General features: G+C 43.2%; 1 protein-coding gene and 1 long non-coding RNA gene across 2 annotated transcripts; both read right to left on the bottom strand.

Moving 5' to 3' along the window:
• Positions 1 to 12207: 12207 nt before the first annotated feature.
• Positions 12208 to 85787, bottom strand: LOC147881607 (uncharacterized). The gene is made up of 8 exons (XM_087401217.1): positions 83847 to 85787; positions 83417 to 83468; positions 75322 to 75534; positions 72731 to 72856; positions 27737 to 28747; positions 26492 to 27625; positions 15190 to 15354; positions 12208 to 15090 (listed from the first exon to the last, which is right to left on the bottom strand). The coding sequence occupies exons 1-8, from the start codon at positions 85754 to 85756 to the stop codon at positions 12538 to 12540; spliced, it is 7164 nt and encodes a 2387-aa protein (XP_087257343.1). The 5' UTR covers positions 85757 to 85787; the 3' UTR covers positions 12208 to 12537.
• A 42-nt stretch (positions 85788 to 85829) lies between these two features.
• On the bottom strand, positions 85830 to 86499 carry LOC147881606 (uncharacterized). The gene is made up of 3 exons (XR_015543913.1): positions 86246 to 86499; positions 86047 to 86122; positions 85830 to 85963 (listed from the first exon to the last, which is right to left on the bottom strand). It is a non-coding gene; the product is annotated as an uncharacterized LOC147881606 (long non-coding RNA).
• Positions 86500 to 101657: the final 15158 nt, after the last annotated feature.

Genomic DNA, 101657 nt, shown 5'->3' with positions numbered 1-101657 from the left:
AGGGGTTTGGTCGAAAATTGGGTCTACGGTTCAGGCATTAGGTCTGATGTCCATATCTTATTAGCTCAAACTAGAGATTGGTACTAATGGGTAATGCCTCGAGATGCTCGTCAACTTTGAAGGTAGTTCAAACTGGTTAATTAGGACCAAACTATGTTCAGGGATAGTATGAAGGTGGGGATTACAAAGAGACTTTGATTCTCATAATAGTTAAGTCTTGCTTCACGGACTTATCCAAGGTGGTTGGTTGTGTTTGGCTGATATAGGCTCCACTCTAATGTTTTAAACCTTACCGCTATGTTGGTGTTGTGAAGATAGTGGGAGAGAAGGAAGGAGTCTCACTTGCGGCTTTCTCACATACACAATGGGGGAATACACACAAAGGTGAGAAAGAAGATTCTTTACATCCATCTGATGTAACGACCATCCCTTTGATGCAGCCATAGCAATGACTGCTCTTACGGTTGCCATCCTTGCAACCGGATTGAATGTTTCTTCATAATCAATCCCATATGTTTGTCCATACCCCTTGACAACTAATCTTGCCTTGTATCTGTTCACAGAACCATCTGCATTGTGCTTCACCTTATAAACCCACTTATAGCCAATTGCATTCTTGTCTTTAAGCAAAGGCACCAATTCCCATGTAGCATTTGCTTCCAAGGCATCCATTTCTTCATCCATGGCTTTCTCCCATTTTTCTTTTCCCATGTCTTCTTCAAAAGAAGTGGGTTTTGGTTCCTATATCACTTTGACCATATAGGCATAGTGAATGGCTGTAAATCCATCATATTTCAGCCTATCCACAAGATACCTAGCTCTGGTAGACCTGCGCAAAATAGGCTCACTTCCAGGTGCTCCCAAAACATCCCTGGTCTTCCTTACTCTAGGTGTAACAATAGAAGGAATACCTAACTCATCATCAATGCTCTGTTTCTGAGCCACTGGATTCACCATCCACATAAGAGTGACCTGCATTCACATCAAACATGGGTTGATCTACCTTTCTTTTCCTTTTCGTGATACCTGCATACCACTATTTGCATTGCTTTGAGGAGATTCTCCTGATCTCAATCTGCCTGTCCATGGCGAAGTATGTGAACCACTGCTAGAGGACACTGCAGGTCCACTAATATTTCATGATTGCTGCTGTGAATTCTGTGCATCATTACCATTTTGTGCATCTACATCATCAATCACATTTACTGGTTTATACCAGCTACTCATCTCATCAAAAACAACATCTCTGCTCACTGTAAACTTACGAGTAGAAGGGCTATAGCATCTATACCCTTTCTGCTGCAGAGAATAACCAATAAAGATGCACTTCTCAGCTTTTGGATCCAACTTGGACCTCAACTTATCTGGCACATGAACATAGGCAATCCAACCAAAAAATTTCAAATGAACCAGCATACATCTCCTCTGGCGTCATGCCATGTATTGCTGCAGTGGGAGTCTTGTTCAAGATGTAAACTGCTGTAGGAATTGCTTCAGCCCAATAATAATCTGGTAGGTCTTTTTCATTTAGCATGGCCCGAGATACCTCTCCAATATGCCTGTTTTTCCTTTCTGCAAGTCCATTTTATTATGGGGTATGACTACATGAATATTGCTGCTTTATGCCATGCTCCTGCAGGAACCTTGCAAACTCATTTGAGAGGTACTCTCCCCCTCCATCTGACCTTAGGCATTTTATTTGCAGGCCTGTTTCTTTTTTAACCATAGCTTTAAAAGCTTTGAAATGCCCAAACACTTCACTTTTCTTTTTCATAAAATACACCCAAACTCTTCTATTGTAGTCATCAATAAAAGTGACAAAATAATGACAGCCTCCAATAGATGCAGCTTTAGTAGTCCACACATCAGAGTGGATTAATTCAATGGCTTCTTACTCTCTTGAACATGTCTAGAAAATGGTTTCCTTGCCTGTTTTCCAAATTGATAGGCTTCACATACCTTATGCATTTCGGCAACCTTGAATTTAGGCAATCCTGCAACAATATTTTGGGCCTGCATTGATTTAAGTCGCTATACATTAACATGACCAATGCGTTTATGTCAGATATCAATATCTGCAACTACACCGGTCCCATGTGCAAACATTGATGCACTCAATTCAGGCATGTCCGCATCCAATGTAAACATCCTGCCCTTCTTCTTTCCTTTTGCTATCAAGCGACTGTTATTTTTCATATCCTCAACAAAGCATCCATGAGGATTAAATCTGACCTGCAAGCCCTGCTCAACCATTTGGCCAACAGAAACCAGGTTCTTGGTGATATTCGGGACATGAAATACATCAGACAGGTATTTCTTTTTCCCATCTTGCATAGACAAAGGAATTTTACCAATCTGCACAATAGGATGTGCAGTATCATCACCAGTCTCCACAAATCCTGGTCTTTCCATTTTCCTTGCATCTTACATCCATTCTGCATGACCTGTCATGTGGTTTGACACACCTGAGTCAACATACCACACATCATTGCTTTCTTCTGCACTTGTCACAGAATTGGTCATGTGCTACACCATAAACAGACGCTCATTTTTGCCCCATTTTTGTCATCACCCTGTCTATGAGAAGCTGCATAATTCCCTTGCTGCAATTTTCCATTCATGATGTCATTCTGCTTTTTATAGCAGTCTTTAGCCATATGACCCATTTTACCACAGTAGTAGCATTCAACATTGCTATTTGCATTTTGGCCTCTCTACCATCCACCACGACCTCTTTGGCTCCCCCTGCCTCTAGAGTTACCATGTCCTCCTCCATAGGACTGGCTTTCTTGAGTTTGCTACATATTCTGATTTCTACCACGGCCTCCAGATCGGCCTGCTCTACCTCTGCCTCTACCTCTTCTAGCATTTGAGTAGAAGACAGTTTCTTTTGAAGTTCCTCCTCCCCTCAAAATCAGGAAATTTTTCACGGACGGCAATGGATGTCCAAAAATGTGCATAATCCTTTCCTAGACCATTCAAGGTCACAGAAACTAAATCATCATCTTCCACTGGCGACCCAATGGAAGCAAGTGCATCTGCAATTTTCTTCACCTTCATGTGGTAGTCATTGATGCTCATATTTTCTCTCTGCACATTATGCAACTCTTGCTTGAGCTGCATTTTCCTGGCTTGCGTATTTGTGCTATACATTTTTGCCAAAGTATCCCATGCCTCCTTTGGCATACTTGCATCCTGTGAATATGCACAATCATAGAATCTGAAATACTGACAGACAGCCAGTACATAACTCTCTGGCTCTCTCATGCCATCCTTTAAATGCCTGCATTTCCTGTAGATTGGGAACATTAGGAAGAAATGGTTCTTCTTCATTTCCTGTAATGAACTCCCAATAGCCTTTTCCCATAAGGAAATTCATCATACTAAACTTCCATGCTTGGAAGTTGTTCTTGTTAAGCTTTTCAGTGACAATCTGTGAAAGAGAATCAGACGCCATTACAGAACACTGCAAAATATTCTACCACTACAAAAAACATAGCTTCTACCTCACAAGGGCAAAGCTGCAAAACTGACGAAAGTGGTATTTGACCACACAGTCACTTCCTAGTGACGATTTTGCATGAACAGGCAATAAAGATGATTCTGTAACTCCCAATATCTCTGCACACAGGCATACAATGCAATTTCTGTGGTAACTTTTCACCGACTTGCAGAGCAGTGGTCGCACAGCAAAAACAGGGCCTTTTTCTCAGTGCTTGCGGAGAACTTCCGCCTCCAAAACGGGCCCCAAAATGGCCTCGAATCAGAAAAATAAGGTCACCTAGGCTTCGCCCTATCCCGCAGCATATACTGCCCGCTCGCCACACCGCGAAGGGCGTCTCAATCTAAGACAATGCACTCTTGCACTTTCCGGCTGGCTACCTGCAGAGATTTGCTCCCAAACTCGAAAAAGGAAAGCAACACTGGTCCTCTTACCAGGACACCGCGAACTTGGTTTGCTTTCTTGAGCTCCTTACCACGAACCAGGTTGTGATACCATGTGAAGATAGTGGGAGAGAAGGAAGGAGTCTCACTTGCTGCTTTCTCACATACACATTGGGGGAATACACACAAAGGTGGAGGCTGAAAACAGTTTTCCTCTTCTTAGTTGTAAAAGCCAAAAGAACTCTTGTATAAAGAAATAGAAGAACCCTATATGTGGGTCTCAAAACCAAACTCAGCTAACTCAGGTGGCATACTAACTGAGCCACGAACTAGAGTACATAAGGACAGCTATCATCCAGCTATTATTCATGGGTGGTGTACCAACCGCATCTGCAGCTAACAAGTCGGTGACATAAATGCACAACGGTCACCCTAGCATATCACGAGTGGAGCTCGATGTCTCAACACATGTTTCTGCCTGCTTTCTAGAATAGTATATGCATGAGGTAGCTTGTCTAGTTGTATGCATATAATTATCTTTTGTACGTTGTGGTGTACTGTATCAATTTATTCTATGAGTATCTAGAGGTATTTGCATGTTTTAGACATGCATGTTCATTGTTTTTTTTTTGGGAGAACATGCCGGCTTTTATTAGTGGGGAGGTTACAAAAAACACCTAATATAAAAGGTGGCCAAAGGTGGGGCTTTATCACTAAATATGCTCACATCTGCTAACATCTAGATCGAGATAGTAATGGGTTTCAACCCTAAATATGCTCACATCTGCTAACATCTAGATTGAGATAGTAATGGCAAATAACCCATTGCCATCAAAAAAATATGATGAAAATCTACCAAGTGGTCCTTTGAGTAAAGTATTCATCCATGTCCTCACAAGTCGAATTGGAAAACCTCTCATCAATGTTAGCAAGTTTGTATTTTCCATTTGAACCTCTTAACTCGTGGCTTATGAGCACTTCCCGTTTCTTCCAAGGCTCAAAGCCCACCAATCCCATGCTCAAGCTAGCCATTGCAAAAATACATTCCCACAAAGACTAGCTTGATATCATGTCAGAAATGATCAGGCCTGGTAAGAATATGGCCTGCTATCTTTGCCAAAGGCATGCAAGATCAACATCGTTGGGCCAATCCAAAATGCTTGGATAGTGTAATGTTGTACTAGCATTGCCCTAGAATAGCGCTGCTAGGCTAGGGATACAAAGTTGGGAGAAAGAAGCCTATAACATTGCAACCAGCATGGAGCATTTCAACCTGGTTGCTTCTTGCACTAAGAGAGTATTGTTAGCATACATCAAGAAGTGCTCTACTTATGCCCATCTTCTGTGACCCTTTTGACACTCCTTCATGGTGTTCAACTCATTTTTTAAGTCTCCTTCCAAGTCAATGGGTTAGTTCTCTTAGTGTTTGGTTAGATGTTTAGAAATCTCATTATTTTATGTCGTAGCTTCCTTGTGTACATGAGCTACCTGTTTTTTCTCCTTTGTAAATTGCTTATTTTCTACCATTTTTTAGCATTCTTCATGGTCGGTCATTTCACCTTCGCAGGTGATATGGTGGCTTGCCACTTTGTTTATTTTGCTATAGTGGTTTTCTAGCTTGTTTATTTTCAAACACGATGGTTGATTCACTTCTAGCTCTCATTTACCATCATTAAATAAAGGTAAAGTAGGAGGAAAGTAGTCATGACAGGCAGGAAAAGGTCAAAAGTGTACTTAGGTTATAAGTAATAGGTCTATTGATTCTGCTAGGACACTTAATGAAAGACAACAAGTTTTTTAAAGGCCTAAAAAACAAGGGAGCTAGGAAAAAGGGGCCTTGGCACAAGAGTGTCAAAAAATCACAAAAAGATAGAGACATTTTAGCCATGTCTCCAATCCATGCATACTTGAACATAATTTGCTTAATTAAAATATTACAGAATGAGAAATAAAAGTGAATAGCAAAAACTCATATTTTTTACCTAACTTATGGTCAACAAAAGTCATGTGAACCTGAAAGTGAATACCAAAAGCTCATAATGGTTACCTAACTATGGTAAAAGAAGAATAGTGGCATGAACACAAAACCAAGTACTATATTCTCAACATTGAAACTCTAGAGCGAGTTGTATAATCTACCTATTGTTATGGCTGTGTTCCTTTTGCTTATTATGTCATCTCTTCCATTAGCTATGCACCCTACACTTTCTTTATTATGTCCTCCTTTTTTCTTTTTCATTGCATCTTAAAATTTTGATAAAGGGTCAGATAAAATTGTCTGATTTAATTGCTTCTCAATCCTATTTGTTACAAACTTGAATAAAATCTAAGCTGAAAATGCAAGAGATGCCTCCACTACAAACCGTGAGTTTAGAGGTTCAGATGGAAAATACAAACTTGCTAACATTGATGAGAAGTTTTCCAATTCCACATGTAAGGACATGGATGAATACTTTACTCAAGCCCATAAGGAAATCCTTAGCATGACCACTTGGTAGTTTTTCATCATATTTTTTTGGTGGCAATGTGTTAATTGTCGTTACCTCCTCAATCTAGATGTTGAGACATGTGAGGGCATATTTAGGGCTCAAACCCCACTTTTGGCCACCTTTCGTATTGGGGTTTTTTTGCGATGAGTGAACCCCCCACTAATAAAAGCCAACATGTTCTCCCAAAAAAAAAACAATGAACACGCATGTCTAAAACATACAAATAACTCTAAATACTCATAGATAAATTGATACATTACATCACAACATACAAAAGACAATCACATTCATGCACCTAGACAAGATACCTCATGTATGTCTTATTCTAGAAAGTAGGCAGAAACTCCAACATAGTGGTAAGGCTCGAAACACTAGAGTGGAGGCTATATGAGCCAAGCACTGGTGTCAGAGTAACCAACCACCTTGGATTAGTCCATCAGCCAAGACTTAAATGTTATGAGAATCAGAGTCTCTCTGTAACCCACCTTCATACTATCCCTAAACATAGTTTGGTTCCTAATTAACCACTTTGAACTACCTTCAAAGCTGATGGCATCCCAAGGCATCACCTGATAGTACCAATCTCCAGTTTGAGCCAATAAAGAATCTAGACAGGCTTAATGCCTAAACTATTGACCCAATTTTGGACCAAACCCCTCTAGATGTTGGGTGTGTTCGTTGTTATTGTGTAAACAAATTTTGGTCCTTGAAGTAGCTTTGGTATACCATCATGGATGTAGTTTCCTTCAATGTGTTGCATTACACCACCTTTCTTTGCCTACTCATTCTACTTGTTTCTAGTTTGTAACTTTGTTTTCTTTGAACCCTTACAATCATTTTTCTTTTGTTTTATGTTTTCGTATTTGTTTTTTTTCATCATGCTCCTATCGAAACTGCGATTGAGTTTAGATCCCTTTCTAGGCTTCTTTAAATGGTTCACATTGAATTCAATGTTCTATACAAGGCACAATCAATTTCTATGATTTGTCTTATAGAGTTGTTTGATTGTCTCTTTTGTGTATAAATTTTGAGCTTGCTTATTGCCTACTTTAGTTATTGCAACCTAGATGATATTAAATAGATGAGGAACAACAATACTTCTCATCTATAAATAGAGGAATTAGATTAAGTATAGGTATTTCGTGTTCTAATATATATATATATATATATGTATATATATATATATTAATACGATATCTTATAACAGCAAGTTATGAAAAATGACAACGAGTCATGAGTTTTCCTTTGAAACAGGTTATCTAGATTTTTTGCTACTCCTAAATTTTATTCAGTTTTACAATATTTTTATGACATTAAAAAGAACTGATTTCATAAATTTTGCAAACGAAGTTTAATTTTGAACTTAGTAGGGTTGATGTAAGATCCTAGTGGTGTTGCAGTTAGCAAAGTAAGTATCAATGTATTATCATGCTTCTCTATAAGTCCAATATTTGAATTGAGTGGGACATATATGGAAATCTCATCAGACTATGTTTCTGACATGCCATGTTTTTCTTGCTATTTCATAGGAGCTTTTCTTTTGAGTCCAGTTGATGGATTACACAGCATTGTGCCTTTCATTTAAAGTTGTTTTTTATCCCAATAAGCTTTTGATGCAATCTGGAGTACTCTTTGCCTGAGTCATCAAATCCATCCAGAGCAATTTGATAATACATTATAAAAGTCCTAAAATGAGACCATGGTTTAAGAGGTTTGTTTTATGTGGGATCTAGGAAAGGTTTCTAAGGTAGAAATAATAAGAAAAAGACGAAGGCAAAATAAAGAGAAGAGGATGATTTGGAGTTAGAAAGTTAAGATGGCAGTAGTAAGGGAATGTGGAAAAAAGCTTTCAGGGTCACAAGAAACTCATCCAAACCCATATTGGTGTCATCACCTTCATCCTCCAGTTGAATGCATCCTCTACAACTACTTGTGGAGAACCACTTATCGTTCCATGTGTGAACTCAAATGCAAGACCCTGTTGACTTAGGCCTAAGTTAGTGCCCTGTTCTATATTGGCTCTATCGATGAGACCCATTTTGCTGATGCTGAGTGGTGTACTGATTTTTCATAGTGTTTGTAGCTTATCTTCTCGACCAAGGAGCCCTTGGAATGATGTAGATGTGATTTGTTGAGTGGACTGTGCTGAGGAGACTAACTACCTATTTTCACCTAGGACTTGCCCTGAAGCAAGTAGAGAGGCAAGACTCCAACATGTTATATTTTTATTGATTCTTCAGGGAACTAAGTTCTTATTCATCTAAATGGCCTTAGTACCTATGAGTGCATTAGTATGACAGTGTGTGACACATTGACCAATTGTGACATGGACCTAGGAAGTACATCACCTTATAGATCACCATGAGGAATATGAATTGTATCACCATTTGGGCACACATATTAGTCCGATAATCAATGGGAAGAAGTGTCACTGAGACATCGAGGAGATCTTGTTGGTGGGTAGTTGTCTTCCCACTGGCAGCAGCAACATTGCTTGAAGTCCTTTGGTATCTTTCATTGTTGTAGCAAGTTCTTGTGGAGCTACTCCTTTTTTAGAAGTAGGTTCTTGTGGATCTATGGCCGAGGTGTACTTGTTGTCGGTGTTGCACCATTGAACATTGCGATCTCCCACACGTACCACTTCTATGATACTCATCGTAATAAGGTGATATATGTTCTATGTACCAAATGGGAGTAGGACCATAGTGTTTTAGAGATCTTTTGTTTTTGTTGAGCCCAACTTGTCTCTGAGAAAGTTGCTAGCAAAAATAATTCATCATTCTCATTGGAAGGTTCTTATGTGACTTCCACTACGTCTAGCATGGTTGCTGTGACCTGTGTAGCTATCACAAAGCTTGATGTGGAATTTCTTACTAAGGAAGGTTCTTGTGTAGATTCCATTCTTTTCATGGCAAGTTCTTGTGTTACCATCTCTTTTTGGATACAGGTTCTCCTGTAACTACCATTTGCCTTGAAGGCGATGCAATGAAGTCAATGGCATCTCAAAATACTAGTAGTTGAGTAGGTTCTTGTGTGACTACCCGATAAAAGGTAGAGGATGCTCTTTGTGTGTGATCATCCTATAATGGTGCTTTTCCCTTGTCCTTGCGAACAGGTTCTTGTGGTTCTACCTTTTCAAGGTAGGTTATTGTGGTTCTACTCTCCAAATCTTCGCCTTGATTTATCATAATCGATAGGCTTGAAGTTGATGTTTGCCCCTCATTTTTTGGTGGATGACAATTTTTGAGACTTTGGCCTCCATTTGTTCTTATGATCTTTATTTAGCACATTGTCGTTATTGCTTGAAGATGATGGAGGTACTCTTGTTACACTAAGTACATTGGGTACCCAAATATAATGATGGAGGTGCTCTTGTTGCACTAAGTACCTTGGGTACCCAAATATAATTGTTTCCAAGGTAATATCCCTGAGCTTCTAGTAGTCTTGTGGTAACCCAATGGTATTTTACCTTCCTTTTTGGATGGCATCATTTGGTGCTTTGATGTTGGGGTTTGTTGTTTATATATTAGGGTTGCTTTTGATGTCGAGGCTTTGTTGAAACCCAAATTTATGATTCACCTTCACAGTACCCTTGGGCCTCTAGTAGATCCTTTTAGACCCACAATTGCTTGGTTGCTCTTCTTCTTCATTTTCTTTATTGGTGAGGCCCTTGCCAAGGTTGAGAAGTGGAAGTGGAAGTGGATGTTGATGTTGCTGCTTGAATGTTGGGCCAGTTGGTAGTTCTTAGCACATCTTGTTGGGTTGACTCATCACCTTTGTGAGTGTCTTGGATCTAGCTTTTACCAAGAATAGTGGCTTTCATAAGATATCTGCAGGAGTTACAAAAAACTTGCAAGGCACAATGTGATTGTCCCATGGAAACATTCCAGACTAAAGAACCAATAACCCTAATTGAGGTACCTCATATAAATTGAATTTCAAAATCACAAACTTGAAGGAGTACTTGGCCGAGGTGCTTTAATGTTTCCCACGAGATGAGGTTATTGCTTGCTCGCTAATCTGCCACGGCTTGTATTCGGCATGTTGCACCTACTGATGTCAGCTCTACCCAAAGTTGAGATGGCGTGATATCTATCTCATTAGGATCAATAGCATTATCAATTGCACGTTCAACTTGATTAAGTAGTATCGCTCTCATTGTGTAAAATGGTGTAGTGGTAGTAGGTTTATCATTGTCAAGGTGCATAAAATGAGTTCCCTTCATAGTCAACAAATCTATTGTGACCAGTGTATGCATCCAATTTAGTAAGTCTTCTAGCTTAGGTATAGGAGCACACCAAGAGTCTTTAAGACCAAAGTATTGGCCCAATTTGCTGGCTGGCACCCTTGGAATTTCTTGAGCTTGATTGGGAGATTCAACATTCTCAGGATTACTAGATTAGGGTGTCACTATTTGCCCATTCATCCAATCACAAATGCCTCTCCAAAGAGTTGGGTTGCCTCAAACAATGTTGCAATAGGCATCTTCACCTAAATGGATAAAAATGAGGCTTAAACAATAATGTCGCATGACCCCATGGTTGGCTCCAACCTGATTGATTTTGGCTCATCAAAACCATAAAAGGACATATCATCATCCTCTTTTAAGTGTTGTAGTGCAGGATCTTCTTCAAACATCCAGTGCATTAGGGTGGATCCCTCTGTTGAAGGTCGTAACACACCTTCTTCATTTACCCTTTTAGGTATTTGCAAGGCTTTTGAGGCTTGAGTGGTTATCTCATGTCTTGAATGAATCGCATCAGCATTCTTGCTTGCCTTGAGCCTCTGCTCACATTCCTCTTGGCACTTGCATACCAATTTCTACGCCTTGGTGAGACATTGTTTCTCCACCCATGGGTTGGGATATTCACTGTGACCCTTAGGTTCAAGTAGCTCATGGATTGTTGCAATGTGTTTCCACAAGAGAAGGAAGGAAAGGGGAGAGGGGAGAAGAGGGGGGATGGAGTGGCAAACACAAAAGCACTACAAAAGGAACAAGAGAACACCCAAAAACACTCTTGGAAGAGACGAGGGAGCTTGTATTCCAAACTTTTGTATCCAACAATGAAGACCAAAGTCAACCATTTGGCCTTTTTATACATGCCACCTTTTGAAGGGAGGGCTAACCCTACTCCATTTATACCACTCTCTTTCCTCATTCTTTTACAACCATATTGGGCCTATTTGGATCCAAGGAACAATGCCAATATCCACCATCAAATGACATTGCCAACTAATGGAGCTAATAGAGCAAAAAGACAAAAAGATGGAAACGCAGAAAGACAAATAGACAAAAATGCGAAAAAAAGAAAAGACAAAAATGCGAAAAATACGGAAAAGCAGAAAGACAGAAACATGAAAAGACAAAAACACGAAAAGATGAAAAGATGGAAATGCAAAAAGAGAGTGGTCAGCCCTAAAAAAGACCCGAGTAATATATATCCAAGATTTATGCAAAAAAATAGAATAGTCAAAGTTCCAAGAGATAAGTCTGAGATCTTTGAAGAACTTTATATTTACGCAAGACTTCCAGGACAATGGCTCCGAGACAGAGCACAGTGGGAGCCTTTAGTAACATACTTTGCAAACTGTGGGTTCTTATAATATTGAAGGCCTTCCCATAGTTCCTCCTACAATAGATCCATCTTGTGAATGACACTCTAGGTTGACGTTGTGGAACACTATGTTCCTTCTCCAAGCAATCAATCTCATGTATGACAAGCCACCATGAGACCGATTGTAAAAAAGCTTCATCTTCCACAAGACAATAGCCAAAAGAAATGACAATAGATATTTGGAATCTCTCTCCTGCCATTCCGGTCAAAAATTACTCAGTACTTGCTGCCAAGTGGTCAATGAAGATTATTTTGAAAAATATCCACAAGCGCAATGGCCTTGTGACAGTCATCACGAACCCACAGATTTTGAGCATGCCTAGATGTGTGTAGATTAGGGTGTAAGCTATGAGTCAGGTTTCCACTTTGCCCACACAATGCATCCTCCTTTTTTTTCCAGAGAACACACAATGCATCCTCCTTGCCATCACCACGTATATCCTACAAAACATATACTTCCTCCATTTACGAAAGAAGTTTCATATTTCTGTACTTTGGGGATGTCTCCTATCTCTTACATAAATGTATGCTTCCAGCTAAGCCCTGGCCTATTCCATGCACAAGCATTCTTTTCTCATTTCCTGGATCTTCTCACGGTCCTCCCGTATGTGAGCATCTGCATAAATGTTTGCCATTAAGATATACACTGCAGGGAGGTTATCATCTAATCTTACTGCCTTGTCAAAAGCATATCTTCCAACCTCTTCGTTGTTCCACTTCTGACAAGCACCCAAAACGCTTAACCATACAACAACGTTAGGTTGGGAAGGCATACTCTCCACCATTGCCACTGCCTCCTCCAGTTGGCCTGCACGGCCAAGCAGATCAACCATGCAAGTATAGTGCTCAATAGCTGGAATAATGCCACACTCTTTGCTCATAGCATGAAAGTACTTCTGGCCCTTCTCCACTAGACCCACATGACTACACAGCGTGAGAACACTGAGAAACGTGACTCTGTCTGGCTGTATACTTTCCCACCTCATCCTCTCGAACAAATTGAAAACAAATTCACTCTCTCCTTGGTTGGCATATCCTGCAATCAATGAATTCCATGTTATAACATTACCTGTTCTTGATGCGTCGAACAATTGTTGAGCATCAACCATGCTCCCACATTTGGCATACATGTCAATGAGACTGTTTGTCACAATTGGAATGGTCTCAAATCCAAGCCTGCTAATTTGTGAATGGAATCCTTTTCCTGTCTCCAACGCTGCTGCGTTGCAACATGCCTTGAATGCACCAACAAAAGTGTGTGGGCTCAGTTGAACACCCTCGTGTTGCATTTGTGCATACAAATCCATAGCCAGCACACTTTGTTCCTGCTTGCTGTACCCTAGGATCATGGCATTCCAAGAAACTACATTGCGATGAGGCAATTCATCAAAAACACACCGTGCATCTTCCAAAGTTCCACATTTAGCATACATATCAACCAAGGTGTTTCCTACAAATACATCTGATTCAAAGCCACTCTTTACTATGTGGCAGTGAATGTCTCTACCTTTCTCCAGGCACCCTATTTTTGCATATATCCCAATAAATTGCTTCCCCTCTTCCACCGCTGCCAGGCTACTGCAAGCCTTCAATGTGCCAACAAAGGTTCGATCATCCGGTTGGAAACCTTCCTGTTGCATTCGTGCATAGAAATCCAACGCCAGCATACCGTCTTCCTGCTTACTATACCCCAGGATCATGGCATTCCACGAAATCACATCACGAGAAGGCAACTCATCAAAGATATGCTGTGCATCCTCCATACTTCCACATTTCGTGTACATATCCAACAAGGCATTTCCTACAAAGACATCTGACTCAAACCCACTCTTTAGTACATGTGAATGGAGGATTCTCCCTTTCTCCAAGCATTCATCAGCTTGCTTCCCCTCATCCAGTGCTGCGAGGCTACTGCAAGCATTCAATATGCCAACAAAGCTTCGATCATCTGGTGTGACATCACCCTGCCGCATCCATGCATACAAATCCAAAGCCAGTGCACCCTCTTCCCGCTTGCTATAACCTAGGATCATGGCATTCCAGGAAACCACATTGCGATAAGATAATTCATCAAAAACACACCGGGCATCCTCCACACTCCCACATTTAGCATACATATCCACCAAGGTAGTTCCCACAAACACATCTGACTCAAAGCCACTTTTAATTATGTGATAGTTGATGGCTCTACCTTTCTCAAGACATCCTATTTTCACAACTTTTCCATCGACTTGCTCCCCTTCTTCCAGTGTTGCCAAGCTACTGCAAGCCTTCAATGTGGCCACAAAAGTTCGAGCACTTGGTTGGACAGTTTTCTGGTGTATTTGAGCATACAACTCCAAAGCCAGAGCAGCCTTTTCTTGCTTGGCATACCCCAGGATCATGGCATTCCAGGGAACCACATTACAATGAGGCAGTACATTGAAAATACGATGTGCATCCTCCATCTTTCCACAATTTGAATACATGTCTAGCAAGGTGGTTCCCACAAAGATATCTGACTCAAAGCCGCTCTTGACAACTTGAGAGTGGATGGCTCTACCTTTTTCCAGGCACTCTGTCTTCGATATCATCCCATTGAATTGTTTCCCCTCTTCCTGTGCTGCCAGGCTACTGCAAGCCTTCAAGGCCCCGACAAAGGTTCGAGCATTGGGTTGGACACCTTCCTGGTGCAGCAGCACGTATAACTCTAAAGCCAAGGTGCCTTTTTCCTGCTTGGCGTAACCTAGGATCATGATGTTCCATGATACTACATTGCGCTCTAACATGTTGTCAAATAGATTGCGAGCATCCATCACGCGTCCACGCTTCACCTGCAACTGCATCGATTCGTTCGACTTAGACACACAAACATTCATCCGTCCCGCCATTTGGACAGGCGTGTCGTTAACCTCATGCATCGGATCTGACCTCTTGTGAACTGCATTTTTAGTCCTGGCTTTATCAAAGGATTCACTGCCACTTGGAAAGTTGTCCCCATTCATTGTCCTGGGTGATCTCTTTTGTAGTGTCACGTTGACCCACTCTTGAGTCTCCCGATAGTCTGATCGAAGAGCCTCCTTGGTAGTCTTATGCCCAAAATTGGCAGAATCGAGGGTATGCTGTTTACATTTCAAACAGCCCAAAATCAATAAACCCTTAACAAACGAGACCAAGAGGTGATACAATAATTTTGACTATGCGCACACCGTAGCACATACTCTGTTGGTCGTGTCAACCCACCATTGGGCGGGATGATTCAAGTACTCCAACCTAAAGCTCCCCGTACGGCTTTGATCCACGGATGACAGCCCCATGCTCAATTGCTCCTTGAATGACGGCGAACCCACAAGCATAGCTCGAAGGCTTATCACCAGTAGCAGTGGCTAACTTACTCCTTTAAGAAGGGTCATGGGCTCTGATATATCCCGTATCAGGTCTCCACTTCCGCTGAGAGCACGTTCCCTTACTCATGCTGTGAAAAATCACCTCATTTGTAAGTGTTCCCACGCGCTTGGTCGTGGCTTAGCGGGAGAGCTTGAGCTGGGGTTCTCTCTCTTAGCACGAGCGCAGCGGGTCTCTAACTTGCCGTAGACAAGTCATGCTACAAATACTCGTGAACATTGCCTTCAAATTGGTTATGTGAAAGGAAAACAATTGCAAAGAAGAATGAATGATTAACTTCCAACACTTGTGATGGAAGCCCATGTATAGGAAAGTTCTAATGATTTGCAAACTCCATCGTGAGAGAGAGAGAGAGTACCTGCCTACTAGGGTGGCGGTCCGCGATCAAATCCTAGTGGGGGAGGGGCGGCAGCGGGTGTCCCTTGATAGGGCCAAAAAGGGTGGGTGAGTGGAGGTGCGAGTTTAACGTCTCAGCTACAGTGTAGACTAGCTAATGAAGCCTAGACAATGGGTGGTGGGTAGCGCTGGGTTTGCTAAATGAGCTCGACATGGTAGAGTGAATAAAATACTTGGAAGAATTGCATAACAATAGGCATTGTTGGGTTGCTGAATGCATTGGACATGGCTTCCTCGCTCCCTCGCCTCCCTCCCCTTTCCCTCTATTGCATCTTTTCCCTACACATTTGTTATGAGTGCTTAAAAATTCATCTACCCTCCATGATATTACACATGCACATCACAAAGTCAAGTCAATTTCAGTTGTTTGTCAATATCAATAGAGCATCATAAGAAAGTGATGCTAAAGGCACAATAGTGTAGTGAGTGGAAGAAGAGTGGCATGTGTGAGAAAAAATATGATTGGAGTGTGGATTGCATGAACTAGTGGGGACAACCCGCACATTGTTGTGGCAAGCCACCGCCTCCCCTCCGCCAACTCCGCCCAAAAAGAAGCTCTCTGCCTCCGCTTCCAATTCTCGCTTCCTCCACGCCCTCTCCTCCGCCACCTCCCTCCGCTCTCCCTCCGCCGCCCCCTCCTCCCCCTCCCCCTCTGTCCTCGCCTCCTCCCCCCCCTCCCTTACCTCCCTCCTCAACCTTCCCTCCTCCGCCACCTCCACTCCTTACTTCACCCACCACTGCCCCTCATCCCATCCCCGCCACCCCCATTCCGCCACCCTTTCCTTAGCTACGCATGCCAGCTCTCTGTATCATCTCAGTCCCTTGCCTAGCTCCTGTCGCGGGAGCTCCTCCGTTTTACCCACATCACACGCCCCTACACTCGCCTATATCACACCGTAATGATGCCCCCGATTCTAATGTTTTCAGGTTTCCTTTCCTCGGTCGAAAGCTGAAGATATACTCCACTGAGAGAGTGAATCCTGACCACATGAAGGAGGATGAACACCGCCCAAGCAGCACTGTCAGTTCTGGTTCCTCGATCCAATCGACCGAATATGCCACCCTTCAAAATCAAGATACTTATCACCATCAGGGTAAATCTCTTGCGGAGATGAGACACCAAGCAATCCCCTGGTGGTGTTCCATTTGCAACTTTTGGAACGCTGTATTTGAACGCACATAACCTCAATCCAAACACTGCTACCATCATCCCCAAAGTTTCGAACGTATTCAATCCCGCTACAAACCACTCCTTGCACTGGCAGCTCATTACAATCACTACCACCGTTAGTATCAACAGTAGCAACCCCAGCAACAACGTTGCACTGTCGTCGTCCGCTCAATATCTTTTCCCTTCTCGCTTGTCTGGGGTTGAGGCTTCAATAGTGCCTCGTGCTTGTTCACGATACTCACTCCTAAATTCGACAGTGTACCAACACCTTCTTTCTTCAAGACTGACTATCAGCCCCTTTATGGCCCATCAAAATCATTCCTATCTCTTTTCACTTCGGCCAATGTTCCTCCATCTGCCATCTAGCATTGTTTGAGTGAGTCGATGAGGCTTCTTTCGCATACGGTGGCAAAATTTACATCAAGGAGTCTTGGTTCTGTGCGCACGGGAAGAGCTTAGACAGGCACAGAGAAAGCGATGCGAATTGGAAGAACAAAGAAGGCAAATGGAGCGACAACGGGGGGCAAGGTATAGAGGGGATGGAAGAGGCTGGAGGTTTGAAGTGTGGAGGGAAGCCAAGGAAGGGGGAGGGGAGATCCCTTCCCGCATCTGCAAGGAAGGAAGAAAATGAGGGTGCCATGGAAGAGGAAGCAACCGGACCTTCCATCTCCTCTCCTCGCAAAGCCTAGCGTCTCTTTGCCTCCCCTTCAACGGAATCCACGAAGAGAGTCCTCGTTTCTGACACGTGAAAGGCTCTTCTCATCCAAGCTGCCACATGTCCTCCTCCTTTTTTTAGTTGTCCGTGGTTAATAGGTTAAAGATGAGGTTATGACAGTGGACATGGGAGTGGATGATGGATAAGCCCATGGGGCTGTAAAACAATGTACTTGCACATTGGAATACAATTAAGTTGAGTGTTGCCTACTTTGGTGTCTTCTCTTTATGGAGTTTCTTGTTTGGTATGAGCCCCCGTAGTATGAACAGTAATGGTCGATATAGAAGAGGTCTAAGAGATGGCTAAATCTACAAGCTTCAAGGTTTCAAGGTGACAACAACAAGTGCATGCGAAGGAGCCGAAGAGTCATGGGCTATAATAGTTGTTGCTATTGTTGAGACTAATGCCCACCATAAGCATGTTTTTGGGCCTGTGCCTATTGAGATTGAGCCCGTAAAGGAAAAGACGAGCTGTAGATGATGGTCAATGAGAGAAATGACGCTGATAGAATTAAAACCCTATTGTGTGTGGGTTGAAAATCCAACCTTTCGTTGTTTGGTACATACGGCACTCCTTGTATTATCATGTAAGCAGCATGAGAGCGTACAACTACCACTATCACTATCCATTGTAAAAGGAGCTGCCAAATGACTAGGCTAAATCAAATCTAATTGTAAAGCACTTGAACACCTAAGAGTAGCGAAAATGCACCCAAGGAAAGTGAATAAGAGTGAAAACTCACCTCAAAAACTAACCTCTAAGCTAGAGAGTGTCCAAACCAAATCTGCCTAGAGATGTGTACTAGCCTACACCCTACGACACTGCCTATGCTAGAGGCTAGATAAGCATTAAGACGGGGGATCCCTTCATCTTGATGACATAATTTTGGTAATAGGCCAAGTTAGCATCAGGGGGGGGTATTGAGAAAGTGATGCTTAAGGCACAATAGTGTAGTGAGTGGAAGAAGAGTGGTATGTGGTGAGAGAAAATTTTTTTTTGGATAATGTGGATTGCATGAATGAGGTTATGACATGTGGACATGGGAGTGGATGATGGATAAGCCTTGGACATTGGAATACAATTGAGTTGAGTGTTGCCTACCTTGGTGTCTTATCTCTATGTTGGTATGAGCCCTCGTAGTATGAACACTAATTTTATGTTGCCTTAGGCTTTGTGGCAATCTAGTCCAGTTTTTCACATCATAGAGTAAGAACAAGGATTATCTTGAGATGAATAGTTATGTAGTTGAAATGTGACTTAACACTTGCATTTTACTCGTGCCGAAAGATATAGCAATATAAGTCAACACCTAGTCATAAAAATGGTGCGACTAGTATAAAATACTAGTGATTTGGGCATCTGAGAGTCTTCAAACTAGTGTCATGTAGCATGTAGCAAAAACTACCATGCCATGCTCAAAGACTAATGTGGCATGTGACACTTTCTATCACGTTGTGCAAAAGTGTATACCCTTCCTTTCTCTACTACGCATCTTCTACTAGCACAGACGTAGGAGGTGTACACAAGCAAAATAAACAAAAGGCGAGACCTGGCCATGCAAGAAGAGAAGCAAGTGGTGGAAATGGGAGACAATAGCAGTAAACAAACTGCTTTATGCATATATTATACGTTGTTGCAAATGAGTAGCTACAACTCAAACAAGTGTTAAAAGATTTGGATGTGGGTTCCCATTGAGTGGCATACCTAGGACTAAGGAGTCTAGCGTTGAAGCCAAAAAGATTTCTTGTTTTTGGGAGATGCAACATGCGTTATGAGGGATTGAGTGATTGCAATAAGAGGAGAGACAATCGAGCAATACAGAGTCAATGATCCATGGTTGGGTTGGGTAGTTTGGATTAATTAAGTACAAGTAACTTTGGGCTAGCAACTATTTTATCTTCATTAATGAATGGATGATTAATGTAAAATTTCAAGTTTTAGATTTAATTGGTTTTTTGGCATGTAAATTTTCCTTATAGGACATTAAAATATTAGTGTTTGGATCATGGTGAAAAAATTAGAATTGTAAAGGTTAGAGAAAGGTTATCAATCTTAGAACTATATAGAGGTGGTTTAGCAGTCCCACATCACATGGGGGAGATTTCCATTTGATTTTGTAGCAAGATAGCAACATCATGATGCCTTGGAGTTTTGTATTCATGTACAGATAGTCAGTTAGGCATTTTTGCCAACATTTGTAAACTGTAAATAAGCATGTGTATATTGCATTAAAGACATTCAACATCCCTTGTGTTCTCTTTGCATGTATTCATGTATAGGCACGTAGTATACACTTCCACACAGCATAATAGAAATTTTTGCATGCCACATTAGTCCTTGCATGGCATGCCACATTAGTCTTTGAGCATGGTATGGTAGTAGTCCTTGCATGTTACATGACACCAGTTTGAAGACTCTCAAATGCCAAAACCACGAGTATTTTATAATTGGTCACACAATTTTTGTGGCTAGGAGTTGACTTATATTGCTATACCTTTTTGCACAAGTAAAATGCAAGTGTCAAGTCACATTCTTAACTGTTTACCCTATGATTTTCTATTGATCCACGATAATCCTTGCTCTTACCCTATGATGCTCTATTGACAAATGACCGAAATTGACCTGATTTTGTGATGTGCATGTGAGATTATGGAGGCAACCGAGTTTTTTAGCACTCATAACAAAGAGGCCTTTGCTTAAGGACCACATATAGATTAAAATGATGGTTCTAGGCAGCCCATGATGCAACAATCACTCATTGATATTTTGTGGGCATGCAGATAACCTTGTATGGTCAATGATCGAGTAGGTTGGCAATACATGTTCAACAACAAGATAAAACTTAGAAAGGACAAGCATAGTAACTATGAAAGCTAGTTAATAAACCAAACAAGGATACATGTATGCTTTAGAATATAAGGAACCACAATCTCTATTCAAGGTATCAAAATATTTTGGTAATTCAAACTAAACATTTTGCAAAGAAAGTAAGTGACAAATCATTCATATGTGTAACAAATTGGCATTCAAACATACAGTTTTGCAAGTAGGAGACGATAGGTATGGGGCCTCATGGATTCCCCTTGGATCTATCTTAATCTATAGAAGTGTTTCATGTATAGTTCGTTTCACCCTGCTTCATCACCTAGAACTATTTCATGTGTAGATTGTTTCATCTAGAGACAAGATCCAAGGGGCATCCAAGAGACCGTACCTATCATCTCCCACACATATGAATGATTTTCCACCTACCTTCTTTGCAAAATGTTTACTTTGCATTACCAAAATATTTTGGTAATTTGAACTGTGATAGTGGCCCTACTTCATGATATCAATTATGCCCCTACTACTATTGAAAATTTAAAAATTCCATTCATTAGTTTGCTCATTTTGGCTCAATTAAACATGTAAGGTAAGTCTACCCACCCCCATCACGGCAATGAAATATCAACTATGGTGCCCTTGTGTTATGAAAAATTAACCCCCATGATGAAATATTAAAAGTGTGCAGCTTTCTCTTCATCGGCTCTTCCTCTTAGAGCTCCTACTCTTCCTCTACCTCATTCCTTTCTCTCCGTCTTTTCTGCTCTCTCTCTCTCTCCCTCTTTGGAGCTCTTGCTCTCCTGCTCTTCCTCTTGCTCTCCCACTCGTCCCTCATTTTTTCTCTTCCTCTCTAGAGCTCTTGCTCTTGCCCTATTCTTCTCCCTCGTTTCTACTCTCCTTCTCTCCCTCTTGCTCTTCCTCTCCCTCTTTGGAGCTCCTACTCTCCTACTCTTCCTCGTACTTTCCTTTGCTTCCTCTTCCTCCTTCTTGCTCTCTTGCTCTTCTCCTCTTTTCTACTTAGTCTATGTTATTGCAGGGGAGGCTTGAGAGAATCTCATAACAATAGTGGGTGGGGTAGTATTGTGGATGATGAATGATCTCAACATGGTAGAGAGAAAAATTGTTGGGAGAATGGCATAACGATAGGATAGCACTTGGGTTGTTGAATGTGTTGACATGGCATCCTCCCCTTTCTCTCTCCCTCACCTCCATCTCCTTTCCCTCCTATGCATCTTCTCCCTCACTTCCCTACCGTCCCTTTTTCTATTATGCATCTCCTAAGAGGGAATGCTTCCTTGCCCTCCCTTTCTCTATTGTGCATCTTCTACTAGCACAGATGGAGAGGCGACGCATAGGCAAAATAGATAGAAGGATAGACCTAGCCAGGTAGGAAGAGAAGAAAGAGGTGAGGGAATGGGAGATAGTAGCAGATAGAAAGGGGTGAGGGAATGGGAGATAGTAAGAGATAGCAGGGGAGAAACGGCTTTCCACATATATTATATGTCATTGCAGATGGGTACCTGCACCTCAAACAAATGTTGGAAAATTTGGTTGTGGGTCCAATTTGAGTGGCATGCCTAGGACTAAGGAGTCCCGTATTGAAGCCAAAAAGCTTTCCTATTTGTGGGAGCTACAACATGTGTTATCAGGGGGTGAGTCATTGCAACGAGAGGAGAGATGATCATGCAATACAAACTTTGGATTAATTGGGTACTAGTAACTTTGGGTTAGCAAATGTTTTATCTTCATTAGCATTACCTTAATGAATGTTTGGTTTATGTTAAATTTCAAGTCAGTTGATTTTTTGGCATGTGGATTTTGTTTGTAGAAAATTGAAAATATTAGTGTTTGGATCAGGCTAAAAACATTAGTATTATGAAGGTTAGAAATCAACCATGTAACTATGCGGGTACCAAATAGCTCTACTTTGTAAACCCCTCTTTATGAGGAGAATGCATTTAGTAGCACAGATGCCCCATAGGTCACAATTTAGACAGTGGATGGAGGCAGAATGTTGCCTAATAGTCAGAGCTAATGAATGTTAGCTGCTGGGGCTTGAGGCATTGCATTAGTTGGGGGGTTGCATGTGGGCCTATAGTTCCCCTTACAGGGTTTCGAGGAGTCGAGATGGGAGCCCCAACTCAATGGTATGGGTTGCATAATAGTTGGATGGTGATTTAATTGGCCATCAACTGACTTTTGAAGTAGTGTGGTAGATCAATAGCCTTTATTCCCCATAGCCCCATCCATTCCTCCTTGTCTCTGTACCAACCCGTCGTCTTATATGGCCTCTAATGCTTTGTGTGGTATTTGATGTGCATCCATCTTCTAATCTTGTTGAATATCCTTGATATTCGCATAGTACTTCTCCCTCTCGTGGTATCTATGCCTTTACCCCAACTCTCCTATGATAAAGTGTTTGTTCACTTTTTATATTCTTTTCCAATATGCATTGAAGAGCTTGGGTTCCCAAGGTGGGCATTCATAGAGAATCACTATTTGTACAAGCAATAGTACATAAAAATTTCTCATCTCCTAATTCAACAAATGTGACTTTTCGCATTTATTTTGGAAGATGTACGATGCCTTTAAATCTCCTGAAATTCTCCGTTTGACACATGCATTCCATTTGAAATTGTATGTAGAATTTGCCCTAGATTTTTTTATGATGTGACTATTTCCAAAGCTCTTCTTTGAGTGTGAAATTCATTTGTTTGTTTCAAGTGAGAGATTATTGAGAATAAAACTATATTATTGGCAATCAGTACAGTAGATGGCAACCACTTTCCAGCTATGTGCTTCTATGAAGAAGCTTCAATGGCGTGCTAGACATAATAGAGGATGGATACTATGGTAGTGGTGGTAGCAGCCTCTAATCATTTGACTAATAGTTCGCATGTGTGTGTCACTCTAAGGAGATGTTTTGAGTTGCATGTTTCCGATTTCAGGATTCATTTCAAGAGCACCCTTGTCCTTGAATTTGGTAACCTTGTGTAAGGAGTCATTTTTATCAACCTTCAGCTCACTATGTCTTCTCCGCACAACAAGATCGTTGGCTCATCATGAAGTAGCAGATACAACAAGCGCATCCTCTAGAGTTAAAACACAATCCAACTCACAAACTCTCTGCTGAAGTGCAACCTCTAGAGTTCAAACACAATCCAACTCACAAACACTCTCTGATACTATGGGCAAGCGGTTGATGTGGCATCACTAGGCTGATCATTATGAGTAGTTAAACTAGCAACTGTATCCCTGAACTTTCCATGTAATTCCATCGCTTAGCAAACACTTTCGACTATATAATTTAAAATAGTTGCAACAAAATATTATACATCTACTTCCTCCTCAACTTCTTCTTGGGCAACCATCTCATTTGCCACTAAGATCAAGGCATTTACAATAGCGTAGCAAGTTTTAGACAAATTGCCACATTACGACAACATCATGAGTTTCTACAGAGGAGGCCCACGTACCTAGCGAGGTGCAGCTAGGGCCAAGGGACTACCAGCTCAGGGTGGGGGCCGGTGGTCCCCTACCCCTAGCCGCACTTGGTTAGGTACATGGTGCCTTCTCTATAGAAACTCATGATGTTAAATACTACATGGAAAAGGGCCTCTTTCCCAAATGGCAAAACTTCCAAAATGTCTTGTGTAGCAGTCTGCTGCTCTTTTTGAATGTCACATTCTGGGGTACTAATGAGACCTCCTGTTCCTTGGAAATTTGTGCTCTTCTTAGTGAAAGAAGATTCACCTAACTTAGAAATAGAAGTAGCAGAAATTACTTGTTTGGTCATCTTCTCTTCATATAACTCCTTCTGCAGAGCTTGCAACATTGTTACTCTAATTGATTCCTCTATTTTTAAGAGATCAGCAAAGGGATGTACTAGTGTTTCCATTAATTTACTCTTCAATTGGTTCCACATTTCCTTCATGTATATGTGCAATTGTATTTGCAATTCCTGGAAATCTTTCCCACCACCGATAAGTGTACCATCCACCTCCAGTGTATCTTCATCTATACTAGCTTGAATGTGTGCCTCTACTGCTAATAAAGTAGTAACCCAAGTATTTTCAGTCTTCAACTGTGCATTACCTTCCATGAGGTGATCTACTTTTTGTGACAAGGTACCATTCAGATCTGTTGACCATTGTTGAATGTCTTGCACTATGGTGGTTTTTGCAGTGTGAGAAGATCCTATAACTTTTGTGTTCTCTAAAAAAGGATTGTTTTTTGCCAATGCATATTACCTTGTTGATATTGTTAGCGTGATGCATTTCTGCAATATATTGACGATGTAGTTATCTATCTTTTCTTTTTCTAAGAGATGGGAGCATTATGTATTCCTATTTGGACTATTTTTAAGGACTCCGGACGAACCCCAAAACATCCCGTGATGAAAGGCATTGGGAGGATTTTGCTCTCATCAATTGATGGGCTAAGTTATGCTTTGTAGATGTCTTCTATGTGCCAAGGATAAAGAAAAAGTTACTTTCTGTGGCCTCTTTTGGAAAAAGCAACTTGGCTATCATTTTTGAAGATGATACGTGCATTGTCAAGGATAGAGACAAAGACAATTGAATAGTCGCTACAAGCACTCTCAATCAACGTTTGTACCAACTAGACAAACGTGATAACAATCTATCTGATGCATGTGTGGCAACAGTGACTTCAGAAATGAAAAATGCAAAATTATGGCATGCTAGACTTGGCCATGTGAACTATGGTAGTTTTCAAGTGTTAAAGGGACATGGGATGGTACAAGATATGCCGTTTTTGAAGACGACTCCTCAGCATCTCTGTGATCCGAAAAATGCACAAGGAATGCCTCTTCTAGAGATGAATTTGTTAGATTAGAGAATTGCACCTCATACATTGTGATGTGTGTGGTCCTATGAGGACACCATCTTTGGGACAACATATATATTTTGTTTCTTTAATAGATTTTTCCATATTTTCATGCTATGCATGGGGAGAAGGTGTTGGATACATTGTAATATTTAACGAAGTGGCCAATGTATTAGTTAGTTAGGAGGGCTAGGGGCAATTTCTATTTCTAAGGGGTGTCCCACTAACCACAACTAGCTCCATATTTTTTAGCTTTCTCCATCTCCAATGTACAGTTCAAATTTGAGAAGTAGAGAGGACTCCAAGTATCATAGACATAGGCCTTTAAACAAAGAGGAAGGGTTAGAATAGTTAATATATGGTTTCATGGTGCAATATTGAAATATAGATTAGTGTGTGTGTGCAGAGGTAGAATGAAGGGTATGGGGACTCATCCTATCCCTAAACGTATATAAGTTTTCTTGATATACTTGTAGGTTATTGTGTTGTTCACTCTCTTGATGTGACTAACCTCTGTTGCATGGAAGCTCCTCTCTTATCCTCTCCTTTACGACAAAACATATATAGAGAAAGCAATCCCCCACTGGCCTGAAGCTTATCAAAGGGTTTGGGCTTCACAGAAGTGGTAGTATGGCCGCCTGATCGCATAATGCAAGAGGCATCTGATACTCGGCCCGACTATACTTAAGGCCGGTAAAAGGTACACTGGTTTGTCAACATCTCGTAACCACTTTCCATCCTCGTTATTGGGAATGGAACTTGCATTGCTCTAAATAATTCCTTGCCCTCCTAGCTTTGGTATGAGACGCCAGATACACAGATCTAGACGCAGCTTTATCGAGAATCCTCCCCACTTTCCATCCTTGTTATTGGGAATGGAACTTGCATTGCTCTAAATGATGCCTTGCCCTCCTAGCTTTGGTACGAGAGCAACGACTTTGAGACAATCATCACACTCACTGTCCACCCACTGCATTTTCCTCATCAGTGTCACAAAAGTATGTCCTTCCTTTTCGCAAGTCTTCTATTCCCACAAATAATGAACCGTTCCACTAAGGTCCATCCACCAACACCGTCCTGCATTGTTCCATGCTCGAGTATTCTTTGCCCTTACCTAGATCTTACCACAGTCCTCTTGCATCTAAGAATTCGCATATATGTTTGCCATCAACACATATGCTGCAGGAACTTGTTCATCTAATCTCATGGTGCTTTCAAAGGCATGCCTTCCAGCCTCTACAATGTTCCACTTTTGACAAGCTCCCAAGACACTCAGCCATATAACAACACTAGGTAAGACAGGGATTCTTTCCACCATTCCCACTGCCTCATCCACTTGGCCAGCACGGCCAAGGAGATCAACTAAGCAAGCATAGTGCTCAATAGCTGGAGTAATGCCATGCTGTTTGCTCATCATCTGAAAGTACTCCTGGCCCTTACCCACCAGACCCACGTGATTGCATACGGAGAGGACACTAAGAAATGTGACCCCATTAGGCTGTATGCTTACCTGCCTCATTCTCTCAACCAAATGAAATACACGTTCACTCTCTCCATGGTGGGTGTATCCTGCAATCAAAGAATTCCATGTTACAGCATCCCTTGTGGGGAATGCATCAAACAACTGTTGGGCATCAACCATGCTCCCACATTTAGCATACATGTCAATAAGACTGTTTGACACAACTGGAATAGTTTCAAGTCCAACCTGGTTAATTTGAGAATGGAGTTCCTTTCCGGTTTTCAGGGCTGCTATGCTGCCACATGCCTTCAATGCACCAACGAACGTTTGATGATCTGGCATAACACCACCCTGTTGCATTTGTGTGTACAAACCCAAAGCCAACTCGCCCTCTTCCTGCCTGCTATACCCCAGGATCATTGCATTCCAGGATACCACATTACGATGAGGCAATTTGTCAAAGACCCAGCGTGCATCTTCAACACTCCCACATTTTGCGTACATATCCACAAAGGTGTTTCCCACGAAAACATCTGACTCAAAGCCACATTTTAGTACTTGGGAGTGAATGGCTCTACCTTCCTTTAAGCACCCTATTTTCACAGACTTTCTACCAACGTGTTTTCCTTCTTCCATTGCTGCAAGGCTACTGCAAGCCTTCAATGCAGCAACAAAGGTTCGATGATCCGTATTGACACCTTCTTGTTGCATCCGTGCATACAAATCCAAAGCTAGTGCACCCTTCCCCCCCTTGCTATACCCTAGGATCATAGCATTCCATGAAGTGACATCACGATGAGGCAATTCATCAAAGACATGCCATGCATCCTCCATGCTCTCACATTTTGCATACATATCCACCAAGGTGGTTCCGATGAATAAATCTATCTCAAAGCCATGGCCTACAACTTGGGAGTGGATGCTTCTTCCTTTCTCCAAGCATCCAACTTTTGTAAATTTCCCATTGACTTGGTTGCCGTCTTCTAGTGCTGGCAAGTTTGTGCAAGCCTTCAATGTGCCAACAAAGGTTCGAGCACTCGGTTGGACACCTGTTTGCAACATCCATGCATGCAACTCAAAAGCCAGCTCAGCCTCTTCCTGTTTGGCATACCCCAAGATCATGGCATTCCATGAGACTACATTACGATTAGGCAATTGGTTAAAGATATGCCAAGCATCCTCCATGCTGCCACATTTTGCATACATATCTACCAAGGTGGTTCCCACAAATACATCTAGCTCCAAGCCTGTCTTTACCACTTGGGAGTGCGTGGCTCTACCTTTCTCTAGGCACCCTAGTTCGGCATCAATCTGTTTACCCTCTCCCAGTCTACTGCAAGCCTTCAATGTGCCAACAAAGGTTCGAGCACTAGGTTGGACACCTTCCTGGAGCATTCGTCCATACAACTCCAAAGCCAGCATACCCCGAACCTGGTTGGCATACCCCAAGATCATGATGTTCCATGACACCACGTCACGCTTCGGCATTTTGTCAAACACACGGCGAGCATCTGCCATGTTCCTACGCTTTACATACATATGCATCAAATTGCCGGCCTTGAACTGTGAAACCTCATCTGGACGTTCCATCGTATGTTTAAAAATCTCCTTAAGCTCATTCAGCTGAGGCAACCTCTTGCTGGGTGCATTTCCAGCTCTGGCTGCACCAGAGAATGGGCTGCCAAAACTGTCCCCGCCAATCATCAGGTGTGCACTCTGTTCTAGTGCATCTTTCACCCATCCTGGAGTCTCCCGATCGTCTGCCGAAAGGGACGCCTTGATAGTCTTATGCTCAAAACCTGGAGAATCGGGATGGTCCTGAAGGTTTAACCGTCGAAATCGTGACGCTTGATAAAGATCAAATGTTGTCGAGAAGAATCCCCCGCTTCCTTCCTTGCTTGGGGTATCCCACAATTGGGGGTTGGATGATTGAAATACTCCTGCCATACAGGCTTCGCACTAAGCTCACCAATGGATGATCCAATTGATCAGTGAACGACAGCAAGCATACAAACATGGCTTGCAGAATTTTAAGCAGGACCAGAGGCACAATTTTCTGCGGAGTAGAAATGGCATCCTGAAAAGTGTTCACAAAGGCCCTCGCGAGAACTTGGAAGAATCCCGGCGAAGTTTTGGAAACATAAGATGAACACGAGTACTGAACCTGTGCTTTGCACGTGAAAATCTAAAGGTGGATGTTCCCTCACTACCCACTAGAAAGCATTTGCTTCAAGGAGTCACTCTCCCATCTTTCACTCATTTTCTTATGTGAATGCATCTTTCACTCATTTTCTTATGTGCATGGTCTCAAAAGTGGTAGAGTAATGCAAGAGGTTGCAAGAGATCCACTTTCTCCATTGGAAGAGCACCATCATCTCAACATCACACTCCAGGCATCAAGCACATTGTGCAAAAGCACGCATATGATAACTCCATTCAGCTCCTTCTTTAAATGCGACTCTATTCTTCTAGAGATTTATACTACTAGTTTAATGGAAAAGTTTCCAATAATCCTAGAAGGTTCGTTTAATAAATAAAGGTAGGTCTCATTCTCCCCTAGATCTTGAATGATTTAGTGCTAGCTTCTTTCGTCAACACTAGATTCACGAATCCATTTGATTCCTTTGTCTACATCCAATGGAGCTCTTGTTTGTCTGCTTTGCTAGAATCAAAGAAATGGATCGCCAACAATTAATTCAGAAATGGCCAAGGCCAAAACAAATGCATATTTTAAACACTCGAAACTCCTTTTGACACATGCATTGATCGATGTCCTCTTCAAGATTTCATTTCATTGCGATACATGCTGTCGATAGTCAGAAACTTGGATTGGCTTTTGAAATTCTGGCTAAGTCTTAACCCAAGGCTTTGAGACCTTCCATCTCCTCCCTTCATTCCTTTGACCTTCCATTTCCTCCTTCCTCCCAAAGATGCCTCTTGTCTTCCCCACTCAAAGTCTGCTTCTTGTCTTTCCATCTCCTCCCAACTCTCAAAGCCTCCATCTAGGAGCTCCTCCTTTGTGACACGTGGCAAGCGCTTTCTCTATGCTTCCACGTGTCCTCTTTTTTTTTCCTCCCATCTGTGGTTAATAGGTTAAAGATAAGATAGCAAATCACATGTTGGTGATAAGGGAGCTACTTTTAGAATTAGCTAGTGTTTCATTTCGGACACAAAAATGGACTATGGTCGTAAGGGATTGGGTTACATAAACATAGTAGTAAATTAAAGGTATGTGGCCATTAGTAGGGATTTTGTGGAGATAGCTTGGTTCTTTGAGGAGCATACAGTTGGGTTAAGACAGGTGCAATATGACCTTATTGCCAAGCTACTGCACACATGGTTAGGACCATACAAAGTCCTACAGAACATTTGGAAGAACACCTATATATATGAACTTCAACACAATAGTTGTAGGAGCAACTCAACAATAGGAAAGAAATTTATGATGAATTAGTGAAAATTTATTCCCTACTGAGCCAGCATCACACCGAGTTACAAATAGACCACGGTAATCTCAAGTAAAAGGTGGAAATATTACGTACTATCAAGGCGAGATCTCAAGATGTGATAGTCAACCTCACAATAGCAAACCTATTGTTAGAAAGTGCAAAAGACAAGGTTTGACCCCAAAGAACTCCTGGCAGCACAGGAAGATGTCAAGACATTGCGAGCAGAGAATGCCAAGCTTTGGCAAGCAATCAAAGGGGGGAGAATGCTTGGTTGAAAGGGAATTTAGAGAACTAAGCCCAACTTCAATCGCTAATCCGACTAGTCCAAGCACTTGACAAGCACCCACCCAAGATGCTCCAAAGACAGCCACCAGATAATGACGATTCAACAACGGTGGGTAACACTGATGTGCATCACCTGTCCCAAGCCACTTCCTAGATAGGTCCCTCAGAGTAGAAGATTGGAAGAAACAGTGGCACCTCACGTGTTAAGGCAGCTAAAGAAGCCATAGCAAAAGCGCTCCTATTGTTGGATCCAATAGGCCGAGCAGAATCTAAATTGCACATAGATGTGGGCACCCAGACCCACAATAGCTTTGCAAATGCAAGAATTCAAGTCTCATTTTTGACAGAGAATGGTTTTGAAGTGGGGACCCAAACAATGTCCGAGTAGGTTTTTGATGCTGAGCTAATTTTTCCAAGACAGGATCTTCGTGATGCTGTGTCGGTACCCGAAGTTTTGCACCAAGTACTAGGCCATAAAATTTTACCTGTCTGTTACCATGCATGGCAGTAGATTGAGGAAATAGAAATCGATCCCCTTGCTCCCCCACAATCTTTGCATCAAGGCATGCTAGGGCCAGTCCAACCTAAGATTTTTGTTTATGGCCATGCCATACATGCCTTACACAAAGCTATTATGGAAGCTAGAAAAGCTGATAAGTAGCCACACTACTAAGGTAATGGTGATGCAAAATAACATACACAATTTGTGTAAGGACCCCCTTACAAAGTGGTAGGAGTGAGTCACACCCATTTGACAGTATGCGACTCATTTTAACAGTGCACTTGGCATCACAAATCCGGATGAGGACCATATCAGTGAATTTTGGTTGGTGGATTGGCTAATTCACTCGAATAGGCCACCCTCAACATCAGATCACTGTACCGGTGGCCTCCCCTTGAGCAATGGTGAAGGTTCACTCCCTTTGACTCTTCTTCTCCAGACTCATCCTCCTGAGCTCTTACACCGGATGAAGCTTGATCTTCATCTGCACTAGTTCCCTCTACTATGCCCTCTTTGATGACATCATAATTCCATGTGGTGACCCATGGCTTCAACCCCCGAGCCTCTATATTTAAGAAATGACTAGTGCCAGCTAGTCCCAAACCATGAGGACCCTAATGAAGAGTAGCCAAGGCAAAATGTTGGTCCCTAATTCAAGGCCAACAAGAAAAGGAACTCACCAGTACATGAGCGAGTATAGTTCCTATAGGTGGTGATAGTGTATCTGATTAGCTAGAGCAAGCAATCATAGGATGTGACTTAGTTAACTTCTAAATTGAGAGCACACCAGTAGTAGCATGTGATGAAGTAGAAGATTAAGGGCAGTCAATTACCAATGGCATAGTGAGCCAAGCGTGCCACCTTTTAGAAGGCGGTTTTGTGGTAGTCTAGAAATCTTTGTAATAGGGAGAAGGAAAGAGAGAGTGAAATTGTGAGTTCACACACTCTCTCTCTCACCCTAGCTTGCTAAGATAGGAAGCTTGACACCAAGTAATCACTCGCAAGCTAAGGCAGGCTTGGTTGTACATACTATTGTGACATGAAGTTGGGGGTAATAAACTTCATGCACCTCTTCACTTCCTGCTACTTTCGAACTGACTGACAAACACAAAGACATGCGCCTTGAGATGGGCTTCGCGCTGATATAAGTTTCGTTGAAAACAGATAGACGGTTGAAGAGATATGGACAGTTTACTGGAAGGGAGTAAAAATTGTCATAAAAACAGACTGTCAAACACAGAGACTCATAACATTTTGCAACAATATTTGATTCAAGATCTAAGCACATAAAGATATGCGCCTTAAACACAGTTCACGTTGATATATGTTTTGTAAGAAACAGAGAAGCGGCCAAAAAGTTATGGATAGTTTACTAGACGGGGGTAAAAACTATCATGAAAACAAACTATCAGACACATAGACTCACAACTTTTTGCAGCAGTATCTGATTCAAGATCTGATAAAAAACCAACATGCGCCTTAAAGAGAGCTTTGCGCTGATATAAATTTCATTAAAATCGAACTATCGAGCAAAAAGTTATGAGCAAAACACTAACAAGGAGTCAAACTATTATGAAAACTGCCCTCCACCCATGCTAATTTCGCCTGAGCAGGATGCTCCCTCAAGACTCCACCTTCATCAATAATCCACCCCTCATAGATTTTGCCTAGAAGAGGGGAAGAATTTTGCATGGTAGCTCGGGAAACAAATGGACCATGCGTGCACAGTGAGCAGCCGAATAGAAAGAACTTTTAAGGCTTTGAAAGAAAGAAAAGGGAAGAGACACTCAAGAGAGAGAGAACCTGAAGTGACCTTCATACTCAATAGAGTGAGAATCCACTCCAACACTACAAAAACAAGGGAGAAGAAGAGGTTTCATACATATAGGAGGGAGCGGAAGCTCTAAGACTACTCATAGAGAGAGAATAAACTAGAGAGAGATGGACTTAAGAGTCTACATAAGAGAATATCTACAAGGGGGAGAGAAGACTCATGGAAGAGGCTTGAGGAGACTAGAGCTACAACAACATGAGGCCTAATGGTGGAAGAGATTGATGAACAAGGGAGAGGAGGGCTCCTTTCATAGAGATTTTGTTACCCTCCTTCACCCATTTACAATTGCTGCGTGTAGATTCCTTTCCCCATCAATCACATAAGCACATATGTCACCATCCATGTCCTTTTTGGCTACTCTTGCCATGTGTCCCATCACAAGATGCTCAAGACTCTTAAAATATTGAGAAAGTCAAGAGTCTCCTCACATGGAGCCCATAGGGATCCTCTCTTTTCCACATGTCCACATCCTCATAGGAATTCTAGAAGGATTTCTCTTGACTTCACACTCCTCCACATGCTTGGCATGTGGCCTCTCTTATATTATTGGAACACATGGACATGAGCCCACCTCTTTATATGACTCACTCTTCCTATTTTCTAAAAACTCCATAATATCCAATACACAAATAACTCTCACCCCATACCAAGGTATTTATAATTCATACCTATGGTATTTACAATGAGCCAAATTCCACTCATCCTCTCAATCCCATACAATATCATAGAAAATAAAAATAAGTGAGAGCCGCTAGGCTATCACTTGATACTCAAACTCTTATCAAACATAGAGAAAAACAATACCAATGCCAAATTAAAAATATCAATTTTTGGCGTCACATCTTTCCCCCCCCAGCAGATCCTCTCTAATGACAGAGAGGGTCTGTTGGCCCTCAAGGTGGTCGAGCATAGAAGAACTTAAGGCGATACTCATTGGTGCATCTGGGTATCACCATCCCGTCAATATCCTCAAACTAATAGGTTCCATTGGTGATATTCATATACATCCTTATGGAGGCGTGGCCAAAAGTAACCAATCTCTTCTTCTATTGTGGAGTTCACCCTCGAGGAAACGTGCCTTCTTCCACATATTTCTGAACATCTTATAGTTTTGGCCATCCAGTGTCTACCCAAGAAACCACCCCTCGGTCTTGTACTACAATGGCTTGAGTAGCGAACTCATCTGCCCTTTGATTTTATTTTCTGTTTATATGAACAAACTTGCAAAAATCAAATTGACTACGTAGTGCCATAGCCTTTTGATTAAGCTCCTTCAAATGAGGACTTCTTGTCTTGTAATGCCCTTGCATTTGCTTTATAATAAGTTGAGAATCTCCTCTTACTTCCAATTCTTTAACTTGACTTTGAAGACAACCCTTCAGACCAAGAATCAAAGCATTATACTCAGCTGCATTGTTAGTTGTGATACCTGGAAGCTCTTGTCCTCTTGCCCATACTTCTTGACCTTTAGAATTCATCAAGACCATCCTCTCGGCTCCTTGTTGGCGTGAAGGACTAAAAGCCCCATCAAAATACAAAACAAAAGCTGATGGTGGTATATCTCTTTCATCTTTAATGTTCTCCTTACATTTCTTTTCTTCTCCTAGATCCTCCCGTCCTGTGAGCAAATCTGCCATAGTGGACCTAGTGGTATTTTCAGTGACAAAAGAGAAAGAAAACTCTTGAAGCTTTGACAACCATTTTGCAAATCTCCCCCCAGGATTAGGCTTGCAAACTAGATATGCTAATACAGACTGAGAGGTAAGGAAGAAAAATGGTCGAGGTAATAAATAGGAGTGAAACTTTCTGATTGAAAACACCAAAGAGAGAGCTTGCTGCTCCATTTCTTCATACCTTGTTTCCACATCTGTAAGCCATCGACTGGCATAATAGATGGGTTGCATTCTACCTGCCTCTCCTTTTTGTAGCAATACAGCACCAACTGAATGCAAAGATACACTTAGATTTACATAAAAATCTTCAGACCAATCAGGGGGCTTCAATATTGGGCCCTTACTCATGGCCTCCTTAAGTTGCTGGAAAGACTCTTGTTGCTCCACACCCCATTGAAAAGAAACTCCTTTTCTTGTCAACAAGTTCATGGGATGCACTATCTTTGTGAAATCATCACAAAAGCATTGATAATACTTGCTCTTTCCTAGAATTCTGCGAACACCAGTGACACTCTCAGGACTTGGCAATGCCGTGATTGCTTGAACCTTGTCAGGATCCATTTGCAGGCCTTCTTCAGACACAATATGCCCCAACAAGACTACTTTTATTTAAGCCAAATGAACTTGCTAGGATTTAGATACCCTTTTGCTTCATGAATCCTAGCTAAGGCCATCTTTAACTTCTCCATGTGATCTATGCATCGAGAATAAATGCAAAAATCATCCAAAAACACCCTTATGAACTTTCCCAAGTAAGGCTCTAGGACTTGACTCATGAACCTTTGAAATGTAGCTGGTGCATTGGTCAACCCAAAAGGCATCACTCTGTAAGCAAAAACTCCCCAAGATGTGATAAATGACATTTTCTTTTGATCTTCCTCCCGAATACGAATTTGAAAGTGCCCAGAATACCCATCACATACAGAATACATCTCATGCCCTACTACTTGGTCTAGTAATTCATCTTGGAATGGCAAAGGAAAATGATCCCTCTTAGTGCATGCATTCAAAGGATGAAAGTCCACACAAACCTGCCACTTATTTCCTTTCTTTGGTGTGGCAACTACAGGAGATATCCATTCTGAATCATCAATAGGAAAGATAAATCCCACCTCAAGTAGTTGTGTTACCTCTTTCTTTAGTGCCTCAGCTTGGATCACCCCCAATCGCCTTAAGCGTTGCACAACTGGCTTACTTTCTAGCTTTAACTCAATCTTGTGCTCCACAAGAGAGACTGGTCAAACCTGTGAATAGCTTGTTGCAAAGAGACATGGAAAATCATCTAACATATCCAAGTATTGGAGCTTCTCACTACCTGATAGAGAATCACCAAGAAGCTCTTCATTGCATTGGCATTGTTTAGTGTGCTCCACATCCTCCACATGAAGTGTCTCTATAGGATCTTCTTGCACCACCACCTTGTTCCTTCCTGACTCATCCCGATTAGCACCAAGACAAAGACCAAAGGCCACTCCTTCCACCTCACCCTCTGAGTTGGACTTCTCGAAGCTACACCCTGTCTCTTCTTCTTCATCGGCGGTTAATTGAACTCTCTGATGTTGAAGACTCCTCCTTGACAACTTCCTTTTTGCGGCTTCTGATATTGTAGCGCACCTTCTTATCATTTCCTTGCAAAATCAATTCTCCAGTATCCCACTTTTGAACAGCCTTCACCTTGCGTAGCCAAGGCCTTCCCAAAATCAATGGATAGGCATGTGCATCTGGCTTGGTAGGGATCACTTGAAAAGTAGTCGGCAAAGAAATTCCACATACATCCACTTCTAGATTCTTCACAACTCCCAAGGTCTTAAACCTAGTGTTGTCAGCCAATTTGATGCGATAAGGAGAGGTAGTACTAGAGTATTTTAAATCAGCATCTATCATGGTCTTCTCACTAATGACATTAATCGATGCACATCCATTAATGTACACATTAGAAATCACTTGACCATCAATGATCACATCAACCACAGGTTCATTACCAACATCTATATCTACCTTTTGAACAACAGGAATGGCACTTTTCTTCTTTTTCTTCTTTGACACTCTTGTGCTTGCTAGCTTTCTCCATTCCTTCTGTAGTTTTGGAGACAAAGCAAGTAATTGACCAAAGGTGATATGAGCTTCCTTTTCTTTAAGGTCGGATAACAAGTCATAGCTTCCAATTCCTTGTCCTAAAGGAAAGTCTGACTAGCTAATTCTCCTTCTAGATGCCTTCTTTTTCTTACTACGGTGTTCCTCTCCCTAATGTTCCTCATCTACTTCTTCCTTGCTTTCTTCTTCTTCTTTTGCTTTACCATGCCCCTGTATAGCCATCATTACCTCTCTTTCCTTATCCTCTGAAGAAGCTTCTAACAGGGATACTTGTTTTTCTTCTTTCTTTCTCAATCTAGGATACTCGGGGCAATAGTGACCTTTTTCATTACATTCATAGCAAGTGATCCCACTCTTATCTCAAGGCCTATCTTCACTCTTTGGTGCTCTAGGTTATCGTGCATTAACCAAATGCAATTTCAAATCAGCAAACTCTACCATTAATTGGGAGATATTATGATCTAACTCAGAGGACTTTGGTACCTTAGGAGTGCCCATTACCTCCACCTTAGAAGTTGAAGCTGTTGAAGACACAAAAGAGGATTAGATCTTTAGAGAAGCTTCTTTCTTGGTCGCAATGCGAAGTGCCTCCATGTATGTTGTTGGATCTTTACTCATTACTTTTGAGTGAAGACGAGGCTCCAAAGCCATAACAAATTTGCTCATCTTTAAGTGCTCCATCCCTGAGAGACTTCCAAACAAGATCCCATAGAGCCTTAGTATACCAAGACCAACTTATTATGCATAACCACTTGTTGAAAACCCTCCACAATGTGATCCTCAACAAAATCTTCAAAAATAAGTGACCAACCAGTACCATGAAGACATTGTGTATACATGCATTCCAGAATCACCCTTCGCACAATAGGAAGTGCACATAAAAGCTTCAAGATATTGTACTCTTCGTCATTTGCATAGCAAAAGAAGTTAAAAGCATTAAGAATCACCACTCCACTGTTATAGTCGAAAACTACCCAAAGCCTCAACTCTTCTTTACACCAAGCTGCCAGTGCATGGAACAATCCCCAATCTATCATTGTGCCCGCTGCCGGCATTATCGATTCACCAACATATTCAACAGTGCAAACATAAAGGATATGATCATGGTGACACTGCGAATAGCTTGAGCATCACCTTCACAATCTTCAAGTTCTCTTAAATGGGCTGCAATCCCTTTTAACGGAGTTCATCTAGGCATTTTCTTTATCTCATTAGAAACACATGCCTATACTAGGCATAACATGCAATCAAGTACACTCGAGACCATTTAGTAAGGTGGGATGAATCCAATACCAAACGTACCCAGCATCTCCACCAAAAGATGTGACATGAAGTTGGAGGTAATAAACTTCACGCACCTTTTCACTTCCTACTACTTTCGAACTGACTAACAAAGATATTTATCATTGAGAAAAGGACATTAAAAAGAAGCTTTTATGCCAAGATACCACACCATACTTTCCTCCCTCAGATGAGAATAAAGATGGTAACATCCCAAGTGATGTTGTAATCAAGCATAGGGAGAAGGAAAGGATCAGCAGAGGCCATAATCTCAGCGAGCCGGTCTACGCTAAAGAGAAGAGCGATACGTTGTTGGCATGAACTAATATATATCTAGGAGTTTGAAGGGGCTGATTGGGTCGGATGGGTAGGTTCCGAGGAAACATTGCACCTTCTTCATAGACACCTTTACACAGCTCAAAACACTCTATAAACTGTCATTAGACACAGAGGCTTATAGCTTTCAATAGAGACATGACATGAAAGATTCAAATAACAAAGAGATGCATCTTGAGATGGGCTTCGTGCTGATATAAGATTCGTTGAAAACAGATAGACAGTTGAAGAGATATGGACAGTTTACTGGAAGGGAGTAAAAACTATCATAAAAACAGACTGTCAAACACAGAGACTCATAACATTTTGTAGCAATATTTGATTCAAGATCTAAGCACATATAGACATGCGCCTTAAAGAGACTTCGCGCTGATATATGTTTCGTAAGAAACAGAGAAGCGGCCAAAAAATTATGGACAGTTTACTAGACAGGGGTAAAAACTATCATGAAAATAGACTGTCAGACACAAAGACTCATAACTTTTTGCAGCAGTATTTGATTCAAGATTTGATCATACAAAAACATGCGCCTTAAAGAGAGCTTGGCGCTAATATAAATTTCATTAAAATCGGACTATCGAGCAGAAAGTTATGAGCAAAATACTAACAGGGGGTCAAACTGTCATGAAAACTGCCCTCCACCCATGCTAATTTCGCCTGAGCAGGATGCTCCCTCAAGAATCCACCTTCATCAATGATCCACCCCTCATAGATTTTGCCTAGAAGAGGGGAAGAAGTTTGCATGGTAGCTCGGGAAACAAATGGACCATGCGTGCACAGTGGGCAGCCGAATAGAAAGAACTTTTAAGGCTTTGAAAGAAAGAAAAGGGAAGAGACACTCAAGAGAGAGAGAACCTGAAGTGACCTTCATACTCAATAGAGTCAGAATCCACTCCAACAGTACAAAAACAAGGGAGAAGAAGAGGTTTCATACATACAGGAGGGAGCGGAAGCTCTAAGACTACTCATAGAGAGAGAATAAACTAGAGAGAGATGGACTTAAGAGTCTACATAAGAGAATATCTACAAGGGGGAGAGAAGGCTCATGGAAGAGGCTTGAGGAGACTAGAGCTACAGCAACATGAGGCCTAATGGTGGAAGAGATTGATGAACAAGGGAGAGGAGGGCTCCTTTCATAGAGATTTTGTTACCCTCCTTCACCCATTTACAATTGCTGCGTGTAGATTCCTTTCCCCATCAATCACATAAGCACATATGTCACCATCCATGTCCTTTTTGGCTACTATTGCCATGTGTCCCATCACAAGATGCTCAAGACTCTTAAAATATTGAGAAAGTCAAGAGTCTCCTCACATGGAGCCCATAGGGACCCTCTCTTTTCCACATGTCCACATCCTCCTTATTCCACATAGGAATTCTAGAAGGATTCCTCTTGACTTCACACTCCTCCACACGCTTGGCATGTGGCCTCTCTTATATTATTGGAACACATGGACATGAGCCCACCTCTTTATATGACTCACTCTTCCTATTTTCTAAAAACTCCATAATATCCAATACACAAATAACTCTCACCCCATACCAAGGTATTTATAATTCATACCTATGGTATTTACAATGAGCCAAATGAGAGTGCTCTTAACAGAAGCAAGAACGGAAGAAGGAGAGAGAGAAACAGAGAGCCACAAGTTTTGGTGGGTGCAGAACCACCCTAATCTTCTTTTTCATTCATTTATATATGTGTTTAAGTATTGTACATAACCGGGGTAAAGGCACAGTGACCTTTAACCCCCACAACCTCCCACTTAAAGGACAATGTGCCTTTAAGGGAGAACAACCAGTGAGCATACTATCCAATGCCCATCAATACACGACAATACTCAAACCGTTGACTAGGTAGACTCTTCGTCAACATATCTGCAGGGTTATCATCTGTATGAACCTTGACAATCTCTATGTGCTTGTCCTCAAGTACTTCCCTGATGAAATGGTACCTGAGCTCAATGTGTTTGCTCTTTGTATGAAAGATTGGATTCCGTGCTAGCTGAATAGCACTCATGGAATCACTATGCAATGTCGGTACACCTGTATGAATCCCTAAATCTCCCACTAACCGATCAAGCCATATAGCCTCCTTGCAACCCTCTGTGGCTGCAACATACTCAGCCTCTGTGGTAGACAAAGCAATGCACTTCTGTGCGCGAGACATCCATGACACTGCACCACCTGCAAAGGTGAACACATAACCAGAAGTGGATCTCCTACTATCCACATGCCCTGCATAGTCTGAATCTATGTACCCAAGTACACGCATGTCTCCTTTACCAAAGCAAATGCACATCTCCTTGGTACCCTTCATATACTTCATGATGCAGTTAACTGCCCCCCAATGCCTCTTTCCTGGATTAGCCATATACCGACTAACAACTCCCATTGCAAATGCAATGTCTGGTCTAATAGCTATCATAGCATAAATAAGACTTCCAACCACTGATGCATAAGGAACCTTGGCCATCATGGCCCTTTCCTCATCTGATTTGGGACTATCTATATGACTCAATTTCACATATGGAGGCAATGGAGTACTCACTGCCTTCCCCCCCTCCATATTGAAATGCTGCAATACTTTTGTAACATTCTCTTTTTGTGAAAGCCAAAGGAGTTTCCTACTCCAATCATGCATGATGTGCATACCAAGAATATGACCTGCAAGTCCCAAGTCCTTCATATCAAAGGCCTCATGCAACTTGGCCTTTAATGCATCTAGCTCATAAGTATTCTTGCTAGCCAATAGCATATCATCCACATATAGTGCCAAGATTATTAGGCTATTATCCTTAGCCCTTTTAGTGTAGAGGCAGTGATCAATTTCACTCCTTCTAAAACCCTGGGACTGAATGAAAGCATCAAACTTCTGATACCATTCTCTAGGCGCTTGCTTAAGACCATAGAGACTCTTCTTCAGCTTGCAAACTAAATGCTCTTTGCCCTTTTCTTCAAAGCCTTCCGGCTGCACCATGTAAATTTCCTCATGCAAATCCCCATGCAAGAAAGCTGTCTTGACATCCATCTACATAAGCTCCATATCCTCTACTGCCTCTAGTCCAAGCATGCATCTAAGTGTGGTCATCTTCACAACCGGAGAGAATATCTCATCAAAGTCCACACCCTTCTCTTGCTTGAACCCTTTAGCAACCAAATGGGCCTTGTACCTAGGCACATCATCACCTGTGACCTTCATCTTGTAGACCCATTTACATGGCAATGCTTTCTTTCCATGTGGCAAAGAAACCAAGTCCCAAGTCTTATTCTTCATAAGTGAACTCATCTCTGATTGCATAGCATACTCCCACTTGCGTTGATCCTCATGCATCATAGCCTCTCTATAGCAAGAAGGCTCCCCGCAATCAGTAAGCATCACATAGTCTACCCTTGGAACAAACTTATCAGGCGGTCTAGACACTCTAGATGATCTTCTCAAGGGCATTTCAGCTTGCTATCCCACTTGCATATCAGCCACATTTGGCTCATCATTTCCACCAATAGATGATCCATCATCTACTCTTGATTGTATACTTGTGGGAGTACTTGGTGGTACCATTTCTTGCACATTTGGTGCATGGACAGCTTGCTGTCTATCAACATATGCAGGTGGATTCACATCCTGGAAAGTGATTCTCCTCATTTCCACATCCCTCATGGGTGACTTATGCATCTTCTTCTCATTGAAGACTACATCATGGCTGCGTATGATCTTCTTTGCTTCTCGATCCCAGAGACAATAGCCCATCTCTCCACTTTCCCATAACCCAAAAAGATGCATTTCCTAGACTTAGGATCTAGCTTCTTTCGAAGCTCTTTTGGCACATGTTCATATGCCTCACACCTAAATATACGCAAATGAGAGTAAGAGGGCTTCTTGCCACTCATGCCTCTTCAGGAATACCACCATCCAAACTCTTACTAGGTGATCTATTGATCACATGCATTGCAGTCTTCATTGCCTCAGCCCAAAAACCACCAGAAAGACTTGCATTGGAAAGCATGCATTCCAACCTTTCTTGAATGGTACGGTTCATCTTTTCTGCAACTAGATTTTGCTCTAGAGTATGAGGGGATTTGAGCTCCCTCTTAATCCCACGTGTATCACAAAAATGCTGAAAGTCATGAGAGAGATACTCTCCACCATTGTCAGTCCGTAGGCATTTAAGCGTTCAACCGCTCCTCTAGCTCCACAGCTAGCACTCGGCTCTGCAACTAGCTCACTCGCAACCAACTCTCGATGAGGCATGAAAAGGAAAGTTGACACTTGATGATTACATGGGAAAGTTTGCATCAGTCATCACTTACATCCTCTCCAGTGCCAAACTAACGACGGGTAGCCTCCAGCAAGCAGTCACCTCACTTGTGCAAGGCGGCCCAGCCAGCCATTCTCTGTGGCGCCATAATCTTCAACCACATGACTGATCCAATGCTATAGCTCTCTACATCGCCAAATATTCCACACCCTCTCAAGCAGTCTGTAGCTTCGACTAGTCGCTCCGTTAGCAGCTCCCAAGCCACTAAGCAAGCCCGACTCCTAGCTCATAAAACACCAGTAGCGACTGCTCCAGATGCCATCTATAACTGCAAAGTCCTCACGGCTCCAACAACAACTGAGCAGCTACTCTCAGATGGTGTCATGGATGAGTAGCTAAGCCGCAACTGCACAGTGCTATCACCGACCAAAATGCTCGGCAGCAGTAATCATCAAGCCTCAAAGGCTCAACCTTCATAGCGGCTCACCGATCTCTACGGCTTAGCCTTTATAACGGCTCGCCGATCTCTATGGCTGCTCCAACGTGGATGACAGTCAACCATCCGCTCAGCCATCGAAAAGGCTCACGGGCTTCTCCAAGTCACAACGCTCTCTGACGATGCCCCATGGCCAGCTACGATGCTAATGCTCCAAACGAACGACTTCCACAACTCACATAGAGCTGCACCAGTAGAATGGGCTCAACAGAACCAAACGGAGAAGAAGATGAAATCCCTGAGATTCCGTCGAAATCTTGAAGATTTCGGCTTCTCCATGTATTGACACATTATAGACCTTGTCTCAAGGTCACCACACAAGAAGGGGTGGTAAAAGAAGTCCCACATGGCACCCTATCCATCCACATCATCACTCTAGTTTAGCACACCTCAGTTGCCACATCAGTACTGCCACATCAACATAGCCATGTCAGCATAGCCATGTCACTAACTGCCACATTATCTACCATGTCTATTTGGATTGAGAAGGACAGACAAGAAATATGTTTGAAAAGCTCAATGAAATCTGAGGTCAGCAGTCCTTTACTCAACCACACACAAGCCAAAATAGCAATTAGAAAACGTGAGAAGACATATCTTATTTTGGTGAATACGGTAATGGCTACTCAGCCAAACACTAAGCCTATGCACCAAAAATTTCCTTCTCAATTTTTTGATTGTTTCTTAGAGGATTTATCGCCTGGACTACCATATTCTCGACCTGAAGATCATAGGATAGAAATCCTACCGAGCAATACTCCACCTTGTAAAGCTTCTTATAGAGTCAACCAGCTAGAGCAAAAGGAAATAAAAAAGCAAGTGGAGGAACTGATAGAGAGAGGATTGATAAGACCCAGTAGTTCTTCTTATGGAGCAACTGTCTTATTAGTCAAAAAGAAAAATGGAACATATCGAATGTGCATAGACTATCGTGCACTAAACAAAATCACAGTGAAGAAAAAATATCCAATCCCTAGGATTGATGATCTTTTGGACAAATTGAAAGGGGCCAAGGTCTTCAGTAAGATAGATCTCAAATCTAGCTATCATCAAGTTCATATGGTAGAAGAGGATATATACAAGACTGCCTTTAGAACTCAAATGGGACATTATGAGTTTCTAGTTATGCCTTTTGGGCTAACTAATGCTCCAGCTACTTTTAGTAGAATGATGAACCGAATCTTTCTTAAACACCAAGATTGTGTGGTAGTATTTTTCGATGATATTCTAGTGTTTAACAAAGATGTTGAGGAGCATAAGGAACATCTAAAGCTAGTCTTTTCACTCTTGAAAGAAAATCGATTGTACATAAATCCTGAAAAGAGCAGTTTCTTTCAAGATCAGATAGAGTATTTGGGTCACATTGTATCCGTCGATGGAATTCGAGTAGATCCAAAGAAGATTGAGTGCATAGTCACATGGCCTAAACCCCAAGATATACATGAATTGAGATCATTCTTGGGATTGTGTAGCTTTTACAAAAACATTGTCAAGAATTTCGCATACATTGCACATCCATTGACAGACCTTCTTAGAAAAGCTAAGCATTTCTTATGGACTGAGCATCAAGATAAATCTTTTACAGCTTTGAAAGAAGCTCTCACACAAGCTCCTGTGTTGCAATTACCCGATTTCTCTAGACCATTCTTTGTAGTTGTAACCGATGCTAGTGGATATGGAATTAGAGCCGCACTTATGCAAGATGGACATCCAATAGCATATGAGAGCCAAAAATTAAAACCAGTAGAATGCAATTATAGCATATGATAAAGAATTAACCGATGTTGTGCATGCTTTACGAATGTGGAAACATTATTTGATGGGAGCTGAGTTTCTTATCAAAACCAATCAGCAAAGTATCAAGCATTTGTTAACTCAGCTACTAATATTCGATAGGCACATTAAGTGGGCATCATTTATACAGAGTTTTCAGCCCATGATTCAATATCAACCTAAAAAGGAAAATGTAGTTGCTGATGCTCTTAGCAGAAAGCCAAGTATTAATCACATCATTGCTATAGAGATCCAGCCTTTTGAAGGTATGAAGAATTCTTATCAAGGGGATCCAGACTTCTCTGATATATGGAATAAATTAGAAAATAACAATTGGAATCCTATGTTGGACTATTCATGCAATGATGGATACCTCTTTTATCAAAAGAAATTATGCATCACTTGACCCTTTAGACAAATTGTAATGGAGGAAATGCACCAACCACCATATATGGGACATAGGGGAGTTGTAAGAAAACAATACAACGTCTGTGCTTAACAGATTACAAGATCTCGTATGCAAGAGAGAAAAGCAGATAGTATGGAGAATCAAAAATTTGATTACTGTAAAACTGATACAATAGATGGCGTTGCCTCCCAACCGTGCACTCCTGTGCGAGGAGCTTTGATGGTGTGCTGGAAACAATAGAGGACAGAGGCTGGATGCTAAGGAATCAGGGTTGCTATAGCCAGTGATGAAATGGGCTTCACGGGCTCACTCTTATATAGCCATCAGTCGTAGTCGGTTAGACCCAATTTGGTGACCGGCCCAAAATGGCCAATTGAGGGTCGGTCCCAAAATAGGCCACCGACCACACGATAGAACCGGTGTGCAAAATAGAGCAACTAACCTATGGTTGCCGTTCGGCCCAGAGCCATCCGAGATCATCTAGGACTCCAAACGGGCCCCGCAACCCGAGAGTGGGCTGCCCCGAGAAATGCTCCGTCTACCCTCAGTGCGGTCAGTCATGGGATGCCTTCCCGCACTTGCATGTAGCCTAGTTGGTAATGTGCCAACTCTATCTGAAGCCATCCAGCCATCAGCCACACATGGCCCCCATTTGGTGTCCAAACCAGGACCTACCGGATAACCAAGCTACTCAAATGCCTTCTCCTCATATGGGGGGCTTACAAGTAGAGTTATCTGGTTCCTGCGTAGTTACACGAGAGTGGAGCATTGATATCTAACAAGAGTGACTGCCACTTTACAAGTGATAGCAAGAGAATTTCATTGGCCTACTATAAGAAAAGATGTGGCTAAGTTTGTAGCCAAATGCATCACTTGTCAGAAGATCAAGAGTTACAAAGGCAAGACCCCAAGATTGCTTATGCCTTTGCCTATTCCTACGCAACCTTGGGAACAAATATCTATGGATTTCATAACAGGTTTTCCTACTATAGCGAATCAAAATGATATGATTTGGACGATAATAGATCGCTTTCGTAAGCAAGCTTATTTCATCCCATGCAAGAAGACTATAATAGCTCAGCAAGCTGCACATTTATTCATCAAGCATATCTTTGTTCATCATGGCTTGCCAAAGACTATAGTGTCTGATCGAGATTCGAAGTTTTGCAAATCCAGAATCAAATGGACAAACTGAGGTTACAAACAATACTATTCTGGATATGATAAAAGCTTATGCGGGAAGTCAACCAAAGACTTAGGATAAATACACTCATCTCTTACAGTTTGCTTATAATAATACTCCTCATTCTGCAACTGGAAGAGCACCCTTTGAGATTATCTATGGGAAGGTTTTACCTATTCCTATCACATGATTGACCCATAGAGTGGAGGCAGCAGATGCATTTACCCATGACTATCAAAATATTCTCAAAGAGGTTCGAGAAGCCATTGCAATCACTCAAGAGAAGTACACAAAACAAGCCAATAAGAAACGAAAAAACATGCTTTTTAAAGAAGGCGATTATGTACTTCTTCGGATTAAGAAAAGAAGATTGAAGAGTGTTGAGAAATGGCCAGTAATCAAGATGTCACCACGTTTTTATGGACCATTCAAGGTGATTTAGAAAATCAATGATCTAGCTTATAGGCTTGAATTACCTAATAATTGGAAAATAAATAATGCTTTCCATATCAGTCTCTTAAAGCCCTTTAAAGGACCTTTACCTATTCATCCTATCTATGAAGAGGCCCATTGATTGTTGATGAAGAAGAAATTCTAGAACCCGAATGCATTGTTGATCATCAACAGACCTCGACCCGAAAAGGAAATGTCTATACTAAAAACTTGCTCAAATTTAAGAACCATCCAAGAGACGTGGATGCCTAAGCGGTTTTTTTGAACTTTTCTATACCTCCTTAGTTCCTATAATCAAACATGCAACTGAGGTCAGTTACAATTCAAGCAACAGGGATGTTACGAAAATTATATTTCTGATATATCTTGCTTTAGACATTATTATTTTTAGTCGAGTGTGACTATGGCAAAGTACTCCATAAGAGCGCACCGGACGTGGCGAGGGTCCTAGTAGATACTTTGTGTGGTTAGTTGGGGATGCCTAACTAGCTTGTGTTTTGCCATGCTAGATGGTCGGTATTGTGGGTGATTCCATGTTAATACTGATGTCACTAGTGTTATTGGTGTTGTGCTTGATTATTGTGCTTCGAGTGCTGTTATGTTGGGATCGGTTGATTCGGTGATTCGTTCAATCGATTGTTAATAACTAATGTAATTGGCGGCTTGAGTACAGGTGATGGAACTCATAGCGAGGATTAGAATTAGTGCGAGGGTACTGATCGAGGTGTCGCACAGCGCATTATAAATGGCCATGGGCCAATTTTGTATTTGTTTTATTATTGCAAGTTTGAGCAGCATATTTTGTGGAGGACATAATTCATTTTTAGGCCCTAAGATGGCTATGTAAAGCAAATCCCTCATTTTCAGATGAGAGGGACAATTTTGGCTCCTTGGTGCTTTTATGGAATATCATAAATACTCTAGATGAGGAAGCGTGAGCCACTCATCTAGGGGGGGAGATTGTACCCAGTCAGCTATCGCTCTCATAGTGTGATTGTGTTCTTCTTCTCCAATTGATTAAGTGGTGAATTTATGTGGAAAGAATTACCTTTTGGTTTCAAACTCCAACATTATATTCATCAATTTTTGGTTTATTTTACCATTTAATTCATCATATTCATAATGGCATGCTGCTCACTTTACCTTCTAATCAAGTGCCACATATAAAGTAAACATTTTGTGAGTTGTAGGATTATACACGTTTAAGTCCTTTATGTTCCTTTGCATACCCAACCATGATGCACTTTCATCTTTAGAATCAAACTTACCTCTCTTATCCTTTGACACATGAGCATACACAGTTTATCCAAAGCGCTTGAGATGTTTACTTTACACCAAAACATAAGAAGAAATAATTTCGTGAGTTAAAATAATGTACAACTCGTTAGAACTTTGTGCTCCTTTGCATACCAAACCATGCTTTAATTTCAATTTTAGTATCAAAATTTGACATGCATAGGCCATTGATCCAACGATGATGTGCTTTCAATTTTACAATCATATCTTGACATATGAGTATAGAAAGTTGATCCAAAGATCTTGACATGTTAGATGTGGGGCTGTGGCAGTTACTCTCTTGGTGAATATATTTTTGATTCAAGCGATTGTAATTTGATTATGTAAATAATATATAAACTTCTTTTCTGTGCCAAAAAAAAAAAGAGGGTGGGCCACAATAGTCCAGCTTGTAGCACCTTATGAGCTATGAGCTCTCTTGTGAAGTGTCCTCTTGCAATGCCTGAATGAGCTTCTTCCAATACTTCAATGAATTCGTCCAAACAGACAGTGGCACATGATGTCGTCCTCTCACCGTCCTTACCCATTCGGTATAATTGACTGGCTATTAATTGATCAGGGGCTACGCCCATGATCAAATTTTGGGTCCTCTCTTTGTTAAGGGCACTATCCTACAAAAACTTGTTGGCCAAGAAATGACCAACCTCTTGAGCACATTCTGGTATCAAGTTTACCAGGAATAGCAAGGCATCAAGGAGGTCATCGTTTACCCCAGTTGCGGGCTCTCTATTGAAAATCTAGGACATATAGTGCAAATCGCCATATGGAAATCAAGTTCTAATAGGATGAGCATCCACCGCGTGATGCATCCAGTCATGCAAGGCTTGTTTACTAGATAAAGAAGCGTGCAGTGGTCCACAAAGAACACAACCTTGTCTACCAAGAAGTAGTGATAGAATTTCTTAACAATGAAGACCATTGCGATGCCTTTCCTCTCCGTAGTCGTGCAATTCATTTCTGCATCATTTAGTTGGTGACTTGTGAAGTATATAGAATAGTCGAGGTTATACTCTCCTAGCTACACCAACACAAAACCTATTGTAAATTTGGTCGCATTAATATGCACATAGAATATTAAATTAGAGTCTAGTGCATGCAAGATAGGGGCAAAAGCTAAGATGATTTTAAGAGTCTCGTAGGAGGTTTGGCAGGCCTCTATCTAGTTGAATATGATCAATAACTTGTATAATGAGCGAGCGATCTCAGCATAGCTATAGATGAGTCTACCATAGTAGTCTATATGCTCGGTAAATCACTACAAACCCTTCGCATTGGTAGGGGCAGTAGCTCCAGATGATCTTGATCATGTTGTAATACGTAGAAATCCTATTCTTGGATACATGGCCTAAGATTACCATGTGTTTAACCCAAATTTGGCACTTAAGAGGATTGAGGAAAATCCTATAGAGGCGACATCTCTCAAAAACAAGTCTGAGGTAGTCATCCCATGTAAAATGTATGCATAGGTCATCCAAGAACACATTTAGAAAGTCTCTCAAATACTCCTTTTGAAGGCTGTGATCATTAACTTTTAGAATGTGGTGGCACCATTAGTGAGTCCAAAGAGCATCACTCTACAAGTGTAGACTCCCCATTTTGTGGCAAATGATGTCTTATGTTGATCCGCCGATGCTATGGATACCGGGTCGTACCCAGAGAATTCCTACAACTCTCTCACACGTGCTCTGTGAAGGGCAACAGATAATAGTCCTTATGTGTAGTAGCATCGATCTTTTTTAGATTGACACATACTCGAATTTCGTCATTTCTTTTTTAAACAATGACAATGGGGGACACCATTATTTTGTATGTTCGATCTCGTTGCTTCTCCTTAGGAGAAGTCTTATTATTTTTTGGCCCTCAGGACCTTGAGGGATTAACTTCTGGGGGGACCTTAGCCTTTAGTGGAGGGGCTTCCTCTGCCTTTAGGGACCCTAATGGGACCTTTATGAAGGGGAATTCGTGGTGCATCGTGACAGCACCAACATGCCTCAACCAATGGAGGTCGGTCTCGACTTTCCTTATCCCATTTCTTTCTTCAGGTGCCCTTAAGATATCAATCATATTCAATGGGACAATAGTCTCCAGCACCTTAGAGTCATATGTCATCATTTGTGTCCTTGACTTCTCGACCGCGTCTATGGTCACAAGGATGTAAATCCAATTATGGGAGAACTTAGGCTTTGGCAACGGGGCATACCGGTGTTCATCGGTCCTCTCTTGTATCCTTCCCATTGTAGGCTTGGAACACATTTACGGAGGTAGTCCATTGTGTAGTGTCGAACTCAATTGAGAATAGGATATCGATCATGGGGTGGGCCTTCCAAGTCTGAAGGTGTGACCCTCATGATTTGATCATCTTTGCGTAGATAGATTTGTTTAGAGGACCATTAATCCTGCCGTGCGCTCAAAGGGCCTTCCTAATATAATATCATAACGATCCGATTGATCAAGAAAATCCATAACGAGGAACCATAATAGGAGATGAGTTTGAAGGTCTTGATCTTAATGTCCCTCATCACTCCCACTGGTTGGGCGGTCGCTCCATCAGCTAGCTTGACTACCAGATTGGTAGTACTCTCCATCTCGAGCCATCCCCACTTGGCCCAGCACTGTTTGGTGACTAAGCTCACCCCTGCACCTCCATCTAGGATTGTCGTGGCACCCTTGTTCTAGTAGATGATCGAGAGTACAACATTGGTCATGTCACTTTCAAAGTACAAGCCTAGCTTATTCACCGTTATCTTGAGAAGATTCATCTCCTCCATGGGGGCTTCTACTACCTCGGTGGGCACCTCCTCGAGGGTGACCCTTTGTCCATTCATCCAATTGGAGAGAGCTCTCCAAAGGATGTGATTCCCTCTCAATACGGTTTCAATAGGCATTTTTACCTCGCTAGACAAGAATACACCTAAGCCAATCACATCTCGAGGTTGGGTAATTGGCTCTCGACCTACAAATTGTGGCTTTAGGGGATCTATTAAGGGCTTGGTAGTTCGGATGGATTGTATCTGTGCCCTTGCTAGTCTAGAGCCATTGCTCACTCTTGCCAGTCCCTTACCAATTGTTGTGCCTCAACAAGGCGCTTTTTATATATAGCAGGATCGAGGTATTCACCTTTACCCTTAAGGGTTGGGTTTTGCACAGGTTTTGCTTGTCAGTTTGCACACCTTTTGCATTGTCTTTGCCCTTATGCCATGGGTTGGTTGGGTTTTGAAGCGATAGATGTGCCCTGAAGATGAGAAAGTGGACACAATTGTTGTATCCTCATCGGATCCGCTTTGGATAATCACTCTGTCTGATCCTCTTCCTATTTTAACATCATTCGTAGGCTTGTATCCCTGCGTTTGGTTGTAGCCGTCTTATTCTTCTTGGCCTGCTGATGGAATTCCTTGTTTATCGCTCTAGCCTAGGCCCTAGCAATAACGTTTAAGGACACCAAAGAAACTTGGTCAGTCTTCGGATCTATGTCCGTTCTAGGGGTTCTTCGCATTGGACAACCCTTGTAAAGATGGTCCACCTCACAACCAAAACACAACAGAGCATTTGTGTTAGTGATGGTTATTGCGGGCATGGGTTGATCATCCTTATAAGGGAAGTCCCTTAAGAAGTGAGGTCCTTGGTGTTTAAAGCAAGCCACTAGTTGATTGGATGGCACCTTATAAGGACACTCACTAGCTCGGTGTGGTCCTTGACATGTATAACAATGTATAACTAGTTTGTGCGTTAGGTATTCATACCTGGGCTCTTTGTTTGGCAAGAGCCATTTGATACACTAGGATGTATTGTTCGTCCTATTAGAAAGGTCACCTCCCCATCTGTAAGTCCCCATATGAGGAGAGCATGGGAGGGGTGTACCTAGGGTTTGAGGGAGTGCCACATGGGCAGCATCATGGCTGCCATGTGGGTGCTAGTCAGACAACAAAGAGTGAATTGTTAGATATCAATGCTCCACTCTCGTGTAACTACGCGGGAACCAGCTAACTCTACTTGTAAGCCCCCCATATGAGGAGAAGGCATTTGAGTAGCTCGGTTATCCGGTAGGTCCTCGTTTTGACACCAGATGGGGGCCATGTGTGGCCTGATGGCTGGACAGAGTTGGCACACTGCCAACTAGGCTATATGCAAGTGCGGGAAGGCACCCATGACTAACCGCACAGAAGGTAGATGGAGCATTTCTCGGGGCAACCCACTCTCGGGTTACGGGGCCTATTTGGAGCCCCAGATAATCCTGGATGGCTCTATTTTGTGCACCGGTTCTATCGTGTGGTCGGTGGCCTATTTCGGGACCGATCCCCAGTCGGCTGTTTTGGGCGGACTAGGTCGATCACCCAATTGGGTCTAACCGACTATGACTGGTGGCTATATAAGAGCAAGCCCGTGAAGCCCATTTCATCACTGGCTACAACAACCCTGATTCCTTAGCATCCAGCCTCCGTCCTCTACTGTTTCCAGCATGCTATCAAAGCTTCTTTCACAGGAGCGCATGGTTGGGAGGCAGCGCCATCTATTGTATCAGTTCTATAGTAATCAAATTTTTGATTCTCCATGCTATCTGCTTTTCTCTTGCGTATAAGATCCTGCTATCTGTTGAGCAGAGACGTATTTTCTTACATGAATTACCTGGAGACATCAGCATGGCTGCGTCAGAAGACACCTTTGTGAAAGAGAGATGGTGGAGACAGGAAGTCTTGGATCTGCCCTGGCAGAAAGGATTTGATCAGCATGATTGCGTGGTGATCCAGAAGAAGAGGTGCTTGCATGACAGGGTCCTTGGCAAGGTATATGGACAGGGTAAAGACCTGCAACAAGTGTCTACAACAACAAGGACAGACGGCGCTTCAGTACGAAGAAGGTACGAAATGCATACGTGGCTGTATTGGGCTGGTATATGCCTGACAAGAGGCAACGATGCTGCAGTAGGAAAGCGCCTGCATGAAGAAAGATGCAGGGCAGATGGCAGAGGCTATGGGCAGGTGTGAGGCTTGTAAAAGGCCCTGAATCTAGGGCAGTAGAGCCCTGGCCAATGGCGCAATGCCACGTGGTAGGTCAGCCCTGCAAATGGCCCTAAAGGGGCCTAGTTTTGTGTGCCCATGGGAAGGGCTGTTGGGTCGGACAGTGGACCCCACAATGGGTCGATTTTGAGCAGACTGGTCGGCCACTAAGGGGCTACCAGTCGGTTACTTCAAGGGGCCCTTGAGGGCCTATAAAAGCAGAGGCCTTGGGCCTCATTTCATATCCAACTATCTAGCAAGTTCAGGTGTAGACAGGAACAGAGAAGCCACTCCCTTGGGCCTCACACTGGGGGTAAAGAAGATTGGAAGATCTACTGTAGACTGAGTTTCCTAGAGGCTGGACCTTGGCTGTCTTCTAGGGCAGCAAGGTGTTGTGATCATCATACCTTCTGGAGCAACCATTCACAAGCAGGTTGGAGCAATGGAACAGCTATCTTCGGGCCTACATTCAGGAGGACCAAGGGGACCTGTGTGCTGCAGACAAAGCTTGGCACGGGCTACCCACCTAGGCTGATTCATAGGCAGTAAGGTGGAGAAGAACACACTGGACAGAAAGTCTACAGACGCTCGAGGTGGACCTTACTAAAGGACGACCTTGATTCAGAAGCTCTTGGGAATCGACTTCCACGACTGGAGGATTGTGCCCTTGCGAGAAGGAGGGTGACTCAGGTTCAGTCAGGTGTGTTTAAAGTTCGCGGTCCAGGTTATCTGGAGATGTACTTTTGTTGCAAACCTTGCCAAAGGAAGGACGGGTTGAAACAGACCCTCAGAGCATGGTGCTTGAAAGACTCCAGGTTGTTCACTCATTATGAGGGGGACAATTGGAAGATCGTAGAGGCAGGGTTGCTCGAGTTCGAAGGTGGGAACGTGACTGAAGGAGGTGGTGCCAGGAGGTGCTACCAGAGATGGACCTATGTACTAGGATGGTGTGCGGAAGCGATACCAAACCTGGTGGAGCAGGAGCCACTGGATGGAATGGAAAGCCAGGAAGAGAACATGGTCATCGACGTGTTGGCATTGGGCCGAGATGTGTCGGTGAGAGGGGGTGTTGGAAAGGTCACCTCCCCATCTGTAAGCCCCCATATGAGGAGAGCATGGGGGGGGTGCACCTAGGGTTTGAGGGAGTGCCACATGGGCAACATCCTAACTGCCATGTGGGTGCTACTCAAACAACAAAGAGTGAATTACCTAGAGACATCAGCATGGCTGCGTCAGAAGACACCTTTGTGAAAGGGAGATGGCGGAGACAAGAAGTCTTGGATCTGCCCTGGCAGAAAGGATCTGATGAGGAGCATGATTGCGTGATGTTCCAGAAGAAGAGGCACTTGCATGACGGGGTCCTTCACAAGGTATATGGATAGGGTAAAGACCTGCAACAGGTGTCTTCAGCAGCAACAATAGATGGCGCTTCAGTACAGAGAAGGTACAGAATGCAGACGTGGCTGTACTAGGCTGGTATAAACGATGCTGCAGCAGGAAGGTGCCTACATGAAGAAAGATGCGGGTCGGATGGCAGAGGCTATGGGCAGGTGTGAGGCCTACAAGCCCTGAATCTAGGGCAATAGGGCCCGGCCAGTGGCACAATGCCACATGGCAGGTCAACCCTACAAATGGCCCTAAAGGGGCCTAGTTTTGTGTGCCCATGGGGAGGGCTGCTGGGTCGACCAGTGGACCCCACAATGGGTCAATTTTGACCAGACTGGTCGGCCACTAGGGGACTGCCAGTCGATTACTTCAAGAGGCCTTTGAGGGCCTATAAGAGCACAGGCCTTGGGCCTCATCTCATATCCAACTATCCAGCAAGTTCAGGAGCAGACAGGAGGACCCAGAAGCCACTCCCTTGGGCCTCACACTAGGGGTGAAGGAGATTGGAAGGTGTGCTGCAGACTGAGTTCCCTAGAGGCTGGACCATGGCTGTCTTCTAAGGCAGCAAGGTGTTGTGATCATCATACCTTCTGGAGCATCCATTCACAGGCAGGTTGGAGCAGTGGAACAACTATCTTCGGGCCTACATTCAAGAGGACCAAGGGGACCTGTGTGCTGCTGACAAAGCTCGGCAGGGGCTGCCCACCTAGGCTGATTCATAGGCAGTAAGGTGGAGAAGAACACACTGGACAAAAAGTCTACAGACGCTCCAGGTGGAGCACGCGAGCTCGAGTCTAGAGATAACTGGCAGATAGGAGAAAGACCTTGTGGTAAGATAAGAGGACCACACCATTGGTGGGACTCTAGATCTATCTCTTTTGTATTGTGTCCATAGCTTTGGACGGAAATATATTATTTTGGTGGTTTCTCTATCTGGCTAGTTCATTGTCTATTAATGGGTCTGCACATCTATTTTATGCACATAAGTTAAGAAGTTTGTGATTCCACACCCCACACGCACACTGTGTGAGCTCCTGGGCATTACTATCAGTCTTCCGCTATGCGTACCCTCTGTTGGGTCATTTCTAACATGGTATCAAAGCCCAAGTAGGAGGCTCACAGGTGTGGGAGCCTAAAAGCAGGGACCTTGCTGAAGGATGACCTTGATTCAGAAGCTCTTGGGAATCGACTTCCACGACTAGAGGATTGTGCCCTTGAGAAGGAGGGTGACTCAAGTTCAATCAGGTGCATTTAAAATTCGCGGTCCAAATGATCTGAAAATGTACTTTTGCTGTAGACCTTGCCAAAGGAAGGACGGGTTGAAACAGACCCTCAGAGCATGGTGCCTGGAAGACTCCAGGTTATTCACTCATTATGAGGGGGACAATTGGAAGATCGTAGAGGCAGGGTTGCTCGAGTTCGAAGGCGGGAACGTGACTAAAGGAGGTGGTGCCAAGAGGTGCTACCAGAGATGGACTTGTGTACCAGGATGGTGTGCGAGAGTGGAACCATACCTGGTGGAGTAGGAGCCACTGGATGGAATGGAAAGCTAGGAAGAGAACATCGTCATCGACATGTTGGCATTGGGCCGAGATGTGTCGGTGAGAGGGGGTGTTGGAAAGGTCACCTCCCCATTTGTAAGCCCCCATAGGAGGAGAGCATGGGGGGGGGGCACCTAGGGTTTGAGGGAGTGCCACATGGGCAACATCCTAGCTGCCATGTGAGTGCTAGTCAGACAACAAAGAGTGAATTACCTGGAGACATCAGCATGGCTACATCAGAAGACACCTTTCTGAAAGGGAGATGGCGGAGATAGGAAGTCTTGGATCTGCCCTGGCAGAAAGGATCTGATGAGGAGCATGATTGCGTGGTGATCCAGAAGAAGAGGCGCTTGCATGACGGGGTCCTTGGCAAGGTATATGGACAGGGTAAGACCTGCAACAGGTGTCTACACAATGGGTCGACTTTGAGCAGACTGGTCGGCCACTAAGGGGCTACCAGTCGGTTACTTCAAGGGGCCCTTGAGGGCCTATAAAAGGAGAGGCCTTGGGCCTCATTTCATATCCAACTATCTAGCAAGTTCAGGAGCAGACAGGAGGAGCCAGAAGCCACTCCCTTGGGCCTCACACTGGGGGTGAAGGAGATTGGAAGGTGTGCTGCAGAGTGAGTTCCCTAGAGGCTGGACCTTGGCTGTCTTCTAGGGCAGCAACGTGTTGTGATCATCATACCTTCTGGAGCAGCCATTCACAAGCAGGTTGGAGCAATGGAACAGCTATCTTCGGGCCTACATTCAGGAGGACCAAGGGGACCTGTGTGCTACGGACAAAGCTTGGCAGGAGCTGCCCACCTAGGCTGATTCACAGGCAGTAAGGTGGAGAAGAACACACTGGACAGAGAGTCTACAGACGATCTAGGTGGAGCACGCGGGCTGAGTCTAGAGATAACTGGCAGATAGGAGAAAGACCTTGTGGTAAGATTAGAGGACCACACCATTGGTGGGACTCTGGATCTATCTCTTTTGTATTGTGTCCATAGCTTTGGACGGAAATATATTATTTTGGTGGTTTCTCTATCTGGCTAGTTCATTGTCTATTAATGAGTCTGCACATCTATTTTATGCACATAAGTTAAGAAGTTTGTGATTCCACACCCCATACGCACACTGTGTGAGCTCCTAGGCATTACTACCAGTCTTCCGGTGTGCGTACCCTCTGTTGGGTCATTTCTAACATGTTCGGCATGATGTAATGGCTTATGTGGCCAGACTAGTATGGGGGACCCCAGGCACCACTTGTTGAAGGAGCGTGAACTAGTTCCTCCCACTCAGTAGGTGGCTTCTCAATGATCACTTGGTTCATAGGGGTAATCCGAGACAATAGGGGTTGACGGCCTAGCATAGGGGGAGACAATGGGAGGTTTCGAGTCTATTTCCCTTGGTTAGTGGAAGGGGCTCGTTGAATGGTTAGTTGATGGATTTGGTGATGCGGGCAAGGTCAAGGCCTACCTTTGTTGGTATATTGATGGACCTTAGGGTAGCAGCACTGAGATGTGTCATGGTTTTCCCATCGGGCGCAATGGGCACAATAGAGTGTCGGCTTAGCCCTAAGGCAAGGGAACTCATTAGTTGGATGGTTGCCTGTGTAAATACTACAGTATACATTGTCTCGTCTAGGAAATAGATGAGGGTTGCTTGGTCCTTCCTCGTCAATCCCCCTGTAAGTTGTAGGCTCACCCAATTCAAAAGGTCGGCAGCCACCTTATCTATATTTACGCCCTTGGTGAGTGGATTTGATTCCTTGGCTTCACCTGGACCAACGGTTTTATTAGTGTGGGACACATTGTATGCAGCCACACGTGTCTTCCATTTGGGACTTTTCTTTTGTGTTGTCATCTACGAGCACAGCGGTCTGTGTGCACAACTCAAATGATGTGGGATTCAGTGTTAAAAGATGTCATCTAACAGCACAACAGTCTGTCTGCACAACTCAAATGATGTGGGATTCAGCGTTAAAGATGGTCATGAAGCCTCGATCATGTAGTCCGATGAGGAAGTGTGGCAGTAACCGCTCACATCGCTCATCCTCTCGTGAGGCTTAAATTTCTTGGGACCTTTACCTCCATCTTGCTATTTGATCCACCCAGCAGGCCACATATATTTTGGAGCGCCTGCATATGGAGTGGTCATCCATGACACACGCATGGGTTGAACTAGCAATTTCACGCATGGGTTGAACTAGCAATTTCACGCATGGGTTGAGCTAGCATTTTCTGGAGCAAGACCCTACATTCTCCAGCTGTACGTTACGTAGTAAGTCAATCATGCAATTTATGCTTATTTAGAAAGAGAGTGATATCAGATAAAGATAACTTCTTGATATCAGAGAGTGATATCCAGCTCAGTATTGCTGTATTGGAGCATTCACTTCCCCATGCTGGGATGGTCATTTCCAAATCAACTGAAACAACGAGCATCTTCAACAACAATACATTGGCAAGCAAGCCACCAGCTTTTTCGGTTGAGAAACAAGTTGGGCCCACTTTTAGAGCAAGCCACCAGATTTTGTGGTTGAGAAACAAGCTGGGCCCACTTTTAGAGAAGAAGGTGCCTAGGGTGAGCCAAAAGCAATAGCCAACATCTCAGTGAAGCTACTATGTTTATGTTCGTTCTCCTCCAAATTGCAGAGCAGGAAATCAATATCGTGGCCTTTAATATGCTACAAAAGAAAACTGGAAGCTTGTGGTTTAGAGATGAGCTTTTGGTTGATACAATCATCAGGACTCTGTAATCGAGCTCCCTGCAAAACACTGCTAACACCTAGGGCATTGAAGCATCTGATTGATAATGTAACGAGAGGCAAGGCCTCTGGTGAGCATTAAACTTGTCAAAACACTTTCAACACAATTATTGGAGACCCCTTGCACTTGAAAAGAAACCCAGATTTAGTGACTACTTGTAACTGAAGGGATGAAAGACCTTTTCCTGTAGTTCTGGACCTCCCTGCTGGCGGTGCTGGCAGCCCAAGGTTGAGGCACTGGTGGCTTCGCAATCTGGAATTATGAATGCCCCTTATGGGGGCCCTTGTATGGGCTAGAGTCCCTAGAAATCTACCTGACCAGCTTCAGCCTATAGACTGGCCTGGCCCTGCAATGTTGCTGTCTACTGGTCCATTCTGTGTGCCTAACTCTGATCTGCACTGCCCCCACCCCTGTCTGGGTGGCATAACCTGCTCCTGTAGCTCCCAGAAGCCTTGTATGAGAAATTCCTCCACATGGACAAAATAAAAGAAAGCTAAAGATGCTAATGCATCGATGACTTACAGGGAGAGCATGGAACACAACAAAGCAAGCGCTTCACCCTAAGAACTCCTGATCCACATGAATTAAAAACTGCAACAAGGGAAATGGATAGAGTTGGTGAATCTGAAGGCACTGATAAATAAAGATTATCACTCAATGCCAAATACTCCCTCAATGCTAGAGAGTTATTGACACACGCAGGGTGCAAGGGAAGTATGATGCAATCAATGAATAGGAATCACAATTATGCATACAAGACACCTGCCTAATATATAATGCCTCGGACCTCTAGGGGTGATGTCCGTCGATCATAGCCTCTCCCCCAAGTACTCCGCACATCTTTCCACCTCATAGATCTTGAGGACATTCCACTCCTGGAAGACTGAGCCAATCTAATCACTTGCTCCCTTCATGAGGCTGCCCTGCACAATTTTGCACGTACCACCCGTTCCACTCACCAGCTGCCCATTGGCTCAGTGCCCTGCAACAGCTAGTACGATGATGAGTGCAAAGCATTATGCCGTCAACTCAGATTTGAAACTAAGCATCATCTTTCGAGCGAGGTGGAGACGATACATGAGTATTGTCGCTTGGTCTGTTGGAAGAACCAAGCTTTCGTTCGGTAGAACGAGGACGAGTTGATAAATATCATATTTAGTAACGAGTCCAAGAAATTCTAAAAAACTCAAGTGACAAGTCCCCTCTCCTCTCATTGACACCACTAGCTCTGCCAATCGTAGAAATCTCTACAAATGGTTATTGGGTTTTTCACTCTCCTCTCCTATGTTTTTGAAATTTTATCTGACTCTGGCACTCTTATGCATGCACACTATATGAGATTCCCCACCAGCCACCACCTGACCTCTCACAGCTACCCCACTCCAGTGACATCAAAGATGCAACTTTGATGCTATATAGCTGCCGAGCCAAAAATTGCAAGGGACTATGTACTGAATACATTGCATATGTACGAAGTACTATGGCCCCAATCTTGGCAAAGCTTTTCAACGAACTGGTTTGCACAGGGTTTCCCCACACCTACACCCCCATTCAGAAAGCAAGGGATCCTATGAGCCCAAAAAACTACAAGACCATTATGGTTGGGCATGTCATGTCCAAGATCTATGCCTCAGTTCGCAATACAGAAGTTAGCCAGTTTGCAAAGATCGGGGGACTTTAAGATGATTAGGCTTTCATATTGTTCATGCGACTCAACATCACATCCTTAAACTCCGAGGCGTCATTGAGGAGGTCGAAGCACAGAGACACAAGGGTATATTGCTACTTTGTGGATTTCCACATGGCTTTTAATGCAATGCCGAGAGCTCACCTAAATGCTTGCAGGATCTGGAATACGAGATCATTTGGGCAATCATGACACTTTATGATAGTGCCTCAAGCAGGGTTCGAATGGCCACAGGGTGGACAAAGGAGATCATGTGCACTATTGGGCCATCCACTATTTCCAACTATTTGGCCTCTACGTCAACGGGCTTGAGACCTTCATCGGGACACTACAAGGGATAGGCTCCTCTCACCAATTCCTTGATTCAGATCCTCCTCTATGTAGGCGATGTGATCTTACTCTCCTCCTCAGTTGTAGGCCTCCAGTGGCACTTAGATGCAATCCATACTTTCTACAGACACATTATTTGAAGGTCAACCTGGTAAAAGCAAGGTTATGATCATCAACACATCCATGACAGTCATGCACAGAGAGCAGTTCACCCTAGATGGATTACTAACACCGGTGGCCGCATCTTACACATACTTGGGAGTCCTTTGGCACCTCTATTCTGCTAATTTATCATGAGGCTAACCAGGTTATCTGGGAGAGTTGTGCAGATATAGCCCTGGGTATGGCGTGGCATTCTAAGAAGAATCCAGCCATTGATTGGAAAAAGCACGTATATCAATTCAAAATGAATGATGTGCTTTATGTCTTGCGAGGTGAGAAAGATATACCTCAAGGACCGTTGGTTTCCGTGATGGAAATCCGAAAAGCTCAAGTAGAGTTTTTATTCAGGTGGGCAGAGCTCATGCAGGAGTTTAATTTAACGATTCGGTACTGTCATGTGCACGGATCGGTATCTGACGTGTACTAGTTACACAGAACTAGCTCAGGTTAGCCTGGGGAGGCTTAGAGCTAGGCAGGCTTGATTCTCGGGTTGAGTGGCAAGGGTACGAACTATTTATAGGTCTTCGCTATTTTTGGCGCCGGGGCCCGAGTCTATAAAAGAGGCCCAGGGGGTTCAGTTCTCAGAGTGCAGTTGGGAGCAAGTCTCGTTCCCAGGTGCTAGGTCTGATCCTGGATTGTGTCGCGGACGCGCGCCTGCATCTTAGCGTAGCCCAAGGCCCAGTGGCAGATCCAGGGCTTCACAGCGCCACCTGGTGGTATGGGACACCAGGCTGGTTTGGATCTGATTGGGAGTTCGTGCCGGTAGCTCAGCTCGTGGCTCGGGGGGGACATCTTCTGATTCGGGATCACATCCCGTAGATGTCACGGTTGGGTGGTGAGCAGCCTGCTCAGTTCTGATGTTGTGTGTGGTTATTTTGCAGATCAGGGGTTTCAGGAGTGCTGGGACGTGTCAGTTGGTATCAGAGCCAGCTCCTGAGGTAGGAACTTCTGATGCGAGAAATTTGACGGATTTCTCTTCCAGGTATGCCCTAAAATTCGAGATTTCCTGCTGCGTTTTTGCTGTCTACCTGGGGTAGAAGGGGTGAGGAAATATCTGGAAAAGGAGGAAGAAGAGGAGTGAAATTGAATCGAAAATTCTGAAGGCTACAGAGAGAAGTCTGAGGGAGGAGAAGGAGAGCAGAAAGGAAGGAGAGTAGGGCAGGAAATTGACAGCCTGGGAGTAGAGTATGCGGGGAGTAGAAAGGACGCAGTTAGGCGAGGCTGTAGGGGCAGGACAGCCTGCGCAACAGGCTGACCACAGCCTGCGCAACAGGCTGCGAACAGCCTGCGCCTAGGGCTGCGTGCAGCCTGCGCAGGAAGAAGGGCAGGAGGAAGGTGCTTTTTTGCGAAAAAAGCACCCCTCCAAAGTTGGAGGGGCTCAGGTGCTTTTTTCGTAAAAGCACCCCTCCAAAGCTGGAGGGGCTCAGCCTTCTTTGGAAGCCTAGCTTCCAAATTAGGCCGCCCTGCACCCTATATAGGTGGGGGCTGGGTGCTAGGCAACCCACAAGCAGCCCCAGTTTCGAGATCTTACCTTGAGATCTGAGCCAGCCCGCCTCGCCCTTCAGCAGCGTCCAGTTTCGACCAGCTCCTCTGCTGCAGCCCCTGCCTGCGTCAGCCCAGCGCTGCTCCCAAGGCTCCAGTACCAGCCCGTACAGCTGCAGCTACAGCCGTACAGCCTGTACGGACTGTACTGTCACCTGCGGTACCTGCAGCTGCTCCGTACAGCAGCTGCGCCTGCACCTACAGCCACCATACGGACTGCGTCAGCAGCCGTACAGGCCACGTCAGCAGTCCGTACAGCCTCCACCATTGACTGCGCATCCGGTTGCAGATTCGGGGAGGCACCAGGGTTCGTGGTCTTCCAGATTTCAGCATCCTTTCTGTCAGATTTATCTGGGACGGTTTTCTTCTACTCCATCTCCCTCCGTGCTCCGTTTCAGTTATTTATTTCTCTCAGCCTGTAATCGAGTTAATATTCAGCCATGTCTGATGCTCCGAATCCCGAGTTCACTATGGGAGAGCAGGAATTAGATTACACTCCAGTGGGGGAGGATGATCAGGGTCTCTATGACGACCTGATCACTAAGAAAGCCTTCAGTGAGTTCACGACTGCTCTAGATGGTAAATTTGAGCAGGTCAACGCTAATCAGTCGGGGTTGACACAGCAACTCCAAGGGATACAAGCTACCTTGACTCTTCTGGCTAGCACGGTTCAGGCACTCACGCATGTGGATGCCATGGCCTCCGTGCTAGGCCCGAATATCACTCCGGATCCCTTTCCAGGTGACCAGAAATCAAGAACAAAGGAGGTGGTTGACACTTGGCTGCACAAGTGGCAAGTTCACTTCCAATTTCACCCCTATCCAGACGAGAAAAAGATTCAGCTAGCAGCAGGGTTTATGTCAGGTAAAGCCTTGCTTTGGTGGAAAGAACTCCAGCCTAAGCCTGACACTTGGACAGAATTTGAGGGTATCTTCAGGAAGGAGTTCCTGAAGAAGGAAGATGACTATGATATCGTCGGCAAGCTCAAAGCCCTCGATATGTCAAAATTGAATTTAACTTTTGAAGTTTATCTTCAGAGATTTAGGGATCTGCAAACCAGGGCCACCAAAATGGATCCTGTAACCTTGTTAGGTTTTTTCGTGGATGGTTTGCCAGACTCCTATAAGTTACAGATTAAGAATAACAAGTGCACAACATTACAGGAGGCCATGACATATGCACGCATATATGATGATACCATGGCCGGTATTAAAACAACCACAGTTACCGAGACCAGCGGAAAGAACAAACGCAAGTTCTTTCAGCATGCGACTGGTATTGGGGAGACGAAGTCTACGGACAACGCCTCCAAGAAAAGCTTAACTCCTGCGAAGAATGGTAAGGCCCGTTTCCTTCGCACTCTACAGCTCAAGAAAGAGGGCCGGTGTTTTTATTGCGAGGAGCGGGGCCACACGAAGAATGAGTGTCCTAAGCGGAAGAACCAGAAATTAGTGCTAGGACCGAAGCTCCAGGCAGGTCAGCGTACCGCAGCCAAGGGAGCCAACCAGGTTACGATGACAGGTATTTCAGTAAATGTCATTACCTGCCCCCTTTCTTGTAATTGTACCTTTAATACTTCGTTATTTGGTTCCCATGATCTTTTCCGAGTTTATGGAGAAGTTAGGGACCAACGGGTTCACATTCTCTTTGATCCGGGCAGCTCTCACAATTTTGTTAATTACAAATTTGTGCAGAAGATGGGGCTGTCCACAGTACCTAGCGACCACACCTACGAGGTGCAGCTTCCAGCAGGGAAGCAGTTTTGGGATCGCAAGGTTGAAGCGCTTCCCATCCGGATTCAAGCCTACACAGGAGCTCTCACATGTTACGTTATGCATCTAGAGCATGTAGACTTGTTGATCGGGATAGAGTGGTTTAAAACCCACAATATCCAGATCGGATGGACGGAGCATACCCTTTCTTTTGAAGACAAAGGCACCCAATTTTGTATTCAGTGTGATAAGATTATCCCTTCTCAGGGGCCTATTGTATCTGCGATGCAGCTTCGGAATATATTAAACACTTCTCATTATGATGTCTATCAGTGTGTTTTGATTCCACTCTCTTCATTTATTGTTTCGGTAATTAACAAAAATGAATTAAGTGTGTTTGAACACCGAGAATTGAGAACGTTGTTAGATAATTTTAAGGACGTATTCCCAGCTCAACTGCCGGAAGGTTTACCTCCAGAAAGGGCAGTAGATCATCGCATAGACTTAGTCCCAGGGGCTCAACCTATCAGTGTACCACCATATAGGATGAGCCAGGTAGAGGAGGATGAGTTAGCTATCCAGCTTGAGGATTACCTGAATATGGGCTATATCCGCCCAAGTAAATCTCCTTGGGGTGCACCTGTCCTCTTGAGAAAGAAAAAGGATTCTTCCTGGAGGATGTGTATAGATTATAAACGACTTAATAAAGTTACAATTAAGAACCGCTATCCTTTACCTCGTTCTGATGATTTGATAGACCGTTTGGCCGGAGCGAAGTATTTCACTAAGATTGATTTGCGTACGGGTTATCATCAAATCCGTATCTATGCTAAACACATAGATAGGACCGCATTCCGGACTAGGTATGGTCATTACGAGTTCCTCGTATTACCTTTTGGTTTGACCAATGCTCCTGCTACTTTTCAGCAGATGATGAACGATTTGTTCAGGGATTATCTGGGCAAATTTGTTGTCGTGTTCTTAGATGATATCTTGGTATATAGTCAAACGCTTGAGGATCATATAGGACACCTTCGGGTTGTCTTACTTGTTCTAAGACAGCATAAGCTTTATGCCAAGATGAGTAAATGTGACTTCTTTATGAAGGAGATCATTTACTTAGGACACAAGATTTCTTCTGAAGGTATTAGCATTGATCTGGATCGTATCCAGAAGGTTTTAGAATGGCCTATCCCTCAGACTGTGAAACAACTTCGTTCTTTCCTAGGATTTACGGTATTTCTTCGGAAGTCGGTCCGTGATTATTCACAAATCACGGTACCCTTGACCAACATATTGAAAGGTCGTGGACGCAGGTCTACTCAACCGATCCCTTGGAATGATGCAATGAACAAGGCTTTTGAAACCTTGAAGTTATCTATCAAGGAAGCACCCGTTCTTGCATTACCCGATCCTACCCGGCCTTATGTTTTAGAGGCCGATGCGAGCGATTATGCGATTGGGACAGCTCTCTTCCAAGAGGGCAGACCTGTAGCTTTTGAGAGTAAGAAGCTAGACGACACTCAGTATCGTTGGCCCACACTTGAGAAGGAACTTTATGCGGTAGTGTATGCTCTCAAGGTTTGGAGACACTACTTGTATGGTTCAAAGTTCCTTGTATTGACTGATCACCAGTCAATCAAGTATGTGTGTGATGGATCAGAATTGAGAGGAAGGAAAGCTAGATGGGCAGAGCTAATGCAGGATTTTGATTTCGAAATACGTTATCGTAAGGGTTCGCTGAATAGTGTGGCGGATGCCTTAAGTCGAGTTAAGTTTGTAAATGCTTTGTCATTTACGGAAATATCCTCAGACCTATTTCAATCCTTGAGAGGGCTATACGCAACTGATAGTCATTTCAGTTCTTATTGGCAGAGAGTCCAGGATGGGAGCTCTATAGTTGACCAGGACTCAGGGATTGTGCCACCTAGGATACAGGCGGCGGGAGGTCAGTGGATGATTAGGAACGGCTTGCTGTTCCGGAATGAAAAGATTTGTGTACCTGATGTTCTGGACCTTAAATCCAAGATTCTCTGGGAGTGTCATGATGCTCCTAGTGCGGGACATCCAGGTATACATAGGACTCTGTCTCTTGTGAAGCATACCTTTTATTGGCCTAAGATGCGTGCATTCGTAGAGAACTATGTGGTAGGTTGCCGAGTTTGTCAGGTTACTAAGGCTGAACGCCTTAGGAGCGCGGGCTTATTACAGCCATTACAAATTCCAGGTAATAAATGGGAAAGTATTTCCATGGATTTTATTACTGGTTTACCTCGAACGCGCAAGGGTCATGACTCTATTTGGGTCATAGTCGACCGTTTGACAAAAATGGCTAGATTCTTACCTACAAGAACAACTATTTCAGCTGTTCAGTTGGCTCACGAGTTTGTGGACCACTTGTTCAAGCTGTATGGTTTGCCATCTGACATAGTCAGTGACAGGGACTCAAAGTTTACAAGTAACTTTTGGACACTTGTATTTGAGAAGTTGGAAACTACTCTAAGTATGAGTTCCTCGGATCATGCACAATCCGATGGCAGTACAGAAAAGGTCAACCAGTTGGTTGAAGACATGCTTCGGGCATATGTATCTAAGAGACAGTCTTCGTGGGAAGATTATCTTCCCATGATTGAATTTGCTTATAACAGTGCAAAGCATTCTAGTACAGGTTATAGTCCTTTTATGCTTATGTACGGGTTTCAACCTAAGTCACCAGTTATGGTTGGATTAAAAGGGATTCAAAATGATGCTGCTAAGAACTTCTTGCAAGACATGCAGGAAATGTTGCAGTTTGCCAAGGAGTCTATTAGAAGTGCCCAAGATCGGGACAGATTTTATGCTAATAGACATCGTTCACCTAGAGAGTTCTCTGAAGGAACGATGGTATATTTGAGAATTCCTAAGGAATCCAAGAGCCTGAGTACTGGTTTGGTTCCGAAATTATCCCCCAGATACTGTGGCCCATTCAAGGTCATTAAAAGAATTGGACCAGTTGCATATCGACTAGAATTGCCTCCTGATGTTAAGGTACATCCAGTCTTTCATGTCAGTAGATTGAAAGAAGTATTGGGTGCAGATGATCAAATTGTTTCTCCTCATGAGATTATAGAAGTTACAGATTTAACTTTTATTCCTCACGAACCTGAATCTATTCTTGAATTCCGTGAAAGACAGATTCGAAATCGTACTATCACGGAATACAAGATTAAGTGGAAGGATCGTGTTGAGGAGGATGCAACATGGGAGACATTACAAAACCTCCAAAGAACATTTCCCGATTTCTTAGCGAACTCAGGAGTGAGTTCTTAGAGGAGGGGGAGTATGTCATGTGCACGGATCGGTATCTGACGTGTACTAGTTACACAGAACTAGCTCAGGTTAGCCTGGGGAGGCTTAGAGCTAGGCAGGCTTGATTCTCGGGTTGAGTGGCAAGGGTACGAACTATTTATAGGTCTTCGCTATTTTTGGCGCCGGGGCCCGAGTCTATAAAAGAGGCCCAGGGGGTTCAGTTCTCAGAGTGCAGTTGGGAGCAAGTCTCGTTCCCAGGTGCTAGGTCTGATCCTGGATTGTGTCGCGGACGCGCGCCTGCATCTTAGCGTAGCCCAAGGCCCAGTGGCAGATCCAGGGCTTCACAGCGCCACCTGGTGGTATGGGACACCAGGCTGGTTTGGATCTGATTGGGAGTTCGTGCCGGTAGCTCAGCTCGTGGCTCGGGGGGGACATCTTCTGATTCGGGATCACATCCCGTAGATGTCACGGTTGGGTGGTGAGCAGCCTGCTCAGTTCTGATGTTGTGTGTGGTTATTTTGCAGATCAGGGGTTTCAGGAGTGCTGGGACGTGTCAGGTACCGAAGAGGAAAAGACAATAAGGTTGCTGATGCGTTGTCTCGCATTATGCACAACCTGAGCTTCACGGTATTAGAGAGTGCTCTAATGACCGAGATAAGAGAAACTCAAAAAGTGGACGAGTTTGTCCGGAGCTTATGGCCTAAAGCTCATGTGTTAAAACCCGGGGAAAATGAGAAGGATGACCTGGCGTCCAAAAAAGGCCTATACCATGAGGGATGGTATGCTAGTTAGAAATGGCAAGGTTGTAGTACCTGGTCAGAATGATCTCACGCAGAGAGTCATTCGACAGTGCCATGATAGCCCGTGTGCGGGACATCCAGGGGTCGAGAAGACATATGATCTCGTGAAGCGAGATTTCTTTTGGCCAAAGATGAAAAAGCATATTCATGAATATGTGACACGGTGTTTCTCGTGCCAGGTAAGCAAGGCCGAGCGGGTGAAGCAACCCGGAATTTTACAGCCCTTGGAGATACCACTAGGTAAGTGGGAGAGCATTTCCATGGACTTTATTGTAGGGCTGCCTACGACGCAAGGAGGGTATGATTCTATCCTTGTGGTGGTTGATCGTCTAACCAAGATGGCTCACTTCATTCCGACTAGAGAGTCTGTTAGTGCCCCGCAAGTGGCGGATTTGTTCATTAGACATATATTTCGTCTGCATGGATTGCCTAGATCCATAGTGTCAGACCGAGATGTCAGATTTACCGGTCATTTTTGGACAGCGGTATTTGAGACACTAAGGACTGAGTTGGGAATGAGTAGTGGGGATCATCCTGAGACGGATGGTCAGACGGAGAGAGTCAACCAGACTTTAGAGGATATGTTGAGGGCATATGTGTCATTGAGGCAACATACATGGGACAAGTGGTTGCCATTGTTGGAGTTTGCCTACAATGATAGAAAACATTCCTCTACCGGGTTCAGTCCATTTGAGCTGAACTATGGTTATAGACCAGCAAATCCAACTATAGTTGGAGTACCTCAGAAAGTGCCTAGTGCCGCGAACTTTGTAGTTCAGATGCGGGAGATGCTAGCACTTGCGAGAGCTAATATCCGCCAGGCTATGGATAGAGCCAAGGTGTATGCGGATGAAAACCGGTCTATAAGAGTATTTAAGGAAGGAGAAAAAGTTTTTCTCAGAGTTCCTTCGCACTCGAAGTCGTTGACTTCGGGAGAGTGTACTAAGTTATCACCTCGATACTGTGGGCCGTGGTTAATTCTAAAGAGAATAGGCAGTGTAGCCTATAAATTAAAATTGCCACAGGGGTGTAAGGTGCACCCGGTTTTTCATGTTTCGCGCTTAAAGAAATTTTTACATACAGGTGACTCACTAATCGAAGGTGTGGTTTTGTTTCAGGAGATAGAGGATATTGCAAGGCGCAAACCAACAAGAATCCTGGACCGAGGAACAATGCAAATACGAAATCAGAAGATACCCACGGTGTTGGTTGCATGGCATGGTCAGCCTCTATCCGAAGCTACCTGGGAATCCGTATATCAGTTGCGGAGAGTGTTCCCAGACTTTATCATCGAGGACGCTGATGTCTGAAGAGGGAAGGAATGTTACGCTCTAGCCGAGGTAGCATGACCTCGGAAGAATCAGTCGACATTTCCCTTAAAGGATCTATCTTTGTAATATATTGTTTGCGCTTCATGTAAATGATCGGGAGGGAATTAATGTCAAGGTCCTAGGTGAGGGCTCATAGCACCAGACTAGGTAGATCTAAGGCCAAGGGCCTAATGCAAAGGTTGTGCCTAGGGGCAAAGAATTTAATACATCCCAAGAGAGGGGTGAAATGTTGCATTAGAAAGGCCCTATATGGATGACATGTGGCATCTAGATCTATCTAGGGAATTGAGGCTTGCTGAGGCTAGAGAGAGAAGAGAAGGAGTTTCACGTAATTTTTTAGAACAAATTTCTCTGTCTGCTTATAAGCTTCAGCGAGATTTGGCTGGGAGGTTATACATGGTGCTGCTCCCGTGATATGAAGTAGAGATTTAATAAGAGTGCTTTACATCAATGTACAAATTAGGCTCCCTCCATGGTTCGCCAAACCAAGGACACAGCCAAAAGGGGTGACATTGGCCCTTGTTTAATGGAGAGCCATGGCTAGGAGATCACGACAGACCAACGTCAGCACTCTATCATTGGTTACATGCTACCACATCAGTGAGAGACTGAGAGGTCTCTGCCAAGGAGTAGGCTCGTATCTTTTCTCTCTCTCTCTCGGCAATACTCAAGAAGTCTCACAAAGCATTCTCAACTACATCTAAAACTTATCTAAACTTAGCTAACCTAGGCTCTAGAAAAAATGAGCAATGATCGTGCTAAGCCTAGTGCAACAATGATGAATGTACTAGCTATGGTGGGTGCAACCCCACAAGACACTCCATGAGAGATATAAGAAAACTCAAGTTAATATATTGCAATATCTATATGATCAACAATACATGATAGGTCTCTGCCCTTAAAATAGTCAACACTTGTGGGATCCTTTGATCCACATCTAATCTCCTTGTGGATATCCTCAATCCAAATCTCCACATCATGTACTCCACATCTTAGGGTGGCTACTTTGATTCTTTTCCTATACCATACCTTAGCCTCTAATTATGTGCTCATGGCACATAAGTTCATAAGGTACACCTGCCCTCTGTAGGTGATGGGTTCTTCCAATGCACCCTATCAAGGCACTATAGGCCTACAAATCTGCCCATTGCTATGAAGCTGTTGCAAGCACTCCACCTTGTGATAATGCTAGAGGACCTAGACGATGCAACTCCATGGTTTGGGTCTCATGGATTTCCCTATTACATATTCAAGCCTACACTCTATAAAAAAATTATCGCATTTTAACATTAGTCATTAATGTAATTGCTCCTCAATGTTTCTAGCACTAATGTCAGAGCATCATTACATTGCTTATTTGAAACAATTCAAAATTGGGCTACAGGAATAGAAGAAATCGGTATCGCTGCTCATGATGCAAGGATATATTCGGAAGGATTGATGCACCATCTAGCTGGTTGATACTCGGAAGGATTGATGCAATGATATATTCGGAAGGTTTGATGCACCATATAGTGGATTTGCTACCTGATGCTGACACTTTGCAGACTGCTTAATAAATTTCCACAATTATGCTCACATGTGTGTGTTAACATGGAAGCAATATAAAATTGGCAATCTGAACACAACATAGTGAGAATATCTCTTGTTTGGCATTTAAACTAACTATTAGACATAATTCGGTATTAAACTATAATTAAATGGCCTTTACAGCATTATAAATGAGCACAGTGTCTAAGACAGCATTAACTTGGCCAAAGCCCTTAGTCGCAGTCCACAACAAAATTGGTCCCATGATGTTTCCTGTACAACTGACAAGGGATCCAAGAAGGGCCTCATGGAAATCTCTGAAGAATCCGTCTGTGCTTCAACCAGTGGCAGCTCTCTGGGAACACATTGCTCTACATCTGCTGCTATAACCTCTCACCTGCAGCCATATGGCCGTCCAGGAAACACAATACATGGCTCTTGGTATTTTTATTGCAATCCCTTAGACGTCTAAGCTTTTCTAAATAATTGACAACTCACATAGCTGTTCAAAAGAATCAAAATTCAGAAAACAGATTCAACACTGTAAGCTTCAAAAGATTCTCTCAATTTATGTTCTATTTGATTTGTAGTGAGACAATCACCGAGGGTGGGCCATAATGTCACATAGTCACAAGAACCTTATTAAATTCTTCATAAGGCCAAAATGGCCTATGAGACAGTACAAGACAATGGATGAATGCTATAACTTCACTCACTCACTAAAGAAACTAGATCCGGGCAGGCAGCTGTATTAAACATTGAAAAGAAGAATTGGCACACTTACTCTCCAAAAATGAGAAGACCAAGGAGCATGCCCTTCTTTGGGCACATAGCAATTCTCACACAACTGCGTTGTTATGTGCTAAATGCAAAGTGCTATGTGCGAAGTGCAAAATTCTTTCCAATTATTTAACAAAACATCTACTCTCATTTTCAATATTCAATTTCAAGCTGGCACAGCAAAGGCTGGTTTTCATGTGCAAGAAGGTATTGCATACATGATATAACATAAGCTTCAAGATCCCTTGTCATCTTTCTTGTGCTGAGCACAGCAGCTCTTGTTTTAAGGGCGCAAACTACAATCCGTTACCTTGTTCCATGAGGCCAGAAGGTGGTAGATAGTCCATTGCTCTAGTGCAATTGAAGGTGTTACTGGCATCGTCATAAGCATAACTATAGGCTGTCGCACAAGTGCTCTTGAACACTTTGGAGTAAGAAGACAGAGTGCACGTCTGCGGTTACTGAAGGCACCTATGCAGCAATAGTGGGGTGTAGCAAATGCATCACAAGCGCTCCTACATGCCATTATCTGACCAGCGCTCTCATTGGCATCTGAGCAAGGCAAACATCATTCAAGTTGGAGGTGCAGCCAACATTGGCACAATCGCCACTCCCTCCTCTAGACCGCTTGTTAGTGAGATGTTGTACCTGTCTACTAGGTTGATATCATAGAAATCCTTTGGACCTAGGGTGTATTCGGCTAGGTTGACAAGAGGATTGCCTCCCACCCCATCATATACCAGCACTCCACCATAATCTCCTGTGGCGCATGAGCCAAGACCTGTGCTGGCATCAAAGGAACACCCAATTCATCCCCAGAATCGTCCAAACCAACCTGAAGAGGGCTTAAAATATTGGATTGCTCAGGGGAAAGCAAGAAGCCTTTAGCAGCCTCATCAAGTACATCCTAGCCAAACCGGGTAGGAGAAGTAGTTGATCAAGGCAAAGGTAGTGGAATCGACTAATGTGCCCGCAACACAAGTGCAAAAGGGAGTGCCAACATTAGCGTGTTACAACAATTTCAATTATGGAGCGAGGTGCAAGTAAAATCCATTCTCTCGTGTTAGAGAAAGGAATACACGAAAGCGTCAACAATTATAGAGGTAACGAGAATCTAGCTAAGAGATCGAAGCAAGCAACAATGATTGTAAAACGTACCTGCCAGAAGGACGAGGAGCACATGTGGGACTCCATTGCTACTGCCTTTTGCATGGAGTTATGAGGAAGGGAGGGAAGAAGATCGCAAGTGCTCAAAGCACAGTTTTGCAAGGGTAGAAACATCTTGCCAAAATGGGATCAGCACAGGTTCAATCAACAACAACGAGCTTTACATCTGCAGCCGTTTTGAGCAAGGGGAAGACAGAGGCTAACGGTGACAGTTTTTTATCGGTGATATTTTTAGGCAAGCAACTTGTAACAAAGTGATTTATACAAAAAAGAGCATGACACATGGCTGAACGACAACGTAGCTATTCAAAAATCCCACCATGATGCCTGCCTAAACACTGGAGTGTACTCTAGAACTCTACTTAAAGCTAGCTAGGGTTTGCCAAGACCATCCGATACAATAGAAATGAAATGGACATGGTGCAATATATTTAGACTGGCCGGGGTGTGTTATTTTCACTGATATGTTGGAGAGGAATGAATCCCATTGATCCATCCTAGTGCATCCTTTATTGTAACATGCAACGGTAATTTGATCGTGTAATTCACAGCAAGACCTTTAAACCTTTAGCGAGGAATGAATGTTGTTTACCATAGAGAGAGAAAAGAGATGAGGGTAGAGAGAGTGTAGAGTCGACAACCGATTGGGTCCCTGTACCCACTGAGGGCCCCCTCCCCCAATCAGGGGAGAATTTACTTTATACTTGGAGAACTGAGAAATACAAACACTCTTCGAGAGAGCACGGAACGCACTTCTGAAGAGCTCACTGTGCACACGTATAGCATACCCAAAGACCTGAGAGGCAACGCCGACCAATACCGAGACCTTGATGCTGTCCACACTGACGATGTAGGACGCTTCTGCAAGGCAAGGAAGAGGCTTGTGCTGTCTACCGGAAGGCAGGGTTACTGCGTGAGTGAGAGAGTGAAAACTAGGAGTGATAGATCCTATGAGAGAACTAAGAGATGACTGAAATATAGAGCTGAGAGTGAGCTGTGTAAACTATAAAAGAGAGCTAAGCAAGCTGAGGAAACAGTGTCCAAACCTCTCTCCGTTTGCTGGTCCAAACCTCCGACTGTTGAGCTGCGTGGTCACCTTCAGATCAGGCTGAACTGATGGCCAAGGGACTGAGGCTAGAGCAAGACCAGATCTGAGGGTCTCAAGGGCTGCACAAAGAGGCTGAAGTGGAGCTGTAGGAGAGCTGAAGGCCGCGAGAGCACTGAATGAGGAAAAGGGGCAGCCAAGGGGCTCTTTTATAGGGCTGGAACTGAGCCAACCCAGTCTGTAAACAGCCGACTGGGTCGGTCTCTTTTACAGACTGGTTGGCCTACAACCAGCCTATAAAAGCCCTCCCTGACTCATTTGCCAGGGGAGTTTTTGGGCAGCCTTTGCATGCTGCCTTCCCTGCTTACCTGTCCAGCCTTTTGGAGGCCCTAAAGGGGCTCCTAGCCTAGGCTAAGACCTAACCTATATGATGGAAACATTTAACCTACTTTCTCCAGTGGGTACTAGTGAACAAGAACTGAATTACTGACTTGACCTAAGGCTGAGAGACTGGCCTACGTAGCTTGTGCCTGACTGTCCCTGGACAACGACAAAATCTCCTATCTGGAAACTATAATGCACTTGTCGATGTAGCCAGTGTGTCACCTTGCACCCAAGTGCAGGGGTGCATGTGACATTTCCTCCTCCTTAACTTGGCGGTAGGTTCATTGCTTCCAAGTAGTCCGTCAATATTTGGGGAAACTCCTGGAAAAAATCTTCATCCAACCACATTGCTTCATGGGTACCTTGATCACGGAACTTGGTGTAAAACTCACGGATCTTACGTCCTGACCCATGCTTGAATTTATGAAGAAGGATCTGTTCTGGCTGCAACACTTCAGCTTCATCAAGAACTTAAGGTTGTTGCTCGTCGGAAATCTTTGAAAGAGGAGGTCCAAAATATGGCTTCAACCAAGCTACATGAAACACATTGTGCATAGTCCAACTGTCTGCTGGTAGACGTGACTTCATTGAGACATCGTTGATCTTTTGAATAATAGGGAATGGTCCGAAGCTCCTGAAAGACAGCTTTGGGACAGCTTTGAGCATCGCTTGCCCACCTACTTCAATCTTTGCTTGATAATGTGTAAATACACCCATTGACCCTCTTTATACTCGACATCTCGTCTGGATTTGTTAGCCTAGCGCGTATACGATACTTGAGCTTTGGCGATGCGGCTTTTGACGGACTCCATAATCTCTGCCATTGATTCGGTGGTTTTATTGGCTTCAAGAGATGGAGACACCATTCGGGTAAGGAGTGAGATAAATCGACGTCCAAACGCCGCTTCATATGGTGTGCGACCATTACTCGAAGAATAGGTATCGTTCAGAATGGCCCGCACAAGTGGAAGCAACTGCTCCCACTTTCCCTGAGCATCATGACAATATGATTTCAAAATATCAAATGCCATACCATTATACTTTTCCGTCTCGCCGTTCGATTGCGGATGGAAAGCACTGGATATTTGCAACTTAGTACCAAAATTATCAAACAAGGCTCGCCAAAAGTTAAATGTAAACTTGAAGTCTCTGTCGGATGTGATGGTCTTTGGCAACCCTCCAATGGGATACCAATACTTGATAAACAAACGAGCTACATCTTCAGCGCTGGCCCTTTGTTTACAGGGAATGAGCATACAATATGTACTAAGGCGACAAACAATAGTAAGACATTGAGTATTGCGCGTACCTGCGGATGCTGGAAGTGGTCCCACGAAATCCATACCTATGTCCTAAAAAGAACCGTCGGGGATTGGCAATGGCATAAGCCAGCCTGCCGCTTTCTTGTGGGAAGCCTTGACCTTTTGGCATATTTGACAATTCTGCACATAGCCCTATACATTCTTCCGCATCTTTGGCCAATAGAAATAGCGCTCTAACTTCTCCAAAGTCCCATTGATACCTCTGTGACCACCGGTAAGGGCGTCATGGGCATCATGAAGAAGCAACTGCCGTTTGTTTTTTAGTACACATAATATTTTATTATAGAAAAGCCAACCGTCCTCTACTGAGTAATAGCTTGGAGCAAGCGTCATGGCGAACTGGAACTGCGTGCCAAACTCTATTGACTTCGCGTACTATGCCTTCATGCTATCAAGATCCTTTCCTTTGATTTCAAGCACAGTGGCCTAGAACCTAGAAACATTTCTTGTGATACTGGCACATCCTCAATATGCTGCTCGGCTGTCGCAGAAAAGATAAGGATATCGTCGAGAAAGATGAACAGGCACTTCCCAATATACTATGCGAATACCCGTGACATCATCTTGTTGAATATTGGTGATGCATTCTTCAGACCAAAGGACATGACGATGACCTCGTAATGAGCTCGCTCAGTTCGAAAAGCTGTCTTTGGGATGTCAGCTTCAAAAATCCGAACTTGATGGTAGCCATTCTTGAGGTCAATCTTTGAAAAAAATCTTGCACCATTGAGTCTTTCCAAGATGTACTCAATGCGGGGCATAGGAAACTTCTTGCTTATCGTAAGCTTGTTGGGTGCTCTGTAGTCGACACATAGTCATGCAGATTTATCCTTCTTTGCCACAAATAGAATGGGTGCAACAAAAGGTGAAGAAGAAGGTCTAATAAACCCTACGCATAGTAATTGAAACAATTGCTGCTCTAACTCCCCCTCCATAGAATTTGAAAGTCGATAAGTGAACTTACTTGGAGGTGTCGAGTCCGGAAGTAGATCGATGCGATGGTCTTCCGGTCAGTTGGGAGGCAGCTGGGGTGGCAGATCGTTCCGGAGCATGATGTCTTTGAACTCTTGGAGTAAATCCACCATTGCTTGCCCCATCGGAGGAGCGGCTTGAACTGTAGTGATTTGGCACTAGACATAGACAAGTGCACACATGGCACCCTTGCGGGCAGCGCAACCTGCTTGAATATGAGAGATTAACGAAATCCCTGGTATGCTCCGATCACCGTGTATCACAACGGACTTAGGTAAACCTTCCACAATCGTGAAGGTGTCCTGCCGCCAATCAGGCGTCGGAACATGCTCACAGAACCACTGAATCCCGAGAATCATGTCGGACCCCATCAAAGGAGTCAATATAAAATCCCGTGTAAACATGGCCTTCTGAACTGAAAAAGTGAAATGGATAGCCTTATGCGTAATGTGTGTGCGCAAGCCGGGCGTGAACCCATCCATTGCAAGCTTGTGAGGCACCAAGGTGCACCCCACTGTCTTGGCAAGCTAAGGGTGTTAGAAATGAAGAGGGAATGAATCACTCAATCCTCCACCCAAGATCTCTCCAACTCTCACACTCAACTCAGATAGATGATCACACATGCAACAAACACACACCCAGAAATAACAGCAAGTATAGATGGAGAGAGAGAGTATATTCATCCACCGGATGGTGGGCAGAAAATGGCTCCAAGGGAGCAGTACAAATCACAGCAGGGTGCTGGAGAAAACTGATGAACTCTCTCTCTCAAACTGTCCCTGATCTGAGTGCTGAACACAGCCTTGGAGAAGGGCTTTCAGTATCGCACTGGATGCTGGGCTGAAAGGAGAAGTGGGCCTTTTACAGGCTCTGCCCAGGCCCCTTCAGATGACCGACCAGCAGGGTCAGTACCCTGTCTGGTGGCCGACCATATAGGCCCCATAAACCGACCAGGGTTGGCCCTGGTCGGTGGCCCTGGTTGGGCCGACTTGGCCTGCCACAGGCCCCTATATAAGGGTGCCCTGGGCAGCCAGTCTGCGCTGCTGCTGGTGCCTCCATGTGAGGCCTAAAGCCCCCTTATACCTGCTGTTGCAGGCTGCGACCAGCCCATGTGCTGGTCGCCTATATCTGTCATGCTATCCTCCCTCCGGTTCCGGCCTGAGTCTCTCTCCCCAGCCCTCCTACCTCTCACTGCCCCTTGTCCCCTCAAATCGGGGGCTCACAGGTGGGCACAGTGAGAATCTAACACCCCCCCTCAATGTCGCAATTGTGGGCCAATCCCCATACGTCTGATGAGGTGCTCCATCTGTTCTCGAGGGAGTGCCTTCATGAAGAGGTCGGACAAGTTGTCGGCGGTTGGGCAGTACATGAGCTCGATCACGTCATCGATGATGAGCTCTCGAACAAAGTGGTAATGAACTTCGATGTGCTTGGTCCGCGCATGGTACACTGGATTCTTGGCAATGGCTATGTAACTCTGATTGTCGCACATCAGCACTGTTGCGTCCTCCTGACACACGTCCATGTCCTCCAGAATCCACCTCAACCAGTGTCTCACAAGCTACTATACATGCGGCTCTGTACTCTGCCTCTGTAAAGGGCCACTGTGGGTTGCTTCTTACTCAGCCAAGAGATGGCACTAGATGCAAGTAAGAAGCAATACCCTATTGTTGATCTTCTGATGTCAACATCACCCGCCCAATCACTATCATAGAACCCGCCTAGTTCGATGCCTTTGCTGTAGGTGATCTCGTAGATGCAAGTACCCTTTAGATACCTCAGCACCCATAAACCTGCATCCCAATGACTCTTCCTGGGAGAAGCAGAGAACTGGCATAATAGCCCAACTGCATAACAAATATCAGGTCGAGTATTGGTAAGGTAAAGCAAGCTTCCTACCAATCATCGGTACAAAGGAGTATCGACCGGCTGAGATGTGTCGTGAACACTTAGCTTGAGCCGACCTCCATGGGAGTTACTGATGTCCTGCAATCCTCCATCTGGAATCTCTTCAGAAGTTCTTTGCAATATTTCTCTTGTGAAATGAAAATCTTGTCTTTGGCTTGCTTTACTTCTATCCCAAGGAAGTAGTGTAATAACCCAAGGTCCAGTCATCTCAAACTCAGACATGAGTAGCTCCTTGACCTGAGAAATCTTCTTGACATGGTCACCTGTCAAGATAAGATCATCAACATAGAGGATGAGTACCAATCGCAACCCCTTCTCAATGAACAAGTAGAGGTTTGCCTCAGAAGGGCTCCGACTTAGCCCTATCTTCTGAAAGAATACATCTATCCTTTGGTACCAAGCTCTGGGGGCCTGTTTCAGCCCGTATAACACCTTCTTCAACCTGCAAACCTTTTACGGGGACCCTGGATCTTGAAAGCCTGGTGGCTGCTCTACGTATACCTCCTCCTCCAGGGTTCCATTAAGGAATGCGGACTTTACGTCCATTTTAAAAATAGGCCAATGGAATTGGGCAGCAAGGGCAATCACTGTCTGGATAGTAGCCATGCGAGCTGTGGGAGCAAAAGTTTCATCAAAATCCATGCCTTCAGTTTGAGCAAAACCTTTGACCACTAACCTTGCTTTGTACTTATCCAAGCTGCCGTCTGATTTGTATTTAAGTTTGTATACCCACTTAGTGCTGATGACTTTCTATCGCAGTGGCCAGGATAGCATCCATATCTCCTTGCATGGCAGCTTGCCATTCTCGATTGTCCTTTGCCTCCTCGAAGGTCCTTGGCTCTTCAAGCTGAGCCACCAACGCAAAGTTCACGGATGGGGTCTTCTTAAGACGTTGGGACCAACACAATCCAGAACTGCTACTCTTAGGTATATCAGTGACCCGAGTGTCTTCCAATGTTCTTAGGTACCATTGCCTTCTAGACAAGCCCTACAGACACCATCATTGCCTGTAATGGATGGAAGTCCATCCACCATCTTCGACTTTGACATTTCAGCCAAGGTTCCATAGCTGACATGACCGAAGTGCTCATGCCAAAGTTTGAACTTTCCGTTGTCTTCATGAACCAACATTGCACTGAGGCGGTACAATCCGTTTTCTTCAACTCCTTGGGCCACCATCTGTCCATTTGCTTTGGATGTCACGGTGACCTTGCCGTCCTCAAAGAGAACTGACATGTTGTTCTTGTCCATCTGACTTACAAACAATAAGTTCTTGCAAAGGTTGGGTACATAAAATACTCCAGAGATATCCTTCTCCTCATCCGCGGTCGTAATGAAAGGAATGCTACCAATGCTCTTCACAGGACATGTCCGGCTATCCCCGACAGAAACTTTGGAATCCAGGTGTGTACTTTCCATGGTTTTGAACCAAGTCTTTCTGTTAGAAATGTGCTTTGAAGCTCCACTATCAACATACCAACCCTCTTTTCCTTCACTAACTGCATACGCTGAACAATGTTCACTGATTAAAAACAACTATCCTGTCGTCACATTGGCAAAATCATTCTTAGGCTCTTCTTTGATCCTGGCTTCTCTCTTCCGCTTCTGATCTGCCTTCTTCTTTCGGCATTCTTTGGCGGAGTGGCCAAGCTTTTCACAATAAAAGCACTTCATTTTATGCTTTCGGTCAGCGTCCTCTGACTTCTTGAACTCCTTTGACTTGCCTTTTCCAGGCCTGTCTTTGGCCACTAATGCCTTCTCGTCGGTTTGCGTAAAGAGTTCCTCTCGAGCCTCCTCCTGAAGCAGGAGTGGGCCAAGCTCCTCAAAGGTGATTGGCTTAGTCCGTTGACCCGCAGTGACCGTAGTCACAAAACTTTTGAAACTCCGTGGCAACTTGTGGAGCGTGAGCAACGCCAATTGACTCGAGTCCTGACCAACCGCTGCGAGCTGGTCCCGCACGACTTTTACCTTTATCAAATGGTCATGCACAGTATCACCCTCGTTCATATCAAGATTATAAAGTTGATGCTGAAGAGTAATGATACGGGCTGTATTGTCGGTTTCATACAGCTCCTTCAGTATGGCCCACGCGTCTGAAGACCTCTCTGCCAACTGAATATGAGGGATCACAACATCTGCTGTCGTGCCGATTAGCATTGCTAAGGCTTGAGCATCCCTCTCCTCCCATGCACTGAGTTCATCCCCATCTGCTTCGAATAGAACATCATCTCTTTTGTCCACAATGTCCCCCGTCGGTCCCAATCACTATCTTCCACAGCTTCCATGCCACCAGATGGCTTCGGATCTTGACTTTCCAGATTGGATAGTTCGTCCCATCAAGCTTTCCAACTTCACCAAAATTAGGAATGAATGAAGAAGGAAGATGACTGGAGGAGGAGGAAGGACGTGCAGTGGGTGTAAAGGCTTCTGAACGCTAATTCATCTCGGTGAATAGCAAACTGAAAAACTGAAGCAAAAAAGATGTACTGACCTCCCGTGCTAGCCTGAGCTGAAAACAGAATCGCCTTTCTGCCAAGGGACTCCTTCCTTCAGAGAGTGCTTTGATGAAGAAGAGTTGAGAGCCTATGGCTCTGATACCATGTTAGAAATGAAGAGGGAATGAATCACTCAATCCTCCATCCAAGATCTCTCCAACTCTCACACACTCAACTCAGATAGATGATCACAGATGCAACAAGCACACACCCAGAAATAACAGCAAGTATAGATGGAGAGAGAGAGTATATTCATCCGTCGGATGGTGGGCAGAAGATGGCTCCAAGGGAGCAGTACAAATCACAGCAGGGTGCTGGAGAAAACTGATGAACTCTCTCTCAAACTGTCCCTGATCTGAGTGCTGAACACAGCCTTGGAGAAGGGCTTTCACTATCGCACTGGATGCTGGGCTGAAAGGAGAAGTGGGCCTTTTATAGGCTCTGCCCAGACCCCTTCAGATGACCGACCAACAGGGTCGATACCTTGTCTGGTGGCCGACCATATAGGCCCCATAAACCGACCAGGGTTGGCCCTAGTTGGGCCGACTTGACCTGCCATAGGCCCCTATATAAGGGTGCCCTGAGCAGCCAGTCTGTGCTGCTACTGGTGCCTCCATGTGAGGCCTAAAGCCCCCTTATAACTACTGTTGCAGGCTGCGACCAGCCCGTGTGCTGGTCGCCTATATCTGTCATGCTATCCTCCCTCCGGTTCCGGCCTGATGAGTCTCTCTCCCCAGCCCTCCTACCTCTCACTGTCCCTTGTCCCCTCAAATCGGGGGCTCACAGGTGGGCACAGTGAGAATCTAACAGAGGGGAGATGGCATCTTCTGAACTCCCCATATCGAACAAGACAATAAACTGATGCCCGTTAGCTGTGCCGTGCGCTCGAATGAGCATCTTCTTTTGATCTGAGAAGTCGCCCTCCTTCTTACCTTGAAAGACTACCGTGGAAACAGCGTTCAAAGAAGGGACTCCCTCTTTTGACCAGAAGCCTGACCATCTTTCTTTTGGAACTCATTGTCCTTCTTCTGATCCTTACCCGCTGTGTTGTTTGACTGCTACGGGGCTTTGGCATCTTTCTGGACCTGCTTGGGCTTTCCCCGTTTGGCTCTCTCTGTCACGCCCAACCGTTGCGCCAGCGTGATGAGTGTATATCAACGCAAGCAAACCATTCTGGGAGAGACGAGAGAACTCTTCCTCCAGGTTAAGCATATATTGGGGTGGAAGAAAACGGGCTTTGAGGTCGGCCATAAACGTTGCCCAAACAAAATTCGTCTTAAACATTGTTCGGTCAGTATGCTTACTAGCCCAATGCTGCCACCAAGTCACCGCCTCACCTATAAGATGAGGGGCTGCAAGGTGGACTTTATCTTGCTCATCTCGAATCCGTGCTAATGGAAAATGAGCTACAAACTGATGAATAAATTGCAAAATTACATAGCGAAGTGGCATGTGAGCTGCGAAGATGTATCGTATCTGTGTGTTGGGTCGACTCTCTTTGTGGCATGAGACATGGTCTCTGTAATTTCTGTATCCAGTAGGCCATATCAAGAGTGAAGCCTTGCTCGAATGGTCCGCTCTAAGTAGAGCTGGGATGGGCTCGACCTCCATCGTGCGTGCTCTGGTCAGTGTGTGGTCTCTTAATCCCTGTCTCCACTGCTGCGCATCATCTCTTCCCGCTGATCCATGCTATACACATGTCGGCTATCTCCTCCTCTACACCACTATGTCCTGGGGTTGACTCGAAAGCATAAAAGTCTGTGACATGTCAGCCTCTTGTGCCACTGTCACCCCTGCTGTTTGATCTGCTGCAATAGAGTCTCTTTGTGTCGCCGCATGTCCATCAAATAGAGGCCAACGCACGTATGCGTGCACACACACTTTTTTTGTGTGAAATCATACACACACACACACACACATAGGTGGGGGGGGAGGGGAGAGAGAGCAAAATAAGGAAAAGCTTGAGTCCAAAAGCACTTCGTTCTTGATTCCAACACCAACTGCCTTGATCATCACGATTCCCTAGATCGTCTAATGCAAATATCACCAAACCACTGGGACGAAAAAAATTTGGGAGGTCCACATGGCCTTTGAGCTTGCCCAATATGCCCTCCACTGGGATCTGCCACAATCACGCTGCAATGGCCAAAGAACCATCAATTTCTTCGTCTTACCCGAGACTTGTCAGACAGACCCCAAAGGACAGGAGCAATTCCATGGATGCAGCTACAGATGCACCCCACATGAAGACTTTCTGGTGTCAGAATTATGAATCTGAATTGCATCTCCACAAATAATGTCTCACCACAACCTTTGATTTGAGAGCAGTGGGCTTGTAATCATCATTGCAAGCCACCAATATTTTATGACCTGTGTTGGTATCCTGTCAGGAGCCATGCCCAGCTTCTGATGGTGCCCATCTTTCTTTCATGATCACATATATCTTGTGACAGAGAGTCCAAATTGGGATCCATTTTAGGAAAATACTTCAGCTCCATGCCGTATATACTTCCCCCTGAAAGTATGCATAAAACTGCTACCTTCAGTCCACCATAGGCTTCTTCTAAGCCTGGGCATTGCGTCTAACTATCTGAACCATTTCACGGTCCACCTGCATCCGCGTATATATTGGCCATCAAGACATACACTGCAGGAAGGTTTTCATCCAGCCTCACTGCCTTTTTAAAGGCATACCTTCCAATCTCTAAATTATTCCAGTTTCGGCAAGCACCCAATATGGTCACCCATACATTTACACTAGGCCGGAAAGGCATTTTCTCCACCATCGCCACTGCCTGTTCCACTAGGCCCACACGGCCCAGGATATCGACCATGCACGTATAATGCTCAAGAGTTGGCATTACGAGATACTGTTTGGTCATAGCTTGAAAGTACATCTGGCTCTTTTCCAATAAGCCCACATGACTGCATACAGAGAGAAGACAAAGAAATGTGACCTCATCTGGCTGTACTCCTTCCTGCCTCATTCTCTCAAATAAATCAAACACAGCTTCACTCTCTCCCTGGTGAGCATAACCCACAGCCAATGAGTTCCATGTTACAACATCTCTTGAAGATAATGAATCAAACACCTCTTTGGCATCAGCCATATTCCCACACTTAGCATACATGTCAATAAGACTGTTTGCCACAATCGTATTAGTCTCGAAACCAACCCCTAAAATTTTAGAATGGAATTCCATTCCAGGTTCTATGGCTGCTGTATTGCCACATGCCTTCAATGTGCCAATAAACGTTTGAGCACTTGGTTGGACACCTTCTTGTTGCATCCACGTATACAAATCCAAAGCCAGTACACCCTCTTCCTGCTTGCTGTACCCCAGGATCATAGCATTCCAGGAAACCACATCATGCTGGGGCAATGCATCAAAGACATGCCGTGCATCCTCCATGCTCCCACATTTCGCATACATGTCCACCAAAGTGGTTCCTACATATAAATCTGACTCAAATCCACTCATTACTGTGTCGGAGTGGATGGTCCTACCTTCCTCCAGCGATCCTATTTTGGCAAAGTTGCCATCAACTTCTTTGTCCTCTTCCAGTTCCGCCAGGCCACTGAAAGCATTCAATGCACCTACAAAGGTTCGATGATCTGGTGTGACACCTTCCTGACCCATCTGTGAATACAAATCCAACGCCAGCACAGCCTCTTCTTGCTTGGCATACCCCAAGATCATGGCATTCCAGGAAATCACATCGCGATTAGACAATTCATCAAACACATGACGTGCATCATCCATGCTCCCACATTTTGCATACAGATCCACCAAGGTGGTTCCTACGAATACATCTCCCTCAAAGCCACTCATAAGTACTTGATGATGGATGGCTCTACCTTTGTCCCGCCATCCTATTTTTGCAACTTCCTCATCAACCTCTTCCAGTGCTGCCAGGCTGCTGCAAGCCTTCAATGTGCCAACAAAGGTTCGAGCACTTGGTTGGACACCTCCCTCGTGCATCTGTGCATATAACTCCAAAGCCAGCGCACCTTTTTCCTGTTTGGCATATCCCAGGATCATGGCATTCCAGGAGACTACATTACGATGAAGCAATTGATCAAACACGCACGATGCATCCTCCATGCTCCCGCATTTTACATACATATCCACCAAGGTGGTTCCCACAAATACATCTGAGTCAAAGCCAGTCTTTGCAATATGGGAGTGGATGGCTCTACCTTTCTCGAGTTGCTTCCCCTGTTCCAGTGCTGCCAGGCTACTACAAGCCTTCAAAGCACCAACAAAGGTTCGAGCACTCAGCAGAACACCATCCTGATGCACACGTGCATATAATTCCAAAGCAAGCACACCCTCGCCTTGCTTGGCATACCCAAGAATCATTATGTTCCATGACACCACATCGCGCTTCGGCATGTTGTCAAACACATAGTGTGCATCCATCATGCTACCACGCTTTGCATACTTATGCATGAGATTGTTTGTCTCAAGCAGACTAAGCTCATCGGGATGTTCCATCGTATGGGCACACATTTCGTTAACCCCACTCAGCTGTGGCAACCTCTTGCCCTGGTAGCAAGCACAAAAGGCATAATTCTGACTTAGAAATCTGTGCCCACCAATCGTCTTTGGTGCCCTCTTTTCTTGTGAATCAGTCACCCATTCTGACGTCTTACGACATTCTATCCCAAAAGCCTCCTTGCTAGCGTTACGCCTAAAAGTTAAAGAATCAATATCGTTCTGCAAGGTCGATCATCCAAATCGTGAGGGCCACAAATGGTTAACAAAAGCGATAAGATGATGTGGAGAAACGTGCCACTTACTCGGTTGCTTCGGCTACTCCACCCCTGGTAGGAAGTTTGAAGAACTACATCCATAAGCGCTGCATACTTCGTTCATCTGTAGATGACGGCCCAAAAGCTTAAGTGATCCATCCAGGACATCGCACCTACAAACGCTTTTCAGACTGGCATTGGCATTTAATACACCGGCTTGAAAAACTGAAGTTTTACGCAACATTACCACGTAGCAAAGCGTTGAGTTTGGGCGCAAGCGTTGAGTTTGGCTTGTACCCAGTCAGGTTCCGCAGGCCTTTCCTTGTTGTTGCATGCGAATGTGTGGAGAGGGGAAACCACAGCCTTTGCAGTAGTGGCATGGACAACAATTCCCTGAGGGATTCACATGTTTTCAACCACTCCCAAATTTGAAGGATATATATACATTTAGATGAATCCAGGAACTCCATCTCTTCTCTATGTCTATCTCTATCTCTATCTCTATCTGAAAATATGGGGATTATCGTTTTTCGAGCAAAATCTTCGAGTGTCCGAGCGAAGGAAAAACAAATCCTTCCAACCATGTAAAAATATGGCAAAAATGGATCGGAAGAAAACATAGTTTCACTTAGAAATATGCAAAGTATTTAGCAATGCCTATTTTATACATGAATCTTTGGGAATGGTGAGTAAAGAAACCCACATGTAGAGTAGACTACTCAATGAAAATTCCCTTATGATCCTTCTTACAACTTTTACTTAATAGGGGGTGACATTGAAAACACTCTCTCAACCTATCGTCATGAAAGGGTTTCTCTAAAGAAACCTCATTGAAGTGAGCCATCAAGGTAGTTTCGCCAGCAAAACCCCTTTGAAGCAGGTCTTCCAAGGTAGTTTCGCTGGTAAAACTACCTTGGACAACACTTTTAAAAGTGACATAACTCTCACATCCAATGTCTAAATAGAGTCATTCAACCACTCAAATTGATCGAAAAACCCCATTTGAGCACATCTATGGGGTTATATTTTGGAAAATCTTGCATATATAGTCCTAAATATTGCATGTATTTTATGAGAGTGATATATAAGCCCAAATTAATACTTATTTATAATAATTTAAACTTCTTTAGACTCATATCCATAAATATCTTGTTATTTATGCTATGGAAATACTAGAAAGATCTTGTCATATTGATATAAATGTGTTTAATAAATAATTATATATGTATAATATAATACATTGAGAGTGATTATGAGGGATGTTTCTTAAAGGAATTAATTTTCAACACTTTTTTAAGATAATAACAGGGGTACAAAGGGATGTCTATGAATAATAAAATTTATGTTATGTAAAAATGAATGAGTGACTAGTCTCTATGTTTATGATAAAGGGATCTAGTTCTAGTTAAAATAAAAGTGTAAAAATCATGTTTCCTAAAGAAATACAATTTAATTAATCTCTTAAAAAACACGCTCGGATAAAGCTGTTCATAGGTTTTTGCTCGTAAAATTAACGCATCCGAGATGGGGACTCTCTATCTCTATCTCTATCTCTATCTCTTCTTTTCCTCTATCTCTATCTCTCCTCTTCTCTTCTCTCTCTCTATCTCTATCTCTTCTCTTCTCTATCTCTATCTCTTCTCTTCTCTTCTTCTTTATCTCTCTCTTGTCTTCTTCTCTTCTCTTCTCTTCTCTTCTCTTCTCTATCTCTATCTCTTCTCTTCCCTTCTCTTCTCTATCTCTATCTCTTCTCTTCCCTTCTCTTCTCTGTCTCTATCTCTATCTCTTCTCTTCTCTATCTCTTCTCTATTCTTCTCTACCTCTATCTCTATCTCTATCTCTATCTCTTCTCTTCTCTATCTCTATATTTCTAATAGACAAGGGTGCCATGTGGTGAGCAAGGGAACCAATGTTCCTTGCAAGCTAAGGCCCTCCACATGGCATGCCCCCCGTCTGATTTCAAAATCACCAACCTAAATTCCCTCATGCATTTAATGCATGTGCAAAGCACGAATACAGCACTAGTAAGGGCATGATCACGCGAGGCCAAAAATTCGTCGAACTGAAAATGGGTACCATGCTCACACGATGAGGTTAGATTTTGAAAGCTCAAGGATTGTTTGCAGAGAAATGGAACGTTCATTGGCTGAGTTTTTTATTGTAAACTTGTATGTATGGCTCTAACATGAGGCTCTTTGCTGGGAGGATGGTTATTCATTTGGTGGCACCAAATTCCACTGTAATTGGCATGGCATGGCATGAGTGATTGCAAGGCCTAGTCATTGGGTGGATGGATTGGGGCCCAGTACTTGTGACCTTTTAAAGGAAGAAAAAGGAAAAGAAGAATCTAAGGTGTAAGTTAGTAGGAAGAAGGTGTTAGCAGGGTTGATGTAAGATCCTAGTGGTGTTGTGGTTAGCAAAGTAAGTATCAATGTATTATCATGCTCCTCTGTAAGTCCAATATTTGAATTGAGTGGGACATGGAGTCCACTTAGGAAAGGTTTCATCGCCTGGAGGCTATTTAATGCAGTTAGGAATGCTGCTTCTCCAATAGCGCCCCTCCTCCCAAGGAGGGGCTATACTTCCCTCTAACAAGCGAAGCAATTCGAGCTTCTTCAAGAAGTAATTTAGTCGATTTGCGAAGTTGACGACATGTGTGACCATGCCCTAAGGTTAAAAACCATAAAACTCCATCAAGCATAGCAAGGACACACTACTATGAAATCCCTAATAGGGCCCCCAAGTCGATAGAATTCACGTATTAATTAATTAGTTCATGTCATGGGGGGTTAGGGAGTACAAAATTAACCTAAGGCCTGTTGGCACAGCTAAGGAAAAAATTAAGGGGGAGATTCTTGAGACGTGATTAAGGTGAAGGGACGGGTAGACACGAAGCCTTGGTCCAGCCCTTTAAGGGCTCACAAAACTAGGGCCCTTTGGCCCACACTTCTAGGGCCTTAACCAGGAAAATAAAGGGAGGGAGGCAACAAGAGGAGTGCCGCTATTTGAAGAGAGGAAGGCGAAGAGAGAGCGGGAGGGAGGGAGGGGAGGGAGAAGGGAGAGGAGAGGGAGCAGGGAGGAGAGAGGGAGAGGATGGAGAGGGGAGAGGAGAGGCTGAGCAGAATGAAGCCCTTCAAGCAGCGATTAATCCATAGAAGGAGCTACGAGCTTACGTTAATGCGTGTTCAGTGTGACAAAAAGTGGAGAAGTGACTAATTAAGTACTGCAAAAGTGAAGTTGTAGAATATAGTATAAACATATGCTCTCATCTACACACCCATACATTACTTGAGCATCCATTTATGCAAAGCTCTTTGTAGTGAGCTTCTGTCCACACTCCGGAGGTGAAGGGCAAACTCAGCCTTGGTAATAAAGGAGAAGGCTAATCAAAAAGTAGTCCACAATCTCTTCTACAACCATAGTATAAACATATGCTCTCACACATACAAATCTACACTCCCCACACATACTTGAGCATCCATTTATGCAAAGCTCTTCATATAGAGTTTCTATTGGCACTCCGGATGTGAAGGGAAAACACAACGACTAGCACTAAAGGAGAAGGCTAATCAAAAAGTAGTCCGGAATCTCTTCATTCAAGCTACAACTACTTGTGAAGCATAGCCTAGAATTTCAATTTGAAGGGTAATTTAGAAGTCAACATTCTAGTTAAGATGTTTTTGATCATTTTTAAGGCACCACAACAAAAAATTTCTAAAGTGGCACTTCATTTTGAAGGTTCGTTTCTCTCTTGTCCTTCTTGGGAAGGGAAAAACCCCCTTTAAAGCAAGATAAAATACTTAAGAAGAACATTTACATTGGGCTAAGCATTTCAATCCCTAGTTCTATCCCCAACTCACCATATCATTTGAATCTACTAGCTAAGACCTCCTCATGGTAATGTTGATGCTATAGATTCACACTACCACGGTTCCCTTACCACCTTCTTCTCAGCATTTGATGCATCAACAATTGGAACCATTGGCATCTCCATATCGACATCTCTCTCTTTAAAAGCTGGTTTATGTTGGGAAACAACCTAGACTACATATCAAAATCTCAAATCGGAATCTAGGCCAAATATAACCTATGTTCCAACATGAAGATGCCTTTATTAACTAAGATTCTTATACACATATGAGAAATTCAACAAAGTGAGGTGATGAGCTATGTGCATACCTATTCACAATGGTTAGGAAGAGCAACAGTATAATTTTCATTTGTCCAAAGTTTGTAGAGTCTATGGGGAAAAAGACACTACCATCTTTTGTCACTATAGCATTGGGACCATTGCAACCACTTTACATATAAAATGAGAATACGAAATTGACTAAATTCAACTTTTAAGATATATCACCAAAAAATCCACTAATGTACTTACTCAATATTCTTGTATGAAGTTATCCCCATAACCCCATACTCAAATGTGGTACTCATCAAATCAATGCATACCACTAGAAAGTGTTGCCCTTATGATGACAATGCATAGAAATTTTTACACAACAATCGCACTAGAGTGAAATATGATTGAAGCAATGAGGATGCACATTGTAGTGATGTTGGCCATGGAAGTTAAGCAAATTAAAAGTATGGGAAAAGTTAAGACGTAAGAAACTCAAATATAATACACTTCCCCCTACAAAGTCGCACTCTTACTCAACTACTTTCTCTCTATTCCTTTTCACGTGTGGCATGACAAAGAGATACTTTTAGCCAATGATGCGACATGCCATTTGGGAGAAGAGCAAGGTCCCTTTCCTTGACCAACCTTAGCCATCACACAATCATCATCCTCATGATGCCAAAGGAGCGGTCTGTAGCATACCAGGATCAATGGTGGCAAAGAACTCAATGATGTGTGCTAATGACTCTTGCACCAACCATTGCCATGCTTCCTTCAAGCCTTTTTTATTGCCCCACAAATTCTTTCAAAATGGTATCTTAGTAACACATCCAATTTGAGATGTTCTTGCAATGGCCACCTCATCCACCACTATGTTTACAAGCAGTCACATCTAGATTGTTACAATGCTTGAGGGCAGAAAAGTGCTAAGTCTCAATCAAGCACACAACTTCAGTGGAGTTCACCCTATCTTTATTGATGTTTGATAAATAGGTATTATTCATAGAGATTCATCTTTTCCACATGCCAAAATAAGATTGAAACATTACACAGCACGTCCATATTAATATAGTAAAATGGTATTAGATGATTATCTCATTGCATCGTTTATCTTGTAGACAAAGTTTTTGACATCTTTTGACAAGCATCAGTTCACCATAATTTGGAGAATGAATTGTATGTGAAAAATCAAGTTACAAACACAAGTTATGATAAAATTTATCAAAAGTAGAAACTTAAGGAACTTGTCTTCATGAAGTGTAAAATTAAAAGATACAGAAAGAGAGACATATTACATGACCTTAGGAGATAATAAGTATAGAGCATATGTATTATATCCCTAACATTTGTAAGAAGGTGTTTTACGTGGAGTTCTTTGATATATGAATTTGGTTTTTTGCTAAGTAGGTGGTTAATGAAGGAGGTTTTCCTTGAGAAGGCCTATTCATTGTTGATTTTGGAGATTTTTGTGCACTTTGCAACACTTGAGTTGGGCTTGAGTTGCTAGCAAATGACATGCTACAATAATACATAGAGGATAGAAAGTTGGAGGGTCGATGTTTACCTCATTGACCCATCTCTGATTCACTTGTAGTTGATTCATAGCCATCATTCATGGTTGAAGTGTGGTCCATCTTAGACAATTTGGCCCATTCTAAGATTGGAGCTTCAGGGTAGGCATAAATAATTCTTGACTCTACCTAAATTTAGGTTTCTAGTAGGGATATCAAATTTGACAATTGTAACTAATTATCCATGGTCTCCCTAGGACTACTAAATACCATGATCAGCCTTCTTCCATTTAAAGCATGTGGAAATCACACGTTGTGACTACTCTAGAAACTCCCACTAGACTTGATACAACATTCCTTTTGAAATGACTCTCAAATTATTTGATATTTAAGGGGTCTAAAATGCTTGACTTGAGATCTTAAGACCTGAATTCTCATAAGTCTCAAAATTAATGACATTCATTGCTGCATTGACCCAACATCACCGTCAATCCACTATAGTTTGACCCTTGACTTCTATACAAATTTGTAGGCAATCCTATTCAACAGTCTCAAAGCATTTGTACTTATTTTTAATGTTAGGGATGTACCTATGATATGCTTTGTACCTCTAAACAATGTCCTCACTATCCGTGGCTTGAAGTATCGTCATTGAAATAAGTAGTTTGGCAAAATATTAGGTGATATCATACGATTTGAAATTAGGTAAGGGTTTCCTCACATAGGCGAATTGAATGCACTTTTTCCTCATTTTTAGTTGATGGCTAGTTTCCTTTCCTAAATATTGATCCAACGTCCTACTCATTCAAGATGGGGTTTTCATTCTCTGAATTTGATGGACATAGATTTTGGTAACAATGCCAAGTTGATGGCTAGTTTCCTTTCCTAAATATTGATCCAACATCCTACTCATTCAAGATGGGGTTTTCATTCTCTGAATTTGATGGACATAGATTTTGGTAACAATGCCAAGAATATCCTAAAAGCTCTTATCAAAAAGATAAAGAGAAGGCCACTCTTTAAAGGTTGGAAGATTTCAATGATGAGTACCAATCATAGAGTGGATAGAGGGCCTACTAAAGTAATCAGCTTGCTTATTGGTAGCTCTTGGCTTACATTTGATGATTAAATGAAATTATTGCATATGATGCCCCATACACATGTATGAGATTGCCCATGCTTCATAGAGGAGTCAAATATTGAAGAGGCTAATGCTCAGTATTGATGATGCCTTGAGATTTCAACAAATAATGTTCCCATTTCTTGAGAGACTAAACAAGGCATGAAGTTCCTTGCCATAAGTAGGATAGTTTACCTTTGCATTTGTAAAGATTGCACTATAAAAAGCCACAAGATGTCTTCTTATAGAGACACAACTTCTCTTACTACATACACTAACTCATTTTGGCAAGATTAATTTATCAATTAACAAGAGTGGTTAGACTAAGAGGTTGCTTATAAGTCTCATTTCATAAATAAGCATCTTTATATACTACACATAATAGCCACAAAGCGTCATATCTTAAGTATAACAATATTATATTATACGGGAAAGTCACCACATCACAATAAAGGCTAAAACTAAAAGAGATTAAGTGCTCCTAATATCAACTACCAAAATAGGTTCCCATTAAATCTCACTTTTATAGTTTTGAATTATCACGTATATGTGTTCTGCATATAACTTTTTTAATTTGTATCAATCATTCATGAATTATCACGTATATAAGTGTTCTGCATATAAGTTTTTTAAATTTGTATAAATTTGTATCAATCATTCATGATTAGAGGCACTCTATAGGTATAATTTAAACGTATGAAGGTTCTTATGATATACTTTAAACCTTGTATCTTGAATTTAGGGTGAATTACAATAGAAGGAACAATCAATATACGATTTGAATTTGGTGTTCTACATGACATTAGGTCCCCTAAAAACTCACGCTACTCCATAATATCCTATCGAAGACATTTACGAAGTATGGTTGAGTTCGGAACTTGTTAGACATGTCAAAGAATTTGTAAAAGATCAACTTTTGCCTCGCCATTCTCTAAAATCATAGTTAAGGCCATAGATCATAATGAATATGATTATCTAGCTCCACGGAAATATAAACATATGTGTTATAGTTATCCTTAGACTCTAGGACTTACAAACTCTAAGAAAAGTCATTCTACGTAAGAAGTAATGGCCATTTTATCTAAAACATGAGAAAATAGCTTGAAATGTTGATGTTAGGTTTACCTTAAAACTTTAGGTAGAACTCAAAGTAATAGGTGCAAGTTCCAATCCATAATAATTCCAAGTTTTTTTCAGCATATAAGACATTATGGCAAATAATCAAAATCCCAAAATACCTTATTGATGCTTTTGAATAATTCTAGGAAGTGGCTACATCAACCGGACATAAAAGTGTCCTAGGACATTTTTATGTCCTTCTACCAAACTAGTGCTAAGAAGCAGAGCATGGGGAGCATGAAACTAGAGCAAATACAAGCAAAAACCTTCACATGATGAAAGTGCACAGGAAGACTTATACAAAGATTAGGGACTTTGTATTTTAGCCTTAGGAAAGACTCTCTTAGGCTCATTTAAATAGAGGCAAGAGTTCCACCAAGTGAGATAAGGCACCCACTTGGTTGTACAATATCCATACACTTTTTTTTATCCAAAACCACAAGTACAAGGGACAAGTTCCATGTGAGCCTCTCCATGAAACCCATGTGCCCATGTGTTTCATAATGAGAATGCCATGTGATCACACCACTCACCATTTCACTCTAGTGAATGTTACAAAGCACAATTCTCAACACCCTCCCTTAATGTAACTTTTAGGAAGAGTTACATTGGCTTACATAGAGCTTGCTTTCAAAGTGGCAAGGATTTCACAAGAGTGTAATAGACAATGTATTACAAGAGATTTTCATTGGATGGTGATTGTGTTACCATATTGCTCTCTTCCTTTTTAGTGTGCATTTATGGGATAGACATTTGTCGAGATGGCTGAGATAGAAAGTAGGTTCCTTTTCATACCTGGAACACATATAACAATTCCACAAGAGTCACTGTATCCCCAAACCACTTAAATGACAATTCCTCTAATGGGATAAGATGCTTTGTTTGCACAAGTGACATTTGCCACATCTCTTTTTCTTTGGGTCCTTCATATAACATCTTGACTCACTACGACCTTTCTTTTTGCAGCGAGAGCATTTTAGAGTCTTTGTCATAATCAAGGCTCCATTAGGAGTTGAAGTAGATACCCCCATAGCTTCTTTGCCTCTCTTTTCTTCATCAAGTAGTGAAGACTCAAGATATTACATTTTCCAATGATGGATTAGGAACTTTTTGTAATGTTATTACCCAGGCTAGATAAACTTTTGAAATAACCTTAAGCAACAGAGCGGTGGCATCTCCTCTTCATCAACTTTGGCATTAATTGATGAGAGTTGTACCATTAATCCTTTCATTTTTTGTGAAGAAAATGGGAGAGAAGGAAGGAGTCTCACTTGCGGCTTTCTCACATACACAATGGGGGAATACACACACAGGTGGAGGCTGAAAACAATTTTCCTCTTCTTAGTTGTGAAAGCCAAAAGAACTCTAGTACAAAGAAATAGAAGAACCCTATATGTGGGTCTCAAACCAAACTCAGCTAACTAAGGTGGCATACTAACTGAGCCACGAACTAGAGTAGATAAGGATAGCTGTCATCCAGCTATTATTCATGGGCGGTGTACTAACCACATCTGCAGCTAACAAGTCGGTGACATAAATGCACAACGGTCACCTTGGCATATCATGAATGGAGCTCGATATCTCAACACTCCCCCTCAAGCTCAATCCCAATTCCTGCATACCAAGCAGGTCTCTGAACTTGCACAGCTTCTCTGTGCCCAATGCCTTTGTGAATATGTCAGCTACTTGATCCTCTGTGCTGACATAAACTAGATCAATAAGACCCAGTAAAACCTTCTCCCGCACATAGTGATAATGCACCTCAATGTGCTTTGTTCTAGCATGATAGAATGGGTTATTTTCCAAGTGTATACTACTCATGTTGTCACAATAAATGACAACTGGCCCATCTGTAGACTGATGCATATCATAAAGTAGCTTATGCAACCAAGCTACCTCACATGCAGCCATTGCTGCACCCCTGTACTCAGCCTCTGTGCTCGACAAGGCAATTGTAGGTTGTTTCTTGCTGCTCCAAGTGACTGCGGCACTCCCAAAAGAGAACACATATCCACTGGTAGATCGTCTATCAGAGATACTACCAGCCCAATCAGCATCAGTGTATCCATGCAACTGTATCTGAACCCCAGCCTCATAAAATAGTCCATACTACAATGTGGACTTCACATACCTGAGTATGTGTCTAGCCGCATCCAAATGCGGTTTCCTTGGAGCCTGCATAAACTGACTTACTAATCCAATAGCGTAGCTCAAATCTGGCCTGGTAATAGTCATATAAATCAAACTTCCTACTATGCGTCTGTACATAGTAGGGTCTTCCAGAAGTTCACCTGCATCTGTGCTCAGCTTCACATTCTGCTCCAAAGGAACTGAAATAGGCTTACAGCCTGTCATCCCATATTTGGACAGCATGTCCAATCCATACTGCCTCTGCAAGAGCCGTATCCCACTTGGTGATCTAATCACCTCAATGCCCAAGAAATAACACAGCTCTCCCAAATCCTTCATCTCAAACTTCTACTTCAATAGCATTTTCACATGAAGGATATCTTCATCACTATCACCTGTGATGATCAAATCATCAACATAAATGACAAGCAGCATAATACCTTTCTCTGTTTTTCTCACATAAAGTGAGAAATCTGCCTTGGAAATCTGAAAGCCAATAGTGACAAAATACTGTCCTATCTTGTTAGACCATGCTTTGGGTGCTTGCTTCAAGCCATACAAGGCTTTCTTCAACCTGCAAACAAACTCAGGATGAACAGCATGAACATAACCTGGTGGCTGCTCCATAAAGACCTCTTCTTGCAAATCACCATGCAAGAAGGCATTCTTTACATCCATCTGATGTAACGACCATCCCTTTGATGCAGCCATAGCAATGACTGCTCTTACGGTTGCCATCCTTGCAATTGGACTGAATGTTTTTTTATAATCAATCCCATATGTTTGTGCATACCCCTTGACTACTAATCTTGCCTTGTATCTGTTCACAGAACCATCTGCATTGTGCTTCACCTTATAAACCCACTTACAGCCAATTGCATTCTTGTCTTTAGGCAAAGGCACCAATTCCCATGTAGCATTTGCTTCCAAGGCATCCATTTCTTCATCCATGGCTTTCTCCCATTTTTCTTTTCCCATGGCTTGCTCTGATACCATGTGAAGATAGTGGGTTCTGGTTCCTGTATCACTTTGGCCATATAGGCATAGTGAATGGCTGTAAATCCATCATATTTTAGCCTATCCACAGGATACCTAGCTCTGGTAGACCTGCGCAAAATAGGTTCGCTTCCAGATGCTCTCAAAACATCCCTGGTCTTCCTTATTCCAGGTGTAACAATAGAAGGAATACCCAACTCATCATCAATGCTCTATTCTGAGCCACTAGATTCACCATCCACATAAGAGTGACCTGCATTCACATCAAACATGGGCTGATCTACCTTCTCTTTTCCTTTTCATGATACCTGCATACCACTATTTGCATTGCTTTGAGGAGATTCTCTTGATCTCAATCTACCTGTCCATGGCGAAGTATGTGAACCACTGTTAGAGGACACTACAGGTCCACTAATATTTTGTGATTGCTGCTGTGAATTCTGTGCAACATTACCATTTTGTGCATCTATATCATCAATCACATTTACTGGTTTATACTAGCTGCTCATCTCATAAAAAACAACATCTCTGCTCACTGTAAACTTACGAGTAGAAGGGTTATAGCATCTATACCCTTTCTGCTGCAGAGAATAACCAATAAAAATGCACTTCTCAGCTTTTGGATCCAACTTGGACCTCAACTCATCTGGCACATGAACATAGGCAATGCAACAAAAAATTTTCAAACGAGAAATATCTGGTTTCCTACCAGTATACATCTCCTCTGGCGTCATGCCATGTATTGCTACAGTGGGAGTCCTGTTCATTATGTAAACTGCTGTAGCAACTGCTTCAGCCTAATAATAATCTGGTAGGTCTTTTTCATTTAGCATGGCCCGAGATACCTCTCCAATATGCCTGTTTTTTGTTTCTGCAAGTCCATTTTGCTGTGGGGTATGACTGCATGAATATTGCTGCTTTATGCCATGCTCCTGCAGGAACCTTGCAAACTCATTTGAGAGGTACTCTCCCCCTCCATCTGACCTTAGGCATTTTATTTGCAGGCCTATTTCTTTTTCAACCATAGCTTTAAAAGCTTTGAAATGCCCAAACACTTCACTTTTCTTTTTCATAAAATACACCCAAACTTTTCTGCTATTGTCATCAATAAAAGTGACAAAATAATGATAGCCTCCAATAGATGCAGCTTTAGTAGTCCACACATTAGAGTGGATTAATTCCAATGGCTTCTTACTCTCTTGAACATGTCTAGGAAATGGTTTCCTTGCCTATTTTCCAAATTGACAGGCTTCACATACGTTATGCATTTCTGCAACCTTGAATTTAGGCAATCCTGCAACAATATTTTGGGCCTGCATTGATTTAAGTCATTGTACATTCACATGACCAATGCGTTTATGCCAGATATCAATATCTGCAACTACGCCGGTCCCATGTGCAAACATTGCTGCACTCAATTCAGGCTTGTCCGCATCCAACGTAAACATCCTGCCCTTCTTCTTTCCTTTTGCTATCAAGCGATCGTTATTTTTCATATCCTCAACAAAGCATCCATGAGGATTAAATCTGACCTGCAAGCCCTGCTCAACCATTTGACCAACAGAAACTAGGTTTTTGGTGATATTCGGGACATGAAATACATCAGATAGGTATTTCTTTCTCCCATCCTGCATAGACAAAGGAATTTTACCAATCTGCACAATAGGATGTGCAGTATCATCACCAGTCTCCACAAATCCTGGTCTTTTCATTTTCCTTGCATCCTGCATCCATTCTGCATGACCTGTCATGTGGTTTGATGCACCTGAGTCAACATACCACACATCATTACTTTCTTCTGCACTTGTCACAGAATTGGTCATGTGCTGCACCATAAAAAAATGCTCATTTCTGTCATCACCCTGTCTACTAAAGGATGCATAATTGCCTTGCTGCAATTTTCCATTCATAATGTCATTTTGCTTTTTGTAGCAGTCTTTAGCCATATGACCCATTTTACCACAATAGTAGCATTCAACATTGCTGTTTGCATTTTGGCCTCTCTGCCATATACCACAACCTCTTTGGCTCCCCCTGCCTCTAGAGTTACCACGTCCTCCTCCATAGGACTGGTTTTCTTGAGTTTGCTGCATATTCTGATTTCTACCACGGCCTCCAGATCGGCCTACTCTACCTCTTCCAGCATTTGAGTAGAAAGTTTCTTTTGAAGTTCCTCCTGAAGAAGATGCACCACCATTTCTCTGCTCTTCAGAAATTAGAAGAGCAAAAACTCCTCAAAATCAGGAAATTTTTCACGGACGGGCAATGGATGTCCGAAACTGTGCATAATCCTTTCCTAGACCATTCAAGGTCACAGAAACTAGATCATCATCTTCCACTGGCAACCCAATGGAAGCAAGTGCATCTGCAATTTTCTTCACCTTCATGTGGTAGTCATTGATGCTCATATTTTCTCTCTGCACATTGTGCAACTCCTGCTTGAGCTGCATTTTCCTGGCTTGCGTATTTGTGCTGTACATTTTTGCCAAAGTATCCCATGCCTTCTTGGGCATACTTGCATCCTGAATATGCACAATCATAGAATCTGAAATACTGATAGAGAGCCAGTACATAACTTTTCTGGCTCTCTCATGCCATCTTTTAAATGCTTGCATTTCCTCTTGATTGGGAACATTAGGAAGAACTGGTTTTTCTTTATTTCCTATAATGAACTCCCAATAGCCTTTTCCCATAAGGAAATTCGTCATTCTAAACTTCCATGCTTGGAAGTTATTCTTGTCAAGCTTTTCAGTGACAATCTATGAAAGAGAATCAGACGCCATTACAGAACACTGCAAAATATTCTATCACTGCAAAAAACACAGCTTCTGCCTCACACGGGCAAATCTACAAAACTGACAAAGGTGGTATTTGACCACACAGTCACTTCCTAGTGACGATTTTGCATCAACAGGCAATAAGGATGATTCTGTAACTCCCAGTATCTCTGCGCACAGGCATACGATGCAATTTCTGTGGCAACTTTTCATCGACCTGCAGAGTAGTGGTCGCACAGCAATAACAAGGCCTTTTTTTTAGTGCTTGCGGAGAACTTCCGCCTCCAAAACGGGCCCTGAGATGGCCTCGAATCAGAAAAATAAAGTCACAAAGGGCATCGCCCTAGCCCGCAGCATATATTGCCCTCTCGCCACACTGCCAAGACAATGCACTCTTGCACTTTCTGGCTGTGCTACTTGCAGAGATTTGTTCCCAAACTCAAAAAAGGAAAGCAACACTGGTCCTCTTACCAAGACACTACGAACTTGGTTTGCTTTCTTGAGCTCCTTACCATGAACCAGGCTTTAATACCATGTGAAGATAGTGGGAGAGAAGGAAGGAGTCTCACTTGCAGCTTTCTCACATACACAATGGGGGAATACACACATAGGTGGAGGCTGAAAACAGTTTTCCTCTTCTTAGTTGTGAAAGCCAAAAGAACTCTAGTACAAAGAAATAGAAGAACCCTATATGTGGGTCTCAAACCAAACTCAGCTAACTAAGGTGGCATACTAACTGAGCCACGAACTAGAGTAGATAAGGATAGCTGTCATCCAGCTATTATTCATGGGTGGTGTACCAACCGCATCTGCAGCTAACAAGTCGATGACATAAATGCACAATGGTCACCCTGGCATATCATGAGTGGAGCTCGATATCTCAACATTTTTAAGATGAATGTGCCCAAATATTAACCGCTTTTAAAATCTAATCCAAAGAATTCAATCTTCAAGGAGATTTTGGAGCTTTTACCTTGTGCGCCATATAACTTTTCAAGCTTGTCCCATTCTTCTGAGTTCATCCACATGATGGATGAGACTCTTATGGAGATATCTCATAATGATGGATTGCACTCACTCATCATCTTCCACCTCATTGAGTTTAGAATGATCAATTGCCTTTGTGCCGGTAACATATGGCTAAAGACCTTTACCCATGAGGTGATAATTTACCTCCACTTGTGAAGAATGAAATCCTTTTCTCGAGAATTTCTCAATGTCGGTGTCGAGTTTTTCCATGGGAGAGCATGAAGAGGAAATTTAACATAAGAGCAATTAAGAGGGCACCAGAATTTTGGCTGTCAAACCTAAGACATAAGCTGGTCAACTCATAGATTGACTAACATTTGGGCCTTAGTCTATGCCTTAAGGGCCAAAAGAATTAAGGGAAGTGGAAGCAAATTAAGCAATCTTCTTCAACCTTGGATTATCAAGGTTTTATGCAGGAGGAGAACAGAGGTGCAATGACAGAGAATTTGTCTCCTTTCACAACTCCCATGAAATACGAACTAGAGATTGGAGACTCCAACAAAGGGTTTTGGATCCTTTCGGACTCCCTGGAACATATAGAACTGAAAACCGTGGCCTCTAAATGTGGTTTCGAACACATGGCTCCTCTGACATTTCTATTCTTCTGCTGCTCACACTTCTTCTCATCTACCACTCCTAGTTTGATTTACTTGTTTGCTGGGTGCTCATTCAGAAGCTGATGTCGGTCGTGACACTTGTTAATAGGCTACTATTTAATTTGGTCATTGCTTGGATGCTCTACCTTAGAAGTCATCGCTATTGTCACTGCCCTTTTTGTGTGTTGGTGCTGTTGTCCAGTGTTGCTCATCACAACATAGCTGACTTAACGCTTGTACTGCTTTTGGAGCTGCTAG

The sequence above is a fragment of the Dipteris shenzhenensis genome, chromosome 30, assembly GCF_047967505.1.
Source record: "Dipteris shenzhenensis isolate YYH24624 ecotype China chromosome 30, Dip_SZ_1.0, whole genome shotgun sequence".
Taxonomy (NCBI): Eukaryota; Viridiplantae; Streptophyta; class Polypodiopsida; order Gleicheniales; family Dipteridaceae; genus Dipteris; species Dipteris shenzhenensis.
The sequence above is the reverse complement of the archived record's forward strand: the minus strand, read 5'-3'. Positions and strand labels throughout refer to the sequence as shown.

Coding starts and splice junctions, on each gene's coding strand:
- LOC147881607 (XM_087401217.1), bottom strand. CDS start 85,756: ATGTGTGCCCATACGATGGAACATCCCGATGAGCTTAGTCTGCTTGAG. Junction 72,857..75,321: donor GCCGCATCGCCAAAGCTCAA/GTATCGTATACG, acceptor CGGTTTGGCTAG/GATGTACTTGATGAGGCTGC. Junction 15,091..15,189: donor GGGTTGACACGACCAACAGA/GTATGTGCTACG, acceptor AAATGTAAACAG/CATACCCTCGATTCTGCCAA.